This window comes from Hyperolius riggenbachi, chromosome 6 (assembly GCF_040937935.1).
Source record: "Hyperolius riggenbachi isolate aHypRig1 chromosome 6, aHypRig1.pri, whole genome shotgun sequence".
Taxonomy (NCBI): Eukaryota; Metazoa; Chordata; class Amphibia; order Anura; family Hyperoliidae; genus Hyperolius; species Hyperolius riggenbachi.
Genome location: NC_090651.1, coordinates 222,466,350 through 222,610,528, shown reverse-complemented (window position 1 = coordinate 222,610,528; position 144,179 = coordinate 222,466,350). Strand labels below are relative to the sequence as shown.

Genomic DNA, 144,179 nt, shown 5'->3' with positions numbered 1-144,179 from the left:
TGTACCCGTAGGGACACTCACTGTCACTGTTCATATAGGCTACTAGCTCCTGCGTGTGCGCACTGCACTCACTGTCTGAGTGTACACACACAACACACACTCTATTTCCTTCTGATCGCTGATTGATTATCGTAATTAGTTAGTTCTACTTACTGTTACTACTTACTCTTACTGTACTAGGAGTCTAGGACACTCAGTCACTGTCCATAGGCTACTAGCTCCTGCGTGCGTGCACTCACTGTCTGAGTGTACACACACCACCCACACTCTATTTCCTTCTGATCGCTGATTGATTATTGTAATTAGTTAGTTCTACTTACTGTTACTACTTACTCTTACTGTACTAGGAGTCTAGGACACTCAGTCACTGTGTTCATAGGCTACTAGCTCCTGCGTGCGTGCACTCACTGTCTGAGTGTACACACACCCACACTCCATTTCCTTCTGATCGCTGATTGATTATTGTAATTAGTTAGTTCTACTTACTGTTACTACTTACTCTTACTGTACTAGGAGTCTAGGACACTCAGTCACTGTGTTCATAGGCTACTAGCTCCTGCGTGCGTGCACTCACTGTCTGAGTGTACACACACCCACACTCCATTTCCTTCTGATCGCTGATTGATTATCGTAATTAGTTAGTTGTACTTACTGTTACTACTTACTCTTACTGTACTAGGAGTCTAGGACACTCAGTCACTGTCCATAGGCTACTAGCTCCTGCGTGCGTGCACTCACTGTCTGAGTGTACACACACCCACACTCCATTTCCTTCTGATCGCTGATTGATTATTGTAATTAGTTAGTTCTACTTACTGTTACTACTTACTCTTACTGTACTAGGAGTCTAGGACACTCAGTCACTGTCCATAGGCTACTAGCTCCTGCGTGCGTGCACTCACTGTCTGAGTGTACACACACCACCCACACTCTATTTCCTTCTGATCGCTGATTGATTATTGTAATTAGTTAGTTCTACTTACTGTTACTACTTACTCTTACTGTACTAGGAGTCTAGGACACTCAGTCACTGTGTTCATAGGCTACTAGCTCCTGCGTGCGTGCACTCACTGTCTGAGTGTACACACACCCACACTCCATTTCCTTCTGATCGCTGATTGATTATTGTAATTAGTTAGTTCTACTTACTGTTACTACTTACTCTTACTGTACTAGGAGTCTAGGACACTCAGTCACTGTCCATAGGCTACTAGCTCCTGCGTGCGTGCACTCACTGTCTGAGTGTACACACACCACCCACACTCTATTTCCTTCTGATCGCTGATTGATTATTGTAATTAGTTAGTTCTACTTACTGTTACTACTTACTCTTACTGTACTAGGAGTCTAGGACACTCAGTCACTGTGTTCATAGGCTACTAGCTCCTGCGTGCGTGCACTCACTGTCTGAGTGTACACACACCCACACTCCATTTCCTTCTGATCGCTGATTGATTATTGTAATTAGTTAGTTCTACTTACTGTTACTACTTACTCTTACTGTACTAGGAGTCTAGGACACTCAGTCACTGTGTTCATAGGCTACTAGCTCCTGCGTGCGTGCACTCACTGTCTGAGTGTACACACACCCACACTCCATTTCCTTCTGATCGCTGATTGATTATTGTAATTAGTTAGTTCTACTTACTGTTACTACTTACTCTTACTGTACTAGGAGTCTAGGACACTCAGTCACTGTCCATAGGCTACTAGCTCCTGCGTGCGTGCACTCACTGTCTGAGTGTACACACACCACCCACACTCTATTTCCTTCTGATCGCTGATTGATTATTGTAATTAGTTAGTTCTACTTACTGTTACTACTTACTCTTACTGTACTAGGAGTCTAGGACACTCAGTCACTGTGTTCATAGGCTACTAGCTCCTGCGTGCGTGCACTCACTGTCTGAGTGTACACACACCCACACTCCATTTCCTTCTGATCGCTGATTGATTATCGTAATTAGTTAGTTGTACTTACTGTTACTACTTACTCTTACTGTACTAGGAGTCTAGGACACTCAGTCACTGTCCATAGGCTACTAGCTCCTGCGTGCGTGCACTCACTGTCTGAGTGTACACACACCACCCACACTCTATTTCCTTCTGATCGCTGATTGATTATTGTAATTAGTTAGTTCTACTTACTGTTACTACTTACTCTTACTGTACTAGGAGTCTAGGACACTCAGTCACTGTGTTCATAGGCTACTAGCTCCTGCGTGCGTGCACTCACTGTCTGAGTGTACACACACTAAATTTACTTGTGATTACTACTGATTATTGTAACTGCTAGTTGTACTTCCTGACTGTTACTACTTACTTACTGTACTAGGGGACACTCACTCAGTCACCTCACCAACCAACCCACTCCATTAAAGTACCCCACTTTTCACCCGCCCTTTTAAAAAACTTTTGTCTATACGCCCAAAACATTGAAGATGTCTGGAAGTGGCAGCCAGCGCGGTTTGGGCAAGGGCAAGGGCAGCAAGGGAATCAGGAGGAGAGGGAGCAGCATTGTGGCAAGCCGCGGCCGCGGGCGCGCCACCATGCACAGTTCCGCAGCAGCAGCAGCAGCGTCAGTGGCTAACATTCCTCCCATAGCCACTGGCCGTGGACGCCTTGGGCGCCGCCCAGCAGGAGCATCTGCAACTCACGCTGCAGAGACACAGCAGCAGCAGCGTGTAGCACCTGCTCCCATTTTCCTCCAGCCGGGTCGGAAACGTCCCATTGAGGAAAAGGATGCAGACACTGTGGTGCAACTCATGACGGAGGATGAGCAGCCCGCCATCAGCTCTGCATCCGAGGCCTCCACCCTCACCACCACAACCACCACCACCCCTGTTCGCAGCAGCCGCCCAGCAGGGCCTGGGGAGGAGGCCAGTTCACCGTCAGTTGGCGACCTGTCATTCAGCAGTCTTTTGACCCCAGGCATCATGAGTCAATTGTCTGCTGTTGTTGGCGATTTTGAGGAGGAGATGCTGATGGGCACTTTGGGGGATGAGGGATTGGACAGCAAGACTGTGGCGACAGTCAAGCAGCCCATCCATGCATCAGGAGAGGAGTTTGGGGGGTCCTCATCCCAGCAGGACATGTTTCAGGAGGGGGAGGATGATGATGACCCGGTGACAGACAGAGACTGGGTGCCACCACCTCCAGGGGATGTCGTCCTCAGCAGCTCTGAGGAGGAGGAGGAGGATGCTCTTGTGGGCCTTGCAAGGAGGCGCATCATTGCAAGCATTGGCAGCAGCAGTAGGCAGGTCCCACAGCCTGCTGGTGTCTCAGGCTCAGCAGCAGCAGCAGCAGCATCTGCCAGTACCACCACCAGCCGCACCCAAGCCCCCCCCCCAACCACCACAGGGAGACAGGCAGCAGCGCTTCCATGCCGTAGGGGGATGTTTAAGTCACCAATCTGGCGATATTTCACCATGCCCACTGTGTACAGCAAGTACGCCACTTGCAACCACTGTCAGTGGAAGTTGAGCAGAGGTGCAGACCCCTTAAAGTTCTGCACCAGCTCGCTCATCAACCACCTTGCGGCTAAACATTTCCACCAGCATGAGGAGTTCCAGAGGCTGAAGGCATCTGGTGCTGGCAGTGGCACCACACCCATCACTGCACAGCCTTCAGCAGCAGCAGCAGCAACAGCAGCCACCCGCCCTCCTGCTCCTCCAGCAGCACCAGCAGGAGTGCGGAAACGCACTGCTCCTCCCCCCTCTGCAACTCCTGCCGCCGACACTGAGGCCTGTTCTGGCAGCCAGTCCTCAGTGGCCTCCTCTGCTGTGTCTGCTGATTCCTGTGTCAGCAAAAGGCCACGCCAGAGCCTTTTGAGCGAGTCCTTCCAGGGGGTGGTTAGGGCTCTGCCTCCCAGCAGCCGTCGCGTGCGGCAGCTGAACGGCTTGCTGGCACGGGCCATGTGCTCCCAACTCCTGCCGTACACGCTCGTGCAGGAGGGGAGCGACATTCGTGCGCTGCTTGCTTGCGCAGCCCCAGACTGGCAGCTCCCCAGCAGACACTTCTTTGCCCGCAAGGCCATTCCTGCACTGCACCGCTTTGTGATGGCCAATGTGGAGCGAGGGCTGGAGCACGCGGTTGGTGAAAGGGTCCACGTCACCATGGACTCCTGGAGCAGCCGCTTCGGGACAGGCCGCTACCTGTCCTTCACTGTCCACTGGGTCAGCTTGGTGGAAGGGGGTGAGGATGGGAGAGCAGCAGCGGGCACAGCAGCAGCAGCAACACAGTGGGTGGTGCCACCCCGCAGGGTCAGGGGAACTGCAGCAGGTTCCTCCGATCCTCTGCCATCCTCCGGCACACCTGGCCAAACCCCCCGCCTCAGCAGCAGCGTGAAGGCCCGCCACTGCCAAGCGCTGCTGTACTTGGTCAGCCTTGGGAAGACCAAGCTGACGGCAACCCATGTGTTGGCCAAACTCCAGGAGCAGGAGAGGATTTGGCTGACCCCCAGAGGCCTCAGAGTCGGAGAGGTGGTGGCCGACAATGGGGCCAATCTGGTTGCCGCAATAGACAGGGGAAACCTGACCCACATCCCCTGTCTTGCCCACGTGCTGAACCTGGTGGTGCAGAAGTTCCTGCGCACCTACCAGGGGATGGGCGAACTGCTGGAAACGGCAAGGAATGTTGTGCGTCACTTCCGGCGCTCGGCTGCAGCCTGTGCGAGCCTGGAAGACGTGCAAAAGGAGCTGGATCTGCCACGCCATCGGCTGATCCTTGACGTTCCGACTCGCTGGAACTCCACCCTGGCGATGTTGGAGCGTCTAGTTGAACAGAGGCGCGCTGTCAAACAGTACCTTGCCCTGGCCACTGTTTCCGCCGCTCAGAGAAGGGACAAGACCAGCAACATCCCGTCCATCGTCCCCGATGATGACTGGAGGCACATGCAGCAGGTGTGCTTTGTGCTGGCTCCCTTCCTGCAGGCCACAAACATGGTGAGCAGGGACCATGCTATGGTCTGCGAGTGGGTGCCCCTGGTTTCTCTGCTGAACAGGGCCCTCGATGCTTTGCTGGAACAGGGAGCGGCAGCCTTGGACCAGCAGGAGCGGCAACCAGCTGCGCAGTCCACCTCTGAGAGGGAGGAGGAGGAGGACTTGGTGGAGGTCCCTGACCTGGCTGCTGATGAGGGGGATCAGCACAGCGCAGCTGAGTTGGTGCGGGGGTGGAGAGAGGATGAGGCGGCAGAGGAGGAGGATGAGGACAGCACTGACGTCGATGTGCCAGCAGACGTGGCCCGCCTCTTCCCAATGGCAGCGCACATGCTGACGTGCCTGCGCAGGGACCCCAGGGTGATCCAGATGAAGCAGAGGGAGGACATCTGGATCAGCATGATGTTGGACCCACGCCTCAAGGGGAAGTTGAGCCAGTTCCTGCCGCCTGCAGGAGGAGACCCAGCGCAACAAATAAGGAGCTTGCAGCAGGCCCTTGTTGAGCGCTTGGAGGAAGCCTTCCCCCAGCCTTCCACCCCCACTGTCCAGCAGCCAGCACAGAGGCAGCAGCAGGTGCCTGCATCCAGCAGCAGCAAGCGCCCCACAGACCTGCTGTCTCTCAGCCACGAGCTCTACAGGACTGTAGAGGCTCCGGCAGCAGTGACTAGAGAGGAGATGCATGCAGCAGCATCCTCCTCCGGTCACAGCCAGCGCCTGACCCGCATGGTGGCTGACTACATGGGGTCGTACAGCGGGCTTGACAGCGATGCCCCTGTTGATCCCATGGAGTATTGGGTCAAGCGCATGGAGATCTGGAGCGAGCTGGCGCAGTACGCCCTGGAAGTGCTGTCCTGCCCCCCTTCCAGCGTGCTGTCCGAGCGCTGCTTCAGTGCAGCTGGTGGCGTGGTCACCGAGAAACGCTCACGTCTGTCTCACAAGTCTGTGGACAGACTGACGTTTCTCAAGATGAACCAGGCGTGGGTGGAAGGCGAGTTCCTGGCCCCTGTTGTCGGCGAGAGGGGGACATGAACTGGCTGCCGGAACCATCGTTAATGTGCCTTACCACCCTTTACCACCTCCTGGCTCCTGCTCACTAAGCCAGCCTGGTTCACTTTGACTATTACGTCGCCTGCAGCCACACATTTTACACCTACAGTGGGCTGCTGTGTACTGCCCTTCTGCTGTCTGTCTGTGTTTCCCACTGCCAGGGTACACAGAATTACCTTCTTCTGCTGCCACTCTGCCACCAGCTATTACGTCAAACAATAGCTATATTGGTTGTAAAACCAAAAACCAAAAAACCATAAAAAAAAAAAAGGTTTAATTTTTCTGAGGTGCCCGGGTTGAAAACTGTGTTGTCCCAGTTGTGTATTGGACACAATGTGGGCTGCACGACCGCTGTCTGGGACCTCCTGTTGTGTTTATTTACAGCCCTGGTATCACCGCTAGGTACCAGGGCTATTATGTCACGCTGCCTACCTGCTGCCACACTCACACTGCTCCTCCATACCTCCTCCTGCTGCTGCTGCTGTCTGTCTGTGTTTCCCACTGCCAGGGTACACAGATGATTTACCTTCTGCTGCCACTCTGCCACCAGCTATTACGTCAAACAATAGCTGCTCGCCTACTCCTCCATTCCTCCTCCTGCTGCTGCTGTCTGTCTGTGTTTCCCACTGCCAGGGTACACAGAATTACCTTCTTCTGCTGCCACTCTGCCACCAGCTATTACGTCAAACAATAGCTATATTGGTTGCAAAACCAAAACCAAACAAACCATTAAAAAAAAAAAAAGGTTTAATTTTTCTGAGGTGCCCGGGTTGAAAACTGTGTTGTCCCAGTTGTGTATTGGACACAATGTGGGCTGCACGACCGCTGTCTGGGACCTCCTGTTGTGTTTATTTACAGCCCTGGTATCACCGCTAGGTACCAGGGCTATTATGTCACGCTGCCTACCTGCTGCCACACTCACACTACTCCTCCATACCTCCTCCTGCTGCTGCTGCTGCTGTCTGTCTGTGTTTCCCACTGCCAGGGTACACAGAATTACCTTCTTCTGCTGCCACTCTGCCACCAGCTATTACGTCAAACAATAGCTATATTGGTTGCAAAACCAAAACCAAACAAACCATTAAAAAAAAAAAGGTTTAATTTTTCTGAGGTGCCCGGGTTGAAAACTGTGTTGTCCCAGTTGTGTATTGGACACAATGTGGGCTGCACGACCGCTGTCTGGGACCTCCTGTTGTGTTTATTTACAGCCCTGGTATCACCGCTAGGTACCAGGGCTATTATGTCACGCTGCCTACCTGCTGCCACACTCACACTGCTCCTCTATACCTCCTCCTGCTGCTGCTGCTGCTGCTGTCTGTCTGTGTTTCCCACTGCCAGGGTACACAGATGATTTACCTTCTGCTGCCACTCTGCCACCAGCTATTACGTCAAACAATAGCTGCTCGCCTACTCCTCCATTCCTCCTCCTGCTGCTGCTGTCTGTCTGTGTTTCCCACTGCCAGGGTACACAGAATTACCTTCTTCTGCTGCCACTCTGCCACCAGCTATTACGTCAAACAATAGCTATATTGGTTGCAAAACCAAAACCAAACAAACCATTAAAAAAAAAAAAAAAGGTTTAATTTTTCTGAGGTGCCCGGGTTGAAAACTGTGTTGTCCCAGTTGTGTATTGGACACAATGTGGGCTGCACGACCGCTGTCTGGGACCTCCTGTTGTGTTTATTTACAGCCCTGGTATCACCGCTAGGTACCAGGGCTATTATGTCACGGTGCCTACCTGCTGCCACACTCACACTACTCCTCCATACCTCCTCCTGCTGCTGCTGCTGCTGTCTGTCTGTGTTTCCCACTGCCAGGGTACACAGAATTACCTTCTTCTGCTGCCACTCTGCCACCAGCTATTACGTCAAACAATAGCTATATTGGTTGCAAAACCAAAACCAAACAAACCATTAAAAAAAAAAAGGTTTAATTTTTCTGAGGTGCCCGGGTTGAAAACTGTGTTGTCCCAGTTGTGTATTGGACACAATGTGGGCTGCACGACCGCTGTCTGGGACCTCCTGTTGTGTTTATTTACAGCCCTGGTATCACCGCTAGGTACCAGGGCTATTATGTCACGCTGCCTACCTGCTGCCACACTCACACTGCTCCTCCATACCTCCTCCTGCTGCTGCTGCTGCTGCTGTCTGTCTGTGTTTCCCACTGCCAGGGTACACAGATGATTTACCTTCTGCTGCCACTCTGCCACCAGCTATTACGTCAAACAATAGCTGCTCGCCTACTCCTCCATTCCTCCTCCTGCTGCTGCTGTCTGTCTGTGTTTCCCACTGCCAGGGTACACAGAATTACCTTCTTCTGCTGCCACTCTGCCACCAGCTATTACGTCAAACAATAGCTATATTGGTTGCAAAACCAAAACCAAACAAACCATTAAAAAAAAAAAAAAAGGTTTAATTTTTCTGAGGTGCCCGGGTTGAAAACTGTGTTGTCCCAGTTGTGTATTGGACACAATGTGGGCTGCACGACCGCTGTCTGGGACCTCCTGTTGTGTTTATTTACAGCCCTGGTATCACCGCTAGGTACCAGGGCTATTATGTCACGCTGCCTACCTGCTGCCACACTCACACTACTCCTCCATACCTCCTCCTGCTGCTGCTGCTGCTGTCTGTCTGTGTCTCCCACTGCCAGGGTACACTACACAGATGATTTACCTTCTGCTGCCACTCTGCCACCAGCTATTACGTCAAACAATAGCTGCTCACATTACTCCTCCATTCCTCCTGCTGCTGTTGCTGTCTGTCTGTGTTTCCCACTGCCAGAGTACACAGAATTACCTTCTGCTGCCACTCTGCCACCAGCTATTACGTCAAACAATAGCTATATTGGTTGCAAAACCAAAACCAAACAAACCATTAAAAAAAAAAAAAAGGTTTAATTTTTCTGAGGTGCCCGGGTTGAAAACTGTGTTGTCCCAGTTGTGTATTGGACACAATGTGGGCTGCACGACCGCTGTCTGGGACCTCCTGTTGTGTTTATTTACAGCCCTGGTATCACCGCTAGGTACCAGGGCTATTATGTCACGGCGAGCTGCCTGCCTCATTGACTGCCTGCTGCCACACACTCATCCTCCTCCTCCTGCTGCTGAATTTACCTCCTGCTGTCTTTGTGTTTCCACTGCCAGGGAGCACATACAATGGCGCTTCCAACATGCGTGCGCCCACCAGCTATTTGTTACGCTCAAAAATAGCTGCATTTCTTTAAAAAAAAAATTGAAAAGAGAAATACGTGAAGAAGAAGAAGACGATATTGAAAAAGAAGGAGAAGGAGAAGATGAAGATGAAGAAGAAGATGAAGAAGAAGATGAAGAAGATGATGAAGAAGAAGATGAAAAAGAAGAAGAAGATGAAGAAGATGAAGAAGATGAAGAAGAAGAAGATGAAGAAGAAGAAGAAGATGAAGAAGAAGAAGATGAAGAAGATGATGAAGAAGATGAAGAAGATGATGAAGAAGATGAAGAAGAAGAAGAAGAAGAAGAAGAAGAAGAAGAAGAAGAAGAAGACGATGAAGAAGAAGAAGAAGAAGAAGATGAAGAAGAAGAAGAAGATGAAGAAGAAGAAGATGAAGAAGATGAAGATGAAGAAGAAGAAGAAGATGAAGAAGATGAAGATGAAGAAGAAGATGATGAAGAAGAAGAAGAAGATGATGAAGAAGAAGAAGAAGAAGATGATGATGAAGAAGAAGAAGATGATGAAGAAGAAGAAGAAGAAGAAGAAGAAGAAGAAGACAATATAGAAGAAGAAGAAGATGATATAGAAGAAGAAGATCTAGAAGAAGAAGAAGAAAGATAAAGAAGAAGAAGAACAAGTATATACAGTAACACTACTGAACAAAATTAAGGACACAACTTATCTTTCCACATTTTTTTTTAAAGGAACATCCCCACATAATCACTTGCTGTTGTTACTTGGAAAAAAAGATGTTTCTTGCATCATTCACCCTCAAAACAAGTGTTGGAAGCTATTTAAGGCCAATTCGAATAGTCAGCTCGAATAGTGAGCTCGAATACCGACTCGAATAGTGAGCTCGAAGTCCGAGGTCGAATCGAATAGTAAAAATTATTCGACTCGAATATTCGACTGACCTCAAATAATTTACTATTCGAATTCGACCTAACTCGAATTTTGAAAAGGGGTATTTGAGCATCACTAGTTCTGAGGCCCAGTCACATAAGTTGGTGGCTCACCCTGAGTGCAGGGTGGCACGGGGTGTCTCTCTCCTGAGGTTATCACTGCCATTGATGTGTAGGGAGGTCTGCCATTGATGTGGAGCAAGGTATGTTTGCCGTTCATTTTTCCTTTCAGCCCAGAGTGCATTACCCGTATACCCAATATAAGGAGTATAGCAGAAACTCCTAATACTGGCCATACATGTAATGATTGCAGAGACCCTAAAATGCCAGGACAGACTCCACAAATGACCCCATTTTGGAAATAGGACACCCTAAAGTATCATGTAAGGTGCACGGTGAGTTCATAGAAGATTTTAGTTTTTGTCACAAGTTAGCAGAATTTTTTTTTTTTTACAAAGTGTCATTTTCCGTTAACTTGTGACAAAAAATAAAATTTTCAATGACCTCACCATTCCCCTCATGGAATACCTTGTTGTGTATTCTTTCCAAAATGGGGTCATTTGTGGGGTTTGTTAACTGTCCTGGCAAGTGGGCGGGGTGCTAAATTTTGAGCACCCCTGTAAAGCCTAAAGGTACTCATTGGACTCTGGGCCCCTTAGCGCAGTTAGGGTGCAAAAAAGTGCCACACATGTGGTATCGCTGTACTCGAGAGAAGTAGTACAATGTGTTTTTGGGTGTATTTTTACACATACCCATGCTGGGTGGGAGAAATACCTCTGTAAATGACAATCTTTTGATTTTTTTTCACACAATTGTCCATTTACAGAGATATTTCTCCCACCCAGCATGGGTATGTGTAAAAATACACCCCAAAACACATTGTACTACTTCTCCCGAGTATGGCGATACCACATGTGTGGCACTTTTTTGCACCCTAACTGCGCTAAGGGGCCCAAAATCCAATGAGTACCTTTAGGATTTCACAGGTCATTTTGCGGCATTTGATTTCCAGACTCCTCCTCACGGTTTAGGGCCCCTAAAATACCAGGGCAGTATAGGAACCCCACAAATGACCCCATTTTAGAAAGAAGACATACCAAGGTACTCTGTTAGGAGTATGGTGGGTTCATAGAAGATTTTATTTTTTGTCACAAGTTAGCGGAAATTGATTTGTATTGTTTTTTTTTTCAGAAAGTGTCACTTTCCGCTAACTTGTGACAAAAAATAAAATCTTCTATGAACTCACCATACTCCTAATGGAATACCTTGGGGTGTCTTCTTTCTAAAATGGGGTCATTTGTGGGGTTCCTATACTGTCCTGGCATTTTAGGGGCCCTAAACCGTAAGGAGTAGTCTTGAAACGAAATTTCTCAAAATGACCTGTGAAATCCTAAAGGTACTCATTGGACTTTGGGCCCCTTAGCGCAGTTAGGGTGCAAAAAAGTGCCACACATGTGGTATCGCCGTACTCGGGAGAAGTAGTACAATGTGTTTTGGGGTGTATTTTTACACATACCCATGCTGGGTGGGAGAAATACCTCTGTAAATGACAATCTTTTGATTTTTTTACACACAATTGTCCATTTACAGAGATATTTCTCCCACCCAGCATGGGTATGTGTAAAAATACACCCCAAAACACATTATACTACTTCTCCCGAGTACGGCGATATCACATGTGACACTTTTTTGCACCCTAACTGCACTAAAGGGCCCAAAGTCCAATGAGTACCTTTAGGATTTCACAGGTCATTTTGAGAAATTTTGTTTGAAGACTACTCCTCACGGTTTAGGGCCCCTAAAATGCTAGGACAGTATAGGAACCCCACAAATGACTCCATTTTAGAAAGAAGACACCCCAAGGTATTCCGTTAGTAGTACGGTGAGTTCATAGAAGATTTTATTTTCTGTCACAAGTTAGCGGAAATTGATTTTTATTGTTTTTTTTTCACAAAGTGTCATTTTCCGCTAACTTGTGACAAAAAATAAAATTTTCTATGAACTCACCGTACTACTAACGGAATACCTTGGGGTGTCTTCTTTCTAAAATGGGGTCATTTGTGGGGTTCCTATACTGTCCTGGCATTTTAGGGGCCCTAAACCGTGAGGAGTAGTCTTAAAACGAAATTTCTCAAAATGACCTGTGAAATCCTAAAGGTACTCATTGGACTTTGGGCCCTTTAGCGCAGTTAGGGTGCAAAAAAGTGCCACACATGTGGTATTGCCGTACTCGTTAGAAGTAGTATAATGTGTTTTGGGGTGTATTTTTACACATACCCATGCTGGGTGGGAGAAATACCTCTGTAAATGACAATCTTTTGATTTTTTTTACACACAATTGTCCATTTACAGAGTTATTTCTCCCACCCAGCATGGGTATGTGTAAAAATACACCCTAAAATACATTGTACTACTTCTCCTGAGTACGGCGATACCACATGTGTGGCACTTTTTTGCAGCCTAACTGCGCTAAGGGGCCCAGAGTCCAATGAGCACCTTTAGGCTTTACAGGGGTGCTTACAATTTAGCACCCCCAAAATGTCAGGACAGTAAACACACCCCACAAATGACCCCATTTTGGAAAGTAGACACTTCAAGGTATTCAGAGAGGGGCATGGTGAGTCTGTGGCAGATTTCATTTTTTTTGTCGCAAGTTAGAAGAAATGGAAACTTTTTTTTTTTTGTCACAAAGTGTCATTTTCCGCTTACTTGTGACAAAAAATAATATCTTCTATGAATTCACTATGCCTCTCAGTGAATACTTTGGGATGTCTTCTTTCCAAAATGGGGTCATTTGGGGGGTATTTATACTATCCTGGAATTATAGCCCCTTATGAAACATGACAGGGGGTCAGAAAAGTCATAGATGCTTGAAAATGGGAAAATTCACTTTTTGCACCATAGTTTGTAAACGCTATAACTTTTACCCAAACCAATAAATATAGGCTGAATGGTTTTGTTTTTTTATCAAAAACATGTTTGTCCCCATTTTTCGCGCTGCATGTATACAGAAATTTTACTTTATTTGAAAAATGTCAGCACAGAAAGTTAAAAAAATCATTTTTTTGCCAAAATTCATGTCTTTTTTGATGAATATAATAAAAAGTAAAAATCGCAGCAGCAATCAAATAGCACCAAAAGAAAGCTGTATTAGTGACAAGAAAAGGAGCCAAAATTCATTTAGGTGGTAGGTTGTATGAGCGAGCAGTAAACCGTGAAAGCTGCAGTGGTCTGAATGGAAAAAAAGTGCCTGGTCCTTAAGGGGGGTAAAGCCCACGGTCCTCAAGTGGTTAATGGGAAACCCATGTGTGGCACTGTACAGCAGGAGACATTGGCAGCACTTCCAGACAGAGAGAGACACCTGAATTAACTACCTGCATAGATGTGCAGAGCTCAAAAAACAGGTAAATTATACACTTTGCATTCAAAACAGGTACAGCAAGAAGGGCATTAGCTTCAGCAAAAATAATATGTGCACAAATTATTTCCTAATAGACTCTTCCACGGTGGTGAAGTGTCCTTACGGAAGAGACCCAACCAGTAGCCTAACAGTAAAAACATAATTCTTACCTGGTGCTGCACTGCTGCTAGTCATAATAAATGGTATACTCATTTTTTCTTTTTTTTTTCAAAAAACAGCAAACAATTGACAGTGCTCCTAGGCTGAATATGAATTGAAAGCAACAGAGGCCTCCCCACCAACTTAACTGTTGCTCCCAGAGTCTACGGCATCTCACCTGTGCAACAAGGTGGGAGGTCCTGGATAGTCTCTCGACAACAGTATTCCATCATACAAAGAGTACAGTCATAAATAACTGTGGTCAGAGCTTACTGGCAGTTTTAAACATTCTTATCTGGCTGTAAAGTGGAAATATGATTTCACCAATCTATATGGCATTTTTAAAAGTGGAATTTCCTCAAATCTCACATTAAGTCTTGCAGACATAATTCCGGACAAAGTCAATACAATCTTCTCAGACGTAAGATGGAAAAGATTGTCAGAAAACATAGGTGCCTGTTAGACATATTTTCAACAATGAAGGGATTTAACAACCACCACTAATGTCATATAGGAGAGCTCCCACTCGCTGTGATAGACTACTTCATGTAGATGTTGTACCAACAGATACTGTATGGTCAGAAGCTGTCATCTCTCTGGCACTCTTTCTAGTTTGAACTGTGTTCACTGTCACACAGTGTCATCAAAGTACCAACTATTACCCACTCCTACAGAGGAGTCACATTTAAAAACTGTCCATTTTACCTGTGATTTATAGTATGTGATTTATGCATTAACATGTCTTTGTGGCCTTCTCTATATTGTCCAAACATGCCTGTGGCTCCCCCACACTTAATGGTAAATTGAATGTTTTTTTAATCACATCTATTGTGTAATCTATTTAAAATATTGTATAACCCAAATTTCTACTAACCTGCCAAGCTAAACACACTCTTGTGTATGTACTAGTAAACAAAAGTTCAGTGCGCGCTGATGCAAACAATGATTGAAAAGGGTGCCACAAAAGTCACAAACAGGTTTAAACCATACTAAATGTTAGATAGAAAACAGCTCAACATAAAGTCACAACATTAACGATGTTTAAAGTCCTTATTTGTAAAGCCAGACTAAACCCCAAATTGAACAAAGAAAATTATACCACCAATCAGAATGAAAAGTACCAGTATTATGGGCCAGATTTGCTTTGAATTGGAGTACAAATGATTACTTTATTTCATCTTTGGCTGCAACTTAGTCAGAAGAACAACAAGAAGAACACAAAAGCCTACATTTCCCAGAACCCTAGCATTAGAATAGAAACATGTGTCACCGTATACATTATTAATGTGTATTAATATATAATGCTCATATCTTCCACAGCACTCTTACATAGGCCCTGATTCACTAACCAGTGCTAAGCTGGTTAGTGTGCCTTAATACCTAGTGGGCACAAACCACGGATACATCGCGCATACCCCAGTGTAGTGCATGCGCAGCCGTTAGTAGTGCGCGGTTTGCCCTGTAGACGAAAACGGCGCATCGGGTGACCCCGAAACAGCGTATCAGGTGTGACCGGGTGCGACGTTTACAGGGCAGCGGGTGCGAAGTTATCGTTGCACCGCGCACTATTAACGGCTGCGTGCGCACTACGATGCGCATGCAGTATGCGCAATGTATGGGCGCAAACCACCTAACTCCGTGGTTTGCGCCCACTAGGTATTAAAGTACACTAACCAGCTTAGCGCTGGTTAGTGAATCAGGGCCTAAGTGGCTTTTCACTCCGGCACTATCACGTGAATCGAGCCCATAGTGTATATAGTCATGTCACTAACTGTTCCAAAGAGCAGCTCACAATGCAATCCCTAGGATAGTAACCGTCACTCATTGTCTCATGTTACTATTCCAGTCTAACCTACCTGTATGTTTTTGGGATGTGGGAAGAAACCAGAGTACCTAGAGGAAATCCACGCAAACACAGGGAGAACATACAAACTCCATGCCAATAGTATCCTGAATCAGGGACGCTAGTGCTATAAGGTGAGAGTGCTATAAGGTGTGAGTGCTATAAGGTGTGAGTGCTATAAGGTGTGAGTGCTATCCTCTATCCCACCATGCCACAGGTCCTACGGTAACTCCATTAATTTTGCATTCAAACCAGAATTATTTGCATCACATTGACCATCTTTATTAGAGTGCTCAATTCTGCGAAGAGCGTCACAGCTACTCTCCCCTGTCTATGGCTCCAGTCTCTTCTCCCCACTGGCTGCTCCTTCCTCTCTTTTCACTCCTGAGTCCTAGAGTGCCAGCGTGACATAACAATTGCTTCAGGCCAAATACTAGAGTCCTCTAGTGGTCGTGTAAGGTATGTACCACAGTGCCTCTAGTGTTTTCCTTCTATACCATTAGTTATGCCACACAAGCACCCCTGGATTCAGGAGTGAAGAAACAAGGAGCACCGGCGGGGAGAGAACACAGGGGTACTGCGCCACGGGCAGGTGAGAGCAAGCTGCCCCTACATATTGCACATATTCAATCCCATAGGTATCCACTGGCATGTATCTATCTTCTTCAGGCTAATATTACAGAACTTCTTCTCAGAGTACATCCCAGTACACGAGACAACAAAAAATACTAAGTGTAGACTGCTAAAGTCAAAACATTATTTTATTCTGAAAAGGTTTTAACATAGCCAAATGGCTTAAAAAAATGCTCAATCACACAAGTGAGACTTACATCAAGGGTCCACATTTACTGACCCCTTGCAGACAACCAGCGTTATATGTATGTATTTTAATGGTTCCGTCTCCTCCTTACCATACATACATATAATGCTGATGGTATTTTTCAACCCTTAGTAGTATTTTTTGTACCCTCGGGACCTACGCTGAGGAGAAGTTCTGTAATATTCTGTTCTGTAAAGTTCCCATATACCTATGGGATTGAATATGTGCAAGAGGACCTTGTAATTCGGGTCACTATCAGATTGGTGGTGGGCTGCTGTGGTGTGCTGAAACAACTTTGGAGTATCTCCAGTCTACTACACTAGAAGATCTGTGCACTTAATTTTTTGATTATGTGTGGACTGTTGTGAAGGAGTAATTGCTTTGGCTGCACTCTTCTGGGACTCTTTTTACATAATTGTTTACACTGAAATTCGTTTGTGTGTGTGTGTTTTTTTTTTTGTAGAAAAAACAATAAGTAAGGGTTTTTTGCTGGAGGTTTTTCCATTCAGACGATTCTGCTCTCTTCTGATCTCTGTGACAGGTTTGCTGAAAAAAGGAAGTCAAGAAAATTAAGGGCTTCTTTTTTTTAATGCCTATATTCATCAGTGGGCTGCCTTACGTCTTATGCATTTTTTGTTTGTATGTTGTCCATGTTTTTCCTTTAATTGTATTGTACTGCTGCTACCATGAATGCACATGTTTAGAAACAAATGTGCAAACACAATATTAGGTAGACGTAGTCTCACTTCAGCTTGACAGATGCTCTTACCCTTCGGGTCTTTATCTAAAACTAAAGACAACAATTTTGACTGCAGTTACTTCTTAAAGCCATGAAGGTACCATTACCAGAAAGGGACAGTTTGGTAGGGATTAGATTGTGAGTCCCTCAGGGACAGTTAGTGAATAGTGACAAGACTTTATACAGTGAAGCACAGTGGAAGATGTCCATGCTACATAAATACAAAATAATATGTTGAATACTTTACCGTCTTTTTGAATTGAGAAGCAGTAGTGTATTGCACCATGTTAGGCTGTACAGTGGTATCATCTTAAATCAAAACTTTTTGTTTTCAATTGAGAATTTATACTGATATTATTCTTAGCATTCTTTCAGTGTAGTAACACATTTCTCATTGAATACACAGAAAGCTCTGTCCAATCTTTCATTTCTGTTGTGTGATTTTGTTACTCTTTGATATTTACGTAACGTTTCACAACTCACAGTGTAAATATCAAGCACTTTTGTCTCAAACACTACCTTCCATTTCCCAAAGTTAAGAGGTACAGGACACAGGAATCATACCAGTCTTGTCAGCAATTGGAAGAACATGAAATCCATTTTGCTTCTGTTTATTGTTTGTTTTTCCTGTACACAAGCAGCATATAACTGTACTGCGTGTGCAGAAAGGAAGTGCCCCTCCTTCCCTGTAACAAAGCTATAGATCCATGTGGTTGCTTTGTGCACTGTGGGAGCCCTGCGGAGGACCAAACTGGGAGCTTGGCTACTGCGACAGAAACTTGACATGTGATTCCATTATTGAAGAAGGGCCAGTGGAAACCCCCAATATAGGGATATGTAAAGTATGTGCTATACGTATAAATTACTAAGTCTAACCGTACACTTCAATTGTATTTTTACCTAGACCGGATATGGAGGGATGATGTATTATTAAATATTTGTAAGGTGCTAATTCATCTGCAATAGTGTGTAGTAGAACAGAATACTTCACAGATGATCCTCTGATCCTTATCTTTGTGACCTCCTGGCTGCTGTAGCCTGTATGTACTGGGCTGGGCTGGCTTCAGAAAAGGAACCATATGCCTCATACTCAAGTTTTATGTGTATTGTCACTGTGTCTGTAATCTGGATTCTGGAGTAAATTGTGTTCCAGTGGATCATTTGTAAAGTGTGCCGGTCTTTTCTTCAAATCGTATGTGTATTCACTTGTGCTTGAGTGCGTGGACCGTCAGTGCACCTAACCATTATAACTGGGAGTACATCCAAAATTTCTGTATTGAAAGATTCATCTGTGATAGAGAATTCTTCAAACTTCACTCAATGCTTTTCATTGTCTTATCATATACTATCCACTTCAGCCTTCAGTGTTGTTTCACCTTATGCATCCGAGCAACTTACACGTTTCATTCATTCACCAATAACTTTATCACTAATCACACTGAAATGATCTATATCTTGTTTTTTTCTGCCACCATATAGGGTTTATTTGGGTGGTAAATTTTGATAAGAATTATTTTATTCTAAATACACAGTGACAATACATTTAACTGGAAGATTAAGAAAAAAAATTAAATTTGAGTGCAGTTCCACAACCAAAAAGTGTCATTTGAATATTTGCATTTGAATGGGGTCACTTTTATTGGTCCATACCAGGATGAGTGTGGATCGGTCAGATTTGAGGAACAGCACAAATTGTAATTCATATTTTTATTGCCATCTATCTCAGTAAGTGGTAACTTGCTGGGGTGGCTTTTTACAGTTTCTATGGGTTATCATGGGTTATGGAAGAATTATTGAGATGAAAATAATAAAGCTTATGTAGAACATTACAGGACAACTCTTTTTTGTTTCTTTTTCTTTTTGTTAGATGGGAGCAAATAGATGGCGAAAAAAGAGGAAGAGAAGTGGTACAGCCTCAGAAAGCAGCCCTAGTACTTTGGCCAATTCTGCACAGAGATCGTAAAAATGTTGGTGGGGAAACAGGATAGTTGCAGTAAAAGAGAGAGAGAGAAAAAAAGAAAGAGAGAGAGTGTAAAAGTTATAGAGTGTGTGGTACCAATGGAGTCCAAGGACCTTTCAATGGAGACAAAACACAAGACAGAGAAACCAGGGATGGTGTAGTATGTGGAGGGTATGAGACACCCAGCAATACTCACAAGGGTCGGTTGCAAGACCAACAGCCACAGTGTAAAAGCTATTGAGGAAAGCCCATCCTCACTCAGGTTCTTTAGTCTTCAACAATGTGGGTCGCACTCCGGGGAAAAAAAAAGGTGTAAGGATTCCAAGGAACCAACATACATGGCCAGCACCCTGAGCTGAGGGGGGTGGTATTGGGTATCAGTGGGCGAGGCTCCCCAAGATATTATGTGTGGAAGTGGGAATGTCGACTGGATAAAACATGAAAAAATTGACTTACCTCTAACAAGGGGGTAGCCCAAATAAAATGATACATTTTTAATAGAAACCAGCCACTTGAATGATCACTTCGCGAATCGCAGTCCACTTCCTCGGATAAAATAATAAAAAGTGTCTTAAGAGGCACTCCTTGCTTGCAAAACGCTAGTATTAAGACGCTTTTTATTATTTGTCTGGTTTCTATTAAAAATCTTGTCTGGTTTCTATTAGAAATGTATCATTTTATTTGGGCTACACCCTGGCTATTTTTCTTTCCAGTGAATAGGAAACAATCTTTTTGCATCTTTAATTAAATCAATTAATATTGTTGACCTGGGTTCGATTCCTGGCCAATGTATATGAGGTTGCTTTTGGCATCCTACAAATCCCTAAGCCAGCTAATTTTTCTCTTGGTTATATCACAATGGTACATGCTAGGCTGGCTTCAGCATGTAGTGTTGGTGGTATAGTGGTGAGCATAGCTGCCTTCAAAGCAGTTGACCTGGGTTTGATTCCTGGCCAATGTATGTGAGGTTGCTTTTGACATCCTACAAATCCCTAAGCTAGCTCATTTTTCTCTTGGGTATATCACACTGGTACATGCTAGGCTGGCTTCAGCATGTAGTGTTGGTGGTATAGTGGTGAGCATAGCTGCCTTTAAAGCAGTTGACCTGGGTTTGATTCCCGACCAATGTATGTAAGCTGGCTTTTGACATCCTACAAATCCCTGGAAGACAAGACAAGACAGGAGGAGGAGGAGGAGAGGGAGGAAGGGAGGGATTATACTCTCTGATTGATGTATACACATGCAAGATGTTTGAAAGAACTTTAGGCCTGCAATTTAGCATTCAATGTGATTTCTGCCCTTAAAACGCTGCTTTGCATCAAATCCAGATCTTTTCCCAGGACTTTTGGCGTCCATCCCACTCAGCCATGTCCCCCTCCAGGTGTTAGACCCCTTGAAACATCTTTTTCATCACTTTTGTGGCCAGCATAATTTTTTCTAGTTTTCCAAGTTCGCCTCCCCGTTGAAGTCTATTGCGGTTCGCGAAAGTTTGCGTGAACCAAACTTTTGCGGAAGTTCGCAAAACCCGGTTCACAAACCGAAAATCGGAGGTTCGGGCCATCTCTAGTCAGGAGAAGTGACATAGAGGTGGAAGGATAGATAAGCATTGTGGGCTGGTAAAGAAGATGTAACGCTTTCCAGCAGCAGGAGCAAGTGACTAGTAGGCAGTTGGAACAGGTAAAAGGCGATTGCTTTGAGTGGATGAAAGACAGACAACGGTAATGGATCAGCAAGGAAGGAAGCTTACCTGTTATAAACTGTACAAAGCCCAACCATTGCAGCATCCCTGGAGTCTGGAGCCACATAGGAAAGTGTGCATCCTATGTAGTGGCTTCATATAGCTTCTGCAGAACTAGGATCAGCATAAAGCATGGTAGGAATTCAGCAATCACAGTGACACAACTGTGTGAAGATCATAATGGCCACGTTTGTTTTATGACGCCTTCAAAATGGGGCTCATTCATTCAGCCCTCAATAAACATTCTCCCCCCCCCCCCTACACACACATAAGAGAAGTTATGGCAGCTATGCGAAAGCTGGTTCTAGCTACAATGGGGCCCATTCAGTCATCCCTCAACACCCCCAAGTATCACTCAACTGTTCCAGCGATTCAGTGCAAACTAAGAGTAACACCCAGCCTGGGGAGTGCTGCCCCACTGTGCTCAGTTACTGCACCTGTGACTTCAGCAGATATCCCAAGTCCTGTCCAGAAGGGAAGCGGAAGCTTGTGTTTCATTCTGATGGGGTGTCCAAACACTGCTGTGATAAGTATCTGTGTTTGGCGTAAGCAGAGGAACCAGAGGAATCACACATTTTACTGATACTGTCAGCACTAAATGAAATATACTAAGCCATGTCATTTTAAGTCTAATATAGTAAAAATGTGCATTACACAGTATGTAGAGGTAAATAAACAATACAAGTAAATACAAATGTAAGATGACCTGTCTGTCTTATTCAGCTTGATGTAAATTATGGACTTTTCTAAAATATTTTTAGAAGTGGCTAAGTGTCTAGTAAAGGAATTTGTTATCGGTACACTTAATTCCTGCAGGAAAATGCTGCTAGTGTCCAGTGTTAGAGGACATTAGTTATGGTGAGTATGCTACTGCAGTAACTGTTCTCTGCTTATGGTCGCCTCTGTCTCTCCCAGGGTGTGCATTTTAATAAGCTAAATGTCCCCCAGTGACCACTCAATGTTATGGACTATCTTCCCGGGTCACTCATGGCTCTCGGCTAACTGACATAGGTCCTGCCTGCTTCCCTCAGATGGAAATGTTATAGCATTGCATTATAATAAATGCCAGCTAAAGACATTGGATCAGTTTAAATATTTACAATTATCAGGGATATTTTCTGGAACAAAATGTTTGGCCCCTTTTGGAGGTTGTCTGGTCACAACGAAATGCTTCTCATGGAGTAATAGGTTTTTGGAAGTATATTAAGGTTAACCTTATCAACATGACTCTACTGCCTAAGATACAGTACAGTACGTCCCTTTGGCAAAAATTATTTGCAAAACTGAACAGTATACTGAGGAAAAATACTGTAGAGTATACTAAGGTAAAGAACCTGGGTTAAGTTGAACACCGTAAAAAATCTCTACTAGCAAAGGTGGCCTGACAATTTTCCAATTTCTTGTTCTATTAACTGACCAGGCAGCTTAGACATTTGCAGATTCTAAAGTGAGATTGGCACCCTCTTGGTCATAGAAAAACAATTTTTATGCGAGGTTCAGTGTAGGGATTTAATTGTATACCAAGAAGTGGGAGGCAAATTACATACAGGTAGTATGACTTCCATTCACAGGCTTCACAGTCCAAATATGGAAAATAGCAAAGAAGACTCAAAAATATTAGAGGGATCCAAGCCCTTATTCCTTATTGCATGGTTAGGAGGCTAGAGGAATAAGCTAGGTTACTCCTCCTGCAGGAAGATGCTCCATCGTCATCCCTCCTCACCCGTCCATAGCAACAGGAGGCATAGCAATGGTGGATGCACCATAATGCTGATACCTGGCTACCTAATACTTATGTCTGGGAGCCACGCAGCTTATTCAGCCTTGTAAGTTCATAAAGTTTTTTTGGTTTTGCCCAATACATTAGCGAAGAAGAAGTACCGTAATCATGATAGTTGCAGAGTGGTGCCAATCAATATGCCCTCCATGACCTTCTCTGATAGCAGGCAAATTAATTCTGCACAAAAACAATTCGATCGTTTATGACAGAATTTTACCAAGGCAAATAGTTGTTTTCACAAATTTTTTTTATTATTATTTTTTTTTTGCACCCGTAGAAAATGTTGATAATCAGAATACTATATCAAATAGGCATAACATTTGTACCTCAGCATTTGTAAACCCCACTATGTCACAGAAGGATGAGGTGATTTTTAATTTGAAGCTTTTTTTCTAACCAACGTTTAACCAGACAACGTTATTCAGATAACTTACAAGGTTAGTTTAGTGCATCAGGACTATTGTCACATGTAGTATCCCTGCCTTATCACTAGATGTCACTTGCACACCTTCTACTTAGCATCAGTAATCTTTTACATGCCCTATCTTAAAAAGGTAGTGTGCTGAAACTAATGTAATGACAAGACAAGACAATAACATTTATAATGAATACATTTGTAATTTTTTTACTATATTAATTTATAAATTATTTAATTAGTATTTGCCTATTGTAAAATCTGTCCTCACCTTTATTTACATTCTAAAATTCACCACAGGTGCAACATCTTTACTGCTGATAGGTGCATCACCACAGTGTTTGTTTACTCAGTTTTCCGAAGCCAATAGAAATAATACCTGATCTCCCACAATGGTCTGGGGGGACTGGGGGGCTCCCGCATAGCTAAACAGCCTAGGCTTAGCATACCAATCTACAGCAACATATACAGTAGATACAGGACATTTAATGCTTAAACCAGGATAAATAATGTAAAAGTGGGTATCCTGAATAATTTACTATGCTCTACTATACATCACTACAGCGCCTCTTTAACCTCTAGCCGTCCGCGTCACGCCAATGGGCGTGGCCGCGGCGGCAGCCGCAGGACCGCCTAACGCTGATCGGCGTAAAGTCCTGGGGCTCTGTTTTGCATCTCCTGCTTCGTAGGCAGAGTGGAGCCTTCAGTTAGATGGCGAAACCACCGTCCAATTACCCGTACAGCGCTGCGATCTGCAGCAGCGCTTTACTGGGGACAGCTGTGTGACACGGCTGTCCCCTCCGGGGTGAAGCCCATGACAGCTGATCACAGTGATTGGCTGGCGGGGGGAGGGAGAGTGGGTCTAAGGTAAAAAAAAAAAAAAAGAGTAACATTTATTAAAAAATACATAACAAAAATATTCATACAAAAAAAATAAACACACGGGGAGCGATCAGACCCCACCAACAGAGAGCTCTGTTGGTGGAGAGAAAAGAAGGGGGGGGGGGTCACTTGTGTGCTGTGTTGTGCAGCCCTGCAGCTTGGCCTTAAAGCTGCAATGGCCTATTTTACAAAAAAGGCCTGGTCTTTAGGGGGGTTTAACACTGTGGTCCTCAAGTGGTTAAAGAACACATGTTGTAAAAAAAATATTATAGCTGCCATCCAGTGGCATATCAGTAAGGGATGTTGAGGTTGCCACAATACCTGAGCACTGAAAAAAGAATGCCCATCTAGCAGGGGAGGACTGGGACCCTTTGGCCTCGGGGGACAACACAAACTAGAGGCCCGTTTCACGCCATCCCCAGCCCAAAGCCATATCTTTCTTGTGTGCAAATCTTCAAATTGTGATGACTAACAGCCCCAGACACACACACACACACACACACACACACACACACACACACACACACACACACACACACACACACTCTGATGCCTAACCCCATTTCTCCGCACAATCTACCTGTCTGTGTCTGATGCCTAACCTTAAAGGAGTTATCAGGCTTTTTTTTAATGAAAATAAGTGCTACTTACCCAGGGCTCGTCCAGCCCCAAGCTCCCAGCATGTCCCTTGCCGCAGCTCTGCAGTCAGCTGTTCGCTGCCGCTACCTCCCAGCCCCCGGTGATAACGTCAGGCCGACTGCGCCTGTGCGAGCGGCGCTGTCAATCACCGCCACATGGACCAGAGCGTACTGTGCAGACGCAGAACTACTGCGCCTGCGCAGTACACTCCGGTCCACGTGGCGGTGATTGACAGTGCTGCTCGCACAGGCGCAGTACAGACCGACATCCAGGTCTGACTGGTGCCATTGCCGGGGACTGGGAGGCAGCGGCAGCGAATGGCTGACTGCAGAGCTGCGGCGAGGGACATGCTGGGAGCATGGGGCTGGAGGAAGCCCCGGGTAAGTAGCACTTATTTCATTAAAAATGCCTGATAACTCCTTTAAACAACCCCCCCCCCCCCAAACACACACACAAACCTACCTACCTGGTGATGCCTAACCCCACTCCTGCCCACCCACCATACAAACTACTTGTCTGACACCTACCCCCCCCCCTCCAACTACCTGTTTGACAGTGCCTAACTGCCTGCCTCCCCCCTCCCCTGCCGCCAATCACACCACAAGAAGAAAAAAACGTTCCCCCTCAGGCCAGGGTCAGAATGGGGATGATTATCACACAAAAAAAAAACTCAGAGGGCACTGGCCTGGGCAGAGAATTAAATTTGACAGCAGTAGCAGGTAGGCAGCAAAGTGTGAGTAACTCAGTGACAAGAAGGGAGAAGAACTACAGAAACAAAATTTATAAAAACCACCGTCTCCTCTGGCGACCTGGACCCGACCTCCTCTATCCTCCTGTCTCCTCAGTCCTACACCTCCTCCTCCTCCACAGCAGCAAGCAGCTATAGGTGGCATCTCCGACTCCCAGCCCCCAGAGTGTCCGACTCCTCCAGCCAGGACAGCCAGCCAGCCACTCGTAGCCGCAGCTCCAGGCCCCCAGCCCCCCCAGCACAGAAAGCTGAAGAGTGAGACAGCTCACTCCGATGACACCGCAGGCACAGCAGCACGTTGCGGGCGGCAATGGCTCCAGGCGGGGGGCGGAGTCAAGCAGGGTCAACCCACCGGGCCGGAGAGGACCTAAGCTATTTGTGTCCTTGTGCCGCTCACATCCACCGCAGGCGCAGCCACGCACAAGGGCACACCACGGCCGGCCACCTCAGCCCCTTCTCTGATTGGATACTTCAACTTGCCGGGAAATATTGCGCGAGGTTGTGATCCCCACTGCGAACCTGTCACCTGTGGTATGTCTGCGGCCGCTGCGTATAGCAGCGGCTGGCCCTATGTACTTAAGATTCGGGCGGCCCGGGGGGCAATTGCCCCCCGTCCCCCTGGGCCAGTCCTCCCCTGCCATCTAGAGCCTTCCTTCAGCTGCTGTGTTAGCAATTTAACTACTTTGAGACCACCTAACGCTAATTGGCAGCTGCAGGGTAGCTCTCCCGATTGGCGTCGGATCCTGTAGGCGGGGATTAGCGAAGTCTGCCCGAGTCTGACATATTAGCATTATGTCAGACTCAGGCATAATCGTAAGAGCTGTGAAGCAGGACTAGTCTTAATGAGGACACAGGATTATTACAGTCAAGAATTGAAAAATAGTATACACAATCAGCCTTAACTGCGGGCGGTCCTGTGAAGTATCGTTACCATGAGACTTCACTAACAGCCGCTACTATGTTAAATTACATAGTTGTAACTAAATTAACATAGTAGCGCCAGCGAGTGAAGTATCGCGGTAGTGATACTTCACAGGATCGCCCGCAGTTTCAGTTATGCGTGTTGCTATGTACGCAATGCGCGTAACTAAGGAAGGCGCGCTCCTTACATAGCAGCGAGTGCTGCTATGTAAGGGAGGCAGAGTGCGTGCTTCTTCCCATTAAGCTTGCATTTAGTAGCGCAGCTTGATGAATCAGGCTGAATAATTCCTCTTCTCCCGTTGCCTCATATTGCTACGCCTGAGAGACGGCTCAGAGCATTGTTCTCCCCACTTACCTGGCCTTCACATATCACTCCTGCGCCGCACTCCCCTGCCCTACCCACATAGGAACAGAACCGTCTGTCAGCTTCATCCCTGCAATGTCCAACACATGCATCTAGTGTGTACAGGCCTATTGGCGTCAGGTGCTGGAGCTGGCTATTGAAAGAGATCGCGCGCAAGTTGCGCGTGCATCTCCTTCTCGGGGGGCGGAGCTCCACCCTGCCTTCAGTCGGGAAACTGTAAGACGGCGTAATCGCCGTCTATTTACATGTACAGCACTGCGATCGGCAGCAGAGCTGTACTGGGGACAGCCGTGTGACACAGCTGTCCTCTCCATAGGCTGGACAGTGATCGGCTGTCATAGGCTGAAGCCTTTGACAGCTGATCACCCTGATTGGCTGGCAGTGGGAGGGAGGGAGGGAGCAGGGGAAAATAAATTTAAAAAAGGGCTATTTTTATTTTAAAAAAGGAAATAAATATTTATATAAAAAAAATAAACAAATGTGGAACGATCAGACCCCACCAACAGAGAGCTCTGTTGGTGAGGGGGAAAGGGGGGGGGGGGGGGGGGGAGATCACTCGTGTGCTGTGTTGTGCGGTCCTGCAGCTTGGCCTTAAAGCTGCAGTGGCCAATTAGGGAAAAAACAGGCTGGTCTTTAGGGGGGTTAAACACTGCGGTCCTCAAGTGGTTAAATCCTTTTCAGGGAATGTCTTTATAAAGAATAAAGGCCATGCTGAGAATCCTCCATGAAGATGTGGACTAGCCCAAAACCTGTTGGTTCTGTCAGATTTCTACTGCCAACTGTAAGTGACAGCAACATAGGAGAAAAGTAATTTATGGTTCAATTTACTTTTTATTTGTATGTGTTTACATGTATTTTCAATTTTACATTTTTTATGATAGTGGTCCTTTAAACTGATACTGAAGTTACTGTGAGAAATTAAGGCAGATACTCACCTCTGGAGAGGGAAGGCTCTGGATCTCTAAGAGGGTGATTCCCCTACAGCGCTTGCAGTTTGTAGAAATCACATACGCACTGCTTGCAGAATTTTTGGCACAAGTGCGATTGAAGGGATACAGGTTAAATTCACATTCCTTCAAATCACAACAGGAATCACTTTTGAAAATATGTAACCAACGCTATTTGCGATTGCTAGTTGGTCCCAACCCAAGAGTTTATAAGCTGATCACTATTCTGTTTTAGTTATGTGTTATTAGCTTTAGCAAGAGCTGAGAGTACAGAAATGACTTTGTGTTGCAGCTTTATGTGAGCCACACAATCCTACTACTCTATTGTAATTACTTGCAACATCAAAATCCGTAACGGTGCCCTCTTCTGTCCTGTAATTCCTTACAAGGGCAAAGTATTAATATGGCATATTTGTATTACTGATCAGAGACTACATGTAATGGAATGCTTATAAGGATAGTTATCCTTTAAATGTCTTTTTCAAATAGCCAGCATGCAGCCTTCTAGCAGTGCTGTGTATCTCGCTAGGACCATGGCCTTTATGCTGACTTGTATTATCATCAGATGTCATATCACAGAGCACAAGTCATTCCAACATGCAGGGCTTCCAGAGAGTGACTTCAATCCTGAAGCAGTAGAAATTACAGGCGGTATTCCTGGTATCTGTCAGGCTGCATCATGCAAATAAAATACAATACCAAGCAGGACTCGGGTAATACTGTTCTTACTCTTTTGTTACCTTGTTTCAGTTTTTTGGAATAAAATCAGCAGTAACAAACATTACTAACTAATGCAGCGTCTGCCTTTAAATCAATCATTGAACATTTAAAATGAATCTAAACTTTTATTTAAAAATACAGAATGTATAAATATTATACGATCCATTTTGTAACAGGTTTTTTTTAATTATCTTTCCATTTTAGTCTCTAAACAGCTATGGCTTTCTGGACATGTTAAATGATTCAAAATGGCAACCATGGCAACCGGATATAATTTATTGTACAGAAAGCTACCAAATTATCATTTTCTTGTGATTGACCACTTCCACTTACCATTTGAAGGAAACAGCTGTATACAGATTACACAGATACAGTAAACAGCCTTAGAGCTACAGACAGGGGTTAGCTGCCATAATGAAGTTTGGAGGAATTCTTGCAATGTATAAATCTGTCCAGAATATAATTTTCTTATCTACAAAGCAATTATTATCAGTATTGTGCTGTTCGTCTACCTAATTTGCATAGATAAGAGCACTAGCACAAGAGCACAAGAGCACTATTAAAAAGGGGTCGTCCTCCATCAGGTGGTTCCAGCACTGTGTCCTTCCAAAAATCGTTAACAGCTTGCACCTGTGTAGTAGCACAGGCTTTTTTTGCTGAAGCCTAAGTTCTGCTGAAGCCTGTGCTACTGCGCAGGTGCAGGGCGTCCGAAGTTCCCAACATCCAGAAAGGGTCTTGAGAAGGATATGGAAAGCCTCTGGAGGATGCAGTCTTCCCTCTCCTGCGGTATCTAATTTTTTGATTAAATAATTACTATTTTATTATATTTATTACCGCCGTGTCTTCGTGTCCCCCTGCGGGGGCAAAAAACACTGATCGCGATGGGAAGCCGCCAAAAGCCCGTGTAAGCCCCAAAACGAGACGCCGCCGCCGAACAGGAAGCCACTGGAAGCCGGGCAGAAGCCTGTGTGAACTGTCCCCTAGGAGAAAACTCAGGAGAAAGGGCATTTGAATAGGATCCCATGGCCCATATGCAGGTCCGGATTTGCCTCACAGGAGCCCATAGGCACAGATGTCCTGGCACCTTAGACTTCACCCTCCATGAACCTACAAACACCCACCGAACCACACCACAAGTGTAATGGCTGTCCCCGCTGTCACTTCTCCTTTACTTTCCCTACCCCGTCATAGGTAGCTACAGGTGTCCCTTAAGGTGGCCACACACCATACAATTTTTTAAATATCTGTTCAATTTAAGAATTGCAATCAATTTTTCTGACTGATTGTAATATTTCAAAAATATGACCAATGTACCACACATCTATGTTAAATTTTTTCCTCAATTATGATAAAAATGATTGGAAACTCATAGAAAATTGCTAGGGTGTGTATATTATATAACACACATCATACAATCCTTAGTAGAAATTGATGAGAAATATCTGGCATTCCGGATCGATTTAAATCGAAAAAAACGGGAAATACGATCGGATTTTTCAGTCGAATAAAAAAAAGCTTTTGATTTTTTTGAGAGATACGATCGTTTTTATCGAATTACTGTAAAATCGGATCATTTTATTGTATCGTGTGTGGCCACCTTTAGTATGAGGTAGTCAGAGGTACCCTCAGCTAGAGGTGCCCCCAACTGAAGTGAGATCTGGTCAGTGGAATGCCAAGACCCAGGTGAGTAACCTTTAATTTACACGCAGCGCAAATCTACATGCATAGTGTAAACACACCCTAACATCTATATAAATCAAACGTCAACAAATCCTGGGCTGAACGGACTGTCTTTTTATTTAATACAGGACAACAAATATGTACAACATATTTGTGACATCAAAATAATAATGAGTAGAAAGAACGACAATCACACGCAATTGCATTGTGCAATATAAATACATACAACACATTTATAACACAGAAAGGTAATAAAATACTGGGAATAATAGTACAAAATATTTCTCATTTATAAATATTCCTTTAAAGTATTTTCACACATGGCACAAAAGTCAGAGTCAAGTCTATTTCCCTTATTTCATACCATATTAAACACTGTCATCCAGAGATAATTTAGGGAATCCTGTTGCAGAGTGATGCATGAACTGGATACAGTGGATGCAGCCTTGATCCAAACAAAGAAACCTGTCGCAAATCCAAAGCTTGTAAGTTCTGTTTGCAGGATTAACCAATGAGTAGGTTTTACTTTAACACAAGCTCTCTGCCATGTTGTGTTCCCTATACTAGTTGTTAGAAGTTTTGAATCGGGATGATACAATTTATTTATTTTATTTACCATTGATTCATAACGTCTTGCTTTTATTGATGGCTAACACGGCACAATACCCTACTGCTACTACGATACTAGCTGTAGCTCAGAGTAGCTTAACCTGTTCTCTCTGTCACTGCTCTCAGACTAGTACGCAGAACATGTGTTAAAGTGGATCCGAAATGAAAAACTAACTATAGCAAGTAACTTGTCTATATATCTTATCTAAAGTTTAAATGGTTTGCACAGTAATCTAGCTGCAAAAAGCTTCAGCAGTATATCATTATTTCTTCCTGTGATCAAATGAGAGCAGCCATATTCTGCTTGTAATCATTACACAGCCACAGCCACCCCTCAGTCTGTGAAAACTCAACTTCGCTCTCCTCCTCTAACCTCCTCTCTCCACCCCCTTGCCTCTGAAATTTCAGCAGCAACCAGCTGGTAACGCCTCCTCCTTCGGGAAAAGTCTCCTTCTCCCCAGACTGAGCTCTCAGGAGCACTTGCTACATGGGACTCAGAATGCCTAGACACTGGAGGAGCTGTGGGCGCAGTTTATTTAGTTTATAGGGAATTAGGGTATTAAAACAAAAAAAAGTATTTGGCTTGAGGAATTCCCTACAAAATATATGTTAGGGGCACAGTTATGAAATATGTAAAAGTGTATCTAGGATCCACTTTATGAAGGAACTGCTGCTTCCATTGCAGCCTAATCACTTGGGTGTTTTCCATCAAGGCATACTATCAAATACCATTTAATAAGTAATACATGTAAGCAAACTGAACCACCTGATTGATGATCCAGTCCGAACTGGTCTCATTACCCTTTGTTTGTTTTTGTTTCTTGTGTTTTTGTTTTGTTTTTTTGTTTTTTTCTACATTCTTTAAAGTAAAGAACATGATGCATCTTTTGTGACCCAATATCATCATTATGTGATCACAGCAGAGCTCAGCAAAGCTTACGTTTGAGAGTGTCCTCGGTCCTCTCCAGCGCTCCAGAATGCCCTCTGCTCCTCCCTACTGATTGCTCCATAATCACAGGGGAAATTTGTAAACAGACTAAAGAGCACTAAGTTAGAATAGCTTTCCTCTTACTTGTACATTACAAGCTGCTGCTTATAGAGGCAGATGGTGGCTTGGTAAAGTACAAAGCAATGCAGCCTTATTCAATGCAAGGGAATGGGGCTGCCCATCTCCAATGGGGGATATGCTGGGTTCTGTGGTACATCAATAGGGGGTGTGCTGGGTGGAGTTTAGTACTGCTGTCTGATTCTGCCTGGGGGACATCCAGGGCATGTGCCACTGATCTTTGGGGCTAGCAATGCCCCTGGAAAAATTTACAGGAGGTCAGAAAGTGATGCCATAATGAATGATGATGCCAGCTTTACACACCATGAAAACAGAATTATCCACATTAGGAATGGTCAATGAGGTGCTAATAATTTTGATTTGATGCAAATTTGATGTCAGTTTTATGCAAATCTATGCAGCTAAAATCATCAGCTACTGCCTTTTGGCAGTTTCAATATGCCTAAACTTGCATCAACTTGAAATTATTGGCATGTCATTGACCATTGCTAATCCAGTACATTCCATACAGTATGCATATATTCAGAACAGCAGATATGCCCATATGCCCTTCTGAGCTAATAGTTTAAAGGGGGAGGAAAAGCAAGGAACACCACCTTTCCACAAAACTCTCCAGCATCAAGCAGAGAAGGTGTTTTCCAGTGCAGCTTACTTAAAGAGACTCTGTAACATGAAAAACATCCCCTGGGGGGTACTCACCTCGGGTGGGGGAAGCCTCGGGATCCTAATGAGGCTTCCCACGCCGTCCTCTGTCCCACGGGGGTCTCGCCGCAGCCCTCCGAACAGCCGGCGACTGTGCCGACTGTCAGTTCAATATTTACCTTTGCTGGCTCCAGCGGGGGCGCTGTGGCGACTTTCGGCACGGAAATAGACGGAAATACCCGATCTCCGTCGGGTCCGCTCTACTGCGCAGCCGGCGGAAACTTGCGCCTGCGCAGTAGAGCAGACCCGACGGCGATCGGGTATTTCCGCCTACTTCGGCGCCGACAGCCATCAGAGCGCCTGCGCAGGAGCCAGGAAGGTAAATATTGCGTCACCGCTGTACGGAGGGCTACAGCGAGACCCCCGAGGGACGCAGGACGGCGTGGGAAGCCTCATTAGGATCCTGAGGCTTCCCCCACCCGAGGTAAGTACCCCCCAGGGGCCGTTTTGTCATTACAGTTCCTCTTTAATAAGAGCAGGATAAGAATTACCAGCAAAGTGCTGCACAGTATGATACCTGCAGGTCCACACAATCAGGGCTGGTTCTACATTTTTTGCTGCCTGAGGCAAACTTGTGAGGATGCGCCCTTCCCATTTGGAATGACCGCACAGCACCTGAGAATTTACTCTGCTTCATTTAACTACCTGCGGACCGAGCGAGTATAAATCTACGGCGGGCAGGGGGCGCTGCGGTCCTGACCGGACGTAAGCTCTACGTCCCATTGACCGTGCGCCCCAGCCCGTCCCTGTCGCTCGGTCCGCTCTGCCCCCACCGCAATGTGGTGCCCTGCCGCCTCTATGACGGCAGAGCACTGTGAGCCGGGCAGGAGCAGTTTTCATTGGCTCCTGGCCCTGTCATTCATGTAAGCCGTTCCCATTGGCTTACATGGAATGACAGGGTCAGGAGCCAATGAAAGCGGCTCCTGACCGGCGCACAGCACTCTGCTGTCATAGAGACGGCAGAGAGAGCAGCCTGCGGCGGGGACAGAGCGGCATGTCCGGTGGGAGCGACGGTAACTTGCGGCGATTCGTCGGGAAGCGGCGGTTTGCTGGACCAGCACCCTCTGGTCCTTAAGGGGTCAGAGGGTGCCTGTCCACAAAGGGTTAATGTTTTCACATGACATGCTGCAGCTCAATATAATAGCACACTGACTGGCTGTGAGTCTGTGACAAACAAACTGCTCACCCTCAGCCAGTCGGCCATCCTCTATTCCTCCTCACTCAGGAAAGCAGGGCCACCTCCCCCCTTCTCCTGTGCAAGTCAAAATAAAACACTGCTGCTCTCCTGCCTTTCCTCTCCCCTCCTCGTCCACTGTCAGATTCCATGATGACCTTTTCACCTCGCTCTCCTCTCGCTTCTCCTCCTACTCTGAGGCTGTTTAGTGTAAACACAGTACAAAGATGCTGCCCCTGTAATTTCCCCTCCTCAGTCAGGACAGCAGGACCACCTCCCCCTTTCTCCTGTGCAAGTCAAAATGAGTGTAAAAACAGTATGAACATGCTGCCCCTGTAATTTCCCCTCAGTCAGGACAGCAGGGCCACCTCCCCCCTTCTCCTGTGCAAGTAAAAATAAAACACTGCTGCTCTCCTGCCTCTCCCCTCCTCATTCACTGTCAGATTCAATGATGACCTTTTCACCTCGCTCTCCTACAGTACAAACATGCTGCCCCTGTAATTTCTGAACCTGATGCAAATGTTTCATCTTGCTTCATGAGAGAACCAGCCCTGCACACAAGCATTTCTCAAATTTGTCTTTGTGCATCTGGAAGCCTCTGGTCTACATTATGAGCCTGATTTACTATGAACCAGGAAGGACATTAAAATGTCACACATATATAAAAAAATATATATTTTTACGATGAAAGAAATAACAGGATAATTATTGCTTAGATATATTTGCGTTTTACTATTCAAACTACTAGAACCTGCAGCAGGAACATCTCTATAGAACATCATATCAGGACACAGTGATGGCTGGTGACCGATCAGTACATGGATGAGTTAATGCATAGTCATTCTTGTGGGAACTTTGTTTCCATAAGTAGTATGGCCAACATTGTTCCCTTGTTGCGAAGCATTGCATGGGACCACTGCTCTTCATGACATTACTGCATCAGGACCGTTATATTACTATATGAAAGCTAAATCCTGCTCCTTCAAGTGCTGTACCCTTGTGACAACAATTTTAAAGTTCAACTTTAGAAGCTCAGCAGCCAGTGGAGACTCTCCTGATAGACTTTCAAATGGCTGTAGCACAACTTAGAGATGGAAGGTGGGATTTAAAAGTCATGGGAGTCATTGGCAACATATACATATAACTTTCCAGCTCTCTGCAAATGAAAAAGTCCCAAAAGGTAGGTTAAATAAATGCTCTCCAAATTATTTAGAGCATTTTCGTGCTTGCTGGTGGTTTAAAAGACATTGGGCCTGATGCAATTGTCAGACTTTTCAGTGTAAAACGCTGGTGAGTCCGATAATCAGGCGACAATAATGTCGCCTGATCCAATTACAGCCCTAGGCAGGGTGTTAAAAAAACTCGCTTGGGCGATAATATCGCCCAGCAAGTTCCTTACATCCTATCCTATTACACTTTGCATGCCTCTGGGAAGCGATGCTTCCCGGCAGACATGAGCGTTAGCTTAGACCTGCAAAAAGCAGGTCTAAACATGCTAATGCACATCATCGGCGCTGCATCTGGGGGTCTCCTTCAATAAAGAGACCCCCAGAGCTCCCCGCCGGCCGCCGCTCGTTTATGAAACTCCCCACGTAGCTGCACAGATAATATGAAGCAATTTCCCTCCTCTGGGGTGCCCCATCACAGTCTAATCCATTTTCTTGGGCCAGACTGTGAACCAATGGGGAGCCCCGGCGGCTGATTCAAAGATGCTTTTCCGGGACTCTGCTATAGCGAGAGTAATTACAGTGACTCATACACTGTAATTACACGTCGGGGACTTGCGGCAGGTGTTCAGCGGCGGGAGGGAAATTGCTTCACAGTATCTGTGCAGCTACGTAGGGGGTTGCAGAGACGAGCGGCGCCCGGCGGGGAGCTCTGGGGGTCTCCTTGTTAAAGGAGACCCCCAGATGCAGCGACGGAAGATAGAGGCGAATGTTCGGCGGGTTTTGCGCATGTGTGGGGAGCGAGGCCATGGTGCTGATAGACAGCACCACAGGGTAAAACCCCGCTCCCCATCGCCCGTAACATCGGAGCATCGCTCACACTTTCGCCTGAGTGAAACTGGAAATAGGATTTGCCGGTAATCCTCGTGCCATGGCAAGGTGATAAGTAGCTCGCATCTTGCAAGCTACTTATCACCTTGAATAGCATCAGGCCCATAGGCCCAAATGTAATTCACTTTTTCTCATGAGTTTTCTCCTAGATGATATTTTCATAATTTGTAATAAAATGCATTTTAAGCCACCAGCAAGCATGAAAATACTCAAAATAAATTTGACAATACCTTTTCACCAACTTTTGGGTACCTTTTTGATTGCAAAATGCTGAAACGTTAGTTTAAATACAAGATGGAAAATTATCTCCTAGGAGATAACTCCTTTGGCCCATATGTAATTCACTTTTTCTCCTGAGTTTCTCCTACTGTAGGTAGTAATTTCACATCTTGCCAATAGAATGACTTTTAAACCACCAGCAAACAAGAAAATATTCAAAATAATTTTGACAGTGTTTTTTCACCAACTTTTTATTACTTTTTAATTGCAAAGTCATAAAAAGTTATTTTAAAGAGAAGATGAAAAATTATCTCCCAGGAGAAAACTCAGGACAAAAAGGGATTTGCATATGGGCCATTTTATTGTTAAGGGCCCTTATTCATTTCACTTTTTTCTCCTAAGTTTTCTCTTAGGAGATAATTTTTTATCTCTCCCTCATCCTGCAATTGAAAGAGTACTGAAAGTTAGGTAAACGAGTACTATCAAAACTATTTTGAGTGTTTTCTTCCTTGCTGGAGGTTTAAAAGCTATTTTATTTACAAGCTTAAAAATATCACCTAGGAGAAAACTCAGGAGAAAAAATGAAAATATTTCATGTTTGATGCTTTCTGCCTTTGACTAGTGTAGTCTGAATAAGGTGGAGCCTAACCACTCCCACTTTTTAATTCAAAAATGTTATAAAGTTGGTGCTGGCCGCCTGGTCGCCTTTCTCCCCTGATGACGCAAGATTGCGAAACCGGTCGGGAAGGCGACAGGCGGCACCATTTTATTTGAGGTCTTCTATTGACCATTTTATGCGCGCTACTTTTTCGGGGTTCCCAGTGCACGGGCCCCGTATGTGAGTTTTCCTTTATCCTTGTTTTTAATTGTTTTACTTGTTATGTAATAAAGACGGTTTACACTTAGATGTGCCGTATATCTTTTTCATGTCACTATCCTACTGGACTCCCCTTTGGTGAGTCTCTGCGATCTCAGGATATCTACTATATTCCGGAGGAATCTGTAGTGTGCAACATCGCTGGTGAAACGACACCATTTGAAAGTTCTGCGGACCACCTATCAAACTCGTTTACAACCTTATAATGTGGGTTGTTGGAATCTGGTAAGCCTTGCTTCTTTACCCTTTTGTTCGAAGATCCTGTATACCAAAAAATGATGAAAGCTGTATTACTATAGACCTGCGCTGACTTTATATATTCGATAAATGTAGCTTTGCTCTGCTTTGAGCCGTGCAACGCTTGCATCAATATGTGGTAGATTTCGACTGGTGTAAGAACAGATCCTTGTCCAATAAATTTTCAATCAGAGGGATATCAATTGATCAGCCCATCATATCAAGCTGTAATTGATCTTCTGTGCAGGCCAAGTTTAAACCTAAAAAAAAAGCAAAGATGGAGGGAGGGGGGCATCCTTGTACATTCCCATTAAAACAATAGCCACCAAAAATTGGCAGGAGATATTGGTCATGTTTATTGATTTGATTTTATAAGCTTGCAAATCAAATCACCAGGCGGAGAAGTATCATATTTTCATTTTAATATTTTAAACTGTATACGCTGAAATAAAAAAATAAATAAAACCCAATAAACATATAAAACAAAAGATTAAATAAATCACCATACATTCCCTTTAAGGTCATATTGGCTCTAATTAACCTAGGAGGAGGCTCAAAGGTCTTCACTGATTGGCTGCCTGTACCCAAGCCTTGTCCAGATCCATCCATTAGGGCTGGGTCCCACTACAAAGAACAAATCACTGTCGCAATCGCTAGTGATTTGTGATAGTGCTTTGTAAGCGATTTTAGATGTGATTTCTCTGCTCCTATACAATACAATAGAGCGCAAATGCTCCCAAAATGCTGCATGTCCTGAGATTGCGATTTCCCTAATCGCAATGGCTCCAATGGGATCTGTTCCACACACTTACATTAGCAATGCGTTTTGGTAAATCTCTAGCGATTGAACGTGATCCCAAAACACTGCCAAAAGTGCTCTAGTGGGTCCCAGGCCTCATGCTCATACTGGAATATCTGGACAAACTGGAATATCTGGACAAAGCAGTACTATTTCAATTCCTGCTTTCTCGGTCACAAAAATGTGATGACTTTGGAATGAATTGCTACCAATGTATCCGATAAATGTAGCGTTGCTCTGCTTCGAGAAGTACAATGCTTGCATCAATACAAGGCAGATTTCTACTGGTAGAAACATATCACTATCTGATCATTTCCTGTCAGAGAGATATTGATCAATGGGCTTGGCATAAGTGATCTATGTATGCCTAGCTTAAACCTAAAAAATATAGAAAAAATGAGGAAACAAATCTTGTACATTAACATTCCCTTTAAATAATAGCTACTCAAAATGAAGAGGTGAGATCAAATGACTAGATATATCAGTGATAGTTATTGTTTTGACCAAAGTAAAATTCTGTTAGATAAGCCCTTCAAGGATTCGCAGTAGTAAGTTTGTGAGCTGTGAAAGTAACAAGCATGTTCTTTAAAAATTCTATAAATAATATTGAAATAACTGTGGCATTTTAAAAGATAGGGTTTGTAATGTAGAACTTAAAGGAAACATCAGGGAGTTAACTTAGTTAGCACACCTAAAAGCCCCTTAGCATACCTAAAGCCCTTTAGGACACGCAAAGTTTCACGTGCTAAGTTAGCATGTTCAGTTTAAATGCTGCTCGGTGTGTGCGAAACTACGCACGGGGTGCGACTAAAACAATTTGCGCGTACCGCGCAGCGCTGAACTATGTGCGCAATCAATAGAATCTTTGGGGCGTGCTAACTGCTTAGCACCCTAGTTAGCATGTCCAAAGCTTTTAGGCATGCTGAGTTAACACCCTTTCATCGTCAACTAGTCTTTCCCACATAGATCTGATTTTTTTTTAAACTGCCTAATGTTTCCTTTAACAAGCAATTTTTACATTATAAGATGTAGAACCTTCTTTTTCCTAGGCTCTGCCTCCCTCTTCTTCAATGCTGCAGAATTACCTTGTCCATCTCTGTCCCCTCTTGCATATGTCCCCTCCTCTCCTCATGGTACACGCCCCAGCTCACCCCCAAACTATTACACTGATGCCCTATCCTTGCTGTAGAGTGCATTGAAGAACTACAGGAAAAGCCTGGCAGACAAGGTTATTCCATGCACAATGGATGTTTTCAGACATAATGTGCACAATTACACATACATGAATGTTTCAACTGGCATAAACTTGGGAATGAGAGGATAATAAGCAAGCCAGGGGAAAAGTGAGAGGATGAGGTGGAAAATGCAGCTGAAGTTCTCGAGAAGGCTGGTCCAGTCCAACCTTACTGAAAAAAAGAAATGTTTGGGGCTTCAGCATTCCATAATAACCCAGTAACAGTTACTACTGTGACTTTGGTATATGCTGAGTTATTTTTTTCTTATTTATTTGACTTTTAACTGTTCTAAATTCTAAGCAATTGTGTGTAGACTCTTTCTTTTTACATAAGGATAAGGATATCTTGTGAACATCCTTAAGTCATATAAGTTCAGTTGGTCTTCCCTCTGTAGGTCAGCTTTCTCTTTAGAGTACAAGTAATATAAATTCAGCTGGTCTTACATATGTGGGTTAGCTTTCTCTCCACAGTGCAGGTGAAGTGTAGAGCAGAATGGATACAATATTTATAGATGAAAGTACACCTTCCATGTTACTGTATGTTAAATTCCACTTGCCATTAAAATATGCAAGAAGGCCTCTAGTGCTGATGGTTACAGGTTACACAGGGCACAACGAGGTCAGCTACGAGATATCTCATTTCCGACACGTGCTTGGCTGCGCATTAAGCAAACCATAGACTGATAGATTTCCCAAGAGATTATGAGATCTATCGAGCGGTTAAATCAAGCCTGGCTGGGTTTACTAAGGATAGCATAGCCAGTTATGTTTGGAGTTGCTAGCTGAAGTTACTTTCCAGTCTCCAAATGATTCTGTGTTCAATGTGAACTGGCCAAGAAGGTCTATAGGACCATTCAGAAAAGTGTGTTGTTATTATTGGTTAATAAATAAAGCATGTAATCCTGTTACAGATACTGTATTTGATTTACTTGTACACACTGCTGTAACATGGGGGACATTTGGACAGTAAAACTACTTTGCACATTTGTGTCCATCCCACATCCAAGCTCTGAAGTTGTCCCCTTTGGTGCCTTGCTAAATAAGGCAGATAAACAGGCTATAGGTGCATTTTAAAAGAAAACCGTTTCAAACTTGACAGCCCCTCCAATAACATTTTAAATTTCCTCAAGCCCTCACCCCCCGCCTCCATGATGGCCACTATGGCCGTAGGGCCATCCAACAGGGGTCATCAGGGATCATATAACAAATGCAAATACAGTTGCCATGACTCACCTCCTCCCCCCATTACAAGAGTGGCCACTAAGAAAACCTTTGCCTCTTCCCCATGACAAGTACAACCATCATGGCATAGGGCCCCTTCCCTTCTATCCCTTTTCCTACAATAACATGGGCAGCCACCATGAGAGCTGTCTATCCTCATCATAAGAAATCCAGCCACCATGACATTCACCCCTCTCCCCATGCAGAGTAGTGCTGTGGTTTAAAAGTATATTTCCTCTTTCATCGTCAAAATCACTCCCCCTCAGTCATTGAAGTAAGGCTGCAGAGAGGGCAGTCTGTCAAGTCAAGTCACTGAATAGCGGGAATGAATAGAGCTTGTGTACAGTGGACACTCATTGTAGGGGTCCCATTATACTGCTCCCCATTTTAGAACTGGTCATTAATATGTTCTTATTACATTCCCCAAGTGTCGACATCATTATACCCCCATTCCTACAAATAAGTACCCCCTTTCCATTTCCACCATGTTATTCTAGTGCAAACATTATGTCCCCCCAGTGTCAACAAAGTTTTCCTGTAGTGCCTCCAATGCTGCCATTATGTCCTTTGTCAAAAGTTTTTTCTTTCTCTAAGATATATGGAGTATGAACGGGGAAGCAGCAGAAAAACAAAGCTCTTGTGTGTCGGTGCCTACCTACTCATCATCATCCCTGTTGTGTATATGTCACATACAGGTGCTTGTGATGGACCCAGGAGGAGAAACTCTAACTCTCATCAATGGGCAGTGATATGGAGTCTGTAGGGAACAGGGGGACGTACAATAAAAATCAGAGCATCAAAGAGTATCAATACAGTGTTTGGTGTACACAGTGCTGGTAAATGGATCACATATAAACAATAGGCCTCAGGAGGTTCCAACATTTCTTCTGGGGTGAAAAATTAATCGTGTATTGATCAGGGGCAATTTGGGGCAGATTTAGTTGCTTTAGCACAGCCGTGCCCAACCTACGGCCCGCGGGCCATGTGTGGCCCGCAAAGCCAGTTTCTGTGGCCCACGCGGTGTCTGCCTGCGGAGAGGGAGAGGATCAGGTGGTATTGCGTAGTATGGCACTCGGCGGGACGCGCATACACCAGCGTGTGCTCGTATTCAGCCCCGGGTAGTGCTGGGATAGTCAGAAAGCCTCGCTCATTGGTTACTGCAGGAACCTTCCTCCAATAGGAATCAGCCTAATTCCTATTGGAGGAAGGTTCCTGCAGTAACCAATGAGCGAGGCTTTCTAACTATCCCAGCACTACCCGGGGTTGAATAAGAGCACACGCTGGGGTATGCGCGTCCCGCCGAGTGCCATACTACGCAATACCACCTGATCCTATCCTCCTCCTCCGCAGGACACCGCGGGCAGACACCGGGGCACACACTGTGACAGCCCCCTCAGCCCCACACAGAGCTGACAGCAGCCCCCTCAGCACCACACAGAGCTGACAGCCCCCTCAGCCCCACACAGAGCTGACAGCAGCCCCTCAGCCCCACACAGAGCTGACAGCCTCCTCAGCCCCACACAGAGCTGACAGCCCCCTCAGCCCCACACAGAGCTGACAGCCCCCTCAGCCCCACACAGAGCTGACAGCCCCCTCAGCCCCACACAGAGCTGACAGCCCCCTCAGCCCCACACAGAGCTGACAGCCCCCTCAGCCCCACACAGAGCTGACAGCCTCCTCAGCTCCACACAGAGCTGACAGCCTCCTCAGCCCCACACAGAGCTGACAGCCTCCTCAGCCCCACATAGAGCTGACAGCCTCCTCAGCCCCACACAGAGCTGACAGCCCCCTCAGCCCCACACAGAGCTGACAGCCCTCTCAGCCCCACACAGAGCTGACAGCCCTCTCAGCCCCACACAGAGCTGACAGCCCTCTCAGCCCCACACAGAGCTGACAGCCCCCTCAGCCCCACACAGAGCTGACAGCCCTCTCAGCCCCACACAGAGCTGACAGCCTCCTCAGCCCCACACAGAGCTGACAGCCTCCTCAACCCCACACAGAGCTGACAGCCCCCTCAGCCCCACACAGAGCTGACAGCCTCCTCAGCCCCACACAGAGCTGACAGCCCCCTCAGCCCCACACAGAGCTGACAGCCCTCTCAGCCCCACACAGAGCTGACAGCCCTCTCAGCCCCACACAGATCTGACAGCCCCCTCAGTCCCACACAGAGCTGACAGCCTCCTCAGCCCCACACAGAGCTGACAGCCTCCTCAGCCCCACACAGAGCTGACAGCCTCCTCAGCCAGCACACTACAGGCCACGTGTGGGTAATTAGGCCTCTGTTCCTCCTCAGCAGAGCTGACAGCCTCCTCAGCCAGCACACTACAGGCCACTCTGATACCATTGCTGCATTAATCTGCCCTGTGCATACACCCAAACAGCCACAAACTTCTCATTAAGAAAATGTGCATCAAATGGCGAGTACAACAATTCTTATATTGTCGTTTTCTTTCCATTTCCAACACCATGTTAACTGTTACTAGAAAAACGTTAAACGTTTTACATCGAAATTTTGTATGCATGTGTTCCGGCCCTCGAGATTTTTCTTGATTTGAAGTTCGTCCCTCGGGCCAAAAAAGGTTGAGCACCACTGCTTTAGCACATTTAAAGTGCATGGATAGTTCCTTCGTTTTTCGTCATTGCTTCCCTCCATCCCCTCAAACACCAAAATATAATTTTCTGCCACTGTAAAATTACTTTATTATGGTCTCTTGTAAATTAATATTAACTTAAACTTAGATTATCATAGACTCTCTGTCTGCTTATAAACCCTTAATCACAAGTGAATTGTAACTAAACAATCTCTATGAATTTCTGCAACTGGAGAAAGAGGAAATTTTCAGAACCTTCAGCCACTCTATACTGATGTTCAATAGAGAGGTGGACAATATATTTTTGGAAGGTAAGTCTCAGGCTGGGACACGGTTACATTCAGATCATGGTTAAATTAGCAGCAACAAGTAGGACACCATAACAATACAATTGATTACTGCTGCTGCTGAAATAAGACATATATAATCATGGACCGATAGCATTCACATTTCTTGCTGAACTTGGTCTGTGCAGAACTGAGTTGTATTGGCAGCAGCAGAGAGGACTGTGTAGGACAACTGATGGAAGATGGAAACATGACAATAGCTTCTGCGTGAATTATCCAGAGACATGTGAAATACATATTTGCATTAACCTTAAGACTTTCAAAAGATGTATAGTTTTATGTTTCTTACTTGGTATTACTTACAAACTATGATGTCCAAATCAAGCACCCACCAGATGTGCCACCTGTTACTTTAGGATGTGAACCTTTGGAGTATTATTTAGAAATTAAAATTTTGCACAACGCATCTCATACACAGTTAATGTATAAGAATGGTCCTTCTGCATATAAGCATTCTTAAAGGGTCAGTCCAACAAATTCTTATTTTTCTCCTTTAAACAGGTAATTGTGGGTTGAATCAGTCAATGACTTCTGTGCTAAAAACATTCCTATTAGCAAGTCCATATTACCATTACCAACTTCATATTAAAGGATACCCAAAGTGACATGTGACATGATGAGATAGACATGGGTATGTACAGTGCCTAGCACACAAATAACTATGCTGCGTTCCTTTTTTTCTTTCTCTGCCTGAAAGAGTTAAATATCAGGTATGTAAGTGGCTGACTCAGTCCTGACTAAGATAGGAAGTGACTACAGTGTGACCCTCACTGAAAAGAAATTCCAACTATAAAACACTTTCCTAGCAGAAAATGGCTTTAACCTCCTTGGCGGTCTGATTCTTTCCAGATTTTAGGGTCTAAAAGCGGTGCAATTTTTTTTCACTCTTTCAGACCCTAAAACCTGAAAAAAATCATTCTGGCAGGGAGATCTGCAGCAAAATAAAAAAAAATGTACCTTCCTGGGCTCCTGTGCTGCAGTTTTCTCTTTGCCCACAAGATGGAGCTAATATACATATAAACGAACTTCTCTATATTTCTCTAATATAGAGAAGTTCGTTTTCAATATTAGCCCCGCCCCCGATGACGTCACGCTGCCACCACTGCTCTGCTGCCACCACGGCTCCGCTGCTCCAACTGGCTGCCGGGTCCCCGGAAGAATAGCGGGGACATGGGGGATCCCGGCGGCCAGGGAAAGACCCCACACTGCCGGGGAGAGAGGCTGGAGTCCCGCTGCGCAGCGAGATCGTGCGCGGGACTCCACAACTTCAAGTAAAGCTCTGCAATGCATACCCCGACCTGAGCTCGGGATCACCGCTAATAGCTTGTTTTTTCTACCCCGAGCTCAGGTCGGGAAAACCGGCAAGGAGGATAAAGAGCAAGAAAGAGATAAAAAGGGGAATTTCTTATCAGTGAGGGTCACACTGTATTCACTTCCTGTCTGAGTCAGGACTGAGTCAGCCACTTACATACCTGATATTTAAATCTTTCAGGTAGAGAAAGAAAAAAAGGAACACAGCATAGTTATTTGTGTGCTAGGCACTGTACATACACATGTCTATCTCATCATGTCACATGTCACTTCAGGTATCCTTTAAAGTTGTCTTAGCCAGGAATACCTAGCCTAGAATTATTAAAACAAGTTTACTATTTGGTAGTTAAAGGACAGCTGTAATGAGAGGGATATGGAGACTGCCATATTGATTTCCTTTTAAACAATATCAGTTGCCTGGCTATCCTGCTGATCATCTGCCTCTAATACTTTTAGTACAAACACTTCAGTCCAGAAGGACATAGCCCTATAGTTACAAATGCGCAAAGGTGTACAGAGGCAGCGGAAGGATAAAAGTAGCTAAAAAGTTTAAAATTGTTCTGGTTGCGGTGGTGGACCAACCAACCATAAACAGACAAAAAGGCTGTCAATTTTCAAAACATATATACAGTTTATTCAATTACTCCCAGTACAAAAAGTCGCAACGCGTTTCGCAGGCAAGGACCCGCTTCTTCAGGCAATAAAGGACAGGAGCAATACACAGTGTGTAGTCTAAACGATGCTTGGCACCTCTGTCTGACCTCTATAGTTACAAATGATAAAAGCGTATAACTTTACTCGAATACATAAAATAGAGATAAAAGGTGAGATTCCACTGTTGTGGGTACTCTCTTGTGGAGGTATCTAATGATTCACCTTGTCTTGCTGAGGGGGTCGTGGCTTATCCCCCTGGAGCTCTGCATACAATGCAGAGTCCAGTTGTAGCTATCTCACAGCCAGGCAGATGCCTTCACAATCAATTGGTGTGCAAGTGGAACGGTGGAGCACTACCTGTTGTTCAATGTAATGTAACAGATTGGTGTGCACACCTATCGTCTAGTCCTCAGGCCACACCATCTAAGACGGGTGGGTGTACATCAAATTAATTAGTGCAAAGTGCTGTACATAAACTTTAACATGAGCATGTCTCACCAAAAGGCTTCATCAGAAAAAGCGCTATACATATATACAGTTGCTATATAAACATCCTACACCATATATTTACAAGATTATTTACAAAAAAACCCCCATCATAATACCATCAGAGCTCTGACTGTGGCTATTATGATCGGGTTTTTTTTGTAAATAATCTTGCACACCAATTGATTGTGAAGGCATCTGCCTAGTTGTGGGATAGCTACACCTGGACTATGCATTGTATGCAGAGCTCCAGGGGGATAAGCCACGACCCTCTCAGCTAGACAAGGTGAATCATTTGATACCTCCACAAGAGAGTACCCACAACAGTGGAATCTCACCTTTTATCTCTATTTTATGTATTCGAATAAAGTTATACGGTTTTATCATTTGTACCTATAGGGCTATGTCCTTCTGGACTTGTAGTATTCATTCCCTGGTACTTCATCTCAGTCGGTCAGTGTATGGTTATCTAATACTTTTAGCAAAAGACCCTGAATAAGCATGCAGCATATCAGGTGTTTCTGACATTATTGTCAGATCTGACAAGATTATCTGCATGCTTGTTTCTGGTGTGATTCAGACACTACTGCAGCCAAATAGACAAGCAGGGCTGCCAGGCAACTGGCATTGTTTAAAAGAAAAATAGATAAGTCAGCCTCCGTATCCCTCTTGTCAATGTTGTCCTTTAAAGTTTGCATTGCTCACTTGAATTGTATCAAACCCTAACAAGGTTGGATGATATGCTATTGTGTGTTTGCATCCCTAAGCTTGTGTCTGAAACTGGAAAAACATTTTTTCAATAAGTCTAGGAAAGTCTGAATCACATGAAGCTGATGGGAATATCTTCTTTTTAGAATTTATTAAAAATATTAATGTGGAACACCAGTGAAAACTTTTCTTTAGCTTTGTACAGAGTGGAGAAAGGTTACACCATCTTTTAATTTACTACTTTCTGGTGTCCACATTGAATGTCTTCATGCTGTTCCAGTAACCCTATAAGTGAGACAGGATGCGAGAAGAAACATCTCTATGGAAACGGGGACAGCAACAGAAACATGTTGTAGTGTAGCACATTCTCGCACGATTAAAATGCTAGTTTAAACTGTTTCTACATCACAAATGGAGTGAAAAAACACCCCAATTTCCGTTTGTGTGGTCTTTGTCAAAACTGGGACAGCAATAAAAAAACAGTAGAGGTTCTAACTTTACCAGCAAAAGTGAAATACAATATTTTGGCTGATGTTAGAGGGGTTTTAATGTTTTGAGTTCTACTCCTCCATCTTATTTGTTGGACTGACCTTCTAATAAGGCAAAGAGCAACCCTCTAAGAAAACTGACCAGCATGACTCGGTTACTGTCCCGAATGCTCATATCTGATGAAACCAGGTTGCTGTGGGCTATTGCACTTATCATCATCATTGCACTTTGAGCTTCGTCAAGCCTCACAGGTCCCCTATGGCCAAACAAAATGTCTTATTTCTCATCCTCATCCTCATCTTCATCCTTGCTTGGGGCACATCTTTGGAAGCAATGCACAGTTGTAGCCAGGAAGAAGCTTGAAAAAATGGCAGCAATGGACACAGCAACTCCGGAGAAGATGATGATTAGAAGGTCCATCAACGACAAGGTGAATTTGCACTCACTGAAGCTAATGTCTGACAGCTCGTGCAGGAAGACTTTCCGATCCTCAAAGGTGCAGTGAATTTCCTCCACACCTGTATAAAAAGAACAATGACAATCAGTTACATGGAAAGTCATTGGAAACCTCATGGATTGGACAGGAGGCTCTTATGTTCTTAAATACCTGAGAGAAGATTAGAATATCTCACCACTCCAGGGTATACAGTTGCATTCACTCAACCACTAAACATAAACTAAATCTGTAACCTTTTAGCAACCCCAGTATGGTCTGACATGCGCAGAAGACATGTAAAACTCTGTTGGCCCCCAAATAGCAGGTACATTTTAATGGATCCTTAACTATAACAATCACATTACCACTTATACTGGGACAATATAGTATGGATAGCAATCATTGAATTGGAGCACCAAATGTAAAAAACATTAAAATAAAGCAAATATCTTAAAGAACAGATAAAATACCACGGAGGAGTGCAAGTAATACCACACTGCGCCAGCTAATTTGTTTTCCCACTTTGTTGTCCAGACCACCAATGATACCGTGCATAAAGTATTTAGCACACCCAACCTATCATTACATATCAACACTCACAGAATGTAAGAACCAAAAAAGGGGCTTAAAGTGGTCTGAAACTCCGACATAACATTCAATAAAAATGTGTTTTCCTACTTTTTATTACTCATACAGTTATCATATTTGCTTTTGTGCGTAAGTAATATTGTCTGTTTACAAATTACAAGTTTCCAAAGTGTAGTTTATCTTGCCCTAAAAGCTGTCATTGCATTTTAAGCTGTCATTGCACAGAGAGCTTCACAGAGAGCTCCTTTTCACCTGTTTACACACATTGTAACAACATTGGAATGTAAACAAAGATACTGTTATCTACAGTTTGGATGCAGATTTGAAGCTGAATAGCAGGACAAAGTGCTTTGTTTAACCATTTCAGCGATGTTCTGCTAAAAAAAGATTTCTGGGATAGTAGCTTTCCCGCCATGAGGAATCTTTTAGAGCAAAGTAGAAATGCTGGCTTTCAGATGACTTTAAATGCTGGAGACCAAAATTTTGAGTTCATTATATATTGTACAAAAACTATTTATTGCTCTGTATTTCCATCAAAGTGAGAACAAATAGTTAAAGTGCACCTGAGACCAAAGAGGTCTCAGGTTATATACTTACCTGGGGTTTCCTCCAGGCTCCAGCCCCCTTGAGACGTCTCAGTCGCGCGAAGCGCGTCTCAGCCAGAATACTGGGCTGTCCAGCTGAAGACAGGAGCGGCCCGGGGAGATAGACAACGAAGGATTGAGTGGCCTCAAGTGGGCTGGAGAAAGCCTCTTTGGTCTCAGGTTTCCTTTACTCTACATGGGAAAACGGCATTCTGACCTATATGGTTTGGGGCTTGTTCCCACTAAAACAGCACAGGCAAGCATAGAAATCATTTTTCATGCATTTTTAAATGCATTAATTTAAATGAAATTCTGTGTTGTGTTGCATTTGCAGTTCAATAAAAATTACTCTACCAGTTATTTGAATATCTGCAGATAACTTAAACCGCATATATTTTTTATAAAAAAATGTGCAAAGCAGCGCATTTGCATTTTAACAGAAATGCAAATGCGCTGGTGAAAAAAAGGATGAATGGGTACCAATGTAGACCCTTAGTGGTTTGTTCCCAACCAGTAACTGCATGGGACTGAGGCAAATGGGTAAGTTTATGCTCAGTGAATATCAGCCATTGGTTGGGCTGTACTGAACTGCGCAGCATGGGGGCGTAGCGATTAGCACTCTTACCTTGCCGTGCTGGGTTCCCAAGTTAAATCCCAGCCAGGGCACTGTATCCATGGAGTTTGTATGTTCTCCCCATGTGTCTGTGTGGGCACTCTGGGTTCCTCCAACATCCCAAAAACATGCAGATAAGTTAATTGGCTTACCCCTAGACTACGATACATGCACTACACAATACAATACATACACAGTCATATGACTATGGTAGGGATTAGTGTGAGCTCCTCTGAGGGACAGTTAAGTGACAAGACAATATGCTTTGTACAGCGCTGCGGAAGATGATGGCACTATATATAAACTGAATAATAACTGTTTGAAGTGGTGCTATGCAGTTCTTTTGTTGATCACTAGAGGTCTACCTCTTATGTACAGTATATACCTTTCTAAAAGGTTGTGTGGTTGTTTTGTATACTTTCATCTGTGCCCAAGCTGCAATTTAAATAGTGGGAACTGATACCTGTCTTGTCCTTCCTATAAAAGTCCTGTCCTTCCTATAAAGGTTCTATTTGCCTGTAATAAAGCTGCATTTTCATATGCATCACCGCTGTAAATGTAAATGCAAGCTGAATGAATTTGTGATAGTTATTCTATTAAACTGTACTGCAGGTAAACATAAAAAGCACAATTTGGCTGAGATATGGAAATAGCAAAACATCATCTTTTTATGCTTGGTTGACAAAACTACTTAAACTGATCTCCTGCTTGGTTCACACATACTGTAAATCTGCACATTTCTAGTCTAGTCCTGCACTGTCCTGTCAGTTATGTTCAGTATCAGTGTTTTGCATCAATTTTCTATCAGTATTACCTGACTGGACCAGAAATGTAAACCTTTTATATGTGAACTCACCCAAAGAAACACATACAAAACTGACAGGACTGGAATGGACCGGAACAGAAATGTACAGATTTATGTGCGAAAACATCTATAGAAACACATACAAAACTGAAGCAAACTGTCTAAAACTGACAGGATAGGACTGGACACCTTTTTACGTGTGAACCAAACCTTTTCCATTTCCTACAAAACAGATATTTACAACTAAAGGCTGAAGTCTCCTGAGAAAGCTTTGTATGTGCTGCAACTTCATGCAGTCTAAGGTGAGCGGCAGCAGTCCTATCTATAAAGCCTGCCATTAAGACACAAACGGCAAGGTGACCTATGGGCAACAAAAAAACTAAAAAGTAGCATACATGTTAAATAAGGAACATGTAAACACAGTTGCTAGCACTGGCAAAATATTTGAACGTGCAAAAACAAAACACATAAGATCAAGCCGCTTATGGTGCTTTCAGAGGATATATTTACATTTGTCAGCAGAAAAACTCTTGTCAGCAAGAGCAGCACACTCTGATTACAAAGCCAATGAATGGTATCATTAATGTGCACAGATTTCCAGGGGTCATCAAGAAGCTGGGAGAAATGACCAGAATCTTAGAATAAAAAAAATAATCATGATTTATAAGCCCCATTGCCTATGAATTCCATTCATTTTACATTTATAGTGGTCAACCCTATCTGCCCCTGAGGACCTGAGATTGTATCTGTACTACCAAAGAGACTCACATCAACCTCCTTTCACTCTAATGCAGATGTAGTAAGGAACAGGGGCCTAGCAATAGGGGTTGCAGAGGTAGCCACCGCATCAGGGCCCTTGGGCCAGAGGAGCCCTGAAGGGCCCTCTCTCAACTACAGTATTTGCTCTCTATTGGTCCTGTGCTCATAATAATCACTTCTATAGATACTTTGAATAGTGGTAATTATTAACAATAACAAACTGTTCTCCATCCCCTTCTTGCCCCTCTGACACTGTAGTTGCCATTGGCAGGTTTTGTTGCGCCGTATCAATTGCTATGTATAGAGTGCTTGGGGGGCCCCATTGTAAAACTTGCATCGGGGCCCACAACTCCTTAGCTACACCACTGGTGAGGAAACTTTCCTGGTTTCAAGATGTATCAGTACACAAACCCTTATGCTGGCCACACACTGAGAAATAACTGGAAGATCAGAGAATTTACCAATACATCAGTTAATTACTGAAGCAACTGTGTAATGAAGCTGCACTGTGTCGATTTCAAATAGCCAATCAGGTAATGAGAAACAAAATATTAGGTTTGCTGCACATGGCAGTATGTTCAGACCTATTACAGCAAAATGTCACCGCACATTTCACCAGTTGGTAATTTATGTGATCTTCTAAATATATCCCAGGTCCCATTTTCCAGTGTGTGACTAGCATGAAGGTCTGTGTACAGCTACATCCGGAAACCACAGCAGCTTCCCAGCTCAGTCCGTAGCAGTTTGTATTCTGCTTGCAGACAGGATGGATGGAAATGTGTTTGCAGAAGAAAGTAACAGACAGACACAGAGCATTTATATTTTCTCTTCTCTTATTTTCTTTTCTCCTAGCTGACTCAAAATGCCAGAGCTGCAGCCACTAGGCCACACTATAGGCAGTACCAATGTTAGGGAGTCTTGCCCAGGGTCTCCTCACTGAATAGGTGCAGGAAGCGCTGAGATTCAAACCCTGGTCTCCTGTGGCAGAACCCTTAACCAGTACACTAACCAGCCATTGCTTCAGACTTGGGGGCTTATCACACTGATGCTTACAGACACCTCATGCTTTCAGGAGTGATACACTTGCTTAGTCAAAGTCCAGGTGGTGTACATGTGACAATAACATATTTTTCTGTGGTTGCCAGTGCTTAGCTTCTAAGGGGTCACCAACCCCACATTTTCAAGGACAAGGACACAAAAAACTGCACACCACAGGCAGCAGAAAAACGTCTATTGGTAAAATCAGCAAACTACAGATTACAAAGTCTGGTGCCCTTTATCAGGTGTACAATCTGAATGGCAAACCACACGCATCGCGCGCGCGCGCGCACACACACACACACACACACACACACACACCGGTTCAGACGGGCAACTGGCGGTTCAGATGGGCAACTGGCGGCTGCTGTGCCCGGCATTTACCTCCATGATGCAATGCAGGTAACTTATGGGCGGCGCCATAGCAGCAATGCTACGATACATGCCGCGCGCAAGAGTAATTCGAGGACACAGCGATCGTGACACCCCAAATTACTTCTCCCTCCGATTTGCTACAACTTTGCAGGAAGAATAATATTTAACACCGCCGGGGAGTTTAGCGGCAGCAGGCTTTCCCTCCGCCCAACTCACTGCCAGCCATACAATGTGTACGCCCATGATGCACCTCATCCTGCATTAAGATGAATGCCAGAGTTTCTCTCTCTGCAGTTACCATTGATTGCCAGCATTTGTGGCACAAACAATAAAGATATGTGAGTCGCTGTGTGCTACATCGAGCGTTGGCTGCATTCACAGTTCCATGTTCCCCTAGTGGCTCAAAACGCAACACAAATGACTAAATGCCGGGAACCTAAGCCAATTGCTTTTCTGCTAAACCCTTTTTGGTAGCAGAAAACCATTTAGCATTGGCTAATTGAGCCACCAGCAGCTGTCTGTCTTGTCCAGAGATACTCCAACTGTCTGCGCAATATTGTCTGTTTCAATATACAGTATCTTATTGAATGAAAGTTCAACAACAATAACAGTGAACAGTAATAAAGTGAGCTGATTGTATAATATTACATTTAGTAAACAAGACTCTCATTGGTTCCCAGCAGTTAAAAAAAAACGCTAAAGGAGAAATCTCTATTATTTTTACAATTCAATAATGATCCCCTTGTGATCCCAATGAGCTGCTCCATGAGATGATAGATAGGACCCATAAGAGATAAAACCATTAGAGTGGAAGTAAACTCAAAACTTTCTCTGCTCTAAAAGATTAGCTACAGCATGATAACCTTTATGGAGAAAAATATCTTTATTACAATTGATGGAAATCCTAAAAAATCCCTGAAGTTTTACTTGGGTTCATACTTGCAGGAGGCACTGAAAGGGTTAAGCATCAGTGTTTACCTCACAGGTGTCAAACTCCAGGCCTGGAGGGCCAGATCCATGCCAGTGTTTAGGACGGATTGAGAAAGAGAAGAATGTGTTCTACCTGATGGACCACACCTTTCCTGATTCAGACCCATCAATTAATTTGAGCTGTGTCAAAAATGTGTGAGGACCTCGGCCCTCGAAGGACCGGTTTGACATCCCTGGTTTACCTTATGGACAGCTGCCTTGGCACAGCTCTTCTTCAGTCTGTATACACTTGCTGATAAGAACTAATTAGACAGGTTTATCTGCTTAAAGAAACACATAATACAGAGAAGTGCATTTTTCCAGCAACTTTATCTGGAATAAAGACTTTTCATTGTGTGCAGTACAAGAGTTCGGGTCCGCCTTAAGTTCACAGCTGTGAGTTCCTATTCACAGGTGAGTATTTGAATGATATGATTTTGATTCTTTTCTGTCATTTATTCCTCACATTAACTCCCTAACCAGCTCCTGTCATCTCCAACTCAAAAACATAGCACACATCTGACCTTTCTCACTCAGGACACAACTAAAATGTTAATACATGCTCTTACTATTGGACTATTGTAATATATTGCTTGCTGGACTTCCAACTAACCGACTGGCACCCCTCCAATCTGTACTGAACTCGGGTTCTCGTCTCATTCATCTTTCTTCTCAGTCTTCCTCTGAGTCTCCTTTCTGTCAAGCTCTTTATTGACTACCAATTAATAGGGAGGATACAGTTCAAACTCTTAACCCTAACCTGCAAATCTCTCCACAATCTCTCTACCTGTACATCTCCTCACTAGTTTCCAGATACCAACCAATCTCAGATCTGCACATGAGCTTCTTTTATCCTCTTCTAGAATGACCTCCTCACATTCACATATACAAGACTTCTCACATGCCACACCCCTTCTCTGGAATGCCCGTCCACAGCACATCTGTCACTCTCCCACCTTTGAAATCTTTAAATGCTCCCTCAAAACTCACCTTCTCCGACATGCATATGCTCTAACTTAGGCCATTCCATTTTCAACCTCACATCTAGTTTAACTTCTTGCTAAATAACCTAAACATGCACTGCCTGTTGTTTACTGCATACTCCCCCACCTCTTGTCCTCCCCCCTCCCCCAATTCCTTTAGATTGTAAGCTCGCAAGGGCAGGACTCTCTCCCCCTGTTGTGTCCTGGAATTTGTTATTCATTTCATAGCTTGCACGCTTTTATACATTTTATTCATCATGTTACATCTGACGTGGAAATCACCTGTTCTGTATTTTGTACCAGTGTCTACATTTAATGTATATCATTGTCTGTATCATTATGTACCCCTTATTGGTTTTCTTACTTTGTACAGCTCTACGAAATATGTTGGCACTTTATAAATTAATAATAATAATCATTTTCAATAAAGGACAAAGGTTTGGTATTCGGCTTAACAGAAATCAACAGATAGAAATTACTTACTTAGGTTTGACAGTTCTCATAATGAAAATGTGATAAGGGCCATCCCAAACTGGCAGTTTCTCAGGGCCATTCCCATCATCTGAGTATTATGAGAGTACTGCGGTGGAACTATTTAATAGGTTTGTGGCTGAAGGTTACACTGGTAATGATTAGTTAACTGTCAGAAATGAGGTGAATGGCATTGAGAGATCACTGTTATAGGTAAGGAAGGAAAAGAGGTCATGGAATATAACAGCACCACCATTTAACAAAATTTGTAAGTAATTTAGGCCATGGCGAAGAAATACTGGCCTATACTGAAGTATGACAAATAAGTGAGCAGCATGTTTAAAGATGCTCTTATTTTTGCAGCAGAGGAAAAACTGTGTAAAATATAGCTAGGAGGGTGAAACCTGGTTATCGGTACATGAGGTTGAGCAATAGGCACTGCAGTTATACACACTTGAACTGCAATTTATGGAACACCATTACTAAAGGACGTTGAATTTTACACACCAACACAGACCATAATAGCTTTTGTCGTTTATAGTCTGAAATGTTCTTGATGCTTAATGAATGCAGTCAAAACCTTTTAGGGTTGAGAAACAATGGGCCATGCAAGAGCAAAAATAAAATATTACCCAATTTAAAAATAAGGACATAAGCTGTGAGACACCTGTAGCAAAGCATTTTAGGCATGCTGGACATAATGCTATACAGGTACAGTACATCGGTGCATCCTTCATTGGTTGGGTTCTCCCACTATGGGACCGGAAGGAGTCCAGGCTAGAGAGCTACTACAAGAGTAAGCAGCAGGATGGGAGTGTTATAACCACTTGTAATCATTGTGAATGTGCCAAAGCTGCTGCACGTGCTTCAATTGCTGATACTTTATTAGTGTGACTTGCAAAAAGTCTGCAAAATGATCAAAACTGTTTAAAACCATCTACAATCATGGACCAACAACGTGAGCACTACATGTATTATATAAACTTCTCCACCGACCAGTATCTGATGCTGCAAAAATGGCCGATCCTGCACTACAGATTGTTCATCTGTGGACCTTCCACCGATGCACACCCGAGGCCTCACACACCACCCTATAAGTGTATAAGGCCCTGCTTTTATACACTTCCAATACAAGGTCTTCTCTAGGTGTCATCCCGGACCATGTGCATGTGCTAATTGTTCTTTTTACATAGTACGCATGCAATCATAGCTGTTCCTCTAATGAGTTGTGTGAGCTGTTTAAAGGAATACTGTAGGGGGGGTCGGGGGAAAATTAGTTGAGCTTACCCGGGGCTTCTAATGCTCCCCCGCTTACACCCTGTGCCCGCGCAGCCACTCACCGATGCTCCAGCCACGCCTCCGGTTCACTTCTAGAAATTCAGACTTTAAAGTCGGAAAACCACCGCTCCTGCGTTGCAGTGTCCTCACCCCCACTGATGTCACCAGGAGCGTACTGTGCAGGTACAGACCATACTGGGCCTGTGCAGTAGGCTCCTGGTGACATCAGCGGGATCGAGGATATGGCAACGCAGGCGCAGTAGTTTTCTGACTTTAAAGTCTGAAATTCCAGATGTGGACCGGAGGCGGGGCCGGAGCATTGGGGAGCGGCTGCGTGGGCACAGGATGTCTGTGGGGGACCATTAGAAGTCCCGGGTAAGTTCAACTCATTTTATATATATATATATATATATACACACACAATAGCATGGTAACACAGGGAAGCAAGCAAAGACAGGTCAATACACGTATCAGGGTAGCAGCTGCAGCGGTAATTCAGATATATCAAGGTACAAAGGAATAAGCAGAAGCAAAAAAGTCAGGACTAGCAAAGTTCAGCAACAGGTAATCAGATCAAGAAACAGGTTACAAGAAACAGGAATCAGGAACAGGAATCAGGTACAGGAGTGACCAGGAACTCAGACCTACAAAGATCTACGTTCTGGCAATTACTTGGAGGAAGAGGCAGTCTTAAATAGAAGCAGGGTGCAACTGGTGGTAATTATCCAAAGTCCCATTAGAGGCCTCTGCAGGACAGACAAAGAACTGCAAGTCCTTGGTACAGGCAGCATACAGCCACCTGCTGCCGGAAGACAGCAATTCAGGGCTGCTAAATTTCCACAAAGCCCTCTGCCCTGCAAAGTCCAGAGTACTCCAAGTGAAAAGCTACCACCAGCAGGCAGGAGAAGGCAATGCATAATTTCTAACACCTACCTATCTAACATATATGAGGGCACCTACCTATCTATCCTATACTGGGGGAAACTATACTGGCTACCTATGCTGGAGGTACCTACCTAACTAACCTATACCGGGGGCACTTAGCTATCTAATCAATATGGGGGCACCTACCTATCTAACCTATACTGGGGACAACTATACTGGCTACCTATGTTGGAGGGACCTACCTATGTAACCTATACTGAAAGCACCTACCTATCTAACATATACTGGGGGCAACTATATGGGCTACCTATACTGGAAGCACCTAGACCTGGCTAACCTATACTGCGGGCACCTATACCTGTTTCCAGGTCGGGGGGGCAATTTTTACACCCTCGCCCTGGGTGCAATTTAGCCTAGAAACTCCCCTGATTGTGAATGTGCCCATGAAATGCGTTTTGTAAATAAGTATTAAAAAGTGAATATGTTTGTTTGCAGGAGCGCCAGTGGATAAGATTTGGGCTTTTATGATGATTAACTACTTCAAGACCGCTCCACGCCCATGGGCGTGGCCGCGGCGGCAGCCCCAGGACTGCCTAACGCCAATTGGCGTTAAGTCGTGGAGCTGCAGTTTCCCAGGGAGCGAGCATGCGCATGCGCGATCCTTCCCTGCCAGTTCATGGTGCGGAGCTCCGTGATTAGCCTGCTAGCCGCCAATCCCAGCTAGCAGGCTGCTTGTAAATGAAAGGAGAAAGAAATCCCCTTTGTTTACATCCGTACATCGCTGTGGTCTCCAGCAGCGCTGTACGAGATCGGCGATCCCCGGCCTCTGATTGCCCGGGGATCGCCGTCCTCTCATAGGCTGATGCCTATGAGAGGCGGAGAACAGGACAGATCGCCATCTTGTTTATTTCTACAGGCGGAGGGGAGGGTGGAAGGAGAGGGAGGGGGCGGAGGGAGAGAGAGCCTCTATGAGGCTAAGAAGAAAAAAAGTGGCAGCAACGACCGAACACCTCCGGCAGCATGTCCCCTTAGGGACAACAATAGGAGGTGAGTCCGATCGCTGGGCTGAAAAGCCAGCACAGCCTAGTGCAGCCAAAAGGAGCCTGGTCTTTAGGGGGGTTTAACACTGTGGTCATCAAGTGGTTAAGAAGGCTTCCACTTTATTTGCACTAAGCTTAACCACTTCAGGACCAAGCCAATTTTCACAATTCGGCTATTCCTTTGCTTACGTTGATAGATCTTGGGCAATTTTTAGTGTATCCAAGCATATTTAGTCTTATTTTTTTCAGGACAAATAGGGCTTTCTTTTAATATCATGTAATTTTAGTAAATCTGGAATTTGCTTGCATTTTTAAGAGATAATATGCTTAAAAAATATTTTTCTGAATTTGTCAACCAAAAATATGTAAATATTTCAAATTGCAGCAGTAAACTGATTATTCCATATGTTGTCTTTGCAGACATGTCAAACTTACGTAGATTATTTATTTTTAGGTACACTGCAGGGGCACTAAATAGAGGTGGAAAATAGGATTTTAAGACCGAAAAAGTGATAATTATGTGATCCTAGTGACCAGGTGATTAAGAGCCAATTGACCACTTAAAGAGACTCCGTAACAAAAATTGCATCCTGTTTTTTATCATCCTACAAGTTCCAAACGCTATTCTAATGTGTTCTGGCTTACTGCAGCACTTTATACTATCACTGTCTCTGTAATAAATCAATGTATCTTTCCCCTGTCAGACTTGTCAGGCTGTGTCTGGAAGGCTGCCAAGTTCTTCAGTGTTGTGGTTCTGCTATGCACTCCCCCCTCAGGGGGGAAAGAAACACACAAATGATCTCTTGAGATTCAGAAGTAAGGCTGTATACAGCCCGCTTGTGTATGGATGTATTTTCTATGTGTGGACATGCTGTACATCAACCTACTTCCTGTTTTGGTGGCCATTTTGTTTGTTTATAAACAAACTTTTTAAAACTGTTTTTAACCACTTTTAATGCGGCGGGGAGCGGTGAAATTGTGACAGAGGGGAATAGGAGATGTCCCCTAACACACTGGTATGTTTACTTTTGTGCGATTTTAACAATACAGATTCTCTTTAAGGACCAAGGTGATAGAGATCTACGCCCTGTTTTGATGGGCTCCTAGTTGGCAGGGCGTAGATCTCTATCACCGGCGCCGCCGCTCCCCGCCGCGATCGTCTGCACGGAATCCAGAGCTTTTAGCTAAGGCTTCCGGGTATCGGCAGGAGCCGTCACTGATTGGCTCCCTGCCGTGTGATCGCTGTGAGCCAATCACAGTGATCCCCCTCCGAACGGCAACATAGCGTTCCGCCTCCCTCTCCCCGTCACTGTGTGGATCTTTTGTGACAGGGAGAGACGCACAGCCTGCAGCCGTGACAGGCTGTGTGATTTTAGTGAAAAATAACATTTTAAATACATTTTTTTAACCCGATCTCACCCCCATTCATCCCTTGATCCCCTCCCAACCACATATATATATATGTATATATATATATATATATATATATCTATAAATATAGTATATAGCTAGATATATATATATAGCATATAGCTATATACAGGAAAATTAATACTTACCTATCGGAAATTTTCCTTTCCTGGTGCATTTCCATGGCAGCATACTATGGGTTGTGGCCCCGCCCCTGAACCCTATTGGACACCATAACTATAAATTTGTTGAGAGTATCACCCACCAGTATTCTAGTAACTATAGTCCTCCCCGTTGAGGGTGGGTTTGTATGCTGCCATGGAAATGCACCAGGAAAGGAAAATTTCCGATAGGTAAGTATTAATTTTCCTGTTTCCCTGGTGCTTCCATGGCAGCATACTATGGGATTTAACTAGCAAGAACAAACAGGGAGGGTAAAGTAACACTATTTTTTAACATTAGTAGGATCAGAAATTAATTGATTTTCCCACATTTGAAGAGCTAAGGACTGAAGGGTCAACTCTAATATTCAACAAAAGTATATGTCGAGGACCATGCAGCTTTAAAGATTGTGGCTGTAGACACACCGGCAAGAAATGCCCACGATGAAATTATACTTCTGGTTGAGTGAGCTAATGTCTGGCCAGGTAGACCTTAGCCTTACACACAGCAAGTGAATTCCCGAATCCAAGCCGTTAACATCCTATAAGGGGTTTCTTAACCTTTCCTGTAACCAGAAGAAACTAACAGGAGATGGGTTGACTGTCTGAAAGATTCTGTGATCTGCAGATATCTTTTAAAAGAGCATGACACATCCAGAGGATGTATTAGAGGCAGATTGGATTTTACCCTTTTTTCTTTGACAAAGACAATCATTATCTAGGTAGAGCACTGATACCACTTTGGGTAAAAAAGTTCATCACTGGTGTTAGGGTAGCTTGATCATGATAAAAGATTAGATCTTCACAACCTAGAGCATGCAATTCTGACATTCTTCTAGCAGATATTATTGACATGAGACAGCCTTCCATAGGATAAAACGGAGGAAAAACTAAGTTAATCCAACAGCAACATTAAATCCCATTTGGGATATACATTTCTTCTAGGAGGTTTCATTTTAAGAGCTGCCTTTAAGAATTGCTGCAATGGATTTAAGGCCCACTTGTCTCCAGTTTTTTTAAAATGAGAACAGTGCCGTCACCTGGACCTTCAAGGTATTGTAGCTAAAACCAAGGACAAATCCCACCTGAAGAAAGTTTAAAGTATTATTTACTGATGGGGAGAATGGATCAAAATTGTCTCCAGAAACAAAGTCTTGAAACCGGTTCCAGACTCTCTGGCATACCACATTTGTTCATACTTTACTTGCTGTCTTGGAACATCCCAACTTAGTTAACCTCTCCCCTTAAATATACAGGCTACCAGACAAAATTTGTGAGGTGCTGATTGAAATAACCATGGCTCAGACAACAGTTTCGTACAGACCGAGAGAAACATTTGCTCCGTCTGAGATAATTGGAGAGGAAGAAGTGGAAACCACAGTCTGTACAGCCAGTATAGAATTATTGAAAGAAGTTTTGATTTCTCCTACTTAAATTTCTTCAGAAACCGAAAGACTATTGGTACTGGAGAAAAATAGTACCGAACAGGAGGCGGCCAAGACTGGGATAGAGCATGTATTCCCACTGCTGCTTGACAATAAATTCGGGAGAAAAATTGTGGTATAATTGACTGTTGTGTTGCACTCGGTTTTCCCTACTAGAAGATGTGCAAAAGCTTTTAAAGGCTAAACAGGCGGATCTTAATTCCAAAGGATTTGAATTGTTTGTTAAGGGGTGACATGGCCATCTGGACTGAACCACCTGGTCTTGGCACCATGCACCACCTCCCAATAGATCAGCATCCCTGAAACATAAGTCAATTGAGACAGAATCAGAATCCATTGAGTAAATAATCCTGATTGCAACACCAGATAAGAGAATTCTTCATTGATGTGAAAAATCACCATTTTCTGTTGTAGAGACACTCTGCCCCACTAATATAAGAAAGGGAGTTCAAAAATGCATCATGTGCCAGTGTGGCCACTTCATCATTATTGTAGCTGCCAACATTCCCAAGACTTGAAGACACTACCTTGCTGAAAGATGAATGTCTTTAATTGCAAACCAAACAAACTGTTGGTACTAAGGATGTGTGGGAATACATACATATCTTTTAAGTTTATTGGAACTAGAAAATAGTTTTATTGGACTGTCAGGATAATGGATTGAAGAGATTCAATCCTGTATTTTGGAAGCAGTGTGTACTTGTTTAAAATATCCCAGATCTAAGACAGGTTGCCAAACTTCTGTTTTCTTGCCAAACAACAGAGGATAGTACATCCCTTTGACTCTCTGTGAGCAAGGTACCTCCAGTACTGCATCTTGCACTATTAATTGGCATATTGAAGACGACAGACTTCTCTCTCCGGGTAGGCATAAACATATCTTGCAGAGTGATTTAAATCTCCACCGATAACCGTCAGAGATGGCTTGAAACCCGCCTCCAGAAGTGTGGATGGATGGAGGGCCCAAAAGGACTTTCCTTGGGTTTGTCGATTAGCTGGAGCAATCTTGATTGCCCTAGAGAGGGCTGACTGAGAAATTTGCAATTTTTTTTTTTTTTTAAACATTGCCCGAGAGTCCCCTTTCTATGGGCTTCCGTCTGGTCTTTAGAGCTGCATGCCAGATTTCCAGCAGGAATAGGCTGCAAGAGTTAAATAGTAAGAAAGTTTTTTTTTTTTTAAAGATATTATTTTAAGATACTTTTAAGAAGAGTAAATTAATCCCTTGGGAGAAAATGACTTCTCACAGGAGAAATAGCAGTGTCCCTGCAACTTTCAAATAGCAACATTAGGCTAGATACTCCTTAAACCTCCAGGAGGCTGTGAGCATGCTCAGAAGCAAGCTGCCCACAACCAAGATGGTTGCAACATTACCCAAGTATGGGCAAAGAGGCAAAAGCTATTAGCCTATATAAGGAAGTGCACACTCGCGCGCGCGTGCTATACACGCCTGCATGCTCGTGAACACTCCCCACCAATCCACACTGTCCTGCCACTGCAGAAAGCAGAGAACTGGCATTTACAAAACCATGAGACTACTCAGCCAGGAGATGAGGAAGAAAGGATGGAAGGAGATAGAACCAGATAGAAAGCAGGAAAGAAAAAGGACAGACAGGCAGGTAACTAATGCAGCCATTGCACACCTGTATGCATTTAGCACAGGAACTAATGCAGCCATAGTTCAAGTAATGCAGCCATAGTTCATCAGTATGCATCTTGCACGTGAAAGTAATGCAGCCATAATCATCTGTATGCCATAGTTCATCTGTATGCATCTTGCACATGAAAGTAATGCAGCCATAGTTCATCTGTATGCATCTTGCACATGAAAGTAATGCAGCTATAGTTCATCTGTATGCATCTTGCTCATGAGAGTAATGTAGGCATAGTTGATTTGTATGCATCTTGCACATGAAAGTAATGCAGCCATAGTTAATTTGTATGCATCTTGCACATGAAAGTAATGCAGTTATAGTTCATTTGTATGCATCTTGCACATGAAAGTAATGCAGCCATAGTTCATTTGTATGCATTTAGTACATGCAAGTACTGCAGCCATCGTTCATTAGTATGCATGTAGCACATAAAGGTAATACAGCCAAAGCTCATTAGTATGCATCTAGCATATGAAGGTAAAGCAGCCAGCGTTCAAGTCTATGCATCTAGCACATGAAAGTAATACAGCCATTGCTCACCTGTATGCTTCTAGTACATGAAGGTAATGCATCCCGTGTTCATTTCAATGTATGCAGCCATAGTTCATTTGTATGCATCTTGCACATGAAAGTAATGCAGCCATAGTTCATTTGTATGCATCTTGCACATGAAAGTAATGCAGCCATAGTTCATTTGTATGCATTTAGTACATGCAAGTACTGCAGCTATAGTTCATTAGTATGCATGTCGCACATGAAGATAATGCAGCCAAAGTTCATTAGTATGCAAGTAGCACATAAAGGTAATACAGCCAAAGCTCATTAGTATGCATCTAGCATATGAAGGTTATGCAGCCAGCGTTAATTTCTATGCATCTAGCACATGAAAGTAATACAGCCATTGCTCACCTGTATGCATTTAGCACAGGATACTGATGCAGGCATTGCTCACCTGTATGCATTTAGCACAGGATACTGATGCAGGCATTGCTCACCTGTATGCATTTAGCACAGGATACTGATGCAGGCATTGCTCATTCGTATGCATTTAGCACACATGTATATCTCCGGGACCAGAAGACCGGGCTCTCTGTGTAAGATACATTTAGTACTCATGCAGAGACTTCCCAGGGAAAGGGATAAACCCTGGGGTAGAAAGGGGACTGAAAAAGAAAGGAAGAGAAGGAAAGAAAATAGCAATAGTGTCCAAAGGGGAGGACAAAGGAAAAAGAATACTGGTGGGTGATACTCTCAACAAATTTATAGTTATGGTGTCCAATAGGGTTCAGGGGCGGGGCCACAACCCATAGTATGCTACCATGGAAGCACCAGGGAAATAGTATATAGCTATATATATATATATATAATATATATATATATAATATATATATATATATATATATTTACTGGATTGTGATTTTATTTACTGTGCTTTACTGCAGTTAGTTAGGGGTTAGTATAATAGGCGGGGTATATAGTGTTTAGCGTATAGTGTGGAGTATTTAGGGTTTAGTATATAGAGTGGGGTATATAGGGTTTAGTTTATAGTGTAGGGTATATAGGGATTAGTATATAGAGTAGGGTATATAGGGTTTAGTATATAGTGTAGGGTGTATAGGGTTTAGTATATAGGGGTTAGTATATAGTGTAGGGTGTATATATAGGCTTTAGTATATAGCGTAGGATATAAAGGGTTTAGTATATAGTGTCGGGTATATATTGTAGGGTAAATCGGGTTTAGTGTACAGTGTAGGGTATAAAGGGCTGTATATCAGTAGTGTAAAGGGTGGCATATAGGTTCAGGATTTATACGCTTACGTATATAGTGTCAGTGTGGGTCTAATATTGTCTGTGCATATACAGGCTTCTTAGGGTATATTGTGTACTTTATATTGTGTCCTTTATAGTGTCCTGCACTATATACGTGATGGCGAAGAGGTCTTTTACTGCTCAGCAGATTGTAGATATGATCTGCCAGTCTGGTGAATCCAGTGAAGAATCAGAGCCTGTAGATTCAGACTCAGAGTTTGAGCCAATCCCTGACAGTGACACCCTACCAAGTGAATTGGATGTGGAGGAGACTGAGAGTTCTGAGACAGCCATGCCAGAGCAGCCAAGCACTAGTCAGGTGCAGGAAGAGAGTGTCGCAACACCCAGACAGAGACGCCGCAGGCAACAGGGTGCTTCTACTAAACGTCGCCGCACTGACGTACCGGAGGAATTGCTTCACCCTGTGTGGACGCCTGCCAACCTAGAAGCACCCTCAATTCCTCCTTTCACAGGCCAGGCTGGAATTAAAGTGCAAACGGCTAACCTCTCCCCAATTAAATTTATGGAACTCATAATCACTGATGAGCTCCTCGGCTCCATTGCTGAGCAAACAAACTTATACGCTCAGCAACACATTGCTGAGAAACCACAATCCAGCTATGCGAGGCCTAAGAACTGGTGGCCCACTACAGTGGAAGAAATAAAAACATTTTTAGGCCTCACAATAAACATGGGCATTACCAAAAAAACAGACCTAAAATGGTATTGGTCGAAAAGACCAATTCAACATATGGGGATTTTTTCGCAAACAATGTCGAGGACACGTTATTTGGCCATCTTGCGCTTCCTCCATTTCAGTGACAATTCCCAGTGCCGACCCGGAGAAGATCCAAATATTGATCCCCTATACAAAATTCGGCCCCTAATTGACTACCTATCGCAAACATTTTCAGAGGTATACGTGCCAGAAAAAAATATGAGTATTGACGAGACCCTTGTACACTTCACTGGTCGACTTAGGATAAAGCAATACATCCCTTCCAAGCGTGCCAGATATGGCATAAAAATGTATAAGCTTTGTGAAAGCAGCACTGGCTTTACATGCGCTTTCCGAGTGTACGAGGGAAAAGACAGCCAGCTGGATCCACCTGGGTGCCCACCTTATATGGGCACAAATGGTAAAGTTGTCTGGGATCTGATTCACCCTCTCCTGAACAAAGGATACAACCTGTACCTAGACAACTATTACACCAGCATCCCACTATTCAAACATTTAGCGAGAGAGCTTGCGGTACCATCAGATCCAACCGCAAAGGCTTCCCTCAGAGCCTTGTCAACAAGCGCCTCAAACCTGATGAATCTGAGGGTCTCCGCAGGGAAGAGATGCTAGCTCTGAAGTACAGGGGAAAAAGGGATGTATATATGCTTTCAACCATACATACTCCTGAAAGCATAACAGCCAGGACTGGAGCACAAGAGAAACCTAAATGTGTTCATGAGTACAACTAATATATGGGTGGTGTAGACCGCAATGACGCGGCAATAAAGCCGTACCTGGCCGCACGCAAAACCAGATATTGGTATAAAAAAGTAGGCTTATACTTGCTGCAGTTGGGAATTTACAACAGCTATGTATTGTACAAAATGTCAAAAAACCCTCATGTTCCAGAAATTATACCACAGACGGGGAAAAAGCAATACCCCCAGAAAAAGTGTAGGGTCTGCACTAAACAAAAAATAAGGACGGATACACTATACCATTGCCCGAATGTCCCGAAAAACCAGGACATTGTTTAAAAGACTGTTTCAAAGTGTACCACACCTGCCTAAATTTTTAGCTTGGATTGTCCTTCAAATTTATGGTACACAAATAGCGTAACATAAAAAAAATATTTTTTTCTCCTACCAGGCTTCACAAAAACACCTAGCAGCGCCAGTAGCCACACATAGGCGATATCATTTTATTCAGAAGGAGCAACTGAATCCCCCCGCCCAAAAAAAAATTGATACATTTATTTTTTCTTCCCAAACATTCCATTCAAATTTAAGTATTGTAGGCATTCACCCCACAAATCATTTAGTAATTCCTTCTGAATAAAACGATACCACATATGCGTGGCTAGACTATTGCTTTAGTCCAAAACAGTGCTGAGAAGAAGTTGTCAATTATTGAACCTTCAAAGACCATAAATCACACGTTTGCAATTTCCAGCACAGCCCGCTTTTTAATTAAGTCTGAGGTAAAAAGTCTGTCAAATTCCCACCAAAATGACCCCATTTTGTAAACTAGACCCCCTGAAGTATCCATCCGTGGGGGCATTGATGATTTTGACAGCACATCGTATTGGTGGAAATTGATGGAATGTATAAGGACAAAAAGAAAAATTCTTTTTTCTTATTCAATTTCCACCAATAATCTGTGCAGTCAAAATCATCAATGCCCCCATCGATGAATACCTCAGGGGGTTCTTTTTTACAGAATTTGACAGACTCTTTACCTCAGACTTCATCAAAAGCGGGTTGTGCTGGAAAATGCAAGCATGTGATTTATGGTCTTTGAAGGTTCAATAATTGACAACTTCTTCTCAGCACTGTTTTGGACTAAAGCAATAGTCTAGCCACACATATTTGGTATCGTTTTATTCAGAAGGAATTACTGAATCATTTGTGGGGTGAATTTCTACAATACTTCAAAGCATGTCTGTCAAAAAACAGAAAAAACTGACATGTCTGAATAAAAAAATGATTTTTTCTTTTTGTCGTTATACATTCCATCAATTTCCACCAATAATCTGTGCAGTCAAAATCACCAATGCCCCCATCGATGGATACCTCAGGGGGTCTAGTTTACAGAATGGGGTCATTTTGGTGGGAATTTTACTATTTCAGTGACTTAGTGCTTCAGAGAAGTGATGTACAACGCAGAAAACAAGCATTGTAGATTTTGTTCACTGAAAAGCAAATTTACACTTTTTTCACAGTCCCTACAATGTACCAAAGATGTAAATAGTTTTCATTTTTTTGCACATCTATATTAGAAACATATGGCAGAATACATTTTGAAAAGAATTTATGTTTTAATTCAAGATATATACATATTGTTGGTTGAAAATTTCAGACAATATACATTTTTTTACTTTTTTTTAGCATGAATTCTCTTAAAAAAACATTTAAAATTCCATTATCAATATAATTAAGTGGTATAGATAAAAAGCCCTATTTGTTCTGAAAAAAAACAATATCACATTTGTTTTGATTGACCAAAAATTTACTGAAATATCTAAACTCAAACAAAGCATGTCAAAACCAGAAAAACGCTCTGGTCCTGAAGGCCATTTTATATGTTGGTCCTTAAGTGGTTAAAAATTGCTCCACATTCATTCCAGAAGGTGCACGCTGTCAAAGCACACAAACGTTAGAGGAAAAATCTACAATGTGTCAGAAACTAGCATTCATAGACAGGACGTAGACTTTACTCCTGAAGTGAAAAATTTAATTTTAGAACTGAGGGAAGTGACATCACTTCCTTGGTGTGGTATTGTAGGAAGTGTGTGTGTGTGTGTGTGTGTGTTTGCCATCCAGATTGCACACTATATGAAGGGTGTCACACTGTCTGTAATATGAAGTGTGCTGATCTTGGGGATAACATTTGTATTTTGCAGCCAGTGGTGAGCTGGTTTTTGTGTCCTTGAGAAGCTGGCTATGAGGTCCCTTTGAAGTCACGCACCGACATGCAGAGTGAGGGATCTGTCTGTAGCGCTGAGCAGAATATAATGTCTTGTTATATTTAGATCTGTACTTGCAGTTGGCATTACAAAAAAACAAATGCATCACTCCTGAAAGCATGAGGTGTCTGTAAAGCATCAATCTAGATACACCCTAAGTCTGTTACTTTCTTCTGCAAATACATTTCCATCCATCCTGTCTGCAAGCAGAATACAGACTGCTGTGGATTTAGCTGGGAAGCTGCTGTGGTTTCCAGATGCAGCTGTACACAGACCCTTATGCTAGTCACACACTGGAAAATGTGATCAGAGATACATTTGGAAAATCACAGTGTAAGTGGTTACCGTATGAAACCTGATTCTGTTTCTTTTCAAATCAACACAGTGCAGCTTCATTGCACATTTGCTTCAGGAACTACCTGCACTGTTGGCAGTAGGTACATTCTGTGATGTTCCAGATATCTCTTGGGTCAAATTTCCCGGTATGTGACCAGCCCAGCATTAGAATGGTTGAAACTTTGTCTGTGCCTCCAATATGAACCTATTTGGTAGCAAATACAATATCAGATCCTCAGGGGCAGGGCTGAGCAAAGTAGGTGTGTATACAAATTAAAAAATAAGGCACATTTTAATTTTTAGGGGCGGAGCATACACATCCTGATTTATTTCTTATTCTAAGATGCTGGTGTACTGCGTATCTCACAGCTTACTTAAGGTCTCTTGGAACCTCTGCACATTATTTCTGATACCATTTATTGGCTTTAGAATCTCAGTTAAAATTCTCCCCATGTATTTGATTGCCATGCTTAGCACTCTCACAAATCTATCCTTGACTGTAATGTATGCATTCTAGAAATGCACCATCTAGCATTTCTGATTAGAATGCAGTATTGTAGTGTAATGAGAGTAAAATATTGACTGGGAAATAAGACACCTCCCATGGCTATGTGCAGAGAATATTCTACATCCTCAGGTGTCTATTTATAATTGTAAAGGGGAAATGTGAGAAAAGTGAGTTTAACCTGACCCAGGATTGTGTGTACCCTTATCTCCCCAGTGACAAGAGGACTTCTTAGAATTCCATAAGGTCAGGAGGATAAACACTATTATTTTATGCTGCTTAGTACAGCTTTGGCCAAGGCACACCAAACCTGAGAGCAGATTGAGTTCCTAGAAAGAGTGTGTGGCCCTAGGCTCAACTGCATGGAAACAGTGAGAAAAGAGGCAGGAGGAGATCTCATTGTGTACCTGCTTGTGTTTTATTGTACTCAAATTATATGATACTTTAATGTTATATTGCTTGCCTGCCTTATAATGTTTTAGTGTTATATCTTTGTAAATATCTATCGATATTTTGCTCATATTATCCATGAGTTCCTATTTATATACCTGTACATTAACTAGTGAATCCATTTGTCATCAATCTATCCATATATCCCTTCATCTGTCTATCCATCCAACCATCCATCCATCCACTCATGCAATGAAAGCTTGCATCGGCACAGTTCTAAATATTAATACTTATAAAAATAGAGCGCTACCACAAAAAGTCCATAAAAAGTATATGTGTAAACTTGTCCTTCTGACATTGCGATCACCAGCTTCCACTGTGTTCCAATACTAGAAATAGCTGCCCAGACCAACAGACAGCTCTCAGCACTTGTATCACTCCTCTCTCCACCTTTCTGTATTGGATATAGCCTAAAACAGAGAGTAGTTCCTCATTGTGCAGATATTCAGCACCATACATATAGATAAACCACAATCTGCACCAATCACCAAGGCAATGCCTCCGGCTCACACTGCTGTATTGCAGCCCATCCCAACAGACCACTGTAAGCGCTTAGGGCCCTATCCGTGATCAGTGACCTGGAAATTGAAATCTCAGGAGCAAACCTCACATAGCGCCGGGTCCCTTTATACTCTTTCCCACAATTCACCAGCAATAATATGAGGATACTGATTTCTTGACAATGGGACACTTGGCTATCCCAAAACCAAAACGGAGTATTTAAGCACCGTTATGAACCACTTCACCCCAGTTTTTACCCTAATGGATCAGGAGAATTTCATCTGCCAGTGCTCCTCCCTTTTCTTCATCAATACATTTATCACTACTTATCACACCAAAAAGATCTATACTATATTTTTTCGCCACACATTAGCCTTTTCTGGGGTGATATTTGTTTTCAGTAATTCCTTTATTTTTTTTATTCAATTTAAAAGGAAAATTTAGGGGAAAATTTTAAAAATACACTATTTCTCCAATTCCATCCCCTATACTTTTTAAATAAACAATGTGCTTTAAATAAAACACAAGTTTTATTTTGACATTTTCCCCAGTTATTACAATGTTTAAATTATGCCCCTAGTACAATGTATGGTGAATGTGCTGCTACGCAGTCAGATTAACATGTGAATTGTACCATTCCAATGCATTTAATTGTATATGTGGTTATATGCTCCATCTAGTGGCTGTTACTGGTAATGTTGAATGCTGTCACATATTCTGCCTGTCATGTGATGCCTATGACACTCTTTCCTTTCTTGGCTCCTCCCTGCTTGGGTGTTTTCCTTTTCCTGTCTCCATCTTGTTATTCTAGCCTGATGCAAACAGGCACACACTCACTGCTCTCCTAGCTAAGAAAGGCATCATCTTTTGACCACCTGTAACCTGTGTCCGTCTATACTGCTGCATCTGAATCTTCTCACAGAATAAAGCAAGTAATCTGATGAATCTGGTGTCCGGTGAGTTCAACTGTCTGATAAGGATTGTCCACGGTGATTGTATCTGCATATTCAGGCCAGGCATAGAGGTCTCTCATGGGATAGATTGCTATTACAATGATCTGAGTCAGAACAGTCAAAAGATGGTGAAGATTTCTTCAGCTTCCTGTCTATGTAATGTGTGTGCTTAATCTGCAATCAAGCTCAGTGCCATCCACTATCTTGTGAAGCACATGGTCACAGCACAAGCTCAGTGCCATCCACTATCTTGTGAAGCACATGGTCACAGCACAAGCTTACTGCAATCCAATAAATGTTTAAAACTGTTCCTCTTCAAACACCTTCTAAGCTGCTGTTCGTATTCTTAAAGAGACAGTACCATTTTTGTAAAACTACATAAAATGTCTATACAAGGCTCTGAACACTCTTTTATGGCCGAATCAAAGCAGATACGTGATGCCTCTGAACCGGCAGACGTACAGGGAGCAGATTCTGCAGATGATACTGAACTGGGTGCAAGACCCAAACGTACAATTAAACCAACACAGAAACTGAGAGAAAACTATGAAGTCACTAGAGAGGAGTTCTCCAGTAATCTGTCAGACCTCTGGGACAGAACCTCACATTGCATCCCAGCCTTGTCACAAGCTAATGATCAACCAGCTGAAATAAGAGACTCTATAAATCGCCTGTTTGCTTCGTATGTACGCTATCAGCGGCTGTCTGCAAAATACTCAGCTTTCTTGCAGGACTATAATACAGAGGATTCTTTGGCAGAACTGGCCAGGACTGATGCACTAAACCAACAAAGGGATCTCTCAGTGCAAAATGCTAAGCTTAAGGCAGAACTCCGCATTTCTGAACTGCAGGAGACCAGATCTCACAGATCCAAATCATCCAAACACACTGCACTTTCTTCTAAATCCTCTCGTTCCAGAAGATCTATATTAAGCGACAAGTTAATAGAGGCCCGTGCTGATGCGGAAGCGAAAAAGGCGCAAACTTCCTTTATCAGAAAGGAAGCAGAGATAGAAGCACAAATGAAGATCCTTCAGATGGAAAGGGAGGAAGCGGTTTCCCTAGCAAGGCTGAAGGTCCTTGAACAAGCAATGGGACAAAGTACTGATTCAGACTGCCTTATCCCAGTAGAACAAGAAGATCCAGCCGAACGCACTAGTGAATATGTTCTAAAGCATACTGTCTGCAAGGATACAAGGTCATCTCTCTTACCTCCTCCTGACGATACTGTTCTAACTCCCAATGTAGAGACCTCTCAGCTTTATATGCCTGAGCCTCTTCAAGTCTACAACACACGTACATCTATGCAGCAAACCACATCAGTTCATGCCAACCAAGTGACTTCCAGCGACAAGACGCATCTCAAGCCAAAGCCAGCACAAGCCTTAGAGACTACACCACAGTTAAACGCTCGTGCAACATCATTCTACCCTGGTAAACCTCACCTTATCTCACCAGAGCACTTTCACACCCAAGGGGTTTCACAAGTTACTTTGGCACCAAAGAGTGAGAGATCAGACATGAATGACTTTGCCAGATATATGGCACGCCGTGAGCTCATTACCACCAGCCTCTCAAGGTTCGACGACTGTCCAGAGAGCTACAGGGCCTGGAGATCAACCTTCAAGGCTACTATTGCTGATCTCAACCTTACTACTAAGGAAGAACTTGACTTGCTCATAAAGTGGCTGGGACCAGAATCTGGAGGACGTGTTAAAAGACTCAGAACAGTACATGTTGACAACCCAAGTGCAGGTCTTGCTGCTGCATGGGCAAGACTTGAGCAAGCCTATGGTAGCTCTGAAGCCATAGAAAACGCTCTATTCAAAAGACTGCAAAACTTTCCAAAAATGGGGAACAAAGACTATCGCAAGCTCCAAGATCTAAGTGACCTCCTCATGGAGCTAAAGTTGGCAAAGACAGACCCACGTTTATCTGGATTGAGCTTCCTGGATACTGCACATGGTGTCAACCCAGTGGTATCTAAACTGCCATACGGCATGCAAGAGAAATGGACACAACAGGGCTCAAAGTACAAAAGTGACTACAACGTATCTTTCCCTCCATTCTCATATTTCTGCAAGTTCATTTGTGATCAAGCCTGGATGAGAAACGATCCCAGCTTCAGCTTCAGTGAACCCAACCTGCCTGCATCATTCTCACCATCATCAAGGTATGACAACATAGCAACAAAACGTAGAGACTTACATAGAGCAATATCTGTTAAAAGAACAGACCTCTCACCCACCACAACCTCACCTACTGATCAGGGTGTTGTGGATGACAGAGATAAAGACCCTAATCGTCGATGTCCTATTCACAAGAAGCCTCACTCTCTTAAAAAATGTCGTGGGCTTAGAGCAAAGCCCTTACAAGAGCGCAGGGAGATTCTCCAGAAACTTGGCATATGCTACAAGTGCTGTTCTTCTTATAGCCATTTTGCTAAAGACTGTGAAGCTGTCATCAAGTGCACAGAATGCGGTAGCGACAGACATGTTACATCCATGCATCCTACTCCACTTCCGGACAACTCACAGAAGCTACCTGCTTCCACTCCTGTCTTAAATCATGGCGGGGAGCAACTGAGCCATGCTCCAGTCAAGGATAATGTCTCCTCTTCATGCACAGAAGTCTGTGGAGAAGGCAAGGACCACAAATGCTGTGCCAAGATATGCCTAGTCAAAATATACCCAGAGAGTCATCCCGAGAAGGCTGCAAGGATGTATGCTATAATAGATGAGCAGAGCAACAGATCCCTGGTTAAGCCTAAATTCTTTGAGATCTTTGGCACAGAAGGTCACGCCACACCGTATACTCTCAGAACCTGTTCTGGTCGTATAGAAACATTTGGCAGAAGGGTAGATGGCTTCATGGTCTCTCATATCAACAAGGAGGAAGGCATACCCTTACCAACGTTAGTTGAGTGTGACCAGATTCCAGATGAAAGGGAAGAGATTCCCACTCCAGAAGCTGCATTTCAACAGCCTCATTTAAGGCATCTTGTCGATGAAATTCCTGCAATGGACATGAATGCTGAAATCTTGGTCCTGCTAGGAAGAGACATTCTCAGAGTACATAAGGTACGCGACCAGTGCGATGGACCCGATGACGCCCCTTATGCACAAAGACTTGACCTAGGTTGGGTGATAGTGGGCGATGTATGCTTAGACAGGATGCGTATGTCATCTGAGATCCACTCCTTCAAGACTCATGTGCTAGGAAATGGACGTGCCACACACTTCAAACAATGCCCTCACCATTATGAAGTAAAAGAGAAGCTTCTTGACAACATTCAAGTGCCTGATGTAACTCCTGCCCTTTGTGATGACAACCTAGGTTCCACAGTGTTTTGTACTACAAGTGATGACAACGAAATAGCCTTGTCAGTTGAAGACAGAGAATTCATCAAAATAATGGACAAGGAATTCTTCCAGGATGAGTCTAACAGCTGGGTTGCTCCATTACCTCTTCGTGCTGCAAGTGCCAAACTCCCGAACAATCGTCAACAGGCTCTATCAAGATTCAACTCACTTCAACGTACACTAAGGAGCAGACCTGAGATGAAGGATCATTTCATTGCCTTTATGAAAAGGATCTTTGAAAATGGCCATGCTGAGCCAGCACCACCACTACAAAAACACGAAGAGTGCTGGTATCTGCCTTTCTTCGGAGTATATCATCCACGTAAGCCAAAACAAATCAGGATTGTATTTGACTCCAGCGCCAAGCATCAAGGCGTATCCCTGAATGATGTTCTTTTCACTGGTCCGAATCTAACTAACAACCTTGTAGGCGTCCTTATGAGGTTTAGAAGAGAACCAGTCGCCATAACTGCTGATATTGAGCAAATGTTTCACTGCTTCATTGTACGAGAAGACCATAGGAACTTTCTAAGGTTTCTGTGGCACTGTGACAACAACATGGACAATGAGATAATTGAATACCGCATGAAGGTACATGTTTTTGGAAACAGTCCCTCACCTGCTGTTGCAACATACGGTCTACGAAGGACTGCTCTTCACGGAGAAAAGGAATATGGCAAGGATGCTCGACACTTTGTTGAGAGAGACTTTTATGTTGACGATGGACTTAAGTCTTTACCTACAGAGGAAGAAGCCATAGACCTGCTCCAAAGAACACAAGGTATGCTTTCAGAGGCTAACCTCAGACTACACAAGATTGCTTCAAACAGTGTTGCTGTTATGAAGGCCTTCCAACCTGGCGACCATGCCACAGGGTTCAAAGACTTAGATCTGGGAATGGACACACCACCTGTACAGAGAAGTCTGGGTCTACGGTGGGACTTATTAAAAGACACCTTCGGCTTTCAAGTCAGCTCTACAGACAAGCCATTTACTAAGCGTGGTGTTCTGTCAGTGGTAAACAGCCTTTACGATCCAATGGGATTTGTGGCTCCCATCACCATACAAGGTAAAGCCTTACTTAGGCAGCTCTCAGAGTCCGTTAAAGATTGGGACGCTCCATTGCCATCAGACCAGCTCCCAAAGTGGGAATCTTGGAAGCAGTCTCTACACGCCTTGGATGCAATCCATGTACCACGATGCTACACTTCAGCTTCCCTTGCTACAAGCCAGAGAAAAGAGCTTCACATCTTCTCAGACGCATCTACTGAGGCCATAGCGGCCGTTGCCTACCTCAAGGTAAAAGACTCTTCTAATCAAACCCACATAGGGTTTCTGTTTGGGAAGGCTAAGTTGGCACCTAAGCCTGAGCACACCATTCCTAGGCTTGAACTTTGTGGGACTGTGCTAGCTGTAGAAATTGCAGACTTCATATTGCGTGAGCTAGACATTCAAATAGATGACATCCAATTCTACACAGACAGCAAAGTTGTTTTGGGCTACATATACAATCAGACTAAACGCTTCTATGTCTATGTCAGCAACCGTGTAGAAAGAATCAGGAAATCATCTAAACCCGAACAATGGCATTATGTTCCATCTGAAATTAATCCTGCAGATCATGCCACCAGGCCAGTGTCGGCAAGTGTCTTTGCAAGTTCTTCTTGGCTAACAGGTCCTGAATTCCTGCTTGATGATTCAGAAGAAACCACAGCTGAAGTCTTCAGTCTTTTAGAATCCGACAAAGATCCGGAGATTCGTCCTGAAATTAAAACTCTTGTCACCAGAACTGAACAGAGACTTGTTTTGGGCTGTCAACGCTTTGAACGTTTCTCCATGTGGATAAGACTTGTACGAACCATCGCAAGGTTAGTCCATATCACCAACTGCTTTCACACAAAATCTACTGATACACAATGTCAAAGTTGGCATGCATGCCAAATGCCTCTCTCTGCAAAGGACATGCTGAAGGTGAAAGTTGCAAGAAAAGGAACTGTTAAGACTTTCATCAGACCCATTACAGAACTTATCCTGCTTTTACCCTATGGAGAATGAACTTCCTCATGCTGCAGGATCCTACTTGAACAAAGAAGAAGTACTTAAATATAATGTTGCATTATATGCCTGTTTCCTCTCTGTGTTTTTCAGGTCTTCGGACGTCAAGCAAATTGCACAGTTGTTTATTTGCATGTGTTTAACTACCGTTATCATTTATATAGTGACATTTTCAATGCCAAACGGGGAGTGTGCTGCTACGCAGTCAGATTAACATGTGAATTGTACCATTCCAATGCATTTAATTGTATATGTGGTTATATGCTCCATCTAGTGGCTGTTACTGGTAATGTTGAATGCTGTCACATATTCTGCCTGTCATGTGATGCCTATGACACTCTTTCCTTTCTTGGCTCCTCCCTGCTTGGGTGTTTTCCTTTTCCTGTCTCCATCTTGTTATTCTAGCCTGATGCAAACAGGCACACACTCACTGCTCTCCTAGCTAAGAAAGGCATCATCTTTTGACCACCTGTAACCTGTGTCCGTCTATACTGCTGCATCTGAATCTTCTCACAGAATAAAGCAAGTAATCTGATGAATCTGGTGTCCGGTGAGTTCAACTGTCTGATAAGGATTGTCCACGGTGATTGTATCTGCATATTCAGGCCAGGCATAGAGGTCTCTCATGGGATAGATTGCTATTACAATGATCTGAGTCAGAACAGTGAAAATATTTTATTTGGAAATAAAGGTGTATTTTTTTCGGTTTAGTGGTTTTTATACTATATCATAGTTACATAGTTATATTGGTAGAAAAAAGACATATACGTCCATCGAGTTCAACCAGAAAGAAAAGTACAACACCAGCTTGCTCCCTCACATATCTGTAACGTTTGCGGAATCGTTTTCGTGGTCAGCGCACAAGATGCGCACTGACACAGTGAAAACCCTCCACAAGCGTATAATTAGGTGAACCCAGGCTAGGTGCAATGCACCAGCAGAGGGCAATTTCCACCGGCAGATGGCGCTGTGGAGTGCAGACGAGCACAGTCTCTGCACGGCCACAAATGCCAGATGGGAATTGTACAGATCTAAGACAATGCGGGGCTGAACAGCCTTTAAAGAGAAGAGCACAGAGATAGACTAAATGTGTGTTCCCCAAACTAGTCGCCACCCAGCGACGGTGAACACACAATCGCAGAAACAAAGTATGAAAGCGATCGCGAGAGAGGCGATCGCCAGAAGTGACACAAGACTGATCAGAACAGAACACAAGAGTAGCAAAAGCACAGCAAACGACAATGAGAAATTAACGAAAATAACAAACGCTAACTAAACGCGAACACCGCACTCATTCGCAACAGCGAACGCGTTTACAGCGCGATCGCCGCACGTTTAGCGCAACAGAGACAAGCACGCCTAACTAACCACCGACAGACAAACACGAAACAGAGAACGTGAGCGCTTGCTTAACGGTTACCTCACCGAGCCTACAGCAAGCCTTCGTATCAGACAAGACAGACACACGGACGGGAAACAGGAAAGGAAAGATCCACTGCTCTTTCCGCCAGAGCAAGTGCGATCCAAGTTCAGGAACAGGATAGGGAAGATCCACTGCTCTTTCCGCCAGAGCGAGTGCAATCCAAGTACAGGAACAGGATAGCAGATCAGAAGGATCCACAGCCGCTACCGCTAGAGGCTAGTGCGATCCAAACACCACAGACAGATGAGATAGCCGGTAGCAACCGCTGCTCCAGCTTACACTCCAAGAAAATAGATCAGAAGGATCCACAGCCGCTACCGCTAGAGGCTAGTGCGATCCAAACAAGACAGACAGATTAACAGAAGGGCTACCAGTAACAACCGCATCTCTGGTTAGCACCCCCAGACAGACAGAACGATTTCCTGACGACCACCGTTGGCGACAGGACAATCGCAGCAGAGAGGCAACACAGACAAAAACAGATAAACCTAACTGCACTAGGGAAGCTGCTTAGTGCAGTCCCAAGAATTACTCTAAGATAACTTTAACAAGCAATAGCACGGCTGACACTCTAGGAGTGTTTCAACAAACCATGAAGGGATGACCAGCAAAGGACTCTGGGAAAACATGGCTTTTATACTGCCAGCCTACAAAGGAGGCAGCTAGGCGATTTGCATAACAAATGTATGCAAATTCCTCAGCAGCAGAGCATATTAGAAACTTGCAAAGGAAAGACAGGTCTCTCTTCCAGAGACCTGCAGCCCACAGACTAGAGGAATGGTCAAACAGCTGTCTGCCTGTGCAGCCAGCTGAGCAGATCATAACAATATCCCTGTTGATCCAGAGGAAGGCGAAAAACCCTTACAAGGCATGGTCCAATTAACCCCAAAAGGGAAAAAATTCCTACCTCACTCCAGATGGCATTCAGATAAAATCCCTGGATCAACACCACTTGGCATTACCTAGTAATTATAGCCATGGCTCAGAACTACTGTGCCTGTGCAGTACAGTCTGATGACGTCAGCATGCAGCAGTGAGACGCAGATGGCCTGGCCAGGTCGGGCGCGCCACCGGGAGCCTGCGGAGCGGCGCCGAGGGCACGTCCTGCCTGTCACGGGCTGGGGGAAGCCCCAGGTAAGTGGATTTGGATTTTTATTTATTTTTTGCTACTCCCTGAACCTTCCCTTTAAGACTTAAGAATTGGAGGCCTAAAATTCTTGAAAAATATGTACTGCTTTTAGACTCATAATTTCAGACAGAAATGGACCTCCAGGGAGGTTAAGCAAGAATCTGCACCCGCGTCCAATGTTCCCCTCCTTACCCCGCCTATGGAAGTTGCTTTGTCTTGCTCACCACCTTCATTCTTCTCTGCCTCCACAGAGACAGAACGCATTGCCGCTATACAGTAGCATTGAGGACCCTCAGTGTCACCCACAGAACACGGTTGACCCTGGCAAGCAACACAAAATGCACATTTATATGCACCTTAAAGGGAACCTAAAGTGAGAGGGATATAGTGGCTGCCATATTTATTTCCTTTTAAACAATACATGTTACCTGACTGTCCTGCTGATCTTCGGCCTTTAATACTTTTAGCCCTAGACCCTGAAGCATGCAGATCAGGTGCTCTGAGTGAAGTCAGACTGGACTAGCTGCATACTTGATTCAGGTGTGTGATTAGGACACTGCTGCAGTCATAAAGATCAGCAGGATAGCCAGGCAATTGGTATTGCTTAAAAGGAAATGAATATGGAAGCCTTGCTTTAGGTTTCTTTTAAGAGAGAAAGGAAAGAGGGCAGGGAAAGAGATGAGGGAAAAGAGAGAAAAAGAGACACAGAAGACAGAGATCTATTGGCGTATATATATATATATATATATCTATTGGCGTATATATAGCGTATATATAGACGCTATAGCAGCATAGAGGGTGATAGCAGCGGCTGGGAACGCGGAAAATCAGCCGCGTTCCCAGCCTGTCGGCGGCTGTCGCCGAACCGGAAGTAGCCGCCGGCGGGGACAGGACGATCGGAGCGGGGCTGCGAGGGCACCATCCAGCTTCGGGGTGCTGAGGGATGCCCCAGGTGAGTAAATGTCATTTTTTTTATTTGACTTAAGTTTTCCTTTAATGGCTTAACCATAGCTGCATGTCTTCTGCTGTCCTGTTTACCACACACATGTGCAGGAAGACACGGACATCCTGAGGGAAGCAGGCAAACTGAAAGAGGCAAGAGAGACCAGGGAGGGGGAGGATGACATGGAAAACAGAGAGAGGAGATTCTACCCTGCCAGGAATGGCTCGACTGTCATCATGATGATCAGTATGCACTAGCTGCTACAACATCTACTGCACGCGTACGAGAGAGAACGGCGCAGGAGTCTTGGGCGCAGGATTCAGCAGGTATATGGCTGATCCTGCTAGCGCACAAGTCCCGGCCGTATTAAATACTATTCCCCCTCCAGGCCGCCATGGATAGTGGGGAATGAAATAATTCGGCTTGCAGCAATTGCTGGAAGCCCAATTATTAGGTTTTAAAAGTAACTTCAGCTCCGTCATCTGACGGCGCCGAAGTTACTCTCTGTGCCTGCTATAGCCGTAATTCCTATTACGGCCTATGGTGGCGCCGGCTGCGCCGAAATCTCCATACGCTGACTTCAGCATGTTCGTACTGCACTACTGAGTAATCGCTGAATAAACTGATCACAATTAATTAGCAGTGCAGGGAAAGAGGTATTTCAGCAGCCAGTTTATAACGATCAAAATGATGACAGCTGAGCTCAGCTGTCCCTGACAGCAAAAGAATGAGGCAATTTGGGAGGTTTTGACTGAGTTCTGTTTACATAAGTGCTTCTTGCCGGGAGTTGTCTCCTGTCAAACATCATTCCAATCTGATAGGTACCCTGGTGGCAGTGCTGGATGAGGGAGAGCAGCGTAGCTGACAGCCAGGCACTAAAAAGTGGTGCTGCGGCAGGCAGAAGTTGTAATTTGTTACACATTCAAATTAAAGCAGCTGCTGGAAAAAGAGGGGGCAGAATGACGCATCACACTGGACAGTGTTGTGCACTAGTGCCTTGGGTACTGATAGGCACACCAGGCCACTGCCTGGAAAGCATCTGTCCTAAAATGGCCCTGTATACACAGACTTTAAACACTGCATGGACTACTAATTAAACTTACAGTTGAAAATGTCACTTTATAAGGTACAAGTTTAATGTTTGTCCTTTATCAAACATCTGTAATAACAGCAGTCTTTAACAACTCAAACCTGAAATTACCTGCATTTGGCAGACTAGCATAGAGACTGTGCTCTCCCATATCAGGCATATGCCAGGCTGAGCTAACCAGCCTTTTATTTTGCATTTCATCTCACCTGGAGAACTATAAATCCTGGTGAGGATCACTTTCATCACCTGAACACCTGCCCAGAGGCATATCTAGAGGGGTGCAGGTATGGCTCGTGCCATGGGCACCACAGCACCAAGGGCGCCATGCTTGCCCCCGTGCTGCACCACTATGCCCGCCCCCATGCCCCCCCATCACTCAGACCTCATATCCCATTAATTCTGCTATCTTGGGAACACGGTTACTTAACTTATGTATGTAGGGTGCATCAGGCTTTGTGTTAGAAAAGAGGGCAGATAGGGAATAAGAAGAGATAGTTCCAAAGAAGTAAATTCAGCAATATCCCAAGCCAAAAAACACAGGCATGAGAGAAAGATGCTGTTTTTAGAGGGGAAGGGGGCTCTGATGGGGGGAAGGGGCGCAATTTCAGTATTTGCCATAGGCTCTATATTAACCAGATACGCCCCTGCACCTGTCTGATGAGAGAATGTCTTACTTTGAGCATGCTCTGCCCTGTTTGTGTTTGCTTGAAGTGCAGTTGGGACAGTTGCTGACTGTGCTGTCTGGTTGGGCTGTTTAGAACCAAACAGCACAGCACTGGCTGGGCAGAATAAAAGTGGTTTGGCATTTACATAATTACAAGAAACAACAATACATTGCATTGTGAGACCTGCTGAGGGACAGTTAGTGATGTGTATAAATGAATGCCCCTTGTATGGTAGTGTGGAAAAAGTGTCAGCACTAAATAAATGCATAAAGAAAATAATAAAATACGCTCTAGGCTGGCAGTTATTGCTTCACCCTGCATTAACTATTTATGTGTAAAACAAGATGCTGACATAAGAAAAAATATATAAAACATCAATGTGTAAACTTGCATACATAAAAATAAAAAGGTATACACAAATGACTACAAAACTAAAACTACAAAATGTTTCATTAAAAAACAGAATGAATAAAGAACGCCATTTGCTATGCTCATTTCACTGGTATTTTTTTTACACACTTCAATAACATAAACAATACAATTATGAATTAAGACGCCAATGTATAGCTGTGGTACATTATGTGGGTGCATTGTATAAAATACACGTGTATCCATGCACACATGCAAACACACGCACTAATATCCACCTATGTAATGGAATAACATACCGTATGTCACAGATCCAACTCAAGCCATAGATTAGCCCTGCACCCCATCAATTATTCAGTGCTATGGTTTATATACCCTGCAGCTATTGTAGGACCTATGGGCCTCTAGCAAGCAAGCTTCAGCACCTCTTTCCCTGCATAGTCGATATTCCTGCCATATAAACAGCAGTACTGTACTGAACATGATGTACAGGGCAACTAAATAACTATGACTAACAAATCATTAAAAACACTATAGAGCAAATGTTACAATAATATCCCGACAACTGGATTACAGAATACATTTTATATTAGATTGTCAGCTTTTGGCAGGCTAAAACCCTTCTTAAAAGGTTGACAGGCTTTCACCACTGTTCTTAATGTGCGTGCTAGCCAAAGAAATTTGATTGTGAGCGGCAGATATAAAAGTTTTCCTGTACATTGAGATGCATTATTATACATTAGATGCTATATAAATAATTGTAAATACATAACGTTATATGGTCCCTTACTCCAAGGACTACAAACGAGAGCCCATTCGTCAACTGTCAGATTGAGATACGCAATCCAAGCTTCCCAGGGACCTGAATTGTAAAAAAAAGAAATATGATTGACTTATTAGGTAGGGCGTCCTTCTGGGAGTGCTCAATAGGAAACTGGCAGATTCGCTGATTAATCCCCATCTGAGATTAGCCGTTTTACACCGTCTCCTCAAGGTGCAAAAGGAGGTCCCCCTGACAGGCAGACCCATTGTGGCTGGAATTGGGGCTCTCACAGAGTGACTTGGGTAGTGGTTGGATCCTTACCTCCAACCAATTAGTTGATCCAAGCAACTAATTGTAGAAAGCGACCAAATGGATCGGTTTCTTGCAGCAGAGAATCCCCTATTAGTGTTAGTGAACCATGGTTCAACAGGCTTGCTCAACAGGCTACAAGAGTACTGTGGCATAGATGGCATTGTTCTCCGGTGGTTCAACTCCTTCCTGGCTGGCAGAACACAAAGGGTAGCCTTAGGGCCCTTCCTCTCCAACCCTGTACAACTAAAATACGGTGTACCTCAGGGCGCAATATTATCCCCTTTACTTTTCACCATATACATGCTGCCACTTGGAGAAATCATACAAAAACATGGCCTGACATATCATTGCTATGCTGATGACACCCAGCTATATTTGTCATTCAAACCTGACGTCACAGACCCTACTCCACAAATAAACGCATGCTTAGCTGAGCTTCAGGAGTGGATGAATAATAATTGGCTAAAACTTAATGCTGGCAAAACTGAGGTTCTTGTTATCGAGGGCCAGGGCTCAACAGCAAAGCAGCCCCAGTCTCAACCAACACCGCTAAGGATAGGGAGCTCAGACCTGAACAACTCAGACTGTGTGCGCAGCCTGGGAATACTGATTGATGGGAAATTAAGCTTCAGGAATCAAATCTCAGCTGTTGTGAAACATTCCTTCTTTCACCTAAGGAATATTGCAAGGATTAAACACCTAATTCCTTCAGAGGATCTTCCAACCCTAGTTCATGCCTTCGTCACATCAAGGTTAGACTACTGCAACGTCCTGTACACAGGCCTGCATAAGAAAGACTTACGCCGCCTGCAATTAGTACAGAATGCCGCCGCAAGGCTGTTAACGAGCCAACCCTGCCATTGCCACATAACACCAACCCTGTTCTCACTCCACTGGCTACCGATAAAATGGAGAATTCTGTTTAAGATTGGCTTACTGACATTCAAATCCTTGCACAATCTGGGCCCTGGATACCTGAAGGACTTGTTGCAACTGCATCACACCCCCCACAATCTTAGATCAAAAGGACGTAACACCTTGGTCACCCCCAGAGTCCACCTCAAAACCTTTGGAGACAGAGCCTTTTGTCATGCTGCCCCTACACTTTGGAACTCCCTGCCACACCCAATCAGGACAGCTCCATCCCTGGAAGCATTTAAGTCTAAACTGAAAACCTACCTCTTCAGTTTGGCATTCATGAACATCTGACTATCTCCTCTGTAACACAACCCAGCCTGCAACCCTGTATTAATCTGAGACACAGCTATGCGCTTTGAGTCCTATGGGAGAAAAGCGCTTTACAAATGTTATTGTATTGTATGGTTTTGTCGGCGACTTTCTATACAGAGTTTCTCTTTGCAGAGAATTTCTCTTGGAGTGAAAATAAAGGCATTTCAAGAAGCACAAGGTTCAGTATAACATTTTGTGTATCTTCCACAAGGACACAGAGTGATACCAGCTCATAGGCCAGACACAATGATGGAATTGCTAGCACAACATGGTGCTTTGAAAGGTAAACAATGGCCAGGGAACATTAAAGAATGGTCATGGGACATATTACCTCATTTTGAAGTATTAGTCCTTATCAATCAGGCCACAACTTCATCTGCGTAGTGTCCTGTCAGTCCCATGACCACAGGAGCCAATAGTTGGCTCCTGTGATCTTCTACAGGTGAGATTGACAGATGACATGATCATGATACACCCCTCGGGTGATGTGAAAGTTTAACTCCTTAGAGGCTAGTAGAAAAGCCACACCAGAGCTACAGAGCTCCCTTATAGTGATTTCTACTTCCTGACTTATACTTCTAGACTACTTCTAGTCCCTTCTGGCAAATAATTTCCTGTCCTCTGTCTGTATGCTGTACATAGGCCTAAATGCTGTCTTAGTGCAACGTCTAGTATAGATATTCATAAGAGACAATTTTAGTTATTCACAAGGAATAGCTCAAGTGCCATGAAATGCTTAAAATGGCCTACTATAGCTTGATTGCTTCGCTGAGGTAATGAACATGTAACGAAGATAACTGATGCACACACCTGTATATCTATTTTGCCGAATAAACTCATTAAAGTGAATGGGAACCTGTATTAAAAAAAAAGTCAGATACTCACCTAAGGAGAGGGAGGTTCTGGGTCACATAGAGCATTCCCTTTCCTCTCCCGGTCCCCGCTGTTGTCCTGGCTCCCCCGTAGCGGTATTCGACCGCTTCGGTCAAATACCGCTGTCTCCCGGCTGAAGGTAGGCTTCGGCAATGCTTCGGGAGCTCGAGTGATCCCAAAGATGGGCCGCTCTACGCTGCGCACGCGCGCGCACCCTCTATGACGCACTCGCGTGTGCGCCGCCTTCCGAAGTCCCCTCGACGGGGGATGTGAACGGAGGAGCCAGAGCAGTACCGGGGGCACCGGGAGAGGAGAAGGAAGGCTCATTAGGACCGAGCCTTCCCTCTCCTTAGGTGAGTAACTGACTTTTTTTTATTTAAATAAGGGTTCCCATAAGCTTTAAGTTTGAAGATGTCTATCAAATCTATCTTCATTGCTGCTGCTGTGACGAGTGTCGAGTTATCACAGGTTCCATGATATGGTGCCGAAAAAAGGTGTGGTGTTGTTGCCCATAGAAACCAACAAATATTTATTACACTAATGAGCAACAAGTCTGAGCAGTCCCAGTAACAAACTTACTAGGTTCCATAATCCATGTTCTCTTCAGCACACCAGACAAGTACAAGCCCCCACTGAAGTTAAAGCCCTCAGCAGGATCCTAGATAAGCAACAAGGCTCAGCAATCCCACTAGCAAACTTTCAGGACTTTTGACAGAACACAAAAGTTACCATCTTTTACTACTCTCCATTCGTCTTGAGAAGCAGGCAATCCCTTATAAAAAGCAATAACTGGTATACAGGACCTCTAAAAATATTTTGTTCTTTATTAATATTTTAGCACAGCGCACACTAATATATAACAATACAATACACACAACATTAACTACTTAAGGACCGCGGTGATTGAAATCTACGCCCTGTTTTGGTGGGCACCTAGCTGGCAGGGCGTAGATTTCAATCACTGCCCGCAGCGCGCATCTGCCGTTTCCGTCGCTCCTCGACGATCGCGCCTCTCAAACCTGATGTCTCTCGCCGCAGCTCACTGGCTCTGCCTGTCTCTATGACGGCAGAGCCATGTGAGCTGGTCAAGAGCCGATTTCAATGGCTCCTGGCCGTGTCTATCAGTGTAAGCTGCTCCCATTGGCTTACATTGATAGACACGTCAGGAGCCAATGAAAGCGGCTCCTGACTGGCTCACATGTCTCTGCCGTCATAGAGACGGCAGAGTCTATGTCAGGAGGATCCCGGCGTGCGGCGGTTGCGGCGGGTATGAGCTGCAATTTGTCGGGATTCCGTTGGTAGTGTACAGGCTGTCTCTGGTCCTTAAGGGAGCAACGACCGCTGGTACTTAAGTGGTTAAAAACCGTTTCAGGCTGTGGTTGCAAGTATTATCTGTACACCTGCAAAGCACTATCAAATGTTGTCACTCAGAATGGATGCCTTGTTTAGATGTTGGTCACAGTCCCTTCCAATGGCAACTGAAATGATTGACATGCTCACAGTAGACACTAACTCTTCCAGAATTTAAAATGAGTTAGATTATTGTCAAATGAAAACAAACTACTATTCTTAAATAAATAATGTTCCAATAAAATGGCCATTTTATGGAAGAAAATTCATAGGGATCTAGTCTACACAGCTAGAAGAGTTTCAGAAACTTTATTTGTGAGAAGGACGTAGACTGACTGAGAAGCATAAATAAAAAATGTCCTCAGGCGAATTTAATAAGTAGGAATCCCTTGTGCTTTATGATGAGATTGAAGCATTCGGCTGGTGCAGTGATGCCTCAGGCTAACACCCTGTGATGAGGATCAGTCAGATTTGACGTTGCTCAGTTTCTTTTGTAGCAGATGGATCACAGAACTGCCAAGTGACAGCAACCGAAAGCACCTATGGCCTAATTCCTGAATCAGGAGACAGTGTACGATTTTCCCTACAGTATTTAATCAAACACTGAATTCTGGAAATAGGTTATTTCAGTGCATGCAACTGTGGTTTTTATTTACCTAAGTATTAGGTCAGGGAAGGTTAGTATGAAGGTTTAAATGGATTTCGCTGAGCAGTAAAGTTAGGAAAATTTGGGGAAAGGCCTGGGACAAAGGTGCAGAGCTTTTTCAGCACTTGCCGATTGCTGGCGAGATCCCAAAGCTATTGTACGAGTTGCTGAAGAGCCAAATCGTGAATGCTCTGGTAATTCCTGCCAAAATCAAGGGCTCACGGGCTCACTCAATTTTGGATCATGGGACCTTTGCAATCCATCCCAAAGCACTGCCAGTGGGTCCCAGGTCTTACAGTTACTGGTAAATTAGGGCTGTGCATAAGTAAAAGTTAAGATTTCAGGATTTGAACCTGGTAAGCAACCATAGGCATGATCATATTTTATGATATTTCTCATATTTTTTTTTTACTATTTTAATTCCATATACAATTGCTTATGATGGAACTGTACTATTTATTATATTATTAACTTATTATTTGAATATATAAAATGAGTGATTTATAATTGTATATTTTTGAATGCTATAGCATCTTTAACAATGTTTTGGACACCTGAGCACCTCCATATGGTGTTGCTATTAATATAAGTTACACCTGATTTACATAAAAGCCTAATTTTCCCTGGTATGCATCACAGGATTTTTTATACACACATGCGCAAGGGTATGGGAAGGGATGACTGGGTTATTACACACTAAACACTGAGTAGCGGCAGCTGCAGTGCTGGTCACAGAGAGTGCATCCCTTTCATGCCAAGAAGGAGGATCGCATGATCAGGTGATCTGCTCTGTGATGGGGAAGAAACATCCTCTCTGCTGGAAGGAGATAAAGAAACAAGTCAATATGGCATTTTAAATGTATTTATTGAAAAAAGCATAGATGAGCAATGCATAAAACTTACCGTATGTGTTGCTAATTAATGTAAATTTACTAACATATACAAAAGTGGGAGTCTAAATGAGGGCTTTACTGTCTGCCTGGAGTTCATGCTCAGTTTCCATGCAGGGTGAGTTATATGAAAAGACTGAGCACAGCAGTTAATTAAGCATTAGATTTTCACTGGCACGGTTCCTCTTTAGAGGTAAGTGCAATGTTACACTTAGCAGGAAGACATTGGGTGCCAGGCAGGGTCAGAACAACTGATGATGAGCAGATTGTGTTGTGTTCTACATCCCTGCACAAGCAGCATTTTTCCAAAGGTTTAACCTTGAAACAAGACATCACTTCAGCAACATGATAACTGAGTGTCCTGGGTGTCATTGATTGCTATGACAATTATTTATTAAAGCTGAATATAGGCATTCCTCTGTAAATTCCTACAAATCACTCTTAAAGTGACAATTGTACTTTGTATGCATGTAAATATTTTCTGTTTAAACAAATTACCCTACAATATATATATATAATATATATATATATATATATATATATATATATATATATATATATATATATATATATATATATATACACACACACACGATATATACAGTATATATACAGTGGGATGCAAAAGTTTGGGCAAACTTGTTAATCGTCATGATTTTCCTGTATAAATCGTTGGTTCTTACGTCAGTTAAATATATCATACACACACAGTGATATTTGAGAAGTTAAATGAAGTTTATTTTACAGATTTTTAAGATTTACAGAAAGTGTGCAGTAATTGTTTAAACAAAATTAGGCAAGTACATCAATTTAGGCACCACATTTTATTGAACTAAATATTATAACTCAAATTAGTTTGGTAAGCTCAGTGACCCCTGACCTACATACACAGGTGAATCCAATTCTGAGAAAATGTATTTAAGCGGGTCAAATGTAAGTTTCCCTCCTCTTTTAATTTTCTTTGAAAAATAGCAACAAAGATTGTTCACCATCATGGTTTGGGGAAGGATACAGAAAGCTGTCTCAGTGATTTCAGCTGTCTGTTTCCACAGTTAGGAACATATTGAGGAAATGGAAGACCATAGGTTCAGTTCAAGTTAAGGCTCGAAGAGGTAGACCAAGAAAAATCTCGGATAGACAGAAGCGACGAATGGTGAGAACAGTCAGAGTCAACCACAGACCAGCACCAAAGACCTACAACATCATCTTGCTGCAGATGGATTCCCTGTGCATCGTTCAACCATTCGGCACACTTTACACAAGGGGATGCTCTATGCGAGAGTGATGCAGAGGAAACCTTTTCTCCGCCCACAGCACAAACAGAACCGCTTGAGGTATGCTAAAGCACATTTGGACAAGCCAGCTTCATTTTAGAATAAGATGCTGTGAACTGATGAAACTAAAATTTAATTATTTGGGCATAACAAGGGTCTTATGCCTACAGGAAAAAGAACACAGCATTCCAAGAAAAACATCTGTTACCTACAGTAAAATATGGTGGTGGTTCCATCATGCTGTGGGGTTGTGTGGCCAGTGCAGGAACTGGGAATCCTGTCAAAGTTGAGGGACACATGGACTCCACTCAGTATCAGCAGATTCTGGAGACCAATGTCCAGGAATCCGTGACAAAGCTGAAGCTGCATCGGGGCTGGAGCTTTCAACAAGACAACGACCCTAAACACTGCTCAAACTCCACTAAGGCATGCATGCAGAGGAACAAGTATAACATTCTGGAATGGCCATCTCAGTCCCCAGACCTGAATATAATTGAAAATCTGTGGTGTGAGTTAAAGAGAGCTGACCATGCTGGGAAGCCATCAAACGTGCATGAACTAGAGATGTTTTGTAAAGAGGAATGGTCCAAAATACCTTCAACCAGAATCCAGACTCTCATTGGAACCCACAGGAAGCGTTCAGAGGCTGCAATTTCTACAAAAAGAGGATCTACTAAATATTGATTTCATTTCTTTTTTGTGGTGCCCAAATTTATGCACCTGCCTAATTTTGCTTAAACAATTATTGCACACTTTCTGTAAATCAAATAAACTTCATTTCACTTCTCAAAAATCACTGTGTGTGTCTCCTATATGATATATTTAACTGACATCTTTTATCGTAACAACCAATTTACCGATTTATACAGGGAAATCATGACGATTAACCATGTTGCCCAAACTGTCGCATCCCACTGTATATATATATATATATATATCCTTAAAGCAGGGGTAGGGAACCTTTTTGGCTGAGAGAGCCATAAACATGACATATTTCAAAATGAAATTCTGTGAGAGCCATACAATATGTTTAAAACTAAATACAAAATTTCCCCACAAATGCAATCTCATTGGCAGACTATTTACCCACAAATGCAATCTCATTGGCAGACGATTTCCCCACAAATGCAATCTCATTGGCAGACGATTTCCCCACAAATGCAATCTCATTGGCATACTATTTCCCCACAAATGCAATCTCATTGGCAGACGATTTCCCCACAAATGCAATCTCATTGGCAGACGATTTCCCCACAAATGCAATCTCATTGGCATACTATTTCCCCACAAATGCAATCTCATTGGCAGACGATTTCCCCACAAATGCAATCTCATTGGCAGACGATTTCCCCACAAATGCAATCTCATTGGCAGACGATTTCCCCACAAATGCAATCTCATTGGCAGACTATTTCCTCACAAATGCAATCTCATTGGCAGACGATTTCCCCACAAATGAACTGACCAGACTGGAGTGACCTCCTGAACAGTGGCCACGACAGCGGCTGCTGCTGCTGGCTTGTGCACTAGTGCGCTCCGGAGCAGTAGTGGCTGGCTGCGTAGCTATGGGTGCGGCTGCCTCCGGGTCGCACGTCGTCGGGTCGGCTCCTCCCCCCGCCAAGCTGCCTCAGTTCCCGCTGGCTGCGCCGACGTGTCACACGTAACGTGTGACATCACTGTTTCACAGGCAGCACCAGCATCAGCACATCCATCTGGGTCGGGCAGAAAAGGCGTTCTGGCGCGGGAGGCGGTGCCGATGAAGGAGGCACACATAAATACAAAGACCTGGAGGAGGGGGCGGCGGCGCAGATTAGTAAACACAGGCTCTCTGGCCGCTCTGTCACACATCTTTTAGCGAGCCAGAGAGCCATATGCAGGCATGAAAAGAGCCATATATGGCTCGTGAGCCATAGGTTCCCGACCCTGCCTTAAAGGCATCATACATTTCCTGTTCTGTGCTTCTTACTAGCCTTCACAACTCTGCAGAAATATATGATCAAGTTTTTTTTTTTTTTATTACAAGATTCATGTTAGGTCTAGTGCACCAAATGCATATGCTATAGAAATGCACTGTAAGGGTAGGAGGGCTTTCCCATCCTGCCCCAGGGGAAAAATGAAGAGCAGCAAAGACCCTTGTTAGGTTTTAACCACTTCAGCACCACAGGGTTTTTTGCTTAAAAACCAGAGCAATTTTCACATTTCAGCGCTCCTCCCATTCATTCACCAATAACTTTATTGCTACTCATCAGATGTAAATGATCTATATCTTGTTTTTTTGCCACAAATTATGCTTCGTGAGGGTGATATTTGCTTTTAGTAATTATGTTATTATCTGTGCATTTTAAAGGGAAAAATGGGGAAAAAAAGAAAAACTACACTATTTCTCCATTTCCATGCACTATAGTTTTCAAATAAACAATGTTACCATAGGTAAAACCCACACATTGTATTTGCTAATTTGTCCTGGTTATCTCAACATTTAAAGAGAATCTGTACTCTAATATTCTTACACTAAAAAGCATACCATTCTATTACTTATTTTCTCCTGTGCCCCTCTGTGCTGTTTCTGCCACTCTCTGCTGCAATCCTGGCTTGTAATTAACAGTTTTAGGCAATGTTTACAAACAAACTAACCAGCTTCTAATGGGCTCAGCTAAGCATAGTGTGTGAGTATGCAGGGGGCCTGCAGAGGGTGTGTATCGCTTCTACCAATCACAAGCAGCCCTGCACATTCCACACAATCAAAGCCTTAGCCCGACAAACAGGACAGAGGAAAGATACATTGATTTATTACAGAGACAGTGTAATTAGGAAGAGCTGCAGTAAGCCCCAGCACATTAGAACAGGCATAGGAACTCATAGGATAGAAGAACTAAGGCTGAAAAAATTGTTACAGAGTCTCTTTAAATAATGTTCCTAGTACAATGTATGGCGATAATATATTAGTTTCTGGTTTGTGTTTTTTGTTTTCTCATTGTACTCTATCAGTAATTAAAAGCCCTTATCTTCATGATTAACAGTAATACACTCTCATGGCATACATATTTTAAAAGCTAAGTCCCTAGGGTAACTATGTATTCTCTTTTCAATGCTGTCACTTTTGTTTTTTTTTTACAAGTATTTATTTAGGGGTATAGAGTACATGACAATAACAGTTTTATTGCTTTTCATTCAGTTTTCCGGTAAAAAAAATCACATGACTTAGCCCTCAGTTGTCAAACAACACAAAATCTATTCTCTCACTTGTCACGGTTAAAATGATACCCTATATACATAATCAGATAGCTTATTGGGCATACAGCACACTGTTTACCACAGGTACGCCTATCTACTCCCCTGAGCTTCAAGTAAAGTTTTGTGGGGAGTAGATAAGCGTAGCAAGGGAGGTAAAGTGGTTAATCTCTGTTCTTATTACCTACTAGGGCACGAATTAGAGGTGTTACTCAAGAGAGATCATTCCCACTATCTAGTTTTATAGCCGTCATTTCAGATCTGTAGAAGCTGCCTTGCTAATCTCCCTGCAGCAGAACAAGCATACAGGTCAGAAAAGCCATGACATCTTCATACTTGCTCCAGATGTGTGGTTGAGAATATAGTGTAGTACTGTAAAAACAATTTGGACAAGCAAGGAGGGGTTACAATACCGGACTTATATGGGGAACAAGTGGGTAAACTGCAACAATCTAACTCGCTTTCAGCAACATCTTTCTCGAGAGAGGAAATAGTAGTTGCTGGATGCTGGATTTTTATCAATCCTGTAACTGTATTTATCTAAATACCGCTACAACGCGTAGGTGGCACATAGGTATTTTTAGGCCTTTGTAAAAATTGAGGGTAATTTAGTTGTATATGATGGCAGTGGTTATTGCATGTTGTATTACTGGTAATTATTTTCATAGGATTGTATTAGCCCTATGGACACCAGTGTGTTATGTCCTTAATCTGTGGTTTGTTTTTAGCCTATGTCTAATAAATGTTAAGTTATAGCAATACATGAAGGTGAGCGTTAAAGATTGTTGCCATGAACCCATTTGTTCTCTGTGAAAGTACCATAGTTTTAGAAGGAGGCCAAGGATGCATCATATGTACACTGTGAAGAGCAGCGCTGTATTCCACTGATTTTAATCAGTAACAGCCTCGTTCTCCAGAAATATAGCAGCCATTAGAGAGCATAATAGATAAAGGTGTGGGTTCACGTAAGCTGAGACCACACAGTGCATGTTTATCAAATGTGCCAAGAAATGTAATGAAAGCATCTGTGCAGTGAGACTAGATGAAACTTGGCCAAGGTGGCTGATAACGACTGTCTCTGCTGGGAACCCAGCATGTGTACAGCAGTCCCTGGCACCTCCAGTAGTGATCAGCCTGGGTGATCCACTCGCCTGAGTGCTGGCCAAGAGAGTTGTTCTCCGTGTACATCCCACCTGCTGTTACACAACTCGTAATGCAGAAAGTGAAAAGAGGAGCTACTGGATAAAATATGCCCAAATTGTCAAAATTGTTAGGGAGGTAGTGGGGGATCCGTTGAAAAGGGCTCCTGAGCTGCCTGTATGAAAAGGGCTCCTCCATAGACATCAATGTTATTTCTGCAAATATGGGCTACAAGGTGGTGAAAAGGGCTCCCGAGTTTTGATATAGGCTACAAGCGGGCGCCCTTTAGTAGCCCATATTTTTTATTCGGCTACAAGGTTTTCGGCTACAAAAGGGCACTCCTTTGTAGCCTATATTTGTATTCGGCTACAAGGTTTTCGGCTACAGTAGGGCGCCCCTTTGTAGCCCATATTTTTGATTCAGCTACAAGGTTTTAGGCTACAAGGTTTTTGATTCTGCTACAAAAGGGCACCCTTTTATAGCCGAGATTTTTGATTGGAGGGTGCAGGGGAGGTTAGGATTAGGCATCACAAGCGGGGGGGGGGGGGGTCTCAGGGTTAGGCACCACCTGGGGGTGTTAGGGTTAGGCACCACCTGGAGGGTCTTAGGGTTAGGCACCACCTGGGGGTCTTAGGGTTAGGCACCACCAGGGGAGTCTTAGGGTTAGGCACCACCTGGGGAGTCTTAGGGTTAGGCACCAAATGGGGGGGGGGGGGTCTTAGAGTTAGGCACCACCTAGGGGGTTAGGGTTAGGCACCATCAGGGGAGGGTTCTGTGTGAGAGTAGGGAGCAGGTCATAATAATCACATTTCTTAGCTATATCTAGAGCTTTTTATAGCCCAACAAATTTGCCTATAAAAGCATCCTTTTAAATAAACTAAAACTAGCTTTTCGGCTACACCAGGTGCCCTTTGTAGCCTAATTTGGCATATATGGGCTACACCAGGCACCATTTGTAGCCGAAGTTGGCATATATGGGCTACACCGGACACCCTTTGTAGCCGAAGTTGGCATATATGGGCTACACCGTGTGCCCTTTGTAGCCGAAGTTGGCATATGGGCTACACCAGGCGCCCTTTTTGTAGCCGAATTTGGTATATATGGGCTACACCAGGAGCCCTTTTTTCCAGGAGCCCTTTCAAATAGCCGTGGTAGTGGTGGACTCACCAACCCCAAGCAGACATGAAGCTGTCAATTTTTCAACAGGACAAATTTATTCACATACTCCCAAAATAACAGGCAACGCGTTTCGCAGGTATATTCCTGCCTCCTCAGGCAATATTGAGAAGTAGTATCACACAGCAAGAAGTCTAGTATACGCCTAGCATGTGACAGAGGTGCTAGGGGTATACTAGACTTTTTGCTGTGTGATCCTCCTTCTCATTACTGCCTGAGGAGGCAGGAATATACCTGCGAAACGCACTACAGAGAGCGACATCTTAGTCCTGAGTGGGGACAGGCCTAATCTCCCCACCTGCATTTACAGTGGTTGCCTGAGCGGTAACCCTGGTTTGTGAGTATATTTACTTACGTTTAATTTTTTTCCTAATTCCAATACATACTACACTATATTGGGCTCTCGGTTTTCTTTCTTTTTTTATGCTGCACAACTCAGTCATTCTCCCTCCTGGATAGCAACACACGTGTCACTAGCCTGCAGCCTAGCAATGCATCTGTATAGCCTCTGCCCTGCTTGCAATGTGTCAAGTCCCGATCCCTGTTGTGGCTTAAGACACAACCCTGCCATCAGATCCGGGACAAAGTCCTCCGGCACCCAAGGCTGAGACACCAAAGTGTGCACCTCCAACCATCCCAACCCAGCCGTCACACACTGATTGCTATTACACTAAGAGGTGCCGCAGAGCCCCACCCCAACGCCTTAATTTCTAGTTATCTGGCTTGCAATCACTGCCATGTATCCCCTTTCTTTACTTCTCTGTGCTTCAAACACAACGAGGGAAGGATAGCTAAGTGAGTTGTGCGCCCCCTCCTACACTGCGCCCTGAGGCTGGAGCCTCTCTCGCCTCTGCCTCGGCCCTACCTACCATACAAAATAACTCCATCCGTGATTCTTTACATACCACCCTTTCTCTATGAGGGCAGAACTTGCCAAATCTGCAATACAGCAATCAAACAAATACAGAACATTAACATTGCGCTTTGCTCCTGGCGGACACGAAGCGCCAGAGCTGCAGCCACTAGGACGCGCTCTATAGGCAGTAGCAGTGTTAGGGAGACTGGCTTACTGAACAGGAAGAGCCAGGGTTTGAACCCAGGTCTCCTGTGTCAGAGGCAGAGCCCTTAACCAGTACACTATCCAGCCACTGTACAATCATTAGTTAGTGGCACTATAAAAGATGCTGTATTCTTGTGGAATACAAGTGAAAAAAAGTGCTTGTAAAGGTAACGTGTATAAAATTATGAGGAGCGCTTTACTGACCTTTTAATGCTATGAAGTGAAAGGCATTTAAGTCTCCAAGTTACTGGAAAGTATCATTGTAATTGATAACTCTGCAACTGTGACTTCATTGCATTCACCTTATCTTTTTAAATGATACTTTGAAGATACTTTCCATACACATACAGGTGTTTGGAAACCCGACTATGATAGTATAGTGTTACTTGAGTGACCTCTGTTTGTCCTAAGCATATAGTCTATGAAATGTTGATACTGTAATTCTGAGTTGATGCAAATTTCTTCCAGCTAGGAAATAGGACAGAAGTAGATTAGTCCATTAGCTGCATACATTTACAGAAAATCTGCATAAACTTTGATCAACTTGGAATTATTAGTATCTCATTGACTATCCCTAGTCCTTCATAATTGTCACCACTTGGGGCACCCTCGTTATCTCTAACTCATTGTCGCTCAAAACATCTGTGGGTTTTCTCTGCATATCTCTAATAAAGTGTGTCTTTTAAAAAAGGGGGATCATAGCCGCGCATGCGCAGTAAGCCGAAGCCGCAGGCTCCATGCTACTGCACGGCCTTGCTCGCATGGCTACTGCATGGCCACGCTCCTAACAGAGGAGGATTGCAGTCCTGATGTGGAGGGGGGTCTCGCTCAGGGATGGGGGACATTGGACCACTGAGGGAGGCCTCAATAGGATCCTGAGGCTTCCCTCTCTTCAGGTTAAAATTTATTTCGAACCTGAGCTTCGGCTCGGCATCACTTTAACATAAATTTCCATTCCTGACAGCTAATCCTAACCTTCCTGCAACATTTAATAGACAATTCAATTGACTGATTCAGTGAGAAAAAAACGTTTTAAAAAATCGATCTTCTGCACAGCTCCAGAAATGCCAGAGCCAGACTTGTCAGTCCTTGGCTGAGCAACAGCCTACAGCCTGAGCCTGGTACACACCAGAAGCTACAACCACAGTCTATATTTAACACATCACTGCAAGAACATATCACTTGGCTTCCCCGTCAACCACAGTCATTTCTTCACAGACACAGAAAGACACAATGTCCAGGCTCATCTCACAGATGGGAACACTTAAATTAAATTAGGTAAATTGGAGACGCTAAAAGAGGTGCGGCCACATATTAAGCAGCAAAAGTAATTAACCCTTTCCATAATCCGACACAGGAACTCACTGCACACAAGCCACTCAAACACATCCAGTTCAGGATACATCTGCTTACCCTATGGCCTATTAAAAAGTCATATTTGTAAGCATTAGGGATAATCAATGGTATACAAATACTTCTGAGTTTAAGCAAATTTATATAAAGGTTTATGCAAATATATGCAGCTTGAAAATGGACCAATCAAGTCCCACCTTTAAAGGAGTTATCAGGCAATTTTCATGAAAATAAGGGCTACTTATCCGGGGCTTTGTCCAGCCCCAAGCTCCCAGCATGTCCCTCGCTGCAGCTCCACTGTCAGCTGGTCGCCTCCTCTACCTCCCGCTCCTCGGCGATGACGTCAGGCTGACCTCCAGGTCATTGGCCTGCTGTCATTCACCGTCACATGGACCGGAGCGTACTGCGCAGGCGCAGTAGTTCTGCGTCTGATGTCATCGCCAGGGACCGGGAGGAAGAGGAGGAGAACGGCTGACGGCGGAGCTGCAGCAAGGGACATGCTGGGAGCTTGGGGCTGGACGAAGCCCCGGGTAAGTAGCCCTTATTTTCATGCAAATTGCCTGATAACTCCTTTAAGGGGCCAATTACAGCTGGCACTTAAGTGGTTGATCCATATTAACTACTTAAGTACCAGCTTTATCTGGCCCCTTAAAGGGAACCTAAACTGAGAAGGATATTGATTTTTCCTTTTAAAATAGCACCAGTGGCCTGCCTCTCCTGCTGATCCTGTGTCTCTATTTAGCCACAGCCCCTCAACAAGTATGCAGATCAGGTGCTCTGACTGAAGTCAGACTGGCTTAGCTGCATGCTTGTTTCAGGTGTGTGATTCAGCCACTACTGCAGCCAAAGAGTTTAGCAGGACTGACAAGCAACTGGTATTGTTAAAAGGAAACATTCATATCCCTCTCAGTTAAGGTTCCTTTTAAGGTAAGTTGCCCATTGAAAGCTTAGGTTAGTTGCCCATGGGGGGGGGGGGGTGGTTAAGGTTAGGTGCCCACAAGAGGAGGGTTCTGAGTGAGAGTAGGGAGGGGTTAGGATATTTTACTATGTGAATGAAGTAGTAGAATCAGAATGTGTAAATTAGCAAATATTTTATTGCTTTTCCTGGTGCCCATTTTACTAGACACAAAAATAGAGGATACAGTGGGGAATAGTGGAATATCCGATATATAAACAATATTTATTGGCACCCATTGTACTAGCTGATACATTAAGATAATGGCTATATCTGGTACCCTTTCTACCAGGCACTAATTGTATATGTACACCTTTTAATTGGCTGTAGGGACAGTAGCTTTTTTATGGTATGTCTATGTGAGTGTGCAAAGGGTTCATCACTTTTGCTATTTCTATACAGAACTGCAGGAGGAAAGATAGGCCAAGAACCAGCTGAAGCCTTCTTATTGTAGATGAGCATCACAGCAATTAGCCATGAAATGCCATCCTGATTGGTTAGCAGAAGAATGCACAATATGTGGCTCTGTAAATGGATGGATCCATGTTTCCACCTTAAAGAGAGTCTGAAGCGAGAATAGATCTCGCTTCAGACCTCATAGCTAGCAGGGGCACGTGTGCCCCTGCTAAAAAGCCGCTATAGCGCGGCTTAACGGGGGTTCCTGATCCCATAAATCCCCTCGGTACAGCCGGGGAGCGCTTCCTGGTTGGGGCAGGGCTAACCGCCGCAGCCCTGCCCCATGCGCGTCTGTCAGACGCGTATCTCCGCCTCTCCCCCGCCCCTCTCAGTCTTCCTTCACTGAGAGGGGCGGGGGAGAGGCGGCGATGCGCGTCTGATAGACGCGCTGAGAGGCAGGGCTGCAGCCATTAGCCCTGCCTCCAGGAAGACAATCCCCACGACCAACTTGCCGACCATCTTTTGCGGGGGTGGGTTGGGGGTGAAGGGACCCCCGTTTAGCCACGGGATAGCGGCGTTTTAGCAGGGGCACACGTGCCCCTGCTATATATAAGACCTGAAGCGAGATTTAGTCTCGCTTCAGTGTCTCTTTAACATGTGTACTTTATTATGTTTTGTTCACAGAAAAAGTCAAACCTCTGTGAAGGAGGTCTCCTGGAGCTGTACCATTATGCTGCCTAACTAAAAAAACTGTTTGCCAGTAAATGTAATTTATTTTGATTCTGGAGATTAAATTCTATTAGAAGTTGAAGCTTTGTATGATTTGCAATGAGATATGGAAATGGAGATGTGAGTTCCTGAAAATGATTCTGCGTTTAATCCCCCTTTCCTGCATCTGTTTAGAGAAATAAGCAAATTATAGCACTTAGATCCAGACTAAAGGGCTAGGCGTCCAGCTAACATTTCATCATTGCATTAAAGCTTTATGTCGTGGATTGTTGCGGATTTATTAAGACGGGTTCATTGCAAGCTGGGTGCGACTGATACCGACTTTGAAGGCTCTGATTGCTCTTCGAGCCTCCAAATTATTATACACTTTGGGCCTGTATATACTGGCAGTGGTGCCAAGCGTGGCTCACAGCTTGGCATGGATGCTGTATGGAGCAGCACAGTCCCATTCAGTATAAGATAATTGGATTGCCCAATAGCTTGAAAATGTGCCTGGACACCTCTTCTATACAGCTCCAAATTGCACTGCATGTGGTGTGAATGGTAATATTACAATAGTATCGGTTAGCGCCATTCGGCCGGCCCGCTCCTCATCCCTAGCTTAAAACCTATCCTAAATACTGTAGGCTTGCTGCACCAGTTTAAATGTCACATAAACATCAAAATTGCATATCCTAAAAAGAACCATGCGCTGCCTTACAGTCCACTAAACTAGAGTGACCAGATTTTTGTGGGCTCAACCTAAGACGGGGCAGCGGGGGTTGGAGGGGGAAGGGTTGGGGTAGGAAGCGCGCCGTGCTAAGAAATGGGGGGCTGCGGAGCGCAAAGCGCGCCGTGCCGAAAAATGTGGTGGCTGCGGCGCCGAAAAATGGGCATGGCCCATTGTATGGGCGGAGCTAACGTAATGATGTAACAGCGAGGCATAAGAAAGCAGTGTTTACGCCATGATGTGGTCGAACGAGGATTCGCATCATGGGTGTGCAGAAACTGTGTGATGCTATTTAATAGTATACCGTAACCCCAAAGCAGCAAACATAGCCAACTATGACCATTAAATAATAAATGCAGCAAGAGTTGCCCCAGACACCACAAAAATAAACGCAATGGGCACCATGTCAGCACAAAATAAACGTATTGCGGGCAACATGTCAGCACAAAATAAACGTATTGCGGGCAACATGTCAGCACAAAATAAACACATTGCGGGCAACATGTCAGCACAAAATAAACGCATTGCGGGCAACATTTCGGCACAAAATAAACGCTTTGCGGGCAACATGTCAGCACAAAATAAACGCATTGCGGGCAACATGTCAGCACAAAATAAACGCATTGCGGGCAACATGCCAGCACAAAATAAACGCATTGCGGGCAACATTTCAGTACAAAATAAACGCAATGGGGGCAAACATGTCAGCACAAAATAAACGCATTGCGGGCAACATTTCAGCACAAAATAAACGCATTGTGGACAACATGTCAGCACAAAATAAGCGCAATAAGGGCAAACATGTCAGCACAAAATAAATGCATTGCGGGCAACATGTCAGCACAAAATAAACGCAATGTGGGCACATTTCACCAGGAAAAAAAAGCTTTTACTTACCTGACAGAAGTCTTCTCTCGCTCCTGGGCGGCCTCTGGCGCGCTGCTCCCCGGGACGATCCTCCTCCAATCTCCCGTAGCCCTGCTCTGCCTGTGCCTGCCGGAGGACAATGCAGGCTGCTGAAGCGGGGCTGCAGGGAATGAACTAGCGCAGTGTCTATAAGCCTCTGTGGCTAGTTCATTCAGTACTGTGGCCAGAGTCCCGAGGCCGGGAAGTCCCGCTGCTAAAAGCGGGACGTTTCCCGGGACCTCATGCAGCCTGGGACAGCGCCCCCCGAAGGTGGGACGTGTCCCGGGTAAAGCGGGACGTATGGTCAGCGTAACTAAACTGAAGTCCATGAAAAGCAATCTAATGCAGTCTTCGAATCAAGTCTTCCAGTTCAACACACCTCAAAATGAAACCAAAGAGAAAAAGTTCATCGTATAGACTGTAATGCCCAGGAGTCCTGCACCCAAAAAAATACCCGTGTGGTGTGTTACTGTATCACCGTTGTTTGTGCTCCACCACCACTAGGGACCACTCTCTCAACTTCTAATGTAGCTGCCCAGATCCACAGACAGCAACAACAGTATGGTAGCCTGTATACTAGTACTTTTCCTCCATTTGATAGTCTAGATCCTTTGTACTCATACACGTGCAATAAAAATCGTAGTACAGATCACATTTCCTAGGTGTATACACCCTCTCCCCAGGTTATGGATATATCACCGTGTCTCTATAGGGATCACCCTATACAACCAGTCACTGTGCACCCTGCACCTACAGGGACTGTACTCACTTGATATCCCTGCTGCCCCGACTCACAGACAGCACACAGCACTTGTTTTGCACAGTCCTATCCTAACTGATGTACCTCCTCCTTCCGTTCAAACTTTTCCCATCTTAAGACACATCCACTGCAAACTGGATAGAGCTTCCATAGCATAAAACCAATTATTAAGAATAATATAAAAAGATAGTGCTACTAACAAGCATAGAAAAGTTATAAGCATGTAAAACCAGCCAAGGACGTCTCCTCCATGCACTGATGCACCTCCTGGTGTGAATGGTACTGGTGCTCTGGAGGGGTAGCCCAGGCAGCAGCAAATAAGAAGCAATATAGCATGGCGAGCAGGCATGTGCAGAGATGGGAGCTCTGGTTGCTCAGGCACCCCTTATTTATTTTTAATACAGGTGCCAGTTTAGGCCATGCAAAAAATCCCTCCATCCTCTGCAGTAAGAAGTCTGCCTCCTAAGTCCTAACCAAAGAAAGCCCTACACGCAAGAAGCTCCACCCCCTGTCATCAAGAAGCTCTGCCCCCCCCCCCCCCCCCCAAACCTCTGTACACTCAGGAGTGGTGAAGATAGGGCAGCCGTAGCAGGGAGAGTGGGTGCGCAGATTAAGCCTCACCACTTTGTGTACTACCTTTAGTGTGAATGAGCTTTTATACTGGCACCTTTGGTGGAGCAGTTTAACCATTTACTGACAACCTAACGTATTAAAACGTCATGCTTACCGCTATTAACAGCAACATGACGTTTTAATACGTCCCGCGTTCCCGCCGCTGCTACCGCCGTGTGTCCGCCGCTACCGCCGCTTTTTCCGTCGGGCTTCCGTGCTGGGTGATTGGGGAAGAGGACTGAACGGTCCTCTACCCAATCGCAGTGCCTGGAGTGAATGGACGTGACCGCGAACAGCGGCTACGTCCATTCACAATAACAGGAAATGTAACAATTAAATAAAGTGAAGAAAAAAAAAAGTGAACATTTCCTATGAGTGTTCACTAGCGCCATCTTGTGGCCAAAAAGTACATTACACCTACAAAATACATTCATTTTCAAGTACATACAGATCATTAATAAAATAACACTTCCAATCCTCTCCCCCCCCCCCCCCCCCAAAAAAAACACTTGTAAAAAAATAAATAAATAGTTGCCTTAGGGACTCAGCTTTGTTAATTTATATTTTATGGTGGGAAATTAATTTTAATTTATTACATAGGGGCTTGTAATTATGGCCAGAATAAAAAAAAAAACACAACAGAAAAATAACACTTATATTTCAAAATAATATACTGTCGCCATACATTGTGATAGGGACATCATTTAAACTGTTTAATAATCGGGACAACTTGGCAAATAAACCGTGTTTGTTTTATCCACAGGAGAATGTTTAATTTTAAAACTATAATGGTTGAAAACTGAGAAATAATGATTTTTTTTCTTTTTTTTCGGTTTTTCTCATTAAACGCTTTTAGAATAAAAAAAATTCTTAGCAAAATGTACTATCCACAGAAAGCCTAATTGGTGGCGAAAAAAACGAGGTATAGATCATTTTCTTGTGATAAGTAGTAATGAAGTTATTAGGGAATAAAAGGGAGGAGCACTGACAACTGAAAATTGCTCTGGTCCGTTAGGATAAAAACCCTTGGGGGTGAACTGGTTAAAGAGAAAATCAAAGTATTCATATCATGTGTCTGTCATATGTCTATACTACACTGTAGGGCCAATTTGGGAAGAGCCATTTATAACAGTCTGAATTTGGGGGTTATGGGGAAACCCTGAGCACCCAAAAAACTTACAGAAATACAGACAACATACAACTTACATACAGATAGTGAGTGATAGTGCTAACCAGTTAGTCACTGTGCCTCCACCAAATCGTACATACAAATATTCAAAACACTAGATCTTGTTTCTTGTATATAAACACCTGATCTGACCTCATGTGTCTTCTACACTTCAGGCCTAGTTATGGGCCATTCAGGTACTGAGGGTCACACTAGGAGGATGTTTTGTCTGCACACAGGAAGTGTCCTGGCCTGTGCAGAGTCACTGGCTAGTAATTACTGACACCTTCTAGCGGACCGGAACTCAGAACTTCCTCTCTGCTCTAAAAGATACACAACAGCATAATAACCTTTACAGAAAAAGATTTCTTTGTTACAGCTAATACAAATCCTGCAATAAATCTGCAGTGTACCTACTTCCTGCTTTTATGGAAGCAGCCATAATGTTAACATCCTTTGTTTACCAATTATCTCTCTGCTGTGGAAGGCAGCTGATGCAGCTGAAGGATGAAATTACAGGGAAATCCCCATCTATACTCCACTCCAGCTATTCTCAGCTTCTCCAGAACAGGCCTCACTGCCCTTCTCAAGGCCAGAGTCCTCCTTGATAAATCGAGAAATAGAGAGATGGAGCCATTCTCAAAGTCCAGAGATCCCTTAGTCCTTGCCTTAGACATAATCTCTTCCTAATCTGTAAATCGCAGCAATCTGCAAATCACATCCCTTGGCTTAGATGGATCCAGACTCTTCGGCCCAGGCGATCTATGCACTCTTTCAATCTCGATTGGAAAGTCACTTTTATGCTACAGAATCATATTAAATATCTCACAAACGTTTGACCTTAAATCAGACCCACTGACAGTCTCTGGCAAGCCTCTGATACGGATATTTTACCTTCTATCTCGATTTTCACAATCATCCAATTGCGCCACTAAGTTTTCATATTTTGTATCATAATGAACACATTTGTTAGACAAAGCAGCCACCGCATGTTTAGTATCATCTGTTACAGGAGCCCTAGTGGTCAGACCGCAAATTGCCTTCCAATCGGTTTCAGCACACAGACCATGCAAGCTTTGGTCGCGATCTTTGCGCAGAAACCGACAGAAAGTGGGCAGCAGCCCGACCAGAAGGGAGCCTGTGAGGTACGGTAATTACAACTTTACACACTATTTCAGGGTATAACTGCCACCACCTCTGTTTTCTGAGACAGAGGAACTCACTAACTGGTTATTTCTCGACCTGCAAATAAAAACGGTTAACACACTCTATTCTGTCCGGCTAATAACAACAATAGTAGCGTCTCTTCAGAAGTCTGAGTTCAGTTACTGTGTATGCTGAATAATAGAGTAGCGGAACAGTGAATGACTTTGGTAAAGTCTTTATTCACGGCAATATAAATAATTAATATATACAGAAAATTATTAAAATCAACAATTATTGAGACATGAGATAACACAGTATGAAAATAAAGGGGAGAAAGAATACTTAGTTCATGGGAAGATGTCCTTTTGTGGGAAGAATCATAAAGTCCTTGGTAAAGTCCTTTGTTTCAGCTTAATTTAAAATCCAAGCAAAATGGAAAATGTCCTTTGTTTCAGTTCAGACAAGATGGCCACCAGCCACATGGTCCCCTGGCTGGCAGTGTGCTCTCGTGAAGGTGGAATTTGGAGGACTAAATTGCCCGGGCAGCTCATTCACTTTTAATGGAGCTGAGTTCAGAGGCGGACTTCCAGAGTCGGCCCCTGGGCCGGATTATGGTAATAACATCTGGGCAGGGGCTTTCATCAGCCCCACAACCCTGACATTTTCTCCCGGCTGACCTACGCGGCTGGCACACAAATAATAATTACATATTATCGATCCCCAGAACCTACCGATTAATATGATACCTTGGATGCGGGTGCTAGGGCGTATGGTTACCAAGGGGCCCATAACTCCTTAACCAAAGGAGGTATGATTATGATTTGTATACCGAGACGTTGGTCCAATTTCAACAGATCCGAATACACTACTCCCACCACTGGGTGATACTCGGTTTTCCTTTAATAAGCAGAAATCATAACTCACATGCTTCATCATTTTAACTCTTAGAGACAGTTTGTCTGGTGAGCAGGAGGAAGCCCCATTTGCTAGTCAATTCACATTGAGGTGTGAGCTGTGGGCTCATCCTGTCTTCCCCAAAGGCAGGACACTGGCCTTGTGGTTCTTAATTAGCATCTGAGTGAGATCAGCTTGGTCAAACTGAGTTTTACATCTCTGGCTAAATTAGCAAGTCACAGGGCCAGTTCCATGAAAAGACTCTGCTAACTATCTCCTATGAAGACAGCAGAGACCCCCCAGGCTGGACTGCCTGGTATCCACAGACATGAGATTCTGATATGGCAGCACAACGACAGTCGAGGCAGGACCCCGATTGCAGTTGCATTTTCGTTTCTCACGGCTGTTCCGTGACATCATCACATCATAACTCCACCACCTCCACTCTCTGTCCAATAGCAGTTAAATCAGACTTTAAATCAGATAACTCATGGTGAAACGATTGTTCCAACCTGTCAGCAAAGGATTCCAAATCCGTCAGTGTTGGCAACATCTTCAAACGATCTTTTCCACTTCTCCTCCTCTACTTAATCTGGATTTGAAATTGATTGTTAGAGCCAATGGGGCCCTTTTTGACGCCTTCTTTATGTCTAATGGCACAAGGCAGGGTTGCCCGCTTTCTCCCCTGATTTTTGTTTTACCCTTGAAGGCTCTTTTGTGTTCTGTTATGAAGAATACAGATATTTGTGGGGTAGGAGTTGGTTCAGATATACATAAATTATCGGCTTTTGATGATGATATTTTATTGTATATTTCAGATCCTTTGGTGACCTTGCCTTGCTTGATAAACGAATTTGAGAGGTTTGGGGCGATATCTAATTTCAAAATAAAAACGTCTAAGTCAGAGGCCCTTAATGTATCTTTGAGTAAAAGTGTGGAAGACCAGATTAGGAATATCTTTTTTTCCATTTAGAGAAAAATCAATTAAATATTTGGGTATAGTTTACCGAGAAGAGTCTTGGAAGTATATTCTGAGAATTTTCCTGGTTTGGTGAGGACCATTAGGGGTGACCTGGAGAGGTGGTCTGGGGGCAAGTTTTCGTGGTTCGGTAGGGTAGCCATTGCTAAGTAGAGATGTCGCGAACTTCTGATTTTCGGTTCGCAAACTTTCACGGAAGGTTCGGTTCGCGCAAACTTTCGCGAACCGCAATAGACTTCAATGGGGAGGCGAACTTAAAAATTTAGAAAAATTTCTGCTGACTAGAAAAATGATGGAAAAGATGTTTCAAGGGGTCTAATACCTGCAGGAAGACATGGTTGAGTGAAATACACAGCAAAAGTCCCAGAAAAAAATCTGGATTTAACACAAAGCAGTGTTTTAACCACTTCAGCTCCACAGGGTTTTTTGCTTAAAATCCAGAGCAATTTTCACATTTCAGCGCTCCTCCCATTCATTCACCAATAACTTTATTGCTACTCATCAGATGTAAATGATCTATATCTTGTTTTTTTTGCCACAAATTATGCTTTGTGAGGGTGATATTTGCTTTTAGTAATTATGCTATTATCTGTGCATTTTAAAGGGAAAAATGAGAAAAAAAAAAGAAAAAATACACTATTTCTCCATTTCCATGCACTATAGTTTTCAAATAAACAATGTTACCATAGGTAAAACCCACACATTGTATTTGCTAATTTGTCCTGGTTATCTCAACATTTAAATAATGTTCCTAGTACAATGTATGGCGATAATATATTAGTTTCTGGTTTGTGTTTTTTGTTTTCTCATTGTACTCTATCAGTGATTAAAAAGCCCTTATCTTCATGATTAACAGTAATACACTCTCATGGCATACATATTTTAAAAGCTAAGTCCCTAGGGTAACTATGTATTCTCTTTTCAATGCTGTCACTTTTGTTTTTTTTTACTAGTATTTATTTAGGGGTATAGAGTACATGTAAATAACAGTTTTATTGCTTTTCATTCAGTTTTCCAGTAAAAAAAATCACATGACTTATCCCTTAGTTGTCAAACACCACAAAATCTATTCTCTCACTTGTCACGGTTAAAATGATACCCTATATACATAATCAGATAGCTTATTGGGCATACAGCACACTGTTTACCACAAGTACGCCTATCTACTCCCCTGAGATTCAAGTAAAGTTTTGTGGGGAGTAGATAAGCGTAGCAAGGGAGGTAAAGTGGTTAAGGTCAGAAATCTCATTGAATGTTCAATTGCAGGCCTACACTGCTTTACAACATCAGGAAGTGTAATCCCTCTCGCCATCCCCCCAGAGGGAGGAGGGTCTTGTCTTCAGGGAATTGTAGTATTTCAAAAGCCAGCTTACATACCTTGGCCGGGAATTGAACCCAGGTCTGAGTGCGTGGTAGGTAGCTCTCTTCACCACTATACCACCACCAACACTACATGCTGAAGCCAGCCTAGCATGTACCATTATGATATATCCAAGAGAAAAATGAGCTTGCTGTAACGTTTGCTGGTTTCTATCTCCGTGGTCATCGCACAAGATGCGCGCTCACACAGCGGAAATCCTCCACAAGCGTCTAATTATATAATACCCAGCTTGGATGCAATGCACCAGTAGAGGGCAATTCCCACCTGCAGATGGAGCTGTGGAGTGCAGATGAGCACAGCCTCTGCACGGCCACAGATGCCAGATCGGAATTGTACGAATAAAGGCAATGTAGGGCACGATAGCCCTCGAAGAGAGAGAGCACAGAGACAGACTGTGTTCCCCAATCTAGTCGCCACTCAGCAACGGCGAACACACATCCGCAGAAACAAAGCAGGAACGCAATCGCAAGAGAGAGGCGATTGGCCAAAGTGACACAAGGCCGAACAGAACAGAGCACGAGAGTAGCAAAGGCACAGCAAACAACAATCAGAAGATAAAGAAAATAACAAACGCTAGCTAAACGCGAACACGGCACTAATTCGCAACAGCGAACGCGTTTAAGCATGATCACCGCGTGTTAGGCGCCCAGTGATAAGCGTGCCACCCTAACTAACCAATGACACACCACACGAAATGGTTACCTCACCGAGACTACAGCAAGCGTTCGTATCAGACAAGACCGAGAGAAGGAGCAGCCAGCAGCAACCGCAGCTCTGGCCTACACTCCCAGAGATCAGAAGGAACCATCGCTGCTACCGCTAGAGCGGATGCAATCCACACAGACAAACAGATGGGGCTACCAGTAGCAACCGCTGCTCTGGCTAGCACCCCTAAGGCAGAATACAGAAGGAGGCACTACCACTACCACTAGGGCAAGTGCGATCCAGACAGATGGAGCAGCCAGTAGCAACCGCAGCTCTGGCCTACACTCTCAGACATACAGAACGATTTCCTGTCGACCGCCGCTGGCGACAGAACAATCGCAGCAGAGAGACAACACAAGCAAAACAGATAATGCAACCTGACTGCACTAGAAGAGCTGCCTAGTGCAGTCCCCAGGAATTACTCTAAGATAAACTTTAACAAACAAACAGGGCTGATACTTTAGGAGAGTTCATCAGTAACAAACCATGAAAATGACCAGCAAAGGATTCTGGGAGAACATGGTATTTATACTGTCAGCCTTCAAAGGAGGCAGCTAGGCAATTTGCATGACAAGTGTATGCAAATTCCTCAGCAGAACAACTCTGAAACTTGCAAAGCAGAGACAGGTCTCTTTTCCAGAGACCTGCAGCTTGCAGACCTAAAGAATGGCCAAACAGCTGTCTGCCCATGCAGCCAGCTGAGCAGATGATTACACTTGCTTAAGGATTTGTAGTATGTCAAAAGCCAACTCACATTGGCCAGGAATAGAACCCGGGCCTACTGCTCTGTAGGCTGCTATCCTAACCATTTTTGGGAGGCAGGTGCAGGCGGCTCTTCCCGGCGCTGGCCATGCTTGGGGGGTCGCCTGCACCTCCCAGCCTCCCCCTCCGGGATGCCGCTGTGGTTTCCAGGCAGTGAGCGCGCTTGGGGCCCCGCGGCACCCCGGTTGTATGGGGACATTGGGAAGCCTCCCTGTGGCGCTCCTGGATAGTGCTAATGTAGCATGAACTCATTCTCGCAGGGCAACCGCTTTGCGGTATTGGTTTTAACCCTGCAAACTTTGGCAAGTGAAAGCAAATGCATATTTGCATGAGCTATGTCTCGTGAATAGCCAATTAGGCCAAATTTGCAAAGCCAGATTTGTCAGGTGTTACTTGGTTTGATGCACACAAATTCTCTATAAAGTGTAATATATCATAATGGTACATGCTAGGCTGGCGTCAGCATGTAGTGTTGGTGATGGTATAGTGGTGAAGAGAGCTACCTACCACGCACTCAGACCTGGGTTCAATTCCCGGCCAAGGTATATAAGCTGGAATTTGAAATACTACAATTCCCTTGAAGGCAAGACACTCCTCCCTCTGGGAGGAGGGAGAGAGGGAGTAATATAAGGAATAACAATCAGCTAGGAACAAGCCTACAAGAGCCTAACTAAACTCTCCCTAGCAGAGTTTGTCAGCAGCAGTCCCTTAACTAATTACTGTAGGCAGATGAGTGAGTAAAACGACAGGAGAACCTTGCCTTTTATAAGGGGGTGGGGGGGTGGGGCTCCAGGAGTGAGTGTAGTCTGATTGGTGACAATGTGCCTGCAGACTGTGATGTAGAGGGTCAAAGTTGTGTGATGTAGAGGGTCAAAGTTGTGCTCAATGGAGCATTATGGGGGCGAATCAAACTTCCGCAAAAGTTCGCTTTCGCCGGCGAATTCGAACCACCTAAAGTTCGCCTGGAACTGTTCGCGGGTGAACTGTTCTGGTCATCTTTATTGCTAAGATGAATGTGATGCCTAGGCTGCTGTTTTATATGGCTATGCTCCCGATACATTTGCCTCCTTCCTTTTTTAGTTCTTTAAGATATTTATTTTTGAAATTTATATGGGAGTGGAAAGCTCCATGGGTATCCTAAAGCTTTCGGCCTTGCAGCCTTCGTCGGGCCTATATCCTGTTAGTTTGCAGGCTGGTGGTACAGACAGTTATATACATGCAACATCAAAAGGGAAAACAGATACTTTTTTCCAAGCATAAATACATGTCATTAAGATGCCTTAATTCAAACAGACCATCTAAATGGGGTTAGAGGTTGTTAGCTAAGATAAGGATCCTTGTTTACTCCATGCTCACAGATCTGGGATTAGGATTGACTAAGAGGTATCATCAGCCTCATACCAATATAAAAAGTTGTTGTCCTTATTCAAACCATTCTGCACAGCTTTGAACCAATTTTTAAATTTTGTTTCTGCTATTAATCGATCATTTGACGTTTTGAAGCCACCCTTCAGGGCAGTGACACAAAGATCATCCATGCTGTGTCCGTTGGACCGAAAGTGTGTAGCAACTGGGAGTCCAGATTTGGTATCATTAATAGTGTGCTTGTGTCCATTCATACGTTTACCTCTAACCCCATTTAGATGGTCTGTTTGAATTAAGGCATCTTAACCACTTAACGACCGCCCCCAGCCGATGGGCGGCGGCAAAGACCGGTCCCAAACGACCGCAATACGCCCATCGGCGGGGGCGGCTGCGGGAGTGGCTATGCGGCGATCGCGTCATTCGTGACGCGATCAGCCGCCGGGGACTGGCTCCGCCCCCCGTTCGCCGTAACCCGCCGGCCGTTCGGAAGCGCCGGCGGGTTACTGGCATCCGGATCGCCGCTGCAACAGTGTATAATAGGCTTTGTAATGTATACAAAGCCTATTATACTGGCTGCCTCCTGCCCTGGTGGTCCCAGTGTCCGAGGGACCACCAGGGCAGGCTGCAGCCACCCTAGTCTGCACCCAAGCACACTGATTTCCCCCCCCCTGCCCCCTGATCGCCCACAGCACCCCTCAGACCCCCCCCTGCCCACCCCCCAGACCACTGTTTGCACCCAGTCACCCCCCTAATCACCCATCAATCACTCCCTGTCACTATCTGTCAACGCTATTTTTTTTTTAAGTCCCTAATCTGCCCCCTACTCCCTCCTGATCACCCCCCCACCCCTCAGATTCTCCCCAGACCCCCCCCCAGACCCCCCCCCCCGTGTACTGTATGCATCTATCCCCCCTGATCACCTGTCAATCACCTGTCAATCACCTGTCAATCACCTGTCAATCACCCGTCAATCACCCCCTGTCACTGCCACCCATCAATCAGCCCCTGATCTGCCCCTTGCGGGCAATCTGATCACCCCCCCACACCAATAGATCGCCCGCAGATCCGACATCAGATCACCTCCCAAATCCATTGTTTACATCTATTCTCTCCTCTAAACACCCACTAATTACCCATCAATCACCCCCTATCACCACCTGTCACTGTTACCCATCAGATTAGACCCTAATCTGCCCCTTGCGGGCACCCAATCACCTGCCCACACGCTCAGATTGCCCTCAGACCCCCCCCCCTTATCAATTCGCCCGTGCAATATTTACATCTGTTCTCCCCTGTAATAACCCACTGATTACCTGTCAATCACCCATCAATCACCCCCTGTCACTGCCACCCATCAATCACCCCCTGTCACTGCCACCCATCAATCAGCCCCTAACCTGCCCCTTGCGGGCAATCTGATCACCCACCCACACCAATAGATCGCCCGCAGATCCGACATCAGATCACCTCCCAAATCCATTGTTTACATCTATTCTCTCCTCTAAACACCCACTAATTACCCATCAATCACCCCCTATCACCACCTGCCACTGTTACCCATCAGATTAGACCCTAATCTGCCCCTTGCGGGCACCCAATCACCTGCCCACACGCTCAGATTGCCCTCAGACCCCCCCCCCTTATCAATTCGCCCGTGCAATATTTACATCTGTTCTCCCCTGTAATAACCCACTGATTACCTGTCAATCACCCATCAATCACCCCCTGTCACTGCCACCCATCAATCACCCCCTGTCACTGCCACCCATCAATCAGCCCCTAACCTGCCCCTTGCGGGCAATCTGATCACCCACCCACACCAATAGATCGCCCGCAGATCCGACATCAGATCACCTCCCAAATCCATTGTTTACATCTATTCTCTCCTCTAAACACCCACTAATTACCCATCAATCACCCCCTATCACCACCTGTCACTGTTACCCATCAGATTAGACCCTAATCTGCCCCTTGCGGGCACCCAATCACCCGCCCACACCTCAGAACGCCCTCAGACCCCAGCCCTGATCACCTCGCCAGTGCATTGCTTGCATCTATTTCCCCCCTCTAATCACACCTTGAGACACCCATCAATCACCTCCTGTCACCCCCTAGCACACCTACCCATCAGATCAGGCCCTAATTTGCCCCGTGTGGGCTCCTGATCACTCGGCCAAACCCTCAGATCCCCCTCAGACCCCCTTCCGATCACCTCCCCAGTGCATTGATTGCATCTATTTTCCCCTCTAACCGCCCCCTGAGACACCCATCAATCACCTCCTGTCACCCCCCTAGCACTCCTATCCATCAGATCAGGCCCAATACATCCTGTCATCTAAGAGGCCACCCTGCTTATGACCGATTCCACAAAATTTGCCCCCTCATAGACCACCTGTCATCAAAATTTGCAGATGCTTATACCCCTGAACAGTCATTTTGAGAAATTTGGTTTCCAGACTACTCACAGTTTTGGGCCCGTAAAATGCCAGGGCAGTATAGGAACCCCACAAGTGACCCCATTTTAGAAAGAAGACACCCCAAGGTATTCTGTTAGGTGTATGATGAGTTCATAGAATATTTTATTTTTTGTCAAAAGTTAGCGGAAATTGGATTGTTATTGTTTTTTTCACAAAGTGTCATTTTTCACTAACTTGTGAGAAAAAATAAAATCTTCTATGAACTCACCATACCCCTAACGGAATACCTTGGGGTGTCTTCTTTCTAAAATGGGGTCACTTGTGGGGTTCCTATACTGCCCTGGCATTTTAGGGGCCCTAAACCGTGAGGAGTAGTCTAGAAAACAAATGCCTCAAAATGACCTGTGAATAGGACGTTGGGCCCCTTAGCGCACCTAGGCTGCAAAAAAGTGTCACACATGTGGTATCGCCATACTCAGGAGAAGTAGTATAATGTGTTTTGTGGTGTATTTTTACACATACCCATGCTGGGTGGGAGAAATCTCTCTGTAAATGGACAATTGTGTGTAAAACAAATAAAAAAATGTGTCATTTACAGAGATATTTCTCCCACCCAGCATGGTTATATGTAAAAATACACCACAAAACACATTATACTACTTCTTCTGAGTACGGCGATACCACATGTGTGACACTTTTTTGCAGCCTAACTGTGCTAAGGGGCCCAAAGTCCAATGAGTACCTTTAGGATTTCACAGGTCATTTTGAGACATTTGGGTTCAAGACTACTCCTCACGGTTTAGGGCCCCTAAAATGCCAGGGCAGTATAGGAACCCCACAAGTGACCCCATTTTAGAAAGAAGACACCCCAAGGTATTCTTTTAGGTGTATGATGAGTTCATAGAAGATTTTATTTTTTGTCACAAGTTAGCGGAAATTGATATGTATTGTTTTTTTTTTCACAAAGTGTCATTTTCCGCTAACTTGTGACAAAAAAAAAATCTTCTATGAACTCACCATACTCCTAACAGAATACCTTGGGGTGTCTTCTTTCTAAAATGGGGTCACTTGTGGGGTTCCTATACTGCCCTGGCATTTTAGGGGCCCTAAACCGTGAGGAGTAGTCTAGAATCCAAATGCCTCAAAATGACCTGTGAATAGGACGTTAGGCCCCTTAGCGCACCTAGGTTGCAAAAAAGTGTCACACATGTGGTATCGCCGTACTCAGAAGAAGTAGTATAATGTGTTTTGGGGTGTATTTTTATACATACCCATGCTGGGTGGGAGAAATCTCTCTGTAAATGGACAATTGTGTGTAAAAAAAATCAAATAATTGTCATTTACAGAGATATTTCTCCCACCCAGCATGGGTATGTGTAAAAATACACCCCAAAACACATTATACTACTTCTCCTGAGTACGGCGGTACCACATGTGTGGCACTTTTTTGCACCCTAAGTGCGCTAAGGGGCCCAAAGTCCAATGAGTACCTTTAGGATTTCACAGGTCATTTTGCCACATTTGGTTTCAAGACTACTCCTCACGGTTTAGGGCCCCTAAAATGCCAGGGCAGTATAGGAACCCCACAAATGACTCCATTTTAGAAAGAAGACACCCCAAGGTATTCCGTTAGGAGAATGGCGAGTTCATAGAAGATTTTATTTTTTGTCACAAGTTAGCGGAAAATGACACTTTGTGAAAAAAAACAATTAAAATCAATTTCCGCTAACTTGTGACAAAAAAAAAAAATCTTCTATGAACTCACCATACATCTAACGGAATACCTTGGGGTGTCTTCTTTCTAAAATGGGGTAATTTGTGGGGTTCCTATACTGTCCTGGCATTTTAGGGGCCCTAAACCGTGAGGAGTAGTCTTGAAACGAAATTTCTCAAAATGACCTGTGAAATCCTAAAGGTACTCATTGGACTTTGGGCCCCTTAGCGCAGTTAGGGTGCAAAAAAGTGCCACACATGTGGTATCGCCGTACTCAGGAGAAGTAGTATAATGTGTTTTGGGGTGTATTTTTCCACATACCCATGCTGAGTGGGAGAAATATCTCTATAAATAGACAATTGTGTGTAAAAAAAATAAAAAAATTGTCATTTACGGAGATATTTCTCCCACCCAGCATGTGTATGTGTAAAAATACACCCCAAAACACATTATACTACTTTTCCTGAGTACGGCAATACCACATGTGTGGCACTTTTTTGCGGCCTAACTGCGCTAAGGGGCCCAAAGTCCAATGAGCATCTTTAGGCTTTACAGGGGTGCTTACAATTAGGCACCCCCCAAATGCCAGGACAGTAAACACACCCCACAAATGACCCCATTCTGGAAAGTAGACACTTCAAGGTATTCAGAGAGGAGCATAGTGAGTCCGTGGCAGATTTCATTTTTTTTTGTCGCAAGTTAGAAGAAATGGAAACTTTTTTTTTTTTTTTTTTTTTGTCACAAACTGTCATTTTCCGCTAACTTGTGACAAAAAATAAAATCTTCTATGAACTCACCATGCCTCTCACTGAATACTTTGGGATGTCTTCTTTCCAAAATGGGGTCATTTGGGGGGTATTTGTACTATCCTGGAATTTTAGCCCCTCATGAAACATGACAGGTGCGCAGAAAAGTCAGAGATGCTTGAAAATGGGAAAATTCACTTTTGGCACCATAGTTTGTAAACGCTATAACTTTTACCCAATCCAATAAATATACACTGAATGTTTTTTTTTTTATCAAAGACATGTAGCAGAATAACTTTCGCGCTCAAATGTATAGGAAATTTTACTTTATTTGAAAAATGTCAGCACAGAAAGTTAAAAAAGTCATTTTTTTGACAAAATTCATGTCTTTTTTGATGAATATAATAAAAAGTAAAACTCGCAGCAGCAATCAAATAGCATCAAAAGAAAGCTGTATTAGTGACAAGAAAAGGAGGTAAAATTCATTTAGGTGGTAGGTTGTATGACCGAGCAATAAACCGTGAAAGCTGCAGTGGTCTGAATGGAGAAAAAGGCTCTGGTCCTTAAGGGGCGAAAAGACTGTGGTCCCGAAGTGGTTAATGACATGTATTTATGCTTGAAAAAAATATCTGTTTTCCCTTTTGATGTTGCATGTATAAAGCTGTCTTTACCACCAGCCTGCAAACTAACAGGATATAAGCCCGACGAAGGCTGCAAGGCCGAAAGCTTGCTTATTTTTATTCATTTTTAGTTAGCCAATAAATGGTATCATCCTGATTTAAAACGTCTTGCTTTTACTTGTGGCTAACACGGTACAATACCCTACTGCTACTAATTGGATAAAGAATACTTTGAAAGTCTGGGATAGGATTATTAAGAAGAGGGAATGGGATAAACAGTGGTCTTCTCTGGCTCCTTTGACTGGTTTTCATGTTTTTGAACCTGGGTTGGAGTATAACTTCTTTGGATCTTGGAATAGAGTTGGTGCTTTAAGGTTGGGTCAAGTATTGCAGGGGAGTTCGTTGAAGTCGTTATTGACTCTTTGTGAAAAGTATGGTCAGTTCTCGTTTCATTTTTGGAGATACAGAGAATTGGAACATTTGTTTTGAAAGATAGGGAGTAAAATTAGGTGTAATGGAGACGTCTCATATTTTGAGAAACATTTTATAATGGAGGAGATTCCCAGTCATAGGATCTCTTTGTTTTATAAATTATTGATAGAGGGCATGAGCAATGATTTTCCTGTGTACTTTTGAAAGTGGGAAGAGGACCTGGGCGTTTCTATTCTTGACTAGCAGAGGGCAAAAATTTGTGTCTTGTCTCATGTGACCTCTGTATGCTTTAGGGCAAAGGAGAATCATTTTAAGATATTTTCCTCGATGGTACAAGACCCCTGCTAGGTTGACTTTGATGTTCCCTGGGGCTGATGATAAGTGCTGAAGGGAGTGTTGGGAGAAGGGTACTTTGTTACATATATTTTGTTACATTGAGATTATTTTGGGATAATGTTTTATTACATATTCATAAAATTAGTTTGCATCAAATTAAGAATGATCCCTTAGAGGTGCTGATGCATTGTTCTACTATGTCCATTTCCAGATATAAAAAGTCGGGTTTCCCTCAATTGCTTATTTTTGCTAAGCGTATAATAGCATGTGTCCTAGCACGTGAGCAAGCGTCGGTCTGGTGTAAAACGGCTGTAGTGCCATCAATTCACCCCCCTGGTCACCTGAATCCTGAGCCCCCCCAAGTCCACCACTCATGCAGGTTTGATCTATTGATGTGTGACCGATGTTTTTGTATTGTCTTTGGCATGAAGAGGAAATAAAAGCGATTTAAAGTGACGGTGTCTGCCTTGATGTACAGTAATATTGACAGTTGTTTTCCGCTATTCATATTCTGGTTGCACGTCCTTTGGCTTACTATGCATGCTACATTACAAGTGATGTTGGGGTGAAGACTTAATTTTATAGACAGTAGAAGCAGGTACCCTCAAGAAGATTTACTGAAGTGCCGAGTGTTTGTCTCCTTCTAAAGCTGGCATGAGCAAACTTGGCCCTCCAGCTGTTAAGGAACTACAAGTCCCACAATGCATTGCAGGAGTCTGACAGCCACAGTCATGACTCATAAAGGCAAATGCATTGTGGGACTTGTAGTTCCGTAACAGCTGGAGGGCCGAGTTTGCCCATGCCTGGTGTAAAGCATACTTGAGCATATTGGAAATGCCCGCATACTCCATCGCTCTCTGATTGGATTAAAAGGGTTAACTTGATTAGGAATGCGGAAGAATAAAATTGCTTTACAGTCAGATAAATGGGAGAATTTTTGCACAAAAAGGTTGAGTTTATGAATTCAGATCAATATAAAGAGTTAGTGTTCTCTGATGAAGGTAGTTCTTGATTATTTTGTTTATTTTGTTTTTGCTTGAATGCGTTTTGTTTTTTGATTATAAGCTTGATTATGTTTTTGTTGTATGTTATTTTTTGTATCAATAACATCTAATTATACTAAAAAAAAAAAAAAAAAAAAAAGGAAGTAGAACAAGTATTTATTAACTTATATATGTGTTTTTCCCCTTGGATAGTACAGCTGTCCCTAGTGCTTGGATCCAAATTTGGTAAAGTGTGCATTGTAACATTTAGGGCTCATTTCCATATAGCGTGCTTTCATGTGCGCTTATGGAAATACGATCGCAGGGACAGCAGACAGTGCATAGACTGCACTGTCTGCTGTTTCCATTCATGTGTGGCGAATCAGTGCTGAATCCCCGTGCATGGTTTGCTGCATTTCAGGGCGCTTCAGTATAATGATTGGGATTGCAAGCCCTGCCCCCCAATGGGAGTGATGCGCAGCACAGAACCACATAGGGCTCTCCCCATGGAAATGAGCCCTTAGTGCTTACCCTGCAAACTTTACAATTGATACAAATCTATTACCAGTATTTGAGGAGAGATGGTGGCCACTGAACATTGCATAAGACGTCTAATCCATAATTTCCCTGTTTGAACTGCCCCCCCCAGTGGCGTAGCTAAGGAGCTGTGGGCCCCGATGCAAGTTTTACAATGGGGCCCCCCAAGCACTCTATACATATCAATTTTAACGGCGCACCAAAACTTGCCAATGGCAACTACAGTGTCAGAGGTGCAAGAAGAGGATGGGGAACAGCTTGTTAATGATTACCACTATTTAAAGCATCTATAGAAGTGATTATTAAGAGCACAGGACCAATAGAGAGCTAAAACTGTAGCTGAGGGAGGGCCCTTTGGGGCCCCTCTGGCCCAAGGGCCCCGATGCGGTCGCTACCTCTGCACCCCCTATTGCTACGCCCCTGGCCCCCCCCCCCCCCCGCCCCCATGTGTACCACTCCCCCACCGCTCCCATGGTCTCTGTATGACAATCTGGCTGGTAAAAAGATACAAATTAACACTTGACACGTTGACCCTGATTCCTGAAGCGCTGAAATGTGCATGCCAGTTATACTGGTATTTACATAAGCAGCATAACAAGCATTGTACAAATAGTGCACTGCCATTATGCACAGAGCGCACACATTCATTCTACAGGTATAATGCACATTAAACAACAGATTTGCATAACGCATATTCTATTAGCAATGTGCACATTGTTTACATACCGGAATTGCACTTACTGCAAAATGCCCACTAGTGAAACTGATGTGCGCTGTGTGAGTATGTTTACTTTACCAATGCATAGGGACTCATTGTCAGCATGTAGTAACTAAAGTTTCTGTGCGTGTGTGACTTTCATTGTGACTTAGGTCTCACCAATTTTACAAGAGCTAAATTACCCCTTTTATTTGGCTGGATAATGTAATGGTTAAGGGCTTCAAATCTTGACTCTTCATGTTCAGTAAGCCAGCACCTATTCAGTGAGAATGCCTTGGGCTAAACTCCCTAAGGGCCTGTACACACTGCTGCGCTTTTCAAATTGCATGCGCTTTTTAATAGCAAGGTCTTTTGAAACATAATGAAAAACGTGGAGACCTGTACACACTGGTGCGATGCGCTTTTCCTAGTCTCATGAAGGCTTGCGATTTACAAATCGCATGCGATTTTAAAAGCACAGCAGTGTGTTCAGGCCCTAATACTGTCCTAATGGCTGAAGCTCAAGCGCTTATAGCCCAAAAGCGTAATATAAATGTTATTTGTCTTAACTTCCCCCTCTGCCTCTCATAATGCCACAATATTATTAGTGAGAAATGATTAATGTGTCCTACAAGATTTTACCTTTTGGAGAAAAACAGAAAGCAGGATTAGCACATGCAGAATAAATAGCATAGTCATGGATGGTGTAATGGTTAAGGGCTCTGCTTCTGCCACAGGTGAACTGGGTTTGAATTTCCTGTTCAGTAAGCCAGCACCTATTCAGTAGGAGGCCTTGGGCAAGACTCCCTAACACTGCTATTGCCTATAGAGCGCTTCCTAGTGACTGCAGCTCTGGCGCTTTGAGTCCGCCAGGAGAAAAGCATAATATAAATGTTTTATAAACTATTAGTCATTGGAAGCTGACACTGCTGATGCTGTTTTATTTATTTTTACAAGTGTGGATCTGTCATACACATTTTAAAGATGTTTATTCAGCAAGGTAATACAATCCCCAAACTGGAGACAGAGGATCGGTGGTGGGTTGCCCCGGAAGAACCATGCACACGCGTGAAACAGCCGCCAGGCATACTACCATTCTATTTACTCTGCATTAATATTTCTTTTGTGCGGCCAGAGCACATTAGTGCCCCATGGACTCCGTTGCCATTAGCTCACCGTTGGTCTCCTTGTAGTGCTGACTATTCATTCATCTTTTTCCCACATTACATAATTGGTACATAATCATGTGATTAAAAGTGACTAACCAGAGACTTACAAATTGGTCATATGATAATTTATCACTTCTGCTTCCTATTTACCCTGCAGGATTCCATCTACAGGGGCAAACCCAGGATTTTCAAGGCGGGATTCCTGAAAGGTCTCCCTCAGCCATGCACAATACAGTATAATAATATGGTAGGACATCATGCTGGGTACACATAATGCAATTTCCCGTCCGACTGACAGGATCTGACAATTATTTCCTAAATGTCCGATCTGCTCCCGATCGACAATGGGTTCGATCCGGAGCAGTTTGGATACAGATAATAATGAGGACAGCTGACACTGCTAATGAAGGGGGAAGTGAAGCATTTACACAGCAGGGCACAGGGCTGTGCTCATACCTGACTGTTACTGTTACCGCTGCTGCTCCATCCATAGTCATCTGTAGCAGGCAAAGAAAGGGGGCGGTGCTGTGAGCTGCAGGATACCTGCAGATATTCTGGTGTCTCAACTTGTGCCCGACCTCAGACTCTGCACTGGCCCTGGTCTGAGGGGGTATTCTGGGCAGCTGTAATCCCCCCTACGTTTGCCTAAGATCTATTTAACAAATCATGGAGAAAATGTGTTCATTTTTATTGGTAATCAGTTTAACAACAAGAACAAAAATAATATAACTGCAATAATTACAGAAATGTAACTACAAAACTGTAATCAGCTCATTCAAATGTATTGTATATTTAAATAACAACAACCACCGCATCGACAATAATACAATTAATTATTTCACAATACAACAGCAGCTACTGCTGTACTAACAAATGACTATAATGATATTAGAACAGAACAGCCGCGTTAAAAGAAGGCTCTGGTCCTTAAAGCGGAATGAAACCCAGCATTTCTACTTTGCTCTAATAGATTATTTACAGCATATTATACACAAAAAGCATTTTTTTTTACTAAAACTGCATTCAAAGGGTTAACACAGGCTTTAGAAGCTTCCCTGCCTGCAGAGCTGGCCGCTTCCGAACTTCACATAATGTTATCTTGTGTTTAATTGTATCAAGTGATAAATGTAAACAAAGCCTTCTCTCACACTGCTGGGTCCCCTGAACTAAGTCAGACAAGCATAAATGCTTTCTGATTAAGTTAGAGGATGAATAAAGCAGTTATAAATAAAATGCAAAGTATAATTTCTAAATGAATAATAATACTTATGCACAAAAGCAAATATGCTAACCGTATGGCATATAAAAAGTAGGAAAACATGTTTGTACTGAATATTATGTCAGGGTTTTATACCGCTTTAAGGGGCCAGAGCGGCGCAGTCCATAACGAGTTAAAACAGTAACTGTAGAAATAATAACAGCAGCAAATAACAAAGAAAGTAACAACAATAATATCACTTTGAACATTTATTTTTTACAAAGATCAAACAACAAAACCATAGGGATTAAAAATGAAAATAGCACCAAATTAGTAGAAGCTCAACAAAAACAGCGCTGTTCATATTTTTCTGTTAGAAAGGAAATTTAATAAACAGAGCTTTCAAAAAAAAAAAAAAAAGAAAAGAAATAAAATTTAATCCGGAAGATAGATCCGATCTTCCTACATAGTGGTAGAAAAACTCATTTTTGTAATTAAAAATTAATTTAAGAAATGAAAATGGGATTTATTGTTTAATAACCAGAATTTGTAGCCTGAGTCAGGCCAGTGCTTGCACTTTATTAGAATGCATGTAATAACAATGTATCAAAAGATTTAGCAACATAAAATTTGTCTGCGCTCCCTAATGGTTACCATGGCAACCACGGCTCTGTGTAACTTTGCATTCAGTTGAGCTCTCACAGGGCTTGTAAGACTGCAAGACCTGAATATGAAGCACAGTCACACATACTAGTTTCTCCCGCACAGGCATACCCAGCCATACATACACATACACCGACACACAACAATTCATTAATCCATTATGGAGTATGTTTGTTTGTCACAGATGGTTTGGGCACTGATGCTGTGATCTGACTACACCATTTAACATCATTGGCAGGTTTTACATTTGCTCCCTCGTTGTTTGCCTAACTTCTCCTTAGGGCCTGTTCCCACAATGCAACACAGGTGGCTGGCAGCTACACAATAACACATGACACCTGTGCTGCAGTGCTGGCCCCAATCAAATACACACAAATGCATGCAGAAAAGGTATGCATCAACAGGAACATCAGACATTACAGTCTACGGACTTTCTATTCTAACCTTAACTTTCTAACTGAGCACATAATAGTAACATCCCTTACCCTATCCTCTTACCCTATCCTGTAACATTTCTTATTGACACCTTCAAATCATTTCTTATTGTCTTTGTTCAAATTCGTCACCAGCCCCTGTGCAGATAATCTTCTCAGGGACAAACTGTCACACTGTCAACCAGATGGTTAAGCTGAGTGCTAGTACCAAAACCACAGGATCCATCATTATGCATAATAATAAGTACATTATCCCTTTAACTATTTACAATACTGTTTAGAAAAGCATTTTGGTAAAGGGGGAAGGGCCAGAACCTCTGTCAGGTGTCTGTGTATTGTGTAGAACATGGCTTTATGTATAGAGGAGCACCAACAAACATTGTATGCAGTTTTCTTTATTAAAGAGACTATACAGATACAATTATACATTACATGGATCCCATTATGTTAAGTTATAACTACTTGCAAGTTCTTTACTTTTATGTCTCCCCCTGAGCTCCAGAAGCAGGTTGCCATGGCGTTCTCTGTATCGGAGACATGAAAGTGCCACAGCACGTGGCTGCAAGGGGGTGGGGCTACGTGCAGGAAGCACTGGCTTCTGCGACTCGGGGAGAATTGAAAGATAAAGAACCTGCAAGTCGTTATAAATTTTACCAAAAGAAGATCCATGTAATTCATCATTTTAGCTGTATAGTCTCTTTAATTGGATACAAATGCATTATCTACTGCAGCAGCTATAATGTGTGGGTCCACTTCCAATCTAACGGCTATTTGATGCCAGTCCTGTTTCCTTGGAGGTCAAGGGCAGCGCATCAACTTGTCCACTATAAATTGAAGTCCCAGGCTTATGCTGCCCCATTTAATCCTCAGAAAACCTCATCCTCCATCACAATATTCCCACCCTGGCCATGTAAATGATTCCTTTTATGTAGTTTCTTACACTGGGAACAAGTAACTCTAAGAAGGATAGATTTTCTAAAAACAAATGAACTACATTGCTAAGCAGCAGTATCGAGGTTATAATAATAGAGAGTGCTTGCACAGAGGAAGTATGGTGGTCATGGCCAGATTTCAGCCAAGTCCACATAGGCCGTTGCCTAGGGCACCAGAGGAGCAAGGTTGGGCTGCGGGCAGCGGGCTGGCACTAACAGTTTACCTGCCAAACGTTCGCTGTGGTTGGGTGGGTGCCCGACTGCGCTATTCCAACTGGTGTGTCATGTGCACAGACATTAGCTGCAGCCTGCCCGCCCCGGTCCGCAGCCACCCTGCTTCACACTCTACACATAGCTCTATGGCCACAGAAGACCGGGTCTGGGCAGTCAGATGACGAAAGGAGCAGCAAAGTAGCCACAGCAAACGGCAAGCTAGGTGAGCAGTCAGTCAATCACTGCTGAACACACCGGTAAGTGACAGGTTGCCATCATGCCACAACTATCCTCAGAGTTTACGCTCTAATCCCTGCCGTCATGTCACAACTGTCCTCAGAGTTTACAATCTAATCCCTGCTGTCATGTCACAACTATCCTCAGAGCTTACACTTTAAACCCTGCCGCCATGTCACAACTGTCCTCATAGTTTACTATCTAATCCATCATGTCACAACTGTCCTCAGAGTTTAATCTATAATTCCCTGTTGTCATGTCACAACTATCCTCAGAGTTTACAATCTAATCCCTGCCATCATGTCACAACTGTCCTTAGATCTTACAATCTAATCCCTGCCATCATGTTACAACTGTCCTCAGAGTTAACAAACTAATCCCTGCCATCATGTCATAACTTTCCTCAGAGTTTACAATCTAATTCCTGCCATCATGTCACAACTTTCCTCACAGTTTACAATCTAATCCCTGACGTCATGTCACAACTGTCCTTAGATCTTACAATCTAATCCCTTCCATCATGTTACAACTGTCCTCAGAGTTAACAAACTAATCCCTGCCATCATGTCATAACTTTCCTCAGAGTTTACAATCTAATCCCTGCCATCATGTCACAACTTTCCTCACAGTTTACAATCTAATCCCTGACAACATGTCACAACTGTCCTTAGATCTTACAATCTAATCCCTGCCATCATGTTACAACTGTCCTCAGAGTTAACAAACGAATCCCTGCCATCATGTCATAACTTTCCTCAGAGTTTACAATCTAATCCCTGCCATCATGTCACAACTTTCCTCAGAGTTTACAATCTAATCCCTGCCATCATGTCACAACTTTCCTTAGAGTTTACAATCTAATTCCTGCCGTTATAATAGTGCTACCATCTAATTGCATTAGTTGTTCCACTGTGGCTGCATTATGCAAGAGTTTACTTCCCTTCCAAGCCCTGCCTACTAACACCAGCTACCATTCATGGGCATTTGTTTCAATGAAAGGGTAGGAATACACTGATTGTCCAAAAAAAATAAAGTGAAGTAAAAAAGGTCACACTTCAACCGTTTATTGGTCTGCCTTTAGCTTTAAATGTGTCATGCATACAATGTGGCATTGTATCAATGAGCTTTTGCAATGTCACAACACTTATTTATAACTAGTGTTGTATTAATTTTTTTGTCAGATCTTGAAGAGATGATGGGAGGGTTGGATTACTGTGCAAATTATTATCCAACACATTCCAAAGATTCTCAATGGGGTTTAGGTCTGGACTCTATAGTGGCCAATCCATATGTGAAAATAATGTATCATGCTCCCGAACCACTCTTTCACAATTTTAGCAAGGATAATCCTGGCACTGTCATCTTGGAATACAGTATACCTGTGCCATCAGGGGAGAATAAATTCCCTGAGGAAATAACCTGGTCATTCAGTATATTCAGGTAGTCAGCTGACCTCATTCTTTGGGACACATACTCATCCATACAGTAATTATCCAATGAGATACTCTTACCTACATATTTGCTTTGTTAAATCCAGATGGTGACCTTTGTTTTTAGACAGGCAGTAAACGCTTCCACTCTACCACTGGTCATCCAAGACACGATACAAAACATCATTTCAGCCACTTGGACTGGCAGGAACTAGAGAAACACTGCTCAATATTGAAGCTGAGTTTTTAATGAAATATAAATTCAAGCATATGATAAATATAGTCTATAGTGTACACCACTGGGATATTACAGCAGTGCATGATTGAACCTGAAGCAGAATATTACGTATTGCTGATTACTGGTTATAAATTTGCACCATAGATTAGAAAATGCATACGGAGGCTATTATTTGTAAGAGGGGGTAGCCATGGCGATGGGGGTAGCCAGCAGGGTACAGTGGGTGGGGTGCTCCTACACATGCCTAAAGAAAAAAAATGCAAACCTACTTAGCAACCAGCAGAGGCTAGTAAAAAGTTTATTTTATGCTGGTTTGTTGTGCCCGCACCAAAATACGATCTATCTTCTACTTAACTTCTATTCTACATGTCAATTCAGTATCTTTGCAGTCTTTCTAAAAACATTTCTGTCAATGGACATTTTGTCTTTCTTGAATATCAAATTTTTCTTTCACCTTTTATTTTTTTTATTTAATCTTAAAGTGTACCTGTGAAGGAGAAAAAGTTGTCTTTATACGTACCTGGGGCTTCTTCCAGTCCCTGTAGTCTTACAACTCTATCGGTCTCCTCCCGGTCCCCTCCGTTGTGGTGCTGTCAGCCCCGTTAAGTCTGCGACTGGCTCAGTCGTTCACTACTGCGATTACCCTGTCCTGGCTACTCACCTACCTTCTCCATGGCGGTCCCATGATCGAGAGCATTCTATGCATACACAGTGTATATCAAGATACACTGCCCAGGTGCCATGAACAAGGAGGTGCACAGTCGGGACTGCACATGCACAGAAGAGGACTTTAACGGGGCTGACAACAGCACAACGAAGGGAGCCCAGAGGACACCTATGGAGCGGGAAGATTACGGGGGGACTAGGTGAACTCCCAGGTAAGTAAAAAACAACTTTCTCCCCCCACTTCTCAGGTTTACTTTCAATGTAATCTTCATTAACATTTTCAACAGTGTAAAACATGTATCCAATTTATCGTAACTTAAACAAGCACCTTAGTGACATATAGCTGAATATAGTAAATTATTCAGGATACCCACTTTTACATTAATTATCCGTGTTTCATCATCAGAAACACTTCCTATAGCTATATATTGCTGTATATTGGTATGTAACTATCAGTGATGTTAAGCCTAGGCGCATGCAGGTGCATGTAAATCAGAGTGAGGAAAGATGGGAAGACACTGACTAAATAACATATAAATTACTGTAGGTGCATTAAACAAATCTTCAAAATGCTTGCCCGATCTGTGTGAGGCAAATGTGTGAATATAGGCAAAAAAATGGTCCTAAAGTCAGAGTGTATTCACAAACAGGGCACGAAAAAAAAAAAAACAGGCATTTTTAGCATTATTCACAGAGGGACAATTCAAAATGTCTTACACAGGTTTGGCATTTTGAGGCATTTTGAAGCAATGAGCTTTCATTTTTTTCTTCTAGACCTTCCTTCCCTTTCATAAACAGATACCAGACTGGTCAGAAATTCAAGGATATGAACGGTTTCTCTCATCAGCAGATGAAGTGCAATATGTGTTTCCTTTCACAGCTGTAAATTCTTCTACGGCTGTGATAAGGCCAGTCAGTCACTGAAAACAGATACCAGAGGTGAAACAGCTTATCTTTTCAACAGGTACTGAGATACATGTTACTGCTCTGGCAGAAGGCCTCCACAGCTGTAATATTAGTTGTAAATGTTCCAAGACTGTGGAAAGAATCTCACTAAAATATGTATGCAGAATCTCAGGAAACAGCTGGAACAGCATTTTACAGGGGACTGTGCCTAAAAATCAGGAATATGATGTTATTGAGGCTTCTTTGTAGTGCCTAGTTTTCTTTAAATCCTGAACAATGAAAATGGAACGAAACTGGCAACCAAAACTATTTACTGTCCATAAGTATCAATCACCAGCTACTGAATACTCCTTGCTTCAGCAGAGGATAATGAATTTGCAACACAGCTCTCTGTCACTTCCATGGCTTACTGTTCCTGTCATCCTGGTCCCCTCATACAGATACAGCAATTAATTACTCAATGCTAGAGGATGTAATACAAGGGGAGACATTACTTATAGGGGTACATAGAATGTCAAGACTGTAATGATCTTCCTTCCTGCTGTCCTTGAATTTGCTGATTTGCACATCTGCAGCTTAAACATATGGTGGCAACTTTGCTGTACAGAGGCATAAATGATTAACAGCCAATTAGTGCTGACTGTGTGTTCCACTTTGCAAAATGCAGTATATGATGTTTTCGTAAAAAAATATATCCTACAAAAGGTTGGACAACATGTTTCTTAAGAGACATTCCTCCGGAAATACCAGCATTCATTGCTGTAAGGGTATCAGAGTGGGAGCTGGTATGAATACTAGAGTACAGAATAAAAAGAAGGGAAAGAAAGAGAGAGAAAGAGGGAACAGTGAGTGTCAATTGAACTTCCATGCCCCGCTCTTCCATATGTTGTTACAGGAAAGATCATTGGCTTCTCAATGAAGCCATGATCTTTCCTTATAGACACGTTGATTGGCTCCGGGAACGCTTGTTCCCTTTCAACAATCGCGGACCTCGGAGTCCCGGCGGGTGGTGCGCGCGTGTGCATGGCGACATCAGTGGCGATTGTAGGTTTAAAGAGAATCTGTATTGTTAAAATCGCACAAAAGTAAACATACCGGTGCGTTAGGGGACATCTCCTATTCCCCTCTGTCACAATTTTGCCGCTCCCCGCCGCATTAAAAGTAGTCAAAAACTGTTTTAAAAACTTTGTTTATAAACAAACAAAATGCCCACCAAAACAGGAAGTAGGTTGATGTACAGTATGTCCACACATAGAAAATACATCCATACACAAGCAGGCTGCATACAGCCTTCCTTTTGAATCTCAAGATATCATTTGTGTGTTTACCTTCTTCCCCCTGCAGCTCTCATCCACTGAATACTAGTGACAGACTGATCGTTTCTTCCTGCAGACAGCTCTGCCCTGTCTGTAATTCCTCAGTATATGTCAGCCAGCTCCTTTCACAGCCTAACAGAGGAGGATTTTTATCCAGCTCTCTTCTCTCACTGATATCAGGGAGCAGAGACGCTGCTGGCCTATGTGAATAACACACACACGGGAGTGTGCATAGAGGGGCCTGGAGGGGGGGAGTGCATAACAGATCAGCACGGAAGAGTTGGCAGCCTTCCAGACACAGGGCGACAAGTCCGACAGGGGAAAGATACATTGATTTATTACAGAGACGGTGATAGTAGAAAGTGCTGCAGTAAACCAGAGCACATTAGAATAGGTTTAGGAACTTGTAGGAAAAAAGGATGACATTTTTGTTACAGAGTATCTTTAAAACATCCTTTAAGATGATGTTTAATGTTAAGAGGGACAAACTGGATGTTTTTAAACTACTAGCAGTTGAATACTGGTTAATTAGTTTTTTTAATTGGCCCACTATGGAGGCAGCAATATAATAATGAAGAAACTTAGAGGCCCACTGAAGGTGTCATTATGGTGCAGCTTTGCCTGTTATGAATTGTGATTTGTCCCATTATTTGCCTGTACTCTTCCACTATTAGCTTCCACAAAGGCTGTACTTTCTCCTGCAGATCTAAGAACTGGAAACAGACCAGTCTGCTGTAAGATGTTTCTGCACTATAACAGCTATATATTTTATCATGATAAAAGAGACTCTGTAGTGACGATAAACTAATGCAACTACCCACAGCACTTTGTATGGCACAAATTTCACTTATAGTAATTGCCATTGGTTACCTGATTCATATTAGTATAGTGACCCAAGGACGGGGAGTGATGTCCAAATATGTGCGTAGAGTGGTGGAGCTTGCCATTGCAGCTCAAGATCCAGTAGCCATGATGATTACTGGATTTGCATGGAGCATGCACCCAAAGGCTACTCCATTATGCTAACCTGGTTCAGGCAACTTTCAGTCAGCATTGACTGTAAGCACTGTCAGTGCCTTACATAGGGCTATGTGTAACTGGGGCGCCCACCAGGGGAGGTGATGTGGTAAAAAGTGGGTGTGAACAAACGGGTGTCACAATTAAAAGGTAGCATGAGTTATAACCTCCAAACATAAATTAGCAGTGTTCCCTAAAAAACAAAAATAGGCAGCATAACCCCCACCAAAAAAAACATACATTTCTCCCGTAAGGGGATCCTCTGCCTACATAGTAAATAGTTGGATAAAGAAATCCCTCCAAAATAATTACACATAATGACTCTTAAAAAAAAACCATAAAAAGTTAGCATACCCAGTGCCCTCTTAAGATGAATAAGCCTCATATCGGAAGTCAACATGGCAGCCTCCATTACTCTATAATAACAGCTGCACATTAAAGACCAGCACCAGACTAAAATATTTGCTCAATGTAAATAGAGCAGGGTAGGTTTGGAATCTCTATCAACACACACCATACAATCTTGGTTGTTCAATCTTACCACTTTCATGTATTATAAGAGCTTATCCAATCAATCATTCAAGGTATTTTCAATCTGTTGGCCCTTATACTACATAGATTTGGTAAATCTGTACAACCAAGATTGTATGGTGTGTGTTGAGCTTTAGACTTTAAAGTGAACCAAGCACAATTTTAGCACCAAGGGCTTCTCAATAGCACATTAACCACTTCAGCCCACAGTGTTGTTAACTTTATGCATCCGAGCAACTTTCACCTCCCATTCATTCGCCAATAACTTTATTACTACTTACCATACTGAAATGATCTATATCTTGTTCTTTCCATCACCATTTAGGCTTTATTTGGGTGTTACATTTTGCTAAGAATTATTTTTATTCTAAATCCATTTTAACAGGAAGATTAACTAAGAAATGGATAAAATTCATTATTTCTCAGTTGTTGGACATTATAGTTTGAAATTAATACATGCTACCATAATTAAAACCCATGTATTTTATTTGCCCATTTGGCCCGCTTATTACACCATTTAAATTATGTCCCTATTACAATGTATGGCGCTGATATTTCATTTGGAAATAAAGGTGAATTTTTAAAAATTGCGTCCATCACTATTTACAAGCCTATAATTTAAAAAATTATATTAATATATTGTTTTTTTTCTTTAAATTGTAATTTATTTATTTTTATTTGTTTTTTATTAAACATGTTGTTTGGGTAATTTTTGGTGTGGGAGGTAAACAACTAATTTTAAATTTAATTTAATGTATTTATTTAATAAAAAATGGATGTGGGTATAGTTTTACTATGTGGCCACAAGATGGCCACAGTGAAAAAGTCCTGGTGGAAGCGATCGATCTCGCTTCCAGGAACTAGAAAGAAGAAGGGAAACTGTTTTTTTATGATAAGAGGCCGTCGTTTTTTCTGCGGGGGACTTCGATCGATGAATGGGAATTATATTCCCATTTATTGATCAGTGGGCTAATGGCAGGTGACGGGACCGCACTGGAGCGCGCCTCAGGCAGCCGCAGCAACACAGCCTATCTGGATGAACATATTCGTCCAGATAGGCTCAAGTGGTTAAATATGCATGGCAACAATGTGGGTCATTAATAAAAAAAAAAGTTCAATGTTACCTCTTCTTTTTACATTTAAGATTTTAGCAGAGGGTTTTATTACCCTACTTCTGAGGCCTGCCCAACCACAGAAGTTTCAGTCAGATAAGGACTGAAGTAATTATTTTATTGCACACATTAGCAGAGAGCAAACAAAAGCTTTCATCGGGGGTTAGACGGGACACTGTGTTTCAAAGAGTTTAGAGAAGTTACAGATGCTATCTTCACATCTTCCGCTGGATAAATACTGTGCAGCTAGGAGGGGAGGGGGAACATGGCAGCTCCTGTAGATATTAGAAACCAGTAAAAAAAAGTGGCGCTTGGTTCCCTTTAAGGGTTGCCTGGTACATTCTAAGGGAAAATCCCATTCACTTACTACCTCTTTTTAATAGGTGTCACAAAGGACAGGAAGTAAGGGAAAATCTGTTCCTCAAGGCACATCTGCAACACTAATATAAACTTTTCATTCTTGAAAGAGTAAATGTAGAACTCTTTGACATATGGGCACAGCTATGACCATAGCAGCGGTTACGGGCCATGGTCCATGGGGTCTGTGTTTCCCAACCCAATTATCTGCTTTTTCTATTCTTTTTTTTATGTATTGTGTTCTCCACTTTCAGCTACTGATGAATTGTACGTAAGCTGCCAGAGAGGAGTGGTAGATTTATGTACTATGTTGGAATGGGAAATCAATCAGTACATATGCAGGGACAACAGGAAAGCTGCAAATATATGATGGCTGATTAAGCAGGAGATCCTGTGTCTGCCTGCAGTAGAGCATATATCCAATCACAGGATTACATAGAAGAGGTACGAGGACTTCCACCAGTGTACAAATCACATTGCTTTTACAGCAAACCTGAACTGACAATACATTTATGAAATATTTTTATTTGTATGTGTAGCAGCAGCAGCACCAAAAAAAATAACCTTTCTGCAGTTTCATATTCCTATGATCTGTTTAAGGGGTTACATTTTAACTCTGATGTCTGCACAGCAGGCATTTCAGAGTGATTAACAATCTATTTCATTCAGCTATTGACAAAAATAAATAATGAACTTTATAAATTTTTTTTTTAGCTTTCTTTTGTTTTGTTTTGCTTCTGTTTACTCTTTCAGGAGAGAACTCTTCATTTGACTTGCTGCTTAATTTGCACACAGATAACACCGGTGTCTAACTCTTTTAATGGCAGAATAATAAAAAGTAGACATAGGCACGTTGTGAGTAGGTCTAGTACTGCATGTACCCATGCTTGCCTCATGATGTCTCATTCAGGTAAACTTTAACACAACTTCCCAGCAGGTGTTGCAGCACTGAGTAATATTGGGAAGGAGAAGTGGTGATCATATGTCCGTGTGACTGTAGGGTGCATGCTTGAGGGCTGATTGTACATCACTGATGTTCAGTTATATCAAGATTGAAGATTGAAGGGAGGATCATTTAAGTGTGCCTGAACCCATCATCCCATATTTTATGCTTTTCTGAGGTGGCTCATGATTTGTAGTTTAGACGCTTTGGCAGGGTTTTTTTTCTGGTGTCGACAACCAGGTAAGTGCAGTTTCACTGAGGAGAAATGTATTTAGCAGGAACACAGCATTTGCCATAATCCATACTATTCTCTTCATAACTAAAAAAAAGTATTTGACCAGAGCTGGGTTTCAGCTGCAGGCATTCAAAGTAGCACAAAGGCCTTATTGTGATTGGTCATTTTTAAAGTTTTGGAAATCTGCAGAGTAATTTGGGCAGAGCTTGAACATCCAGTTTATGTGTAAAGTACATGTATTCTGACCCCACTTAGCCACCCAAGACTATTGATGGGTTCAGGGGGTATTTGCACTCATTGCACTCAAAATTCACACATTTTAAATGTTAGAGAATTATATATCATATATTTATTTATTTTAAGTATTTATATACAAACTAGTACACGATTAGGTCATAGTACTCAGAAATGTACATGTGACAAGGTGTACTCTCACCCATAGCAGACGGTACCTGGCAATCACAGGCTTTTTTAAAGTGGTGCATACCGAAATACTGTTGATAAACACTTTTTAAAAAATGTACAGAACTTTTCCTGGTAAGAAATTTTATAGTGAACTTATTAGCCTGAAATGACTGGTAACATAAGACGAGACTGCACTGCAACTCATAATAGCAATAGTGAACCTTTCTTCAACAGATATCAGTGCTGCAGATAAAGGCTGGCAGAGGGGTTCCTGACCAGGTACGTTAAAAGCAATTTGACATCAGCTAATTAAAGGGCTTATATGCAGATAAAAGATGCTCTGCTTTTGAATGTGTACAAACATATCTAACTGAAGCTGAACTTATAAGTTACACTTACCCACAATAGCCCCACAGTGTTCCAGATTTAACCACACATTTTAGTTTGCACAAGACCACAGAGAGCTAACTATTACCTGAGTGCCAAGCAGCATATGGTCAGGTACAGACAGGGCCGGGCCGAGGCAGAGGTGAGAGAGTGCGTGGTGTAGGAGGGGGCGCACAACTCACTCAGCTATCATTCCCCTATTGTGCTTGAAGCAGAGAGAAATAAGAGAAATAAGAAAAGGGGACACATGGCAGTGACTGCAAGCCAGATAACTAGAGATTAAGGTTTTGGGGGCCCTGGGGCACCTTTTAATCTAATAGCAATCAGTGTGTGATAGCTGGGGTAGGAGGGATGAAGGGGCCCACTTTAGTGTCTCACCCTAGAGTGCTGGAGGACCTTACCCTGGCTATGGGTACAGAGATCATTAATGAGATGCAAAAAAATCTGATGCTAACATGTGCAAACTGCATGCAGCTTGGAATCGGGCCAATCAAATGCTGGCTATACATATTACAATACATTTATAGATAAAAAAAATCATGGCCGGTTCTAGACTTTTTTTTTGCTGCCTAAGGCAAGCTTGTGAGGATGCACCCCCCTCCCCGATTTGTAATGATCGCACAGCACCTACAATTTCCTCCCCCCTCCTCACTCACTGTCATACTCCTCACACAGCACAACAAGCTGCTTTTCCCCTATGATGACCTCTTCACCTCACTCTCCTCTTGCTTCTCCTTCCACTCTGACTGGATGCTGTTAGTGTAAACACAGTACAAACATGCTGCCCCGTAATCTCTGCGCCTGATGCAGATGTTTCACCTTGCATCATGAGAGAATCGACCCTGGATAAAATTAGCATTAAGTAAAAACTAAGAATATTCAGTTTATTGCCATATTTTTTATGGAATGGAATTCAATCATATTATTGGATAGAAAATTAATTTTTGAATTCTTTTATGTTCTCTAGTGATTGTTTAAAAAAATAGTTTACATGAAAGATTTCACCATAATGAAATTGCGTTTGGCCGGCATAATGTACATCCTGTCCCTTAGCACTGCAGAAACACACAAGCTTGGGATGCAAACTCCACCGCGCTCAAAAATCAAAGCATGCCCCCATTTTCACAGAGTTTTTTGTGCTAGCCTACTTGAGGTGTCCCAGTGGGAAACCTCATAGGGAAATTCCGCTTGTGTGATGGGTTGCTATTTCAACCTTTGTCCAGTGACAGCACACTCTAGAACTTTAAGATACATTATTGTCATAATCACTCCGCCCACACTATTAGCCAAATTAGAACACTTCATGGTGTAGAGGGTGCTGTGATTGGAGAACTGTTACCTATAAGGTTTCTTCATATGGTCACCTCAAGTACACTAGCGACAAGCTCTTAACCTGTCTCACTGCAGTGATCGGGTAACTTGCTGGTTGCTATGAGCAAATCCCATTTGCACATCCAGTCCAATCTTTTACCCTGCTTTACTGAACTAAGTACCACCAAGCTAGGCTTGAATGGCAGAATAATACTGCCCTGCCAAAACAAAAAGGAGGCAAGTACATGAAAGCTGATATTTAAGCAGTAGCCTTAAATGATTTACCGGTATGCTATGTCTGCTGTTTACTCAATTTCTTAAAATTCCACTGAAACTGAGTAAGAATCTTAACATCATATCAGTGGGACTTAATAAAACTTTCTTGAAGACAGCTAATGAGTTACAAGCCAAAACTGGACTTGCTTCCTTTTGCCTTGGCAGGGTAGAATACTTAATGAATAATTTTAGTTATAGTTAAAGATTTCACTGTTTGGCTCACAGCCTAACGTATCACCTTTGCTACCTACATAATATGATTGTACCTACCTTATTTTTTATCACTAAATTGGCAGTCATGGCACTGCTAAAGGCTGACACTTTCTGGTCCTATTCTCCAGATGTAAGAGGCAGGCTCTCTGATGGTCTACTGCATGTGCCTCCAGCAGCTCTGCCAAGGTCAGTGGCAGCCTGAGTTACTAGCTATGATCCTGGTGCTCTTCTTTCAGAACCCGAAAACGGACCACGGGGTAGTGGTGTGGAAAGGTAACATGACCGCCACTTCAAAGCATCAAAAAGGGGAGATTTTTGTTTTTATTTTATTTAGAGACTACATTTTATTTGGGCTGAGAGTTTGAATAAGAAAAGGCTCATTAAACTATGACTGCCAAGTACCCAGCAAGCTCATGGTGAATCCTAGAAGTGTGTAAGGGGCTAAAAATGACCAAAAAGCCCTCTTACTAGAAATGCTATGTAAATCAGAATTTTCCCTTCTTAAGACAGAAGGTATTTGCAATTATTTAGGTTGGAGTGAGCTCTGAGGTCTCCCACAAGGCATCACTGCTGAATATGCATCACCCATTTCTCGTTCCCCAAAGCTAAGCACACCTCCAGAACCACTGATATGCAAATGATGTGTCAACTTGTGCCTAAAATTTGTCTTTCAAAGAAACCTGTATTTTAAAAAAAAAAATGCTAGCCAGCCTGTTGTGCTAATTCTTTTTTCTTTAACAGTAATTCTGAATAAATGAACCAGAACAAGTATGCAGATCAGGTAATTTGACTTCACGTTGACTCTACTAGAAAACCCAAAATATAGGGTGGCAGCCAGGTAACTGGCAGCATCATGTAAAAGGAAATAGAGATGTGGCCATCATATTCCTCTCATTTCAGGTTTACTTTAAATGGATGTTCTGGCCCTCTGGAAGAATTTAGATGCGAGGAAATGGTGGGAGTTTCTTACAGTGGTAAATGGAGTGGTACCTGAGAGATGTCTTCATCTAAATCAAAGTGAAGCCCCTTTTTAATTCAAAGCATGGCAGTGCTGGCATTTCATCCAGGGACAATGCAACCCACCTTTCCGCAGTTTTTTAGAATTTTCATCAATCCAAAAAAAGAGGTTGGCAAACTCGCAGTCACATATCCAGGGGTTCCCCTCCAGGCGGACTGTCCGTAGAGACGGGAGGGACTCCAGCACAGCCACATTCAAACTTTGCAAATTATTATCGTTGAGTTCCAGCACTTGGAGAGCTTCCAAGTTCTCAAAGGCATCTTCATGCACCTCTGAAAGGTTATTGTTCCCCAGGCTCAGCTTGATAAGTCTGTCTGCTGATTTAAAAATCCCGGCATCCAGCTGGGTAAGGTTGTTGTAACTTAAATCCAGAAAGACCAGTCTGGTGGAGGTGCTGAAGGTGCCCTCTTCCAAGGAGGTCAAAGAGTTGTTCCGCAGATCCAGGTAAACCAGGTCGGCATAGAACAGAAAGAGGTCCGCCGGGATCGACTGGATGTGGTTGTTGGCGGCCAAGAGTTTCCGTATATCCAGGGGAAAGAGGTTGGGAAGGCTGGGAAGTCCTTGATCCCGGCAATCTATGGTGTGATAGTCCACACAGATGCAGACAGAAGGGCATAGAAGACTTAGAGGTAACATGATCAATAGGCAGAGGCAGAAGAGAGGTGAGATATAGCAGAGGAAGCATGGCAGCATTGTAGAGGATTTAAAGCAGAGGGGGATACTACGAGAGAGACATTGTGCTCAGCTGTAATGCCCGGTACTTGTGTGCCTGTGTGTGTGTGAGAATGTATCCTAGAGATCACATAACATCATAGATCAGATGGCACAGACTTGGGGGAGGGGAAACAAACAGGGGAATGTTCTATGCTTGGAAAATATAGCTCCGCTATTGTCAGCACGGGCTACACTAAGCACAGCCACTGCCTCCATCCCGCTGCACGGATCTGCTCCTGGAAGGAAAAGAAGGGTGCAAAAATCAATTAAGGAAAAAGACTCAGCTGGTCTGCTATTGTGGGGAAGAGTGTGTTCATCTTCATCACCTGTAGCTCGGGAACAGCTGTCACCTAATCTGCATACAGAGAGGACAGGAGACTACACAGTCTCCATACTATTGCAGAACATCTTGAGCACAAATCCCTCAGCTCAGTACACATAGAGAACACCACCTCATCCAGTTCTACATTCATTAAAAATATAGGTTAAATCCCTATTGTAGAATATTCTCCGGTCTTGTTTAGGCACTCAGTGGCAGAGCTTGCTTTCATCTGCATACTGCATAAGCTCATTAATTTGAGGTTAAAGGAATAATGTTTATAGTACTAAGTTGTAGCCATCTCCTTCGGAACAGGCTTCAAGAACTGCAGGCTGTGAGTTTTTCAGAAAAGTAGTTTGTGCCCTGCCCCAAACAAAGCCAAGCAGCAGCAATAACTCTACATACAGTGCCTGCTGTTAACTCCTTCAGCTGGGATGTTGCAGATCAAAATTTTAAAGACATGAATTTTAGCTGGAGAAGTCTTGTTCTACACAAAAAGTTTCATGTGGGCGTCAGATGTTATATTTACATCTTAGTCTGTAATTGATATTTAAAGGACACTTGAAGTGAGAGGGCTATTGAGGCTGTCATATTTTTTTATTTTTAACAATATTAGTAGCCTGATCTCATTGGCTGCAGTAGTGTCTGAATCACACACCTGAAACAAGCATACAGGTAATCTAGTCAGACTTTATTCAGAACACCTGATCTGCATGCTTTTTAGGGTCTATGGCTAAAACTATCAGAGGCTGAGGATCAGCAGGGCAGTCAGGCATATTCCTCTCACTTCAGGTGTCCTTTAGGGCCCGTTCAGATCAGAAATGCGGATGGCCATGCGTGTGAAACGCGTGCGGACCGCAACGCGTACGAACGCATGGCCATCCGCGTTTGTGTGCGTTGCGTGGCTGATCCCATCACTGAAAAGTGAATGGGACAGCCACGCGTTTTTGCAAAATCTGCGTGCAGCATGCGTTCCCGGACCGCACAGGTCCGGAACGCATGCAGTGTGAACATCAGACATTGCACTCTATGCAATGTCTGATGTCGTGCGTATCGGCCACCTGCACGCGTTTCCAAAACGCGGCTGGAAACGCGTGCAGTGTGAACGGGCCCTAAACCTCCTGAGCGTTACGCCGTTCAGGAGGTTTTGTTACTTTTTGCCCGGATAATAAAATAATTGTCTCAAATGACTGTAAACCCTTTAGCTAGCACTAGGCTAGCTAGTAAAGGTGTCCGGCACCCCCTGATCCCCGTTACTCCCCATTTATACATTACCCAGCCGGGATTCAGCGATTGGTGCAGCCTCCCCAGACAGCTCCGGTCTTCACTATGGGGAGGATCGCACATGACGTCATAACATCGCCGACGTCATGCGCAAACCCGATCCTCCCCATAGACAGACCGGAGCTGTGCAGGGAGGATGCGCGATCGCTGGATCCAGGGAGGAGGGGTAATGTATAAACAGGGGGATTGCAGGGAATCCGGGGGGGCCCGACACCTTTAGTGCTAGCTAAAGGGTTTACAGTCATTTGAGACAATTATTTCATTATGGGGGACTCCTGGGGCCAGAGAGCTGTATGCCCGACACAGTGTTCGGCATACCGCTAAGGAGGTTAAAGCAAACCCCCCTAGTGACCAGGCTATATTTTACAAATCAGTACACTGCAGCTTTAACAGTTTTCTGCACGGCCATAAAGCGGAAAATTGAATACTCACCTAACGGTAATTTTCCTTTCCCGATGCATCCATGGCAGCACTACGGGTATTGGCCCCACCCCCCAATACCCCACAGGACAATTAACTATAAAGGTGTTACTGACCCTCCCACTCCTGTCTTGTAACTAGTACCTCACCGAACAGTGGGTGGGTCCCTCGTGCTGCCATGGATGCATCGGGAAAGGAAAATTACCGTTAGGTGAGTATTCAATTTTCCGCTTTCCCTTTGCCTCCATGGCAGCACTACGGGACTTAACTAGAACAAAAGAGACGGGAGGGCAACTGGAGCAGGTAAAACTAGATTACAAGTTTAATTATTTACTTATCAAATGACAGAGGATGCATTACAGGAAGATAACACTGCTCTTCCAAACTCTAGACTAGTCAAAGTAGAAGTATCAACTTGATAATGTCTAATGAAGGTGTTAATAGTACTCCAATTGGCGGCCTGACATATTTTGGCCGCTGAAACGTTGGCGTGAGCTGCCCATGATGCTGCGACACCTCTGGTCGAGTGTGCATTTATATCGTCTGGCGGTTCCATGTTTTTAGCTTTATAGGCATCCCGGATGGTTCTGGTCAGCCAGGAGGCAATGGTTCTTGAAGAAGCAGCCTCTCCCCTTCTGTATCCTGCTGGCACTATAAAGAGTCTATCTGACTTCCTAATATCCTCTGTAGCCGTGATGTAATCTTTAAGTGATCTAGCCACGTCCAGTGGGTGTGTCGTTAGTGAATTTTCCTCACTAAATATAGGTAGTGACCATTCCTGATTGATATGAAGAAAAGTAGGGACTTTTGGTAAGAACCCCTGAACTGGCCTTATCTGAACCCTGTCTGGAAAAAAAGTTAAATAGGGTTCCTTATGGCTCAAGGCGTGTAATTCAGATACTCTCCTAGCCGAAGTTATCGCGACCAGGAAGACTACCTTCAAGGTTTTAAACCATAATGAACCTTCCTGTATTGGTTCAAATGGGGCTCCGGATAAATATTGTAGGACTAAAGGGAGGTCCCATTTCGGAAAGATAGGCCTTGAAGGTGGACGAATTCTCATCACTCCCGCCACAAACTGTTTGATTAGAGGGTCAAAGGCCCATTTATGACCTGAAAGGGCGGAGATCGCAGAAATCTGCACTTTAATTGAGTGGAAGGAAAGTCCTTTGTCTATTCCGGACTGTAGAAAGGCTAAGACCTGATGTACTGGTGGTTGTGTAGGATCGAATTTGTTTGAGTTTGCGAATTCTAGGAAAATCTTCCAGATTCTATGATAAGTTAGGTTAGTAGTTGATTTCCTTGACTTCAGTAGGGTGGAAATCACTGAGTCTGAACATCCTAACGCTTGTAGTCTCCTCCTCTCAACTTCCATGCCGTCAGCTTGAGGCGAGCTGGATTGGGATGTAGTATTGGCCCCTGTGAAAGTAGTGTTCTGGTGACCGGGATTGGTAGAGGTTGGTCCGTTGTCATTTGTTGAATCATTGAGAACCACGGTCGTTTGGGCCACCAAGGGAGGATTGCTATTAATGTTACTGATTCCGACATTAGTCGTCTGAGAAGTCTGAGGATTAGGGGAATGGGAGGAAAAACGTACCCCGTCCGAAAAGTCCATTGTGCTGTCAACGCATCGCATGCTTCCGCATCTTTCTCGGGATACCGACTGATGTATCGTGGGCATTTCCGGTTCTTCTTGGTAGCCATCAAGTCCAGATCTGGTATCTGCCAATGGGCGCATATCGTTCTGAATGCAGCTTCCTCCAATTCCCATTCGTTGTTTGAAAGAGGTGTTCTGCTGAGAAAATCTGGGACTAAGTTCGTGTACCCCGGAATGTAAACTGCCGTCAAGGATTCCACTATTGGCATTACTAGCCTGAAGATTAAGTCCGCTTCCTCCATGAGAGAGTGACTGTGTGAGCCCCCTTGATTCTGGACGTAGGCTACTGCCGTCTTGTTGTCCATTTTTAATACAACTGGCTTCCCCACTATCAGATCTTGAAAGTGACTGAGTGCGCAGAAGGCGGCCCTCATCTCCAGCTTGTTGGCAGGCCAGTCCTTCATAAATGGGGTCCAAGTCCCCTGTATAACTTGAGTGCCGCAGACTGCTCCCCAACCTTTCGTACTGGCATCCGTACTGATCACCAAAGGTTGTCTCGGATGTAACGGTAGACTCTTTTCCAGATTCTCTGTCATTAGCCACCAGTTCAGTTGTCTCTTCATAAGAGGAGTCACTGCTATAGTCTGGAACAAGTCCTCTCCATTCCATTGGGCTAAAAATCCGGCCTGTAGGCTTCTGAGGTGCCAGTGTGACCATGGGATCATGGGTATCGTGGATGACATGGTACCCAGGACCTGAAGGCAAGTTCTTGCTTGTGTCCGAGATGAAAGGAGTAATTGAAGTATTCTCCCCTGTATGATCGGGATTTTCTCTCGGGGAAGACAAACTTAGTTGCTCTCCGTCTTGAACCTGGCCCCCAGATAGACAAGATCTTGTGTTGGTTGGAGATGACTTTTTGCATAGTTGATTAACCATCCAAATTTTAGTAAGGTGTTTATTAAAATCTCTCTGTGCATTAGGCACTCCTCGGCCGTATCTGCCAACAGTAAGATATCGTCCAGATAATGATGTGTTCGAACTCTCTGGAGTCTCACGATCGCTATTATTTCTAGTAGTAGTTTCGAAAAAGTCCTGGGGGCTGTACATATGCCGAAAGGCAGGCACACGAATTGGAAGTGTAGTTCTCCCACTGAAAATCTGAGGTATCTTTGAAGACTCTTCTGTATTGGGACATGCAGATATGCGTCTTCTAAGTCGATTGAAAGCATGAAATCGTGAGGTTTTACTGCCATGATTATGGTGTTTAATGACTCCATTTTGAATTTTTCGAGACTGATGTAGGAGTTGAGTTTCTTCAGATCTAAAACCGGGCGCAGATCGCCCGTTTTTTTCTGCACAAAGAAGAGCTTGGAGTAAAAGCCCTGATACCTTTCCGAAGGGGGAACTGACACTATAGCTTGCTTGATTATTAAGTCTTGTAGATATTTCTGTAGAATGTCTATCCTTTCCTGTGAGGACGGGATCTTTGTTGGTATAAAGTAGTCCCCTGGAGGATTTTCTTTGAATGTCCAAAAGTGGCCCGAGGTTATTGTTCTGAGAATCCAGGGTGACTTTATGTTTTGTCTCCAGATGTTGCTGAAGGTACTTAGCCTGCTCCCTACTGGGCCCTCTTGGACGGTCGTTTTGTCAAAAAGATTTTTTATTGCTATGCGTAGGCTGAGGTGCTCTTTGTTTCGACATTTTATTGCCTGATGCTTGCGTTGATTGCCAATTATTGCGGAAGTTACGTCCCGGTCGATAGGATCTAGCGTTCCTATACCTTGAGGTTTGAGGCTTTGCTTGTGAATAGTTGCCTTGCTTCTTGGGGCGTCTGTCTTGTGGTAGTAGACCTGACTTTCCCCCGGTAACCCTATTTATTGCCGTGTCTAATTTTTCTCCGAAAAGTGCCTTGCCATCATATGGGATTTTGCACCATAATTGGCGAGATGTAGGGTCGGCCGACCAGGATTTCAACCATAAGGCCCTTTTTCCTGTAACTGAATATAGCATGGATCTTGCTGTACCGCGAACCACATCAATTGCTGCTTCTCCCACGAAGTCTGCCGAAACCTTAAGATCCTCTAGCTTCATAATTAGCTCCTCCTTATTCATATCGTCAAGGATTGCCTGCTCAATCCTGTCTACCCATACTCTAATAGCCTTCCCAACAGTTGTAAGAGCTATGGCGGGCCTGCAGGCACCACCTGCTGATGTATATATTTTCTTGTAATCTTGATCCATTTTCCGATCTAGTGAATTGATGAAGCTGACTGAATCTTCGATAGGCAGTGTGACGTGTTTCGCTAGTCTAGTTACAGCTGCATCCACACTAGGGGCAGTGTCCAGTAATGTTGTCTGGGGTTGCGGTAGAGGATACAACTTCGTGAGCCTGTTGCCCAAGGGAGGCTTCTTTTCAACTTTCTGCCACTCCTCTTGAATAATATTCATTATTTCATCCATAACAGGAAAAGTAAGCTTTGTTTTGTCCAAGTGCTTATAATAGGTCTTTTTAGGCTTTTTCCTAGTCGTCTCCTCTTCCTCATCAGAGTCTTCCCATTCCAGAGCTTCCCGTATAGCTTTAATGAAAGGCTCCACTAATGTAAAATCGAAACCTAAGTCAACGTCCTCTGCCGCAGGTTTAGCTGCGGAAGTTGAAGGTTGGTCCTGCAAGGGATGAGTCGGTAGGCTAGCCATGTAATTGTTGACTGACTCTTGCACTGCTTTTTGTATGACGTCTGTGACGTCAATCGGATCCGACGAGGGCTCTTTCCCAATCTCCTGGAAACACTTGGCACACACCATTTTTCCGGGCATCACCGCTTTACCACATGCCCAGCAGAGTTTCATAGGGGACGCCGTGCAGCGCACGCTTACTCCGGCCGAGACCTAAGAAGAAAAAGGGAGGAAAGGATGCCCGCGCCAGCCACCCGTGAGAGCGGCAAGTGATAGTAAGTGCCTCCGATAACCCACCACTCGTTTAGTGCGGACCATTGGGGAATGAGGAGGCATAAAAAACGAACCCCCAAGATCAGCAGAACGGGGTCCCCACCAGCCAGTCTGATTTACAGACCTATGAGGTGGCATCGCACAGGGGAGGCAGACTGTGCGGATGGCTACCTGATGCAGCCGGTAAGGGGAAAAAATAAAAGTAATCTGCAGGAATCTCCTGCGACAGTCCTGTGAGGTGAGGGACAGGAAAAAAAGACAGGAGTGGGAGGGTCAGTAACACCTTTATAGTTAATTGTCCTGTGGGGTATTGGGGGGTGGGGCCAATACCCGTAGTGCTGCCATGGAGGCATAGGGAAAACTTGCTACCTCCTTTTCTTGCCACCAACAGAGCTTTCTGTTGGTGGCATCTGATTGCTGCTGCCATTAGTATTTTTTTTTTATTAATTTAATTGTTATTGAATTTTTATAAAAATAAATGCTATTTCCTTTTAAATTACTTCCTCCCACCTCCTCTCTTTCCCCCCGACAGCCAATGATAGCGGTTGCCTCTCATAGGCATCAGCCTATGAGAGAGAGTGCTTTGTGAGTAGAGATGGCCCGAACGGTTCACCGGCGAACGGTTCCCGGCGAACTTCTGGGGGTTCGCGATCGCGGAGAACTTTTGCGGAAGTTCGGTTCGCCCCCATAATGCACCATTAGGGTCAACTTTGACCCTCTACATCACAGTCAGCAGGCACATTGTAGCCAATCAGACTACACTCCCTCCTGGAGCCACTCCCACCCTAATAAAAGGCAGGCATCGCCGGCCATTTTACTCACTCGTGTGCCTGCAGTAAATAGAGAAGGGACAGCTGCTGCTGCTGTTGCTGCTGCAGACTCTCATAGGGAAAGATTAGTAAGGCTCTTGTAGGCTTCTTAGCTTGCTCCTGGCTGATTCTTATTGCTAAAATAGCACCCCACAACAACTCTTTTGAGAGCTAATCTTGTGATCTATTTTTTTTTCTGTGTGTCCCACTGACACTTGTGTTTCATAGACGGCCTTGATAATTCATACTGTGTGTGCC

The 144,179-nt window shown here is 43.7% G+C and overlaps 1 protein-coding gene across 1 annotated transcript; it reads right to left on the bottom strand.

The window, feature by feature from the left end:
- Positions 1-45,793: 45,793 nt before the first annotated feature.
- On the bottom strand, positions 45,794-136,611 carry LRRC38 (leucine rich repeat containing 38). Its single transcript, XM_068240461.1, has 2 exons — positions 135,898-136,611; positions 45,794-47,128 (listed from the first exon to the last, which is right to left on the bottom strand). Exons 1-2 carry the CDS (start codon positions 136,523-136,525, stop codon positions 46,887-46,889), a joined length of 870 nt encoding a protein of 289 aa, XP_068096562.1. The 5' UTR covers positions 136,526-136,611; the 3' UTR covers positions 45,794-46,886.
- Between the last annotated feature and the right edge of the window lie 7,568 nt (positions 136,612-144,179).

Excerpts from the sequence above, each read along its gene's own strand:
- LRRC38 (XM_068240461.1), bottom strand. The coding sequence starts at position 136,525 with ATGCTGCCATGCTTCCTCTGCTATATCTCACCTCTCTTCTGCCTCTGC. Across the intron at positions 47,129-135,897 it reads TTCTAAAAAACTGCGGAAAG|GTGTGGAGGAAATTCACTGC; the intron begins GTGGGTTGCATT and ends CTTTTTATACAG.